The following is a 144,179-nucleotide window of genomic DNA, read 5'->3' on the forward strand; positions in this document are numbered from 1 at the left end:
GAGCTAGACGATATGGTGCGCGAGCTATGGGTGCTGCTCCTGGAGCGAGCTCGATTTGGAATTCGACCTGACGATGAGGCGGTAAGCCAGGTAAGTCTTCAGGAAACACCTGAGGGTAATCACGTACAATTGGAATATCCTCCAATTTCTTTTCCTTCGTCGATGCATCTGTAACGAGTGCCAGAATGGCAGTGTGACCCTTACGTAAGCATTTCTGAGCCTTCAAGAAAGAGATGATGCCAACCACAGCACCACTCTTGTCGCCTTGCACTACTAGAGGTTCCCGACCTAAACGTGGAATGCGAATAATCTTCTCACTGCATAGAATTTCTGCCTGGTGTTGGGATAACCAATCCATCCCAATCACGACGTCGAAACTACCCAAAACTATGGGAATGAGATCAATAGAGAAAGCTTGGCCAGCTAAAATAAGATTACAACCCTGAACTACGTGCGTGGCTTCTAGACTTTTACCGTTAGCTAACTCTACTACATGTTTGGTGGGTAAAAGTGTTGGTGCACGTTTTAGCAGTTGACACATTTTCACAGACATATAGCTTGTATCCGCACCCGAATCAAACAAAACAGTAACGTAAATATGGTCGAGGAGAAACTTACCCATCACAACGTTGGGATCGTTCACTGCGTCGCCTCGACCTAGCACAAAAGCGCGTCCCCTAGCCTCGTTGCCATTATTGTTGTTGTTCCCGCCGTTGTTATGCCCATTGCCCTGGTTGTTGTTGTTGCGGTTCTGGTTCTGGTTCAACTGAGGGCAATCGCGTTTAAAATGACCTTCAGCCCCACACTGGAAACATCCCCGGTTTCCACGCTGTGGCTGCTGCTGTTGCTGGTTCTGCGGAGCTGGTTGCTGAGGCTGCTGATTCTGATTCGCAGGCCGTGGACTCCTACAGTCTTTGGCCTCGTGACCCATCTTAAGACACCTTTGACAACGACCCTTGTTACACGGGCCATTGTGATGTCTGTGGCAATTGTAACACTTGGGTTGACTTCCCTGATATCTCCTCTGTCTGTGACCACCAGAGGATTGCTGACTGGGACTCTGATAGTGGTCAATCTTCTGCTGCTGAGCTTGTGGCTGAACAGTCGCTGAACCCCTGCTGGAATCTCCATCCCATTTTCTTTTGCTTTCGCTAGTAGTAGCAGGAGTAACTGATGGGGTGACTGTAGCAGTAGCGTTGACACGCTTAGGCAGCTTATTCTGATCCACCGCCTGATCGGTAATGCGATGTGCGAGACACTGGATTTCCTGGATGTTGTCAAGATTAGCCGAGGTAACGTGGCTCTGGATCTCTGGCGCCAATCCCTTGAGATACATCTCAATGCGCTTGTATGGAGGGTCCACCATAGTTGGACACAGAACGGCCAGCTCATTCGACCGTTTAGTATACGCTTCGATCTCTGATCCAACCATTTTCAGGTTATACAGCTCGTCTTCCAGCTTGTGAATATCTTCACGCGTGCAATACTCACGCTTGATGAGTTCCTTAAAATCGTTCCATGGGGTGGCGTTAGCAGCTGCCAACCCTAAAATCTGAACTTGGGCGTTCCACCAAGTCAGTGCTATCCCTTCCAAAGTGCCGGTGGCAAACTTGACCTTGCGAGCCTCAGGGCACTCGCACATTTCGAATACTGATTCTAGCTTTTCAAACCAATGGAGGAGTCCCACTGCCCCCTCTGTGCCACTGAAAGAGTTTGGACGACAGTCCATGAAGTTCTTAAAAGTGCAAACTTGCTGCGCTGGTTGACCTATTGTGTATGAATAGGACGAAGTTAAATACGAGAGTTAATGTAGGATCCAAAGATCCTAGTGTGTGCCTAAACTGCAGGATATACTACCTGCTTGAGCTGCTGCAACTGCCGCAGCAACTTGAGCTTGAACGAGAGCCTCTAGCTGGGCTTGTGTCATGTTGATTCTTCCAGACATAATCTTCATTGTAACAAGTAGCATAGGTAAGAATGGTTCGCGAATAGGGCGATGACAGAAAAGTGTAAGCACGTAGGGATTCTCATGCTATAGTATCATGTGTATCTAAACGTAATGCGAGCAAAGTTCTAAGCAGTTCTAGCAAACAGGCAATAAACATAAACCTTATTACCTAGGATGTCGAGTCTTGCACGTGGAGCGAAGCGTCGTTGTGGATCGCTGAGAGCACTGTTCTGGTTATAGTCTGGTTTTAATAAAAACGTTTTCCCATACTAAAACCAAGTTCTCTATAACCAATGGCTCTGATACCAATCTGTCACACCCCCAAAATCCACACGCGGAGTACCACCGCTTGGGAGCGTGACATGACCAGGATCAAGCCATCAATCATATCAAACATAGCATTTAATATTCAAAGTATTAATGTAAATCATCATGACATGATTGATGTTTCAAAACCAAACATCGTTTAAATAGCGGAAGCATAGTATGTAATCTCAAAATAGTTATAAGTTCAGATAAAGTTCATGATCCATATCCCACAACGACCTGCTCCTCCCTGTGCAAGCTCCATAAAGTACCTAAGGTCCTGCAAGGCATGCAGCAAATAATCAACAAACTAGTTGAGCGAGTTCACAGAAAGTAAGATCATAACATAGTGCATAAGCAGAACTAGTGGGGGCTTCCCATACTAGCGTGTACTAAAGGTGGGGGCTTCCCAAACCTTGTGATTACATTACTGGCGGGGGCTTCCCATGTTTATCCTGGCTAATGAGGGCTTCTCATTAACGGTACTTACTAGACTAACTTCCGACCATGTGTTCTTCTTTACCGAGAACAGGAAAACGTACAGGGTCACGTAGGCTTTACGTGACGTGCCCTTCCCCGAGGACAGTGGTACGTGTGGGGGCTACGTAGGCTTTACGCAGCGTGGCCTTCCGACCTGGAAGCCAGTAGATGGTATTGGGTTACGTAGGCTTTACGTAACGTGTCCTCCCGACCCGGGAGACAAATGGCAAATACTGGGTTACGTAGGCTTTACGTAACGTGTCCTGACTATCCTGAGGACGATGGTCTATAGTCTAGAGAATGCGTAAGTACGAGTAATCATTCCATATTCAACATATCCAACCCAATTCCCAACCCGGGAATCCCATGCCTTGGCTGTGTGAACTCACCTTGGTTTGCTCGGCAGATACACAAAGAGTACAGGTAGCAAGTAAATGGTCAACCACGTCCTATCATGGTTATTATGCAAGTCAGGTTCGTATATAGCACGTTTGTATCACGTATGGTATCGAGTATGAACATGGCAAATCACATAAACGTATCAGCAGTTCAAATCATGTAACGAGTCCAAGTAGTCGGCCCAAACAGATAAGCAGTCCAATTAGCAGTCAAGAGCATACTTGTGCGTGTTAACCCTGGCCCAACATAACCCGGCCCAAATAGTAAATGCATACTAGTCCAATAATCAAACAGTTCACAAATTCAATCATTTGGCCCAAACGGTTGGGCCCGTGACAATGTAGGCCCAAACAGATGTACGTGCAAAGGTGGTCTCGAGTCGCAACCGGCGATCTCGAGTCGCAACCGGGAGTTACGAGTCACAGCAGGAGATTACGAGTCGCAACAGGAGGTTGCGAGTCGCAATGGTGATTTCGGCTCATCATGGTCCGGTTACGAGTCGCAACGGGACTCGCAACCATGGTCTCGGCTTGTGCTGTTGTGGTCTCGAGTCGTGACCATGAGGTTTCGACTCGCAATCTGAGTCGCAACCCAGTGTGTAACTGATTTTCCTGATTTCCTAAATTCAATCCCAATCACTTCCGTAAATTCAGCAAACAAGTTTGGCAGTTTCGGAAATCAGATCAAACTCATAACTTAATCAGTTTCAAAACACATTCAACCTGTTCATATCAGGTTCAAGAACAGCATCAAAACTAAACCGATTCATAACCATATCATCATACTAGCATGCAACCTAATTCTTTAATCACAGCCGGTTATCAAACAACATCATACCCGATTAGACTAGATCATGAATTCAAGAATCATATCAACGTATCCGATTAAACAATACAAAATAGCCGCTTAGTATTTTACCCGGTTCTAATCATACAATCTGAATTACAACAAGATCAATAACAAAGATAGTAACATCAATCCGTTTATCATGTACACGCATATCATACACATATCAACCGAATACTAACATAATCCTAACCAATCATATAGTCCGATTACTAACAACATCAAGTATGATACTAGCCATTAGTGAAACACTTACCGGATTGTAGGATGAAAAGGTCTCGGCCGGTTCTAAGAGGAGACGAGGGAGAGAGAATGAGGGCTCTTAGGGTTCTTGTGTGTGTGATGTGAATTGTAACAATTGAGAAAAGAACCAAGTCCCTAAGTGTTTTGTTGTTTACGCATAGTGGGAGTGGGTCGAGCCCAACTCGGCTGTCTAATGGATCCGATTCAAAGTGTGGCCCAAACGGGCTTGTGTGACCGGTTTGTGTAGTTTGGGCTCGTGCAACACATAACATACATACACATATCACGCACATAAACCAATATTCATTTAAAATCATATAATTCAGTTCTCATAAGCACGTAACATTACATCAAAGCAAGTCTAAAGTTCGAGTTGTCACATCGATGCTAAATCTTCGTTCACCAAGTTCTAGCGTGCAACCTCTAACAACTTCGCCCGATTCAACAAGTTTACCATTGGCTAGTTCTATGGAATAGGGAATATCCAATCTACTAGACTCTATCCCAAGCGTACGTTTAAATTCCACAGACATGAAACTATAATCGGCACCGGTGTCAAATAATATGGATGCAAAGTGATTGTTAATGAGAAACGTACCGGTGACCACGTTAGGGTCCTCGCGTGCGTCCTTTGCTCCAATCACAAATGCTCGAGCCTGAACATTATCTTTCTTTGGGCAGTCTTTCATGAAATGATCATTGCTTCCACAACGGAAGCATCCTTGGTTCCGCCCCTTCCCGTTACCATTTTGTTACCAGCACCGTTTCCATTTCGATTCTTCCCCTTACCCCAACAGTCTTCCGCTTGATGACCCAACCTACCACATTTGTCACACCTTGGAATGCGACAAGCTCTATCATGATGATACTTACATTTTTGGCACTTAGGCATGGTGCCTTGGTACCCTTTCGCTGCAGCATTTGCCTCCTTAGAGTGGTTGGAGTCACGTTTCTTGTTGGAACCCTTGTTGTTGCGAGTCGCTTGACTCAGGTTTGAATGCTTTCTTTTCTTGTCACCGGACGACTCAGCATGCGTCACGGTGTTTTCTGCCGGGTTCAGAGATAGCTTCTCCATGCGAACACAGTCTTCAGTAAGGCTGACAGCCAGAGTTACAGCCTTAGTGATTGTCTGGGGTTTGGCTGAAGTCACCATGCCGCGAAATTCCGGGGCCAGACCCCAAATGTAGCGTTCAACGCGCTTAAATTCCGGGGTCACCATATAAGGAATCACCCTGGACAAATCATGGAACCTTCGAGTATACCAGTGATGTCAGCACCTACCATAGTCAAGTGCCAAAACTCTGTCTCCAACCTTTGCAGTTCGGCACGAGAGCAGTACTTCTCTCGAATTTTCTCCTTCAGTTCATTCCAAGTCATGCCGTACGCGGCTTCATCACCCAGCGTTTGAACTTGCAAATTCCACCATGTCAGTGCTTCATCGACAAACAGTCCAGTAGCGAAAGTGACTTGCTGATCCGCGGTACACTTGCTCATGCGGATAGTGGCCTCAGTCTTCTCTGTCCAACGCACAAATGCTACCGCTCCTCCAGTGCCATCGTAGTTCATTGGTTTGCAGTCGAGGAACTGCTTGAAAGTGCAGCCAATAATTAACCCAACCAATTCACTTATGAGCAATCGAAGAAATAATGAAATAAGGACCGTTCATAAATTTCTTCATGCTTAGCAAATTGTCTTTAGGTTACCTTGAGCTGCGTTTCCTCCAGACGAATCTCCATGCCCGTCACGTCTAGCATTGCTTGGGCCACCACTGTCTTGAGTACGGTTCGCCTCATACTGGGCGATAGCAGAAGATAACACAACAGGGTTAAACGTTTGTTTGACGTCGTCGAACTAAACAGTAGTAGCATATATATTCACAGGGATGTACCACATAAGTGACATCAAACAATTATCACTCTAGCAGAGTACTTAGTAGGCTTGCACTGAGGGAATCTACACGTGACAAGACTTGCTGTGGTTTCTGTGCACTGAATTCCGTAATTATGTATGCATCCATAATTATGTGACTCCTTGCACAGTCCGCACAGTTCGTTTCATCCTCGTATTTCTTCCTTCCGATGGGCCATTGTTTCCAGGAAAAGTCATGTATACTAGTGGTATTCAACATCTAGTACATGCTAATTATCAAACATACTTGCAAGTAATTTCTCAGTTAAAGACAAGTGCTACTCCTGTGCACCCTAAGTCTCGTAGTGTCTTTTCTAGACTCATGTAAACAGTTTCAGGCAGTGGATGTCGCGGGACGTTTTATGCAATGAAAAATTTTTGAAAAATTGTTTTCATGATAGGATCCTAGAGATTGTAGACTAGACTCGAGAAGGAATCCTGGTTCACTACAATCGCAGCTCTGATACCAATCTGTCACACCCCTTTCTGCGGCGGAAGCACGAGGCGTGATCATGAAAGGTTCCCATTGCATACGAAAGGTAAACATACTATATGCTCGAAAATAACTTCAAACATTACATTACCAAAAACATAAGTCAAGTGTTTACAACACATGATAGTATATTGTCTTAAAGGTTACAACTTTATTTAACGATAAACAAAGCGACATCCACGAGCATAAGTAAGACCACGCGCACATCCATCCTAGTTACCTGAAATACATGTGAGTTTTGAAAAAAAAAACGTCAACATAATGTTGGTGTGAATTCATGCAGTTTTTGTATTTCATGTTTGTATACTTTATATGAAAACATAGTTTGTATTATGTATAAATAAAGTTTTCAAATGTAAATCATGTATTCATGTGTACACCACGTACTCATGTATATCTCAAGTTTTTCCTGAGTACCCCACGTACTCAAGTATAATTCCTGTTTTCTTGAGTACCCCACGTACTTCAAGTATTAATCAGGTTTTAGTATGGTATGAATTTTATGTAAATAAAGTATTCCTGTAAATATCAGGATAGTTAATGGGTTGCAAAGCCATTAACATGTGACACGACATAGGAAGTCACCAAACCTTAGGCATTTAATTGGTATATTCTGAGACACAAAAGCACTACTCGATTCTCGCCCTCACCGAGAGTGTGGCTGCCCGGCACCCGTTAGATCTAACCTTTTGTTCTGCGGTCTAGGTATATTGTTGATTAATGGTGCTTATGTACCCTATTCGTGACACGATTTATCGTATCATTTCTCATAACGCATCCTACTTGGTTCTCGTTCTCACCAAGTGCGCTTCTCGTATTCTTATATCACATCACACTTGGTACTCGTTCTCACCAAGTGTGTTTCCTGTATTCTTATATCACAACACACTTGGTACTCGTTCTCACCAAGTGTGCTTCTTGTTATCATACCAAAACATAAAAATATTTGTAACATGTATTTCACCCCCGAAGTTATAAAACTGAAAACAGTTAAGAGAAAAGGGGGAGCATGAACTCACAACTTTGCGTTCCTGTGCGTCGTAAACTTCACCGGGTTTGCTTAATTAACGTCGTGACCTATACGCGTTTTCTTAATGTTAGTTACTAGACTTGCGTCGCACAGGTACAGTCACTCTCCTTTGTATTCGTATTGTTGTGTTAAAAATATTTTATATTTTTAACTAGGTATCTTACTTATATTGTTTTCTCACAAATTAATATAAGTATCTCGTGTTTTGCACTTTGCACCCGAATTATGTGTCTTGTATATTGTAAGTGTATTTTTGTGTTTTATACTTCTCATGAGTATCTTGTGTATTTTTAAGTCTTAATACACTAATACGTATAACACATACTATATACATTTAGCACAAAACTTGGTGACCAAATAATATATATATTTTCCTCAAAAATATACATACTTAGTATCCATTTTATTCTTTGAAGAAATCCTCATTTCTTATCACCAAAAATTAGGGAAACCTTGGTAATATTTTTAGATGTATTTTTAGGGAATAAGTTTCTCAAAAACGTATATTTTTCTAAGTGTCAAAATTTATAAAAATTTTGACAGAGTTTCCCCTAAAAATGGAGGTTTCCCATGTTTTCAAAACATGTGTTTATTTTCTTTTAAATCATAACAAACCATTAACAACAATTATCAACAACAATCACTAATTTCTCCATTTCATGATCTTGAATATTTACAAAAATGTGTAGTAACTTACTAGCACATTTAGTAAGTCTTGTTATCTTTAAAAATAAGTTTAATTTCTTAAAAACTTTATTTTTAAAGAATATGAAGTTTCACAGCTTCTAGTCGGTTTTTACGAAAATTATTTCTTTGTTAAAACTTTTGTTACACAAGTGTCCACACACTTGTTTGTTCACAAAAACACCTCTAGTTCATGAAAGATCCGGTTTTAAAACATGGTTTCGTCTTACATTTGGTTTTCCGAAAATACCACTTGTAGATCTTTAGATCTACTAGTTTAGAACTCCATTTCATAAGAAAAGTTATTTTTACACAAGTTCATGTTACCATGTAGTAGTGTTCTTCATCTAACCACTTTCACACTTTAACATACTCTAGGTCATGTTTTATGAACATAACCTAGCCAGGTTAGATGACGATCCGAACTACTACTAGCATTAAACAACACAAAATAATCATCACAAAACAAGTTCCATAAGTTTTACACTAACATTCATTCATTAACCACCAAGTTTATTATTTTTAGTAGACTTTTAGTTTTGGTCTCTAGTGTTCATAATTTTTATCCGACAAATCTCTTATTAACCACTTTAGACAAGATCAATAGGATGTTTTAGAACACTTACTACTAGCTCGAGGCTAGGGAAGAAACTAGACGAAAAACAGGTGGTTAATAGCGTTGTGGTGAGGTCCTCGCGATCCCGTAAGCACCGGGTCTTCTCGTATGCGACCTTACACACTTGAGTGTATGTGGTTTATTAAGATGGAATTTGAAAGTGGGTGGGTGGTTGTGATTTGGCTCTCGGCCGTAAGCAACAAAGAGGGAAAGAGATGAGAAATTTTAGTTGGGTGGTTTGTGAAGTGAATGAAAGTTATAATCTATAAGTCTCATATATAAATCAATTCATTAATACCCTATGTATAATAATATGCCCCCATGATATTAAACACTCACATAAAATAGTCAAATTGATAAGAGTTGTGTCCCCCATGGGGGAACCGAACGGTGGGGGGAGTTAGGTTCATAGTTCAATTTCAATTTTTATAGTTAGTGCTATTAGTTTATGAAATAAAGTTAATTAATATGTGTGTTGTAATATATAGCGGGTGTTAGGGTATTCGGGGACTCTAACTGGCTCAGAAAAAGAAAAATAGTGTCAATGACAATATTTTTATGTTCCAGGTATAGTTCGGTTGTTTGGTTGGATATTAATCCGTTAAAGTGCTAAATTACACTTTTTAGTACCCTTTAAGTACCTTTTTGTATCCCTTTTAATTCCCAACACTTAGGGAAATATTCTGGATAATAAAATGACATTTCTGCATAATATTCATATGTCTAAATGCTGAAATATTGCTGAATTATATAAAATTCTGCACTTAAAGTGCGTTTCGGGTGCTTTTTAGTGCTTATTTTTGCTTTCGCAATGTCTATAAATTAAACCCTTACATGTACTCTTGGGTTTTAATGTACATTTGTCGTCGGACCTACACCAAGGCCTCAATTCTAATGTCTGACTGTTTCTACAGTTCTGTTGACACAGTGTGTCTTACCGGTGAGTTTACTATTATTTCTGACGCAACGCTCTTGTTTATGCATAAAGCAATATTTTTGTAGTATACAACGTGCATGAATTCACTTGTTTAGCATGTGTTCAGCCATTGCTGACAATTAAGCACATAGTTGTAGTCATTAAGCAATAATTAAAGTGTACGGAAATTACCGGTTTGGTGCCAATTGTCAGACTTAAACTTGTTGCGAGTCCCACCTCAGAATATACTCCTGTATCCAGATTTCTATATTTAGTCTTACAGGTGAATGTGCACTAATGATATCTGTAAACGGGTAAATGCGAGACCATGACAGCTCAGGTTAGAACTTCCGTTCAGACAAAGAGATGACCACTCGACTTTAGGTGTGTCCCGTTTGGGGATCTTTTCTCCAACAGCACATGATTAGCATTTTTCAATGTTTCATCATTTTTTATGCTGAGGACTGGCTTTAAGATTAAAGCTTATGCAAAGTATTATACGAGGACTTGGCTATTGCTCCCGCAAAATCAGAAGTCCTGGTATAATACCCAGGTATCACCACGCACAAAGACCTAGTATGTCAGAAACAGAAAATATTTCAAACAAGATTTCGGGGGTTACCCATATATCCGAGAGATGTTCCCCACGAGATAAGTAAGCCTTTTTGTATTTAGGTTTATATCTCGAAAACAATCTACTGAATGTATAAAAACCTACTGACACATCGACAGTGAGACCGCTTATCACATTTTTTACTTTCCACTTCTTTAGCGTGATGTGATAGTCCACTGATGTACTATCATTTCCTCTTTTTCACAACAAAACTCAATTTTTGAATTTTTCGATGTTTTTGGCTTTTTCTGGATTTTATCATGTTTTTGGATTTTTCAAATTTTTCGAAATTTTCTAAAATTTTTACTCCCCTTAAAATCAAAATATGTTCCAATTTTGATTTTCTGAGAAAATTTGAAACCAAACTGTACAAGAAAATGAAAACTGTTGTGAATTGCTTCAATTCGCCATTCATTTGGCATAAACAATCAAAACTCCCCCTTACAACAAACTATTTTCCCATTATGATTTCAAAACACTTAATTTTGATTTAATCAAAATGTTTTTTCCAGAAAATAAATTTTGTTGATTTTACCACTTGTAGGCTTGGGGATTCATTCATCACTTTGTTTTCCAAACACTTTATATGAAAGTTAAATCAAGCTCAACTTAATGACCTTAATTAACACTAGTAGGCGAAAACCCACTTTTCTACCCCTAGTAGGTTTACTCAAACACATATTCAAGAATGATGCCGATTCCTGCTCCACGATTACCAACTTGGGAGCTCCGACAAGTCCAGAGTTTTAGTCATGATAAGTTCTATCCCAGATACTAACCCGGGATGAACCATTTCCATCTGGTTTCTTCAATTTTTTCTCATAAAATTCTTTAACCCCCTTCACCTTCCCATCACTCATTTTTCCAAAAATGTTTTGAACAGTGGGGTTAAAGCTTTTTCAACATCAAATTCTTTCTTTTCAGAAAAGAATTGATTTGAAATTTCAACTTTGCCAATTTTAGATTTCAAATTCTCAGCCCGCAATGGTGGAAAATTTACATCATCTAAAGGCGGAACTAATTTCTCTTCTTTCATAACAACTTGTGACTCCGCTGATTTTGTGGAATCAGATTCATCGCCAGAACTATCACTTGAATTCTTAACAACCCACTTTTGGTTGTTAAGTTTCTCCTTTCTTTTGCAAACATTTTTTGAACATTCACCAACCTCAAAAGTTGAATTTTCAAAAACTTTAAATCTTTTGGTTGGTAGTTCGTTTTTCTCAACCACTTTCTTTTTGAGTTTTTCAGAGACTTCCTATTTAGATTGAACTACCTTAGGACAATTCCTGGCAATATGCCCAACTTCATGACAGTTGAAACAAGTTCTCGTCTCCTTTTTCTTTTGAACAACGCCTTTCTTCATTTCCTCTTGCTTCTTTGCAAGGAATTCTTTGTTGGATTGCTTTCTAAACACTTGCTCTTTTTCTGCTCCTGATGAAGTTCCTGAAACAAAAACAGTTTTTGGTTTATAAGTTTTCTCATTTTTATAATTTTTCGGTGGAATAAAATCCAATCCTTTCTTTTTGAAATTACCATTATGGTTTGGTTTCTTTCGAAAATCCGAACCATAACTGTAACCCATTTTCTTATTTATCCTTTATTTAATTCTTGAGGTGTATTGTTTAGATTTTTCCGAAATATTTAAATCTTTTATTTCAGAAACATTAATTTCTGTTAGTTTGAAAACCTTTTTGATCATCTCAGTTTTAACACCTCTTATTGGAAAATATTCATCAGAATATAATTTGTCTGAATCATTCAAAGTATATGCCACTTTGATTAATCCATCATTCAAATTAGATTTTGATAACAGAAATTCTTTATTGTAAACCCGTTTTCCCTATTTAACTTTTTGACTTCACGTGTCGGACTCCGACTTTGACTCTGATTTTGACTCCAACTTTGACTCCTCTGTTTCATCTTTATCCAACACTTGATCGACCACTTTCTTTATTAACTCGGACTCATGATCAGTATCAGATGATGTAAATGTGACATCAATGTTTTCAGGCAAGTTATCAGATGACTCAGACTCCCACTGTAAGTTTGTTGCCTTTTTGACTCTTTCTGAATTTGGATTGAGAGTATCCATTTTCAATCGGGGTGGACACTTGTTATAACCAACACTGAGTTTCTTACCAGAATTCTTTACTTCATTATCTTCTTTTGTTTCAGACTTCTTCTTTTCAGAAATTTTTTCATCTTCAAACGTCTCCAATCCTCCCACTATCGGATAAATCCTGTCAATCACAAAAGTAGAACATGAGTAGCTTTTTAAAAATCTATTTACTCTCTCAGTTTCGATTCTCTGTGTTTCTAACTTCAGTTCAAGCTCAGCACACTTCTCAGTGTAATAGTTGACACTATCAAGCTGTCTCATGTATGCTCCTTTAAGTGTCTTCATTGCTGTAGCTTGTTCACTGCTTGACTCGTTTTATTGATTCATTGCTTTGTTTAAGACATCATATGATTCTTTCATCCTATTCAAGTTGTGAATCAATTCACTATTTTGCTTTTTCATAGTCTCACAGTTTTCACAACTCTCCGTTACCTTTTCTGCAACAGCTTCCTTTTTAACCTCAAACACTGGTATTTCTTTATTCTGCTTCTTTTTCTCACGAACTTCTTCTTCAACATTCTCAACTTTCTTGGCTTTATTTAAACGCTTTCTTATTCTCTCTGCCCAATAATCATCAGTAGTATAATTTTTACCATTATCTTTAACAATTTGAGCAACAAAAAATTTATGATCTGGAGTTCTGTTTGGATCATAGTCATCCCAACTAAAATCTTTCCAACTGAAACCTTCTGGAAGCCTTTCATCATCTTGATCTATCAGACATGCCTTATTATCAGCCGAAGTATATTTATCCCAACTGAATTCTTTTGATGAACTTCCATCATCTTGATTAACAAGACACGCTTTCTTTGAATCTACGATCACCTTCCTAGCATGTGCAGTTTGTTGCTGTTCTTGTTGATACGGCTGTTGAGCAACTTGATGATAAATTGCTTTACGATAGTAGTCATTGTTTCCAAAAGGATTTCGAGCTCCACTTGCTTCGCGGTTTGTGCATTCTCTCTTGAAATTCCCTTTTTCCCTGCAACGAAAACAAGTAACTTTAGATTTATCAAAGCCTAAAGTAGAAACATTTGCATCACGGAAATCATCTCTTCCCGTAATTTGTTTAAACTTTTCAGCTCTTCTCAACACACTTGCCAAACACCACTTTATATCCATCAATTCCATTTCCTCAGCATCAACCTGATCGTAATCCTCTTTTGTCAACATTGGATTTCCGATTCTTCCCGCTACCAAACTTCCATACGACTCTAGTACAGTCACTAATAGAGATATATGACTTTTTGCAACTTTTTCTGAGTAATTCTGATCATTCTCAAGATTTAGAGCAATGTTGCATTGAAGAACTTTTCCACTCTTTGTTGTTGAGAAATTTGGATCAAATGATGGAAATGAAGTAAATCCTGTTTTGCTGCTTGATCCCTAAGATGAACTTTCAGAAATTTTTTTTGCATTAAACGCAGTTTCAACTTTTGGAGAAATATTGGTTTTATCACTAACACCACCTTTGTAATACAAACCAATGTCTTGTTCTCCATCATAGTTCTTCATTCTTGCTATCTTTCTTTGTTCCATCTCCTGTGCTTCAAGTTGTTTAATGAACTCGCTCCGTGTTCTCTTGTCAAAACCCGGTTTATTTTTCAACATCATAAGATACGTGCCCCAAACATCATGTGGCAACGCATCAGCCAATTTTTCAATCAATTCATATTGATCTTTATTAATGCTCAATCTGCTCATATTCTTCAGTAAATTGCAATATCTTTCGATAATTTGCTTAGTGTTTTCATTTCTTAATCCTCGGAATAAATCAAATTCCTTCTTCATAAGTGACTTTTTGTTTTTGAGCATTTCATCACTTCCAAGAAACTTCGATTCTAATTCTTCCCATATCGAACATGAACTTTCGTTGTGTTGAAGTAAAATCAAAATGTCTTCTTTAATAGCTTGCTGCAACAGACTAACCATCATTTTTTCATCTTTATATTTCTTTTTCTCCTCAACACTCATATCTCTAATTTCAATTTTTACTCTGTTGTCATTGACTGGTCTAACATATTGATATTCAGTATGCTCCCATGCATCTAAGTGATATGCTTGAACCCAGTTCCCAAAACGTTCAGCCCATCCACTATACTCCTCGGTACTCATGAGCTTAGGCGGTTTTTGTGTTGTCCCCGTTTCATTTTCAAGCAACGTACTTTGGGTAACAGTCATCGGGCTAGCAAAGGCATTATAAAACTCGTTATCCATGATTCGGTTTTAAAATCCACAAACAGTCAGTTTCAAAACGAAATAACCTCTTCACACGAAATCAAAATTTCACACGGAATCAACTTTCAAGCAAAATGAGTCTTGTTCAAGCGAAATGACCTTCGGGCGAAATGAAGTTTTGGTTTCGTACGAAATGGAAAAATGGTTTCGTACGAAATGAAATTTGATTTCGTGCGAAATAAAAACCTGATTTCGTGTGAAATGATATTCTGATTTCGTGCGAAATACAGCAAAGTTCAAACGAAATAATATCTTGTTTCGTGCGAAATGAAACTTTCGGACAATTTTTGAACAATTTGACCAAGATTTACTTCGAATTAGAGTCTGATTCTTTCTATGGTTTGTTAAAACACAGCTTCGCACAATATGTTTGAAAATCAAGCCATTTTAACCGTGAAATTTTGTTTAATTTTGAAAAGAAGGTGTAGAAATCAGAAATTGCAGCTGAAATGGTAAGAACTCTTCCTCCTGAGCTCTGATACCACTTGTAGGATCGTTTTCAGACCCAAACGAGTCGATCAGAAGAGAACTCGTCCGATATAAAAGGAGGAAACAGATCTATCAGAGTTATTTAAGTTGTAATGCACGAGAAATCACTTTAAACTGTCTTTATATTGATATCAGATCGATTACAATGCTATAGACACTTCGGCAGAGCTTTGCTACCGGAATCAGAATCGTTACAAATGAAATGGCACAACAGGTATTTATAGGCCAACTATTTCGCACGAAACAACTCAAGCGAAATAGTGATTTCGCACGAAACCATTCAAACGAAACGATCAGCTCCTTTCGTACGAAATGACCAAGTCATTTCGTGCGAAATGGCCACTACATCATTTCGTGCGAAATGCCTAAAACATACAATTCTCGATTTCGTGCCCTGATCTAACTAACCAAACACAAGACTCGATACAAGACGAAGTCGACAGACGTATACACCAACATACCACCTCAGAATATACTCCCGCATCCAGACTTCTATATTTAGTCTTACAGGTGAGTGTACACTGATGATATCTGTAAACGGGTAATGTGAGACCATGAGAGCTGAGGTTAGAACTTCCGTTCAGATAAAGAGATGATGGCTCGACTTTAGGTGTGTCCCGTTTGGGGATCTTTTCTTCAACAGCACATGATTAGCATTTTTCAATGTTTCATCATTTTTTATGCTGAGGGTAGGCTTTAAGATTAAAGCTGTGCAGAGCATTATACGAGGACTAGGCTATTGCTCCCGCAAAATCAGAAGTCCTGGTATAATACCCCAGATATCATCACGCACAAAGACCTAGTATGTCAGAAATAGAAAATCTTTCAAACAACATTTCGGGGGTTACCCATATATCCGAGAGATGTTCCCCACGAGATAAGTAAGTATTTCTATTTAAGTTTAAATCTCGAAAACAATCTACTAAATGAGTAAAAACCTACTGACATATCATCAGTGATGTGATAGTCCACTGATGTTCTATCATTTCCTCTTTTTCACAACAAAACATGTTTTTGAATTTTTTTCGATGTTTTTGGATTTTGAGGTTTTATCATGTTTTTGGATTTTTCAAATTTTCAAAATTTCTAAAAATTTTTACTCCCCCTAAAATCAAAAATATGTTTCAGTTTTTGATTTTCTGGGAAAAACAAACTATACAAATAAAGTGACAACTGTTGAGAATTGCATCAATTCTTTATCCACTTGGCATAAACAATCAGAGCTCCCCCTGACAACAAACTATTTTCCCATTATGATTTCAAAACGCTTAAGTTTGTTTTAATCAAAATGGTTTTTCCGGAAAATAAATTTTGTTGATTTTACCACTTTTAAAATTGGGGTTATGATCATCACTTTGAATGAAAGTTAAATGAAGTTCAAATTAATGACCTTGATTACCCACTTGTAGGTGACAATCTCTTTTTCAGCCACATGTAGGTTCAATCATATCATTCGAAGATTGAAATATGACAATTTAAAGAATAACTACCACTTGTAGGTTGAAATACCACTTGTAGAAAAATCCCGATTCCAAGTCAACCACTTGTAGAGTTTTAACAATTTTTAGATTTTTTTTTTCACAAAAACAATTTTTCAAGAATGATGCCGATTCCTGCTCCATAATTACCAACTTGGGAGCTCCGGCAAGTCCAGAGTTTAGTCATGATAGGTTCTATCCCAGTTACTAACCTGGGATGACCCATCTTCATCTGGTTTCTTCGTTTTCTCCTCATAAAATTCCTTTACTCCATTGACCTTCCGGTCAATCATTTTTCCAAAAATATATTGAACTGTGGGGTTAAAGGCCTTTTCAACATCAAATTATTTCTTTAAAAAAAATTGATTTGAAATCGCAACTTTTCCAATTTTTTATTTTAAATTCTCAGCTCGCAGTGGTGGAAAATTTGCATCATCCATTGGCGGAACTGATTTCTCTTCTTTTATCACAACTTGTGGCTCCTCTGACTTTGACGAGTCAGATTCATCACCAGAAAATAGCTCCTCTGATTTTGACGAATCAGAATCATTGCTAGAACTAACATCAGATTTCTTAACAACCCATTTTTAGTTGTTAAGTTTCACCTTTCTTCTGTAAAAACTCTTTGAACATTCACCAACCTCAAACTTTGAATTTTTTAAAACTTTAACTTGTTTGGTTGGTTTTTCATTCTCAACTATCTTTTCTTTGAGTTTTTCAGAAACTCCCTGTTTTGTTGGGATTGCCTTTGGACAATTCCTAGCAATATGACCAATTATTTTGCATTGAAAACATGCACTCGTCTCCTTTCTCTTCTGAGTAGCTTCCTTCTTCATTCCCTCTTGCTTCTTAGTAAGGAATTCTTTGTTTGTCTGCTTTCTGAACACTTGCTCTTTTTCTTCTTCAGATGAGGTTCCTGAAACAAAAACAATTTTTAGTTTATAAACTTTTTCATTTTTATGATTTTTCAGTGGAATAAAACCAAGACCTTTCTTTTTGAAATTACCATTATGGTTTGGTTTTCTTTTGAAAACCAGAACCAGAATTGTAACCCTTTTTCTAGTTTAATCTTTGTTGATCTCTTGAGGTGTAAGGTTTAGGTTTTTCAGCAAGATTTACATCTTTTATTTCTGAAATATTAATTTCTGTTAGTTTGAAAACCTTGTTAATCATCTTAGTTTTAACACCTCTTATTGGAAATTCCTCATTAGAAAATAATTTGTCTGAATCATTCAAAGAATATGCCATTTTGATTGATTCGTCATTCAAATTAGATTTTGATAACAAGAATTCTTTATTGTAAACTCTTTTGCCCTGTTTGTCTTTTCAACTTGAAGTGTCGGACACATATTTTGACTCTGAATTTGATTCCTTCGTTTCATCTTTATTCAACACCTGATCGACAACTTTCTTAATTATCTCGGACTCGTGATCAATGTCGAATGATGTGAACGTGACATCAATGTTGTCTGGCAAGTTATCTGAACGCTCAGATTCCCATTGTAAGTTGTTTGCCTTTTTGACTCTTTCTGAATTTGGATTTCCTGTATAATATCCATTTTCAAGCGGGGGTGGACATTTGTTGTAACTAACACTTTGTTTCTTACCAGAAATCATCACTTCAGGTTTCTCTTTTGTTTCTAACACTTCTCTTCCGATATCTTTTCTTCAAACGCCTTCTTGCCTTCAACTGTCGGATAAATCCTGTCAATCACATAAGAAGAACATGAGTAACTTTTCAACAACTTGTTTACTCTTTCAGTTTCTATTCTTTGAGATTCCAACTTCTGTTCAAGCTCAGCACACATCGCAATGTAATAATTGACCATTTCTTGCTTTATCATGTACGCTCCATTGAGTGTCTTCATGGCTGTAGCTTGGTCACTGATTGACTCGTTATATTGATTCATGGCTTTGTTTAAGACATCATATGTGTCACACCCCCATAATCCACGAGCGGAGTATCACCGCAGGAGGCGTGACATGACCAGGATCAAACCACCAATCATATTGAACAACGTATTTAAAGTAAATATAAAACCAACCACAATATAATTGGTGTCCAAACAAATTAACCAAGTTCAAGTTATTAGCGGAAGCGTAAAGCGTAAAACCAAAACATAACTTTTAAAAATTCAAAAGTTCAACATGGAACTCAACAGTCCATGTCCCACAACGACTCTTCCTTCTCGTGCAAGCTCCACAAAAGTACCTAACGACCTGCAAGGCATGTAACAACGAATCAACAACAAAGTTGAGCAAGTTCACAGTTGGTTGTCCATTTTAAAGTTGTTCCAAAACCATAAGTTCGTTCGAAAACCATAAAATAACCATTTCCTTGTTTCACAAACCATAACAAGTGGGGGCTTCCCCATATTAACCACTAGACCGTTACCATATCAACAACTGACTGAGGTAAGTTGTGCCCTACGTCAATGTCTATCATCATTGACTAAGTGCCCAGATCCATTAGTACACGCCCATCCTACCGGCACGGTGTGAGGCTTGTCAACCCTAATAGCGCTATCAACTAATGATCCGCTCGCCATTGGCCCGACGATTAAGTCGATATAAAAATGAGGGACTTCATGATAGAGTTTTGTCTAGTAAGTTATTTGTTGCCATCCTTCCTACGGATGAATGGAGGTACGTAATCTACCCAAGGAGAATACGCAGGTTTAATGTTGTCATCCTTCCCATGGAGGATGGAGGTACATATTCTACCCAAGGAGAATATACGGGTTCCGTTTTAGTTTCTTAACCCATTCCCAAACCACCGGGAATCCCATGCCTTATAGAAAGTGTGAACTCACCTTAGCTTAGCTCGGCAAATATACGAAAAAGGTCACTCGAGCTATATGTGGTCAACCACGTCCTAATATGGTTACCATACAAGTCAGGTCTAGGTTTAAGTAGTGCACATAAATTTTACACATAAACTAACAGGTTACAACACGTAATGATCATGGCAAACACGTTTACAGTCAAATACATATCATGTCCGCACTTGTGCGACTCAAATGATTGGGCTCGCACAAGTCTTATGGGCCAACAGCCTTGTGCGATTCACCAAATGAAGCCCAATTGTATCTGGCCCAACCGGTTGTGCGTCCAGCACATCCTTTTGCGACTCACAACGGTTGTGCGATCCAAACATACCCGGCCCAAATAACCTAAGCAATCCAACATGCAAACGACCCAAAAAAGTAAACATTATTCAATTTGTGTGGTCCACATGGCCTTGTGCAACCCGGGACATCTTGTGCGACCGGGTTTGGGCTTTAAGGCCCAACAGCATAATAAGGTTCAATATATGTGTGTGGCCCAAGACTTTTGCGATCGGCACTGCCTTGTGCGACCAATCCCTTGTGCGATCCAATTTGGTCTTGTGCGATCAAGGGTGGTCTTGTGCGATTAGTTGTCTAATCCCCTAATTTCATGCGATCGGTTTCAATCATTCAACAGTTTCCTATTTTGCATTGATGATAACAGTTTCCAATCATACAATTAATCGATCAAAACAAGGGTTTTAACATCAAATCCCTATGAACCCTAATTGTATTCAAAACATAATCAACAACGGTAATCATTTACACACATTAACACGGCTCATGTTATTGATCTCTAGCATGCATCCTAATAAGTTTAACACAACCGATCATCCGAATATGAACACATCACAGCCGATAAACATACATTCGGTTCTCCATCATCTTTAACATCATACGATTATCAATCCTACAATGATCTAAATATACTACACACGTGAACCGATTTTCATGAACAGCAAACCTCATCGATTTACATTACAATCAAACACACATCATCTCTAAAACACCATGTATAACATATAGACCACAACACTATCTAACAAAACAATAATCACGAAACACTAACCGGTTAGAAGGTAGAATAAGGATGATCCGAACAAGAAAGTCTTCAAGAAAGAGAGGTGGGGCCGTCAGCTTCGAGAGAGAGGGAGAGAGGCTTAGGGTTTGCTAAACTTTGTGTGTTTTGGTGAAGTGTAGAATTTATACTAACACACTAGGTGTTATTCGAACTAAGGGAGTGGGCCGAACCCTTCATGGGTTGCCCTTATGGTTCGAGTACAAAAGTGTGGCCCGAATGGGCTTGTGCGATTACATACATATATTACCCAAGATCACATAACCCGTAACACATATGCATTAAAACCAACATGTCAACTTGTCATATAGAGTTCATACACGTTACATTAAACACAAAGACAGGTTCTCAAATACGAGTTGTCATATCATCCCCAAGTTGAAAGAAATTTTGTCCCGAAATTTAGCACGTACTCACTAAGGAAGCTAGTTAAGTTGCATGGTTTTCCTGGTTTTCTTGCGGTGTCACATCCTTCCCCCGTTGGTTTGGAATTTCGTCCTGAAATTCCGCAGTAGCTTCAGCCTTAGTAGTGGTTTCGCTGTTCTCGAACAACTGAGCATATTTGTGTTTCATCTGGTCTTCTCATTCCCAGGTAAACTCTGGGCCACGACGGGAGTTCCAACGAACTCGAACAAGGGGTATTCTGGTGCGATTAAGAACCTTAACATCTCGGTCAGTAATCTCTATTGGTTCCTCGACAAATTGTAGCTGATCGTCGATAGGGAGCTCCTTGAAAGGAACTATGAGGGTCTCATTTGACAGACACTTCTTCAGATTCGACACGTGGTAAACGTTGTGAACTCCGCTGAGTTCAGCATGCAGATTCAATTTGTAGGCCACTTTTCCTATTTTCTCTATGATTTCGAAAGGTCCAACATAGCGTGAATTCAGCTTGCCCCGCTTACCAAAGCGAACTACATCTTTCCAAGGTGAGACTTTAAGTAGCACTCGATTCCCAACCTGGAACTCGAGTGGTTTCCTGCGCTTATCAGCGTAGCTTTTCTGACGGTCATGAGCTGCCGCCATTTGCTGTCGTATCTGAGCAATCTTTTCCGTTGTGTCTACGATGAGTTCTGGGCCAGTGATTTGGCTGTCGCCAACCTCTGCCCAACAAAGAGGTGATCGGCACTTCCGTCCGTACAAGGCCTCGAATGGAGCAGCCTGGATGCTGGTGTGGTAACTGTTGTTATATGAAAACTCCACTAACGGGAGGTGTCTTTCCCAGCCGTTACCAAAGTCGATTACACATGCTCGAAGCATGTCTTCAAGGGTTTGGATGGTGCGTTCAGACTGCCCATCCGTCTGTGGATGATATGTCGTGCTCATGTCTAAACGCGAGCCAAAGGACTTGTGCATTGCTTGCCACAACTCAGAGGTAAAACGCGCATCACGATCATAAATGATAGAGGTTGGCACCCCGTACCTAGCAACTACTTCCTTCAGGTAGATGTCTCCAAGTGTAGAAAACTTATCTGTTTCCTTGATAGCTAGAAAGTGTGCAGATTTTGTCAATCGATCCACTATCACCCAAATAGTATCATTTCCGCGTTGAGATCTGGGTAGGCCAGTAACGAAATCCATAGAAATTTGCTCCCATTTCCATCTCGGAATCTCTGGTTGTTGAAGTAGGCCTGATGGTTTCGGGTATTCGACCTTGACCCTAGCACATGTCAAACATTTACTGACATAGGTCGCTATGTCCGCTTTCATATGGGGCCACCAGTACGTAGTCTTGAGATCGTGGTACATCTTATCCGAACCAGTATTTAATGAGTAACGAGACTTGTGCGCTTTATCCATCACAAGCTCACGTAGATTACCATAGAGTGGAACCCAGATACGCCCTGTCACGTAATAAGTGTCGTCTTCCTTTTGTTCTAGCCGTTTCTTCGATCCTCGCAGGGACTCAGCCCTGATGTTTTCTGCTTTCAATGCTTCGACCTGAGCATCTCGAATTTGAGCGGGAAGGCTAGAGTGAATGGTAATCTGTAACGCACGTACACGCTTAGGTTTTGTTTCCTTTCGACTGAGGGCATCAGCCACTACATTGGCTTTGCCTGGGTGATACTTGATCGCGCATTCGTAGTCGTTAAGGAGTTAGATCCACCGACGCTGTCGCATATTCAACTCCTTCTGATCGAGGTTATGCTGGAGGCTCTTGTGATCGATGTAAATGGTGCACTTGGTACCGTACAAGTAATGCCTCCATATCTTGAAAGCAAACACCATTGCTCCCAAATCCAAGTCATGGGTAGTGTAGTTCTTCTCGTGAACCTTAAGGTTGTGCGATGCATAAGCTCTGACTTTGTCTCGTTGCATCAACACACGACCAAGTCCTTGGATTGACGCGTCGAAATATACCACGAAATCGTCTGTGCCCTCAGGCAATGAGAGAATGGGTGCACTACAAAGCTTTAACTTCAGCTACCGAAATGCGAATTCCTGGGCATCATCCCAATGGTAGGTAACACCTTTCTGGGTAAGAACAGTAAGAGGCTGTGCAATCTTCAAGAAATCTTTGATAAACCTTCTGTAGTAACCCGCCAAACCCAAGAATTGACGGATTTCAGTTGGAGTTCTAGGTGTAGGCCAATTCCTGATTGAGTCGACTTTGGATAGATCATCATGAATCCCATCCTCATTCACCACGTGGCCTAGAAAATGGACTTCACGAAGCCAGAAGTCACATTTAAAGAATTTAGCATACAACTGTTCTGTTCGAAGGAGTTCCAAGATGAGTCGCAGATGCTGCTCGTGTTCCTCCTGACTCTTGGAATAGATCAGGATGTCGTCGATGAGAACAATTACAAACTTATCTAGGTAGGGTTTGCACACTCGGTTCATAAGATCCATGAAGACCACAGGTGCGTTTGTCAGCCTGAAAGGCATAACCAGAAACTCGTTGTATCCGGAACGAGTCCTGAATGCTGTTTTTGAGAAGTCCTCATCTCGGACTCTCAGCTGGTGATATCCTGACCTTAGGTCAATCTTTGAATAGAAGCTCGACCCTTGCAGCTGGTCGAATAGGTCATCGATACGAGGGAGAGGATAACGGTTCTTCACGGTCACCTTGTTGAGTTCGCGATAGTCAATACACATTTGGAAGGTACCGTCCTTCTTCTTCACAAACAAGACTGGAGCTCCCCAGGGCGAAGAGCTAGGACGTATGAAACCTTTGTCCAAGAGTTCTTGCAGTTGAGTGGATAATTTCTATAGTTCTGATAGGGCTAGACGATAAGGTGCACGAGCTATGGGCGCTGCTCCAGGAGTTAGCTCGATTTGAAATTCGACTTGACGATGAGGCGGAAATCAAGTAATTCCTCAGGAAATACCTCTGGAAAGTCACGTACAATAGGAATGTCTTCTATCTTCTTCTCTTTCGTTGAGGTGTCAGTAACGAGAACTAATATGGCAGTGTGACCCTTTCGCAAACACTTCTGGGCCTTAAGAAAAGAGATGATGCCCACGATAGCACCACTCTTGTCACCACGAATCACGAGAGGTTCCTCACCAGAACGGGGAATGCGGACGATTTTCTCCTTGCAAAGAATCTCCGCTTGATGTTGAGATAACCAATCCATCCCAATAACAATGTTGATGTTACCAAGAACGATAGGGATAAGATCGATAGAGAAGGTCTGACCAGCAAGGACAATATTACAACCCTTAACTATGTGTGTGGCTTCAAGACTTTTACCGTTTGCTAGTTCTACAACGTGCTTGGTGTTCAAAAGTGTTGGGGTATGCTTAAGCATCTGACTTACTTTTAAGGATACATAACTAGTATCGGCACCTGAATCAAATAAAACTGAAACAAAGAAGTCATCGAGTAGAAACTTACCCATCACAACATTTGGATCATTCCTCGCATCTCCCTGACCAATCACGAACGCATGACTCTTGGCGCCATTGCCACCATTGCCTCCATTGTTACCCCCGTTGTTTCCATTCCCCTAGTTGTTGTTGTTGTTCTGATTCTGGTTCAGCTGGGGACAATTCCTCTTGAAGTGGCCTTCGGCACCACACTGAAAACATCCTTTATTACCCTGATGTTGTTGTTGCTGCTGGTTTTGTGGAGCTTGCTACTGTTGCTGATGATTCTGGTTTGCAGGATATGGGCTCCTGCATTCCTTTGCTGGGTGACCAAGCTTGTTACATTGATGGCAGCGACCTTTGTTGCACTGCCCACTATGGTGCATGTTACATCGATTGCACTTAGGGTGATTTCCTTTATACCCACTTTGACCTTGATTCTGATTGCTTGAGAATTGCTGACCAGGACTCTTGAAGTCGTCAGTCTTTCGCTGCTGAGACTAGGACTGAACAGAAGTAGAACCTTTGCTCGAGGTTCCATCCCATTTTCGCTTGTTGTCACTAGGAGCATCCGAAGTAGCTGTAGCACTAATACGTTTGGGTAGCCTATTTTGCTCCACCGCCTGGTCAGTGAGACGATGAGCTAGTCATATAACTTGCTGAATGGTTCCAAGGTTAGCTGAAGTCACATGGCTCTGAATTTCTAGCACTAAACCCTTGAGGTACAGCTCGATACGTTTGATGGGAGGGTCTACCATCGTAGGACACAAGATAGCAAGCTCGTTTGATCTCTTCGTGTATGCGTCGATTTCGGACCCCGACATCTTCAAATTGAAAAACACCACCTCTAGCTTGTGGATGTCGTCACGATTGCAGTACTCCTCTTTAATCAGCTCCTTGAAGTCGTTCCATGGGGTGGCATTAGCAACTGCCAACCCTAGCATTTGGACTTGCGCTTTCCACCAAGTCAGTGCGATGCCTTCAAGTGTTCCAGTAGCAAATTTCACCCTTCGAGCTTCAGGGCATTCACACATTTCGAAGACCGATTCAAGCTTCTCGAACCAGTGAAGAAGGCCTACTGCTCCTTCTGTGCCGTTGAAGGTACTAGGTCGGCAATCCATGAATGTTTTGAACGAGCATACAGGTGGTTGAGCATGTTGACCTGCTGCTGGGGCTGCTGCGAGTGCCTCAGCAACTCGTTCATTGATAAGAGCCGTCAGCTGGGCTTGCGTCAAGTTCAGACGTCCACTCATGATCTTCACATCGAAGGAAACACAAGTAAGAAAGGTGTCACGAAAGTGCATAAGTGTGGAGTGACAGAAGAGAGTAAACACACCGAGTTCAAGCAACAGTTGTTATACTAACTAAGCATACCATGATCAATGCACTACTTAAACTATCAGGCAGACAATACAATCGCAAACCATATCACCTATTGCGTTGAGTCTTGCACGTGGAGCGAAGCGTCATTGTGGATCGTTGAGCACTGTACAGGTTATAGTCTGGTTTTGTCAAAAAGCTTTTCCCTTTTTAAAACCAAGTTCATTATAACCAATGGCTCTGATACCAATCTGTCACACCCCTAGAATCCACGAGCGGAGTATCACCGCAGGAGGCGTGACATGACCAGGATCAAGCCACCAATCATATTGAACAACGTATTTAAAGTAAATATAAAAAGAACCACAATATAATTGGTGTCCAAACAAATTAACCAAGTTCAAGTTATCAGCGGAAGCATAAAGTGTAAAACCAAAACATAAGTTTTAAAAGTTCAAAGGTTCAACATGGAACTCAACAGTCCATGTCCCACAACGACTCTTCCTTCTCGTGCAAGCTCCATAAAAGTACCTAACGACCAGCAAGGCATGTAACAATGAGTCAACAACAAAGTTGAGCGAGTTCACAGTTGGTTGTCCATTTTAAAGTTGTTCCAAAACCATAAGTTCGTTTGAAAACCATAAATTAACCATTTCCTTGTTTCCCAAACCATAACCAGTGGGGGCTTCCCCATGTTAACCACTAGACCGTTACCATATCGACAACTGACTGAGGTAATTTGTGCCCTACGTCAATGTCTATCATCATTGACTAATTGCCCAGATCCATTAGTACACGCCCGTCCTACCAGCACGGTGTGAGGCTTGTCAACCCTAATAGCGCTATCAACTAATGACTTGCTCGCCATTGGCCCGACGATTAAGTCAATATAAAAATGAGGGACTTCATGATAGAGTTTTGTCTAGTAAGTTATTTGTTGTCATCCTTCCTCCGGAGGAATGGAGGTGCGTAATCTACCCAAGGAGAATACGCAGGTTTAATGTTGTCATCCTTCCCATGGAGGATGGAGGTACATATTCTACCCAAGGAGAATATGCAGGTTCAGTTTTAGTTTCTTAACCCATTCCCAAACCACCGGGAATCCCATGCCTTATAGAAAGTGTGAACTCACCTTAGGTTAGCTCGGCAGATATACGAAAAGGTCACTCGAGCTATATGTGGTCAACCACGTCCTAATATGGTTACCATACAAGTCAGGTCTAGGTTCAAGTAGTGCACATAAATTTTACACATAAACTAACAGGTTACAACACATAATGATCATGGCAAACATGTTAACAGTCAAGTACATATCATATCCGCACTTGTGCGACTCAAGTGATTAGGTTCGCACAAGTCTTATGGCCCAACAGCCTTGTACGATTCACCAAATGAAGCCCAATTGTATCTGGCCCAACCTGTTGTGCGTCCAGCACATCCTTGTGCGACTCACAACGGGTTGTGTGATCCAAACATACCCGGCCCAAATAACCTAAGCAATCCAACATGCATACGACCCAAACAAGTAAACATTATTCATTTTGGGTGGTCCACATGGCCTTGTGCGACCCGGGACATCTTGTGCGACTGGGTTTGGGCTTTAAGGCCCAACAACATAATAAGGCTCAATATATGTGTGTGGCCCAAGACTTGTGCGATCGGCACTGCCTTGTGCGACCAATCCCTTGTGCGATCCGATTTGGTCTTGTGCGATCAAGGGAGGCCTTGTGCGATTAGCTGTCTAATCCCCTAATTTCATGCAATCGGTTTCAATCATTCAACAGTTTCCTATTTTGCATTGAAGATAACAGTTTCCAATCATAAAATTAATCGATCAAATAAGGGTTTTAACATCAAATCCCTACGAACCCTAATCATATTCAAAACATAATAAACAACCATAATCATTTACACACATTAACACGGCTCATGTTATTGATCTCTAGCATGCATCCTAACAAGTTTAACACAACCGATCATCCGAATATGAACACATCACAGCCGATAAACATACATTCGGTTCTCCATCATCTTTAACATCATACGATTATCAATCCTACAATGATCTAAATATACTACACACGTGAACCGATTTTCATGAACATCAAACCTCATCGATTTACATTACAATCAAACACACATCATCTCTAAAACACCATGTATAACATATAGATCACAACACTATCTGTGACACTCGAGGTTTTTCCGAACGATCACCTTGTAATATTTTGTGTATATAAATATTATTAAATGAAAACGTGACCTTTGTGCATGATATGTGATGTATGTATGTATTATATATATATATGAGAGCCGAAACCACGACCCGAGACCATGACTCGCAACCGGGCGGTTGCGAGTGGGCCACTCGGTCTCGAGTGGGCCGTTGAGCCGAAACCGGTTTGGGCCGAAACCCCAAGCCCAACCCGAAAACACCCCTTGTATATATACCCAACCTTTCCCTCATTTCTTTCATTTGGCACTACACACAAACACATACACTTCTACTCTTTCTCTCAACTAGAAACCCCAAACAACAAACCCTTCTCTCCTTCTCTTTTCGGTTCAAGCAAGGATCCCGGACAAGAAACTCGGTCAAGACTATCACTCGGACATTCCATCTTCTCGGTTTTCTTTTCTTTGTTTTCGGCTCCTCCTTTCATAACCGGTTAGTGCTATCTTTTGTGTATAAGTTTTATGTGGGTTGAATGAACTAGAAATGCTTGATTAGTAGTATTTTGCATGATTTTTAGGAGGATTTGTGAAATTTGGTCATATGTGAAAACCCTCATATAACATGTTTAAAGATGGCTAAAGTATAGTGATTTAGGAATGATTATGCCAACCAAAACTATGTTCAAGATTATAAAATGTATGTTTTCTTGTTTGTGCATCATGATCTTGTTGTAAATATGTGATTTTGGCTCATAAATGTGTGATTTGTTATGGTGAAAACCCTAGAAAATATGAAGATAGGATGAACTTGTTTGAATATGACTTGAAGATGTAAAAATGGCAAAGTTTGATCTATCTTTACTAATATTCAGAATTGGCAAAGTGTTAGTGAAACCTTATTGGTAGTTTCCTAATCTGGGTCTGATGTTATATGTACTATGTGGACTGTCATATCTGCATCATCACGTGTGTATGAAAGTGACAGATTACGACTCGCAACCACGGCATTACGACTCGAAACTACACGGTTGCGACTCGCAACCATAGCAGGACAACTCGAAACCACGAGATTGCGACTCGAGACCACGCTGTTGCGACTCGCAACCAAAACGTGACAACTCGAGACCACGGTTGCGACTCGCAACCACAGCGTGACAAGCCGAGACCACCTGGTTGCGACTCGAGACCAGCTGGTTGCGAGTGGGCTGTCCATTTTGGTTATTGGGCCATTCTGTGTTGACTTGGACTATCTGTTAAATGGACTATGTGTTGCCGTGTTCTGTTTGACTGTGTTACTGTTAGGGCCGGCCCAATAACCCCATGATTATTTACTTGTATGCATGTTACGTACTTGTATGTGTTTTACGTGAATGCTTGTATACCGAACCTGACCTATACCGGTAACCATGTTAGGACGTGGTGACCAACGTGATTGACAAGTAACCTAAACCTACCGAGCAACCCAAGGTGAGTTCACAACTTAAAAGCATGCGTCCCGGTGGTTTGGGACACGAGACTAACAACTCTATCCCCTGGTAAAAGGGGATACCATTTACATACCTTCCCTGGTTATTGGGAACCAAACTTACTTTTACTTCCCGGGTATTGGGAAACCTTTTGGTTAATTACTGTTTATACGGATTGCAACTAACGGCACTAAACGAAACTCTATCACTCAAGTCCCTACTACAAATACCGATTAGTCGCCGGGTTAGGCGAGCGGGTTATTAGTTGATAGCGCTATTTAGGTGTTTACCAGCCTCACACCGTGCCCTGGTTTGGGATCGGTCGTGAACTAATGTACTCAGAATTCCGTCAATGATGATAGAACATTGACATCGGGGCATCCTGCGGATACGCAACGGTTACCTAGTGTTCGGTATTGGAAAAACAGTTTAGTCGCTAACTTTTGGGGTAGCTCCCCAGGGCATGTATAAACGGATAAATTAACCGGTGAAACAAGTTTTTGGTAATTAAAACTGGACAACTAGTGAACTCACTCAGCATTATTGTTGACCCCTTACTGCATGCTTTGCAGGTAACCAGTGACGATGGAGCTTGCAGCTTGGGGACGTGTAGTGTCTGCCCACCCTTGTGCTGGGTGTTACCTTATTTTGAAACATGAACTATGTTTAAACTTCTTACTTAAGCTTCCGCTACTTATTACTGTTTTGAACTTAAAACTTTAAACTCTGAACTTAATATTTGCTAAACTTATGAATAGTAAGTATTACTTTTGTTATCAACTTAAGTATTCGGTATAATTGGTGGCTGGATCCTGGTCAGTCACGCCCCCGAAGCGGGTGTTATCCGCAGGTGGATTTTGGGGGTGTGACACTATCTAACAAAACCATAATCATGAAACACTGACCAGTTGGAAGGTAGAACAAGGATGATCCGAACAAGAAAGTCTTCAAGAAAGAGAGGTCAGGCCATCGGCTTCGAGAGAGAGGGAGGGAGAGAGGCTTAGGGTTTGCTAAACTTTGTGTGTTTTGGTGAAGTGTAGAATTTATACTAACACACTAGGTGTTATTCGAACTAAGGGAGTGGGTCGAACCCTTCATGGGCCGCCCTTATGGTTCGAGTACAAAAGTGTGGCCCGAATGGGCTTGTGCGATTACATACACACATTACACAATTTCACATAACACGTAACATATATGCATTAAAACCAACATATGAACTTGCCATATAGAGTTCATACACGTTACATTAAACACAAAGACAGGTTCTGAAATACGAGTTGTCACAATATGATTCTTTCAGTCTGTTCATGTTGTGAATCAACTCGTTGTTGTACTTTCTCAGAGTCTCACAGTTTTCACAATTTTTAGACACCTTTTCTGCATCAGCTTCCTTTTTAATCTCGAAAATTGGAATTTCTTTAACCTTTATCACTCGAACCTCTTCTTCATCTTTCTTACCTTTCCTTCTTTCTTCATCTCTTTCAGCTTGAAATTTTAAAAGCTCTTTCATTCTTTCTACATCATAATCATCATCACTATCATCTTGTTTTTTAACCTCCTTCTTCTTTGCCGTTCGAGCATTTTCAGCATCTCTCTCAGCATCTCTCTCGGCTAAATATTTTAAATGCTCTTTCATACTATTTGCCCAATAATCATTATCATCATCTTCAACTTTTTGAGCAACAAAAGCTTTAAGATCTGCTTTTCTGTTAGGATCATAATCATCCCAACTGAAATCTTTTGGAAGCCTTTCATCATCTTGATCTGTCAGAGATGCTTTACTTTCAGCCGAAATATATTTGTCCCAACTAAATTCTTTTGACGATATTCCATCATCTTGATTTACAAGATAAGCTTTCTTTGAATCTTCGATCTCCTTTCTAGCATGTGCAGTTTGTGACTGTTGTTGTTGATACGGCTGTTGAGCAACTTGATGATAAATCGCTTTTCGATAGTAGTCATTGTTGCTGAATGGATTTTGAGCTCCACTTGCTTCGCGGTTTGTGCACTCTCTCTTGAAATGCCCTTTCTCCCTGCAACGAAAACAAGTAACTTTAAAAGTAGAAACATTTGCATCACGAAAATCTGTTGGTGCACTACATCTGTTGATTCCGTCTTGTATCGAGTCATAGACTTAGTATGTTAGATCTGGGCTCGAAATACGAGAAATTGTGAGATAGTATAGAATTTGTATAGTTGGATCGCTTATTAGTCAAATAGAGTCATAGGACCGCTCGAGTGGATGAGTATGGATCGCTCGAATGACAATCATGTTGGATCGCTCATATGGACTGTGTTTAACCGCTCGAGTGTCACATGTCTGGACCGCTTATTGGGCATGTCCAATAAGCGATCCCAGTGGCCTATATATAGCCTATGAGCGATTTCATTTGTAACGTTCGCTGAATCTCGTACCGAAGTGCTGCCGGATCGAGAACTGATTGTAATCACTGTCAAATCATTACAAAAAGAGTTTAAAGTGAATCGCAAGCTATTCCTACGTTGATTACTTGTTTTCCGCACCTGTAATTGACGAAAACGCCTCTTATCGACTCTTTCGGGTCGCGATACGATCCTACAATTGGTATCAGAGCATCAGGAGGAGGAGTTCTACAGAGAATAGCTGAGTTTCTTCATTATTTCTATCTTCTACACCTTCTTTTACAGATTCAAACACTTCCAACGGTCAGAATTAGCTCAAAATCTCAGGGATTGTGCGCATCTACATAGAGACAAACCCTTGAAAGTTTGGTGACAAAATTCGAAGAAAAAGTGGGTCAAAATGATGTCCGAAGTCTGTCCGCTTTTCTGAACATTTCTGGACCGCTCATTCATACATCTTTGAACCGCTCGTTCGAACAGATTGTGATCCGCTTATTGGACCATAGGTGAACCGCTCGTATAACATTGCTTGGACCGCTCTTGTGTCCAATTGAATTTCTGGTCCGCTTATTTGTCAATCTGCACTCTGGTTCGCTTATTCGGCCAAGTGACCTGGTCCGCTCCAAAAACAGTTTATCTGGTCCGCTTTTGTATACAGTTGATATCCCCAGTTCGCTTTTTAGGCTGGTTGTAATATTTTTCAAAAATTTGAAAATGGACGAGGATTTTTATAATGCATTCGCTACTCCCAGTACCCCAATCACCGCTATTCAAACCACAATGCTAGAAAACGAAACAGGGACGATGCAAAAGCCTCCCAAATTAATGAACATCGAAGAATTTAAAGGTTGGGAAGGTCGGTTTGAGAATTGGGTGCAAGCAAACTATCTTGATGCTTGGGAATGTGTCGAGACAAAATATGTTAGACCATTGAATGATGATGAAGAACCTGTCCCGATCAAAGATCTTACTGCTGATGTTAGAAAAAAAATACAAAGATGAAAAAGTGATGCTTAGTCTTCTTCAACAGGCAGTAAAGGAAGATATCATGGTTCTTCTACAGCATAATGGTACTTCGTACTCGATTTGGAAAGCATTACGTTCGAAGTTTAGAGGAAGTGAGGAGATGGTCAAAAGCAAGAAATCACTTCTGAAGAAAGAGTTAGATTTATTCCGAAGATTGAAAAATGAGAGTACGAGAGAGATTATTGAACGTTATTGTAATCTGCTTGCAAATATGAAAGGGTTGAGTATTGAAAAAAGTAATGAGGAGTTGATTGAAAAACTTGCTGATGCGTTGCCATATGAGAGTTGGGGCACTTACTTGATGATGCTCAGAAACAAGAAAGGTTTTAGCAATCTGACGCTCAGTAAGTTCATCGAAAAGATCGAAGCTCAAGAAATGGAACAACGGAAAGTGATTAGAATGAAAGATTTCGATGGTGAACAAGACATTGGATTATATTATAAAGCTGGGGTAAATGAGAAATCATCAAATTTATCTCCAAAGATTGTGACTGGTATGAGTGCCAAAAGTTCATCTGAAAGTCCATCATCTGGATCAAGCAGCAAAACCAGTTTTATTTCATTTCTATTGTTTGACCCAAATATCTCAGCAACTAAAAATGGGAGAAGATTACAGTGCAACATTGTATTGAATCTTGAGAATGATCAAGATTATTCTGAGGAAATAGCCAAAAATCAAATGTCTTTATTAGGAATGGTTTTAGAATCTTATACTTGTTTTGTTGCAGGTCGTATCGGCAATCCAATTTTAACCAAAGAAGACTACGACCAGATAGATGCTGAAGAGATGGAGCTGATGGATATAAAGTGGTGTCTGGCTAGTGTTTTACGGAGAGCTGAGAAGTTCAAACAAATCACGGGGAGAGATGATCTGCGTGATGCGAATGTTTCTACTTTAGGTTTTGACTAATCTAAGGTCACTTGTTTTCGATGCAGGGAAAAAGGACACTTCAAGAGGGAGTGCACAAACCGAGAAGCAAGTGGAGCTCAAAATCCGTTCAACGACAACAATGATTATTATCGCAAAGCCATCTATCACCAAGTTGGTCAATCATCTCAACAACAAAAACATCAAGCTTAGACTTCACATGGAAGAGATGTGATTGAATATACCGGAAAAAGAGCATGTGTAGTTAATCCAAATCAAAAACAGTCGTTTAACTGGGATAATTACATTCCAGAAAATGGAAAAGCTTGTTTGATTGATCAAGAAGATGAAAAGTTAGCAGAAGGTTTTAGCTGGACAAATTTCACTTGGGATGATTATATTCCTGATCAAACCACAGCTTACACTTCATTTACAGCAAAGATTGTAGATGATAGTGATGATGATACGGAATATTGGGCAAGGAAATACAGAGAAGATATGAAGTTAGTGGCTGAGAGTGATAGTGAAGACGAGAAAGTCAAGAAGAAAAAGAAGAAGATCAAGATGCCAGTGAGTAGTGATGATGAAGAAGTACCGGTGGTGAGAAGGCAAAAGGTGACAGAAGTACCTAAGTTTAAAGTTGAAGAACAAGTTGATGCAAAAGAAGTTTCTGTTAAATGTGAAAACTGTGAGATAGTGAAAAAGCAGAACAGCACGTTGATTTACAACTTAAACAGTCTGAAGGAGTCTTATGATGTGCTGAACAAAACAATGAATCAGTATAATCAAACGAGTGAAGAGCAAGCTGTTGCTATGAAGACACTTCAGGGAGCATTTATGACAAAACAAAAAGTTGTAAACAACTATATTGAAAAATGTGCTGCTTTAGAACAGAAGCTTGAGCTGCAACGAATTGAAACTGAAAGAGTAAATCGTTTATTAAAAAGTTACTCATGTACTTCCTATGTTATTGACAGGATTTATCTGACGGTTGAGAGCATGAAGGTATGGGAAGATGATGAGGTAACTGAAGAGAAAGAAGTTGGAAAAGGTGCTGATGAAAAGATTGCTGACAAGAAGAAGAATGACAAGAATAAAGACACTGAAAAGACGCCATCTGGTAAGAAGCAAGGTGTCAGTTATAACAGATGTCCACCTCCACTGGAAAATGGATATTTGCCTAGATATCCAAACGATGAAAGAGTCAAAAAGGCCACAAATTTACAGTGGGAGTCAGAGTTGTCAGTCAATCTTCCAGAAAGTATTGATGTTGTGTTTACATCATCTGACACTGATCAACAGTCTCAATTGATGAAGAAAGTCGTGGATCATGTGTTAGAGAGTGATGATATTGAAGAGTCAAAGTCTGGGTCAAGCACACAGTGTCAAACAGAAAAACAGGACAAATTAGTTTATGATAGAAAATTTCTATTGTCAAAATCTAATTTGGATGATGGATTGTTTAAAGTTGCTTATACTTTGAATGATTCTGACAAATTATATTCTGATGAAGAATTTCCAATAAGAGGTGTCAAAACAGAATTGATAAAAAAGGTTTTCAAACTCACAGAAATTAATATTTCTGAAATAAAAGACTTATGTCTTAATGAAAAACCTAAGTATTACACCTCAAGAGTACAACAAAGATTAAACAAGAAAAGGAATTACAGTTCTGGTTCAGGTTTCCAAAAGAAATCAAACCATAACGGTAATTTCAAAAAGAAAGGTTTAGGTTTTACTCCTACAGAAAAACAGAAAAATGAAAAATATGTTTGTGATTTTAAATAAAAAATGTCATTTGTTTCAGGTACATCAACCGATGAAGAATAAAAGACAAGTTTCTGGAGGGAAACAAACAGTGAATTTCTGAAAAAGAAACAAGCTGAGTTGAAGAAGGTAGCTGAACAAAAGAAGGACTCGAGAACCTGTTTCAAGTGCAACAACGTTGGACATATTGCCAAAGATTGTTCTCAGGCGATACAATCAAAACAGGGAGTTTTTCGCAAAATCTCAGAAAAGGTGTTTGCGTTCGAATTACCATTGGATAGAACTAAATTGTTTAAAAATTATATTTTTGAAGAGGGTGAGAGTTCGAACAAGTTTTACAAAAAGAATGTAAAATCTGATAAACAAAAATGGGTTGTGAAGAAGGGTGGTGAAAGCTCTAGCGATGATTCTGATAGGTTGAAATCAGAGGAGCTATCTTCAGGCGATGAAACTGATTCCACAAAGTCAGTTGAGCCACAAATTGTTTCAAAATGTGAAGCTGATATAAAAGTTGAAAACTCAGTTCCGATTGTTATTGATGAAGAGTTTCCATTACTTCAGGCTGAAAATTATAAAAAGAAAATTGGTAAAGTTGAAATTTCTAACCAATTTTATCATGATGAACAGGAATTTGATGCTGAGAAGGTCTTTAACTCCAAAGTAAAGAATATCTTTGGAAAAATGATTGATCGAAAAGTCAACGGAGTTAAAGAATTTTACGAGAAGAAAACAAAGAAAGAAAAGGTTGAACCATCCCTGGTTTGTGACTGGGATGGTACATACTTCGAACAATAAGTCTCAGGACTTGCCGGAGCTCCCAGATTGGTAAGCGTGGAGCATGAATCGGCATCTTTCTAGAATTTTATTCGGTAACGTCAATCATACAGACGGTAAACGAGGTTTGTTTGTGTTTGGTGATTATTTTTTTTTCAAGTGATGAGATACTTTGATTGCATATGGATAATCAAGGACATTAATTTGTACTTGTATTTTCCTACATTGGTCGATAGACAAGATGATGAACCACACCCCCGAACATTTGTTGGATATTCCTACAAATGGTAACCTACAATTGGTAAAATCAATCAAACTTATTTTCCGGAAAAACCATTTTGATTAAAACAAACTTAAGTGTTTTGAAATCTAAATGGGAAAATAGTTTGCTGATAGGGGGAGGTCTGATTGTTTATGCCAAGCGAATGGCGAATTAAGGTGATTCGATATCAGTTGTCATGTTCTGTATAGTTTGTTTTCAATTTTCAATAGATGTATTTGAATTTTAGGGGGAGTAAGAATTTTTAGAAAATCTAAGAATTTTTATAAAATCCAAAAACATTAAAAAAAACATGATAAAACTGAAAAAATGAGTTTTTGTTGCGAAAAAGAGGAAAGGATAGTACATCAGTGGAATATCACAACACGCTAAAGATATGAAATGTTTAAAAGTGATAAACAATCTTACTGCGGATGTGTTAGTAGATTTTCATACACTTAGTAAATTGAAACGAGATATAAACCTAAATCAAACTTGCTTGATTTGTGGGTAACTATTCTTGAATATATGGGTAACCCCCGAAATCTTGTTTGAAAGGTCCCGTATTCTGAGATACTAGGTTTTTATACTCAGTGATATCTGGGGTATTATCCCGGGACTTCTGCTGTATGGAAGTACTGACCTAGTCCCCAGATAATACTTTCTGCAAATGTTTGAAAAAGCACCGCCCTCAGCAATCTGATTAAACAATAAAATTGATAGTCATTGCTGTTGTAAAAAAAGATCCTCTAAAGGGGACCCACCAAAAGTCGAAGCCGTCATCTCTCTGCGTATACGGAAGTATCGACCTGAGCTCTCACGGCCCTCGCACATAACCCCTTTACAGATATCATCTGTGGTATACTCACCTGTAAGACTGAATATTTGGGATCTGGATACGGGAGTATATTCAAGTGGAGTGATACACAATTAAGTTTAAGTCTCTAAAACATTAATGTCGTATCTCGAATCAATTGAAATTTGTGTGAAAATTTAAGTGGACAAACATACTGACAATCTAGGTAAATTGTTTAGAACTGAGAATGATTAAAGCTTAATGGTGTTGATGATATGTCTCAAATCTGATATGATCCTCTTGCACGAGCTTACAAAAATATTGTCTGTAAATATTTTCTGTTATTGCATTTCAAGTTTCTTTATTTCAAAATCCAAAAAGATTTTCAGGGTGTTTTAGCATAATTTTTTTGAAAAAGTCAAAAAGATTTTCGACAACTGATGTTGAATAGCTGATTTTCAAAATTCCGAGTGCTAAACATGATGAACAATATTTGAGGGGGAGTGTTTGTGTGAAATTAAATGTTTTCATAATCTAACCTTTCAAGTGGTTCATCAAAATCTGTATTTGTTTTGAAGGAGAGTCTGAATTGGTGCAGGTTATATGTTTGAAATATATATGTAAAAGAAATTTACTTTGAGGAAGAGTTTATGCAGGATAAGATGAGAAACTGTTAGATGAAAAATCAGACAAAGATCCTGAAGATGTTACTGAAGAACAAAGGATTACCAGTAAATCGAGAGGGGGAGTCTGAAGATAGAGAGAGAGAAGCCCAAAGACTGATCAAGACTACAGCATTGTTGTGACTCGATAGTCGACTCCATCAACATCTGAGGGGGAGTCTGTTGGTGCACTACATCTGCTGATTCCGTCTTGTATCGAGTCATGGACTTAGTATGTTAGATCTGGGCTTGAAATACGAGAAATTGTGAGATAGTATAGAATTTGTATAGTTGGATCGCTTATTAGTCAAATAGAGTCTTAGGACCGCTCGAGCGGATGAGTATGGATCGCTCGAATGACAATCATGTTGGATCGCTCATATGGACTGTGTTGAACCGCTCGAGTGTCACATGTCTGGACCGCTTATTGGGCATGTCCAATAAGTGATCCCAGTGGCCTATATATAGCCTATGAGCGATTTCATTTGTAACGTTCGCCGAATCTCGTACCGAAGTGCTGCCGGATCGAGAACTGATTGTAATCGCTGTCAAATCAATACAAAAAGAGTTTAAAGTGAATCGCAAGCTATTCCTACGTTGATTACTTGTTTTCCGCACCTGTAATTGATGAAAACGCCTCTGATCGACTCATTTGGGTCGCGATACGATCCTACAAAATCATCTCTTCCCGTAATTTGTTTAAACTTTTCAGCTCTTCTTAACACACTAGCCAAACACCACTTTATATCCATAAGTTCCATCTCCTCAACATCAACCTGATCGTAATCCTCTTTTGTAAACATTGGATTCCCGATCCTTCCTGCAACTAAACTCCCATAAGACTCTAACACAGTCACCAACAAAGACATATGGCTTTTGGCTACTTCTTCAGAGTAATTTTGATCATTCTCAAGATTTAGTGCAATGTTGCATTAAAGAACTTTTCCACTCTTGGTTGTTGAAAAATTTGAATCGACTGATGGATATGAAGAAAATCCAGTTTTGCTACTTGATCCCTGAGATGAACTTTCAAAAGAACTTTTTGCATTGAAAGCAGTTTCAATCTTTGGTGCAATGTTGGTCTTATCACTAGCACCACGTTTGTAATACAGTCCAATGTCTTGTTCACCATCATAGTTCTTCATTCTGGCTATCGTTCGTTATTCCATCTCTTGAGCTTCGAGTTTTCAATAAAATCGCTCAGCGTTAGATTGTCAAAATCAGGTTTATTCTTCAACATCATAAGATATGTTCCCCAAAATCATGTGGCAACGCCTCGGCCAACTTTTCAATCAATTCTTCTTTTTCTTTATTGATGCTCAATCTTTTCATATTCTTCACCAAATTGCAGTATCTTTCTATAATCTGCTTGGTGCTTTCATTTCTTAATCCACGAAATAGATAAAATTCTTTCTTCATAAGCGACGTTTTGTTTTTGATCATTTCTTTACTTCCAACAAACATCGATTTCAGTTCTTTCCATATTGATTGTGCACTACCATTGTGTTGTAGTAAGATCAAGATTTCTTCTTTTATAGCTTGCTGCAAGAGACTAACCATCATTTTTTCATCTTTGTATTTCTTTTTCTCATCAACACTCAGATCTTTGATATCAACCTTCTCTCCATTGGCCTTAACTGGTCTAATATATTGATATTCAGTACATTCCCATGTATCTAAGTAATATGTTTGTACCCAGTTTTCAAAACGTTCAGCCCATCCACTATACTCCTCATACTTATAAGCTTAGGCGGTTTTTGCGCTGTGCCCGTTTCATTTTCTAGCATCGTATTCTGAGTATAGTCATCGGACTAGCAAAGGCATTGCAGAACTCGTTCTCCATGATTCGATTATAAAAAAAAAACACATACACAGGTTTTCAAACGAAATGGACTCCTTCAAGCGAAATGGAGCAACTTTCAAACGAAATGAACTCTCACACGGAATGGATCTTCAAACAAAATGAACCTTTCACGCGAAATGGACTTTTCACACGGAATGAATCCTGTTTACCCACTTCGTGCGAAATGAAAAACTGTTTCAAGCGGAATGGCACTTTGGTGCGAATTGAGATCTTGTTTCAAACAAAATGATCTTTGGTGCGAAATGGAAGACTGTCTCGTGCGAAATGCAGCAAATTCAAACGAAATGGCCATTTCGTGCGAAATGGTAATGAGATCACACTTTCGGACAGTTTTTGCTAAAATTGATCACGTTTTAAGCCGTTTTAAGATCTGATACGTTCTAGGGTTTGTTAGAACACTGTTTTGCTAGTTACATTTGAAAATCAAGCCATTTTATCCGTAAAAACTTGGTTAATTTTGAAAAGAAGGTGTAGAAATAAGAATTTGCAGCTGAAATGGTAAGAACTCTTCCTCCTTGCTCTGATACCACTTGTAGGATCGTTTAAACGACCAAACGAGTCGTTCAGAAGAGATCTCGTCCAATACAAAAGGCGGAAACAGATGTATCGGAGTTATTTCAGCTGAATTACACAGAAAATCACTTTAAACTATCTCTGTATTGAATATCATATCGTTTACAATGCTGGAGACACTTCGGCAGAGCTTCGCTACCGGAATAAGAACCTTACAAATGAAATCACCAAGGCACGTATTTATTGGCCAACCATTCCACACGAAACAGCTCCCATGAAATGGCCATCTCATTTCGTGCGAAATGAACATCTGCATTTCGTACGAAATGGCATCCTCATTTCATGCGAAATGGACTTCTTTCCATTTCGTGCGAAATGGCCTATTTAACATGTTTTCTCAATTTTCTCGTATATCGTGCCCTAATCTATCTAATCTAATACAAGACTCGATACAAGACGAAGTTGACAGACATATACACCAACAGGTCGGATCCTAATGATCGACCAAACGGGTCGGGTTTGAAAGTCTAAGCGGTTGTTAAGACCGCTTGACTTACGACCGTAAATAAGCACTAAACTAGTAGTGATGAGTTAAACATGTTAAATCATGTTTAACTAAGTTAGAAAACTGATTTGGTATCAAAACAAAGTGTTTTGATACCCGAAAATAGTTCCGTCGCAAAATGCACATAAACGTGCATTTTGACCGAAACTTTGACACGTCACTACGACTAGTCAACGTGGTAATCAGTAGGTATAATTGCTAGGGATAATGACCATCATGATTACGATCACGTTGCAAAGTTCAAACGAACTTTGTCTTGACCAATTAACGGTCAAAGCCGAAAGTCAAACAATGTTTGACTTTTAGCTTAAAATAGCTAAAATAAATAAACAAGACTAGGAAGAACACTTACAAGTGTTCTAGGAAGAAGATGAAGTCACGTAAGAGTCCTCCAACAATGTGGTAGCCTCTACTTAGAGCAGGAGATGGAGAAAAGATGAAATGAGCAAGTTGTGAAGTGAAATGGCTTGGGTATTTATAGTGTTCCAGGAATCACAAGATCTTGACATGTGTTTTGTGATGCCCAAGCATTAATCTTGTCCATACAAGTGTTAGGACCAGCTTGCAAGCCTTGGAGAACGCTTAAAATGCCCACAAGATTGAGAAAACTAGGTTTGAAAATGAGTTGCAACAGCTGGGAACCAAACAAGAAGCTTCTGCCCAGCTAAGGATGTTGCGCCCTGTGATAGATACGGCCTTAGGTTATCGCGGCCTGCTAGGGACTGTATAACAGTTTGTGATTTTGATAATTTCAGTCCCTGCAGCTCAAAAACCTGTTAAACGACGCGTTTAACCCCCGTTAACCATGTTCAAGGCTCTACAAGGATGTTAAGGTATAGAGGACTTGAAATATGCTTGGAAATATTGTAGATGTCGGTTCGTTCGGTCGTACGGTCGCATTTTGCGCTTAATTACGATGAAACTCGAACAGACGCGAAACAATCCAAATTACGCGATGAATGGTATTTTTTCATTCCCATCACTAAAATACAATATGTTAGTGATTACAAAAAATTTTGGATGTCCGAATATGGTCAGAACGCAAGATATGCACGAATTTGTATACTTTCGCAGTTTTGATGCTTTTAGTCCCTATGATCAAATAAGCATATTTTCGCATCCGAACCCTTCAAAACATAATTCTAAGTTATGTAAAGGGTATTTAGGTTATCTTTAGCTTATGATCTTGTTCCGAAGTGTACGTTGCTATGGGAATTGGCAGACTTTTGTAGTTTGTCGCAAATAGTCCCTGTGATCGAATAAACTTATTTTTGCCATAGCAAACCCTTCAAAACTTATTTCAAAGTTATGTAAAGGTTATTTAAGATATTTTAAGCTTAGGTCACTATTCCGGAGTGTATGTCGTGTGTAACACCCCGAAAACAGGTTTGGCAGTCAAACCACGTTAATATTAATGAATGGGTAAAATACCGTTAGTGGTAAAAAGTAACCCGGTAAATATGAGGATTTAAATAATTAAACCTAATATTAATTAAAAGGAGAATAATCATTTGAGAAAAATAAATTACATAGAAAGGGCCCGAGTTAACGGGACTTAAAATAAAACGGGTTATGACTTCCCGGACCCATTAAGTAAACTAGGTATAATTAACCTAGTTAGTAATATGTGATTAAGTAATAAATAGTGAATTATGGCTTCTTTTGAGAAGAATAAAACACAAGGGACTAATGTTGCCAAGTGGGCAAACTAGTTTTATAAAAAAAAAATTATAAAACACAACATACACACTTAGTGTGTGTGTGTGCGTATGGGCGACCAGGAGAACAAAAGAAAGCGGGTGAACCCTAGTTCTACAAATCTTTAAAATTGAAGATCAATTCAAGAACCAAATCGCTGCATGAACATGAATAAACGATCACCAAGTCAAGGGGATCGTAAGGTATGTTGAATCTTTGACATTCATGAAATTGTGAAATTCTGATTAACTTTTATAAAACGAAATTCTGTGATGAATGTTGTATGCACGAGTGATATTGGGTTAAATTTATGTATAGGAACAAAACCTAGTTGAAAACTTGATGAATTAGTGTTAAAAACTAGGGATTTGATGATTACCCATATGTGTGCTAAGTGGGTCTTATGATAAAAAGATGAACACTTGAATTAGGGTGTTAAATGGATGAACATTGATGTTGTGATGCTAGTTCTAGCTGTAGTTCATGTACACCAGACATAGAGGCATGATTTTGATATTAAAACTTGGTTAAAACGATGACCATAATTAGATAAAATATGCGTACAAGATCTCGCCTACAAGATGTTTGTTAAAATGCCCGAATGAATATTGATAAGAAGAAATTATGAAAGAAATGCGTAATTGGCTAATTTGACTAATTACGTGAAATATAGGTTAAAACGGGTTCTAATCATAATGTTGATTTAACTTAAACATGCCTATTGTGTGATTAAAGGTAGTTGACTTCTAAAAGTCAAACTAACCAATGATGAAGTCGAGTAGTAGTTTTGGCATGAAATCCGTAAAATGAAATAGTCATAAGAAATGATGACTAATCTAATCGTCTTACAGATTATGATAATAGTTTGACGCTAGACAAGCTAGGTGGAAGCTTGTGGAGGAAGCGGGTCAAACGGATCAAGTACGAAAAGAAAAGCGTGGCTGGGATGCGAGGTAAGTGAAACTTACACTTCTTTGTAGAATACGTATATATTCTATAAGTTATAAATATGATAGAGATAATATTTGAAATATGGCTTCCGACACGTAATGATACGGGTCGGAACAAATATAAATGATAAAAACCATGGTTTATGTTAAAAAGAGGCGAAACGGTAATTTAGTCGTGAAATGACTAAGAAATTACATGTTTTCGATAAGATTACCTTTCAATGTAACTAATAATGAGAAAAAGGATAAAAATGGAAATTTAGTCAAGTGTCGACTAATGTAAATTGAACTTAAAAGATAACCATGGCATAAGCCGAAATGGGTTGAGCGTGTAAGAAAATAATTTATGAGAAAAAAGGATCTTGTGGTAAAATCCGAAATGGGTCGGATGTGTGAATTGGAAATTAAAAACCATGTTTTAGTTCTAGGTAAATGTTTGGTCTAATAGTCTAAACGAGTCAAATGGTGGTGATAACACCATTTGACAATATCGACTAATGATTGTTGCCAAGTCATATGTTAACAGGAGCGAATAGCAATTTGGATAATTGCGACGCCATAGAATATCGGTTAATTAAAGCGAGGTATAAAACGGGTCTATATATTGACTTGAGCCAGGTACGCATACATATAGATTTATAGATAAAGTGCAATGTTGGTCAAATACCTTAGCAAAGGACCCTTGTCGTAAAAGGAGGGACTAAGTTGACCAAAACGCCCTTGATGGGTAAATCGGGAAAACCACCTTTAAAAGTGGTTTAGAAATAAGCATTCTGATCAATCAATTGAATCCTTAGGATAACTATAAAAATGGATGATACGGAGCGTTAGTGTCCAATGAATTGAAATGGGTATTTTTCCGCAAAAATGTCAACCAAGGGGTAAAACTCGGAATAAACGGTTTGCCACATTAAATCCACCATAATTATAGTGTAGTGGACGACAAGTCAATAATCAAAAGTGGAGATAGGATGTAAAGCAAGAAAAAGCATAATTTAAGCTTAAAATGTGTCTAAATACCCTCAACGGGTCAAAAGGAGTAGATATGTTGTAACACCCCGTGTTTTCGAATGTCAAAGTCAAAGTCCAAGTCAACTTTGACTTCTTTGACTATAATTAGTATATTTTATGTTTTATTTGTATTATGTGGAGTAAGTGTTGTTAATCAAGAATCGAAGTAATCGAATGTTTTATCAACGCGAACCGATTTACGACTGAATAGTAGGAAGTAACAATGCGATGAAGTTAACTAATCAGTAATCAAACTGATCTAACTATCATCGAACTCGAACCTCGAATTACGCAAACTTTGGTTGTTGTTATACGTGTGTGTGTGCCTTATGTGTTACCTGTGCGTGTTTGCTTTATGTTTTGTGTGGTGATCAATCGAATCAATCGAAACTCGAATCGAAACTCGAAACTCAAATCGAATGCAATCGAAATCGAATTATGACGGATGGTAATGTAAGGACAGTGTGAAATATAGATGAATGTATGTTAGATATAGTGATTGGGACTGAAAGTAATTTGAATAGGAAACTCTATCGTACTCGTATCGTCTTCAATCGAAATCGAAATATCAGAAATCGTCACACCGAACACTCGAACCAGGCTGTTGATCGATCAGGTTGTCAGCCGATCGAACAGCCCAGCCGATCGGACGGACTGTCCGATCGAGCAGGCTGTCCGATCGGGATGCCTGGCCGATCGGCCAGCCATTTCCTCTTTTGGGGCCTATAAATAGGGCTGTCATTGTCATTCTTTCCACTTTTGGAAACTTCTGACCGACCAGCTCGTGATCCTCATCTTTTCTCAGATTTCTTCCGATTCCGGTAAGTTTTCATCCTAAATCTTGTACTTTCTTGATCAATACACACTCCTACACCTTTCTATCTTTCGAATCATGATTTCTAACAGTGAAATTATCCAGATCTAAGCATTCTAGGATGATGTCATCATGATTTTCTTCAAGAACATCATCCTTTGGCCTCATTCCACTATGAATAGCTTGGATCTAACCGATTTCCACATAAATAAGCTAAGATCTATCATAGATCTAAACATTTACGTGATATAAAGGATTGAAAGAAGGAATTCCAACTTTCTTTCAACTCTTTTACACTCAATGCCTTCAAACCGGTAGAAACGGAGCTTGAGTCAACTCACCAATCATTCTAGTGGATGAGTGGTTCAAGATTCGGAATCTATCTATGAGGTTCACCGACTTCGGGTTAAACATCAAACTACCGTTCCAAACAGTTTACCGGCCGGACTTGGGCGATTCCTGTCCGAGCAGGGGAAACAAGTAAGAACGAAAGTTCGATGGTTTAGCTCATTGTGAAACTACCTCGAAATAACGTCAAATAACTAAAAACAGCCAAGTGTTAGACGAACAGGCCGACCAGGTCAGGATGCTGACCGAACGGTTAGGCTGTCCGAACGGACAGCCTAACCGATCGGACATGTCATCCGATCGACCAGGCCAGTCGATCGGCTAGCAAGTGGCCCCACACTTTGACAATTTCATGAAGTATAGTATTGAACAAGGTGATGTTCGATCGAACGAGCTGTTTGATAACATTACTCATCGGATCATGAGATACTATGCTTCAACCCTTAATCGATTTACAACTCGTAGTAGTACGGAGTGCCACCCGATCGAACATGCTGTTCGATTGATCAGGTGACATCCAGCTGAGGACTCACTTTTGAAGTTCCTAACCGATCGGTTAAGCCGGCCGATCGAACAGGCCGTTCGATCATCGACCTGAAAGGTAAGGACACTTCAGTGTTCTCAAATACTACAACGAAAACTTCAAAAGGTCAAACCATCATACATAAACACATCCTACTCAAAGTAAGAAACAATCCACTCGAACAGTCCAACTGATCGAGCCTACCGGCCGATCGAACAGACTGTCCGAACGGACTGTCTAACCGAACGAACAACCCGTCCGATCAAACCGGCTGTTCGATCGACCAGGCTGTTCGACCCATCATCACTTGTTTCTGTTTTGCATGTTACTCATCGTTATGATATCGAACTATTCAGGCTAACCCTACCCTCAAGCGCTCCCTTCAATCCATCAATCAATCACTGTGAGTATACTCGATCCCTTTTTTGCTTTTAGCACTTTTGGGTGTTACATACGTTACCTATATCAAAACACAATCGATCACACTACTCAACTATTTGAACGCTAACCAATTACGCATGTATTACGTGACTAAATGAATGCTTGTTGATTGTGTTTACACGTGGAATGCTGTCTACCTGCCTTAACGACGTAGTACTATAGTTTGGACTCAGCACCCGTTCACACGAGGGTTGTTAAGGACAATTACTTGCATGGATTATGGTGGTAATCATGTATTGCGAACTGTCTCGGACAGTCAACCCGCAGTCATTGGTATCGATAGATCCATGTCGATAATTAACATGCTTCGTTTTCCTCTATGTACCTGCTGGTTATGCGTAAACTATTTCGAACTCTATATGCTATTATCAAACTTGTGTGCTCACCTTTACATTATATGTATTGACTGTATTTTAACGTATGTGACAGGTGTTTAAGATGCTTATCTGCTAGGAAGGCGAGCTAGGAATAAGCGTCTAGAGCATAGTTGTCTGTAGATCTTGCAGATCGAGTCTCTAGAAGCAATTAAACAATATTTATTTTATTTTATTTAAATCTGAGTTGTCGGAACAGAATTGCTTGACTAGTTGTTATCTGTAATAATTTATTGTATTATTTGGGATACGGTATAGGACGTATCATTTAACTGAATAATATTAATAGTTGTTGTGGAAACTTCTGGACAATCTGTTTCGCTCAATGCCATGCCCCGATGATTCCGCCATCGGTTGGGGTGTGACAGATTGGTATCAGAGCCATAACTATAGGGAATTAGACAAGACACGACCTAGTCCGGGTCTCTGTCTTAGAGATCTAGACTATAGTTAGGAACCAACAGACCAAGCTTATGTACTATATTCTAATATTCTTCGCTATCACTGCACTCGAATTTTCAAATACAGTCAAGCGATTTAGTCGAGATTAGGTGTGAAAGCCGCAAACTCTCGACTAAATTGTTTGGTCAATGCTGATTTTATCAATTTATCAATGATTTCCTCATTATTTTCGATAACGAACGAGGAGAATTATACCAAATCAGGGGTGAAATCCATATTTTGATGAATAATCTCCTCAAATTTTACTAAAACAAGGAAGAAGTTGCTGAGCTAGGGGTGAAACCCTAACCTTGACAACCTGTTCCGGATTTTATTTATCCCACCAAAGCCTCGACGGACTCCAACGACCTGAACTCACTAGTATAACCTAGGGAATACGCGTTGAATGCCCAAGAATCGAGGCAGAAACGCGATCCCGAAAGTCGAAAGGTGACGACAAGTCTACTGTGAATAGTCGAATCGCTTTGGGTAGTCGATGTCTAGTAGCCGCAGACAACCTATTTCTCGATTTTATGTGTTTCGATTCTGAGCCCGCAACTGCTGACTCTGATAACTCGTCGATTTTATGTGCTTTAAGCGTGTTTACCTGTTCATGTGTTTTAATTGTTAGCGTGTTGAGATACTTTGGGTTTTGATCTAACGCCTTTTGTTTCCGCGAATCACACAACACACTACACATCGTTAACAAGTCGCTGCAAATCGAGACGAAATTATGCTACAATATACGCTTATACTATACTCGACATGCTATGCGATCATACTATACTACCCGATACGCCATACGCGACCGATATGTACGAACGACTCGCGAGCTTTGAATGATAGGATCTTGAGTCAGTCAGAATGCTCTATGTGCTTATAGGGAACCACGTACCTAGTTCCTCTATGATTAAATGTGTATGTGTTTCTGTGATTCTGTGCTTTTGTGCTTCTGTGATTTTGTGCTCTATGTGCTTATGTGCTTCTATGATTACATGAATCTGTGGTTTTGTGCTTGTTTGTTTATGTGATTCATGCCTTATCGTGTTCCTGAGCTTTAGCAAGTAGTAGACGTGTGAGGTGAGATTCGATTGTTGTGTCTGAGACCTACGACGATGTCTGTTGCAGACCATGTCGCCATCTGGACACCGAACCCCACTTACTCGCCAAGAGAAGAGAGACGGCTGCTATCATCGCCAAGCAAGTGGCAAAAGCTGTGAGCGAGGTGTATGAAAACGTCAGCAAATCGTCTGAGGAGTCGCGAATCGATGCTCCTAAAGATGCCAACAAGACAGGTTTCAGCTTCAAACAGTTTAAAGCATGCGGACCCAAGGAATTCACCGGAGAAGATGGCCCTATCGCTATGTTTCAATGGTTCGATTCAGTTGAAGTCACTCTGCGCCAAAGCGGCTGTCCTGAAAATCTCCGCACCCTTAATGCTACAGGCGTCTTCCAGTCCCGAGCTCTAGACTGGTGGACGGCCGAACGAAACAAGCGCGGAAATGATGCAGCTTATGAGCTGACTTGGGAGGAGTTGAAGGCCATCATGATGGATGAATTCTGCCCTCCCCATGAACGCCAAAAGCTGGAGGACGAGTTTTGGAACATCAAGCAGAAGGATGGAGACAATGATGCTTTAACTGCTCGCTTCAAGCAGCTTAGCATCATCTATCCCGACCAAGTCAAGACGCCACACATAGCCATCAAGAAGTATATTCGAGCTCTACCCGACTGTGTTGCCGATTTTGTTCATGCTGCCAAGACATCATCGATTGAAGAGACCTACCTCCTTGCCGCTGAGATCAATGACAAGCGAGTGAAGTCTGGTTTTTGGGATAAGCATACCAAGTCTCTGCATCAAGCCACCACCGCATCGACCGTCGACACCACCACTGCTTGTGACAACTGGCACAAAACCGGTAATTTCCGTAAACTATTATTTAATGACTGCAATTATGTGCTTAGAGGTCAACATTGACTGATTACATGCTAAACAAGTGAATTCATGCACGTTGTATACTACTAAATATTGCTTTAAGCATAAACGAGAGCGTTGCGTCAGAAATACAAGTAAACTCACCAGTAAGACACAATGTGTCAACAAAACTGCAGAAAGCAGTCAGACATTAGAATTGAGGCCTAGGTGTAGGTCTAACGACAAGAATACATTAAAACCCTAGAATACATACAAGGGTTTAATATATATACTCTCCGGAAGCTAAAATGCGCACTAAAAAGCACCCGAAACGCACTTTAAGTGCAGAATTTTAATAAATTCAGCTCAATTCAGCATTTAAACATATGAATTTTATGCAGGAATTACGTATATTATCCAGAATACTTCCCCAAGTGTCAGGAATCGAAAGTGCTACAAAAAGGTACATAAAAGACACTAAAAAGTGTAATTTAGCACTTTAACGAACCGGTGTCTAACCGAACAACCGGATAATACCCGGAACAACAAAATAATGCTAGAAGCATTATTTCTATTTTTCTGAACTAGTTAGGGTCCCCGAAGACCCTAACACACTATATATTTAATAACACACTTAACACTAGATTTAACACTTGAAATGAAACTAAAACTTGTAACTTCCCATTAAAACTCAATCAAACCAACCCCCCCCCCCCCCCCCCAAATCGGTTCTAGACAAGGGGGTACACACCCTTGATTTCTTTTCATATTTTATTGGGTATGTTGTCAAGATATGGAACATAATGACCCATGGTTAACCAAATGTTGGAAGAACATTATATAAAGACCTTAAGTCTTACACTACCTTATCACTTTACCATTCAAGCAACAAAAACTCTCCTTCCTTACTCCATACCCCTCGGCCGAGAACCATCCACACACCACCACCATATTTAAGTCTTGATCAATCATTCCAAGTTACTTACAAGGTGCTAGAGATCATACAATGAGGCCCGGTGTGTTCGGAATCTCAAGAACCTCCCTAGATTTCTTTTATCCACCTTGTTTACGTCTAGTTTCTTCCCTAGCCTCGAGCTAGTAGTAAGTGCCTCTAAACATCCTCTTGTTCTTGTTTAAAGTGGTTAATAAGTGATTTAACGGTTAAAAAGCAAGAACACTCAAGAACATAACATAAAGACTTGAACATAAGTGATAAATGGTGGATAAAGAGTAAATATGTGTGTAAATCATGAGAATCTTGTCTAGTTTTGATTATTTGATATTGGTTGTCATTAAAAGTGCGATGGATCATCATCTACACATACTAAATCATGTTCAAGAACATGAATTAGTAGTATGTTAAGTGTTAGAAATATAAAAGATGATGAAATCATCCACCATGAACTTGGAACTTGTGTAAACATAATTTTTCTTGTAAAATAAGACTCTAAACATGTAGATCTAAGGATCTACAAGTGGTTTTTCGGAAGAACCAAGCGAAAATACTAACTTCGTTAAAAACCCGGATCTAGTATAAACAAAGCACATTTTTAAAGGGGTAAACAAGTGAATGAACACTTGTGTAACAAGAAATTTAACCAAGAAGCGTTTTTGTAAACTTTGACTAGAAGTTGTAAAACTTCAAATTCTTTAAAAATGAAATTTACAAGAAGCCGATCATGTTTTTAGAAATAAAAAATCCTACTAAATGTGATGGTGATGTACTACATATTTATGGCTTGTAAGCGTGGACACCTCCGATCATGTTTTTAGAAATAACAAAGCCGGATCTAGTATAAACAAAGCACATTTTTAAAGGGGGTAAACAAGTGAATGAACACTTGTGTAACAAGAAATTTAACCAAGAAGCGTTTTTGTAAACTTTGACTAGAAGTTGTTAAACTTCAAATTCTTTAAAAATGAAATTTACAAGAAACCGATCATGTTTTTAGAAATAACAAAGCCTACTAAATGTGATGGTGATGTACTACATATTGATGGCTTGTAAGCGTGGACACCTCCGATCATGTTTTTAGAAATAACAAAGCCTACTAAATGAAATTTACAAGAAACCGATCATATTTTTAGGCTTGTTTTGTCAAGTCTGATGTTTAAATATTGATGGCTGATGATTGTTAAATTGCTTGATTTAAACTTTTGAAAAGAAAATGATACGCTTGTAAGGGTGGTATGTTTTTAGAAATAACAAAGCCTACTAAATGTGATGGTGATGTACTACATATTGATGGCTTGTAAGCGTGGACACCTCCGATCATGTTTTTAGAAATAACAAAGCCTACTAAATGAAATTTACAAGAAACCGATCATGTTTTTAGGCTTGTTTTGTCAAGTCTGATGTTTAAATATTGATGGCTGATGATTGTTAAATTGCTTGATTTAAACTTTTGAAAAGAAAATGATACGCTTGTAAGCGTGGACACCTCCGGTTACAGAGGAAACTTTGGCGAAATTTTCCTAGAATTGCAACACTTAGAAATATTTTTCTAGTAAATGGTTACAAATATATTTTTAACTTGTTTTCAAAATATAAACTTCGCCATGATTTTTAGTACAAGATACCAAATACCGGAGGTGGATTTTCGTAAATAAAACATGTTACAAATATTACTATGTTTAGAAATGGTATGATAACAAGAAGCACACTTGGTGAGAACGAGTACCAAGTGTGATGAGATATAAGAATACAAGAAACGCACTTGGTGAGAATGAGTACCAAGTATGATGCGTTATGAGAAATGATACGAGAAATCGTGTCACAAATATGGTACATAAGCACCATTAATCAACAATATACCTAGACCGCAGAACAAAAGGTTAGATCTAACGGGTGTCGGGCAGCCACACTCTCGGTGAGGACGAGTACCGAGTAGTGCTTTTGTGTCTTAGAATATGCCAACTAGAAAATGCCTAAGGTTTGGTGACTTCCTATGTCGTGTCACATGTTAATGGCCTTGTAACCCATTAACATCCTGATACACACAGGAATACTTTATTTACATAAGATTCATACCATAATAAAACTTGATTTATACTTGAGTACGTGGTGTACACAAGTAAACCTGAATTATACATGAGTACGTGGTGTACACATGAATATTTGAGATATACATGAAAACTTGATTTATACATGACACAAACTATGTTTTCTTATAGAGTATACAAACGTGAAATACAAAAACTGCATGAATTCACACCAACATTATGTTGACGTTTTTCCAAAACTCAAATGTATTTCAGGTAACTAAAGGTGGATTGCGCGCGGTCCTACTCATGCTTATGGATGTGGTCTATGTTATGTTTAAATAAAGTTGTAAACTTTTAAGACAACGTTTTATGCTATCGTCGTGATGTAAACGCTAAACTTGTGTTTTCAAATTATGAAATGTTTGGTATTGAAGTTATTTTTATGACCATGTAGAATGTTTACCTTTCGTATGCAATGAGAACCTTTCATGATCACACCTCGTGCTTCCGCCGCAGAAAGGGGTGTGACAGATTGGTATCAGAGCTGCTATTGTAGTGAACCAGGATTCCTTCTCGAGTCTAGTCTATAATCTTTAGGATCCTTTCACGAAAATGATTTTTCAAAGAGGTTTCATTGCATAAAACTTCCCGCGACATCCACTGCCTGAAACTGTTTACATGAGTCTAGAAAAGATACCCCTACGAGACTTAGCGTGCACTGGGGTAGCACTTGTCTATGATTAAGGATTACTTGCAATTATATGTGATAATTGATATTTACACCTGCTAGAAGTAGAATGTCACAAGTATACGTGACTTTACCTGGAACCAATGGCCTATCTGGAGGGAGAAATACGAGGATGAAACGAACTGTGCGGACTGTGCAAGGAGTTACGTAATTATGGATGCATACATAATTATGGTATTCAGTGCACAGAAACCACAGCAAGTCTTAGCGCGTATAGGTTCCCCCAGTAAAAGGTAAAGGTCAAACGTGAATACCCCTTCCAGCCTACTAAATACTCTGCTAGAGTAATAATTGTTTGATGTCATTTATGTGGTATATGTTTGTGCATATATATACTACTATTATGACGATACCGAATAAACATCTAACCCTGTTGTGTTATGTTCCGTCAGAACATGGCACCCAGGAAAGCTGTGAACGCTCGTGATCAACCTCCTCATCCCCCACTGCCGAGAACTGCTGAAGAGCTGAACGCCCTACGGGAAGAAAGGATCTCCGCTGCTATCGCCCAATACGAGGCACACCGTACTCAAGACAGTGGAGAACCAAGCAACGCCAGACGTAATGGACATGGAGATTCGTCCGGAGGAAACGCAGCTCAAGGTAACCTTAAGGCAATTTGCTAAGCATGGAGAAATTTATGAACGGTCTTTGTTTCATTATTTCTTCGATTGCTCACATATGAGTTGGCTGGATCAATTTCAGGCTGCACTTTCAAGCAGTTCCTCAATTGCAAACCAATGAACTACGACAGCACAGGAGGTGCAATAGCATTTGTACGCTGGACGGAGAAGACTGAAGCTACTATCCGCATGAGCAAGTGTACCGCGGATCAACAAGTCACATTTGCTTCTGGGTTGTTTGTCGACGAAGCACTGGCATGGTGGAATTTGCAAGTTCAAACTCTGGGTGATGATGCCGCGTATGGCATGACTTGGGATGAACTGAAAGAGAAGATGAGAGAGAAGTACTGCTCTCGTGCCGAACTCCAAAGGTTGGAGACGGAGTTCTGGCATTTGACTATGGTAGGTGTTGACATCACGGGGTATACTCGAAGGTTCCATGATTTGTCTAGGGTGATTCCCTATATGGTGACTCCGGAATTCAAGCGCCTTGAACACTACATTTGGGGACTGGCCCCAGAGTTTCGCGGCATGCTAACTTCGGCCAAATCTCAAACAATCACCGAGGCTGTAACTCTGGCTGTCAGCCTTACTGAAGATTGTGTTCGTATGAAGAAGCTATCACTGAACCCCACAGAAAAGACCGAGACGCCTGCTGAGTCATCCGGTGACAAGAAGAGAAAGCATTCGAATCTGAATCAAGCAACCCGCAGTAACAACAAGGGCTCATACAACAAGAAGCATGACACCAACCCCCCTAAGGAGGCAAATACTACAGCCAAAGGATACCAAGGCACCATGCCTAAATGCCAAAAATGTAAGTATCATCATGATGGAGCTTGTCGCATTCCAAGGTGCGACAAATGTGGTAGATTGGGTCATCAAACGGAAGACTGTTGGGGTAAGGGAAAGAATCGAAATGGAAACGTGCTGGTAACAAGAACGGTAACGGGAAGAGGCGGAACCAAGGATGCTTCAGTTGTGGAAGCAATGATCATTTCATGAAAGACTGCCCAAAGAGAGACAATGCTCTAGCTCGAGCATTTGTGATTGGAGCAAGGGACGCACGCGAGGACCCTAACGTGGTCACCGGTACGTTTCTCGTTAACAATCACTTTGCATCCATATTATTTGACACTGGTGCCGATTATAGTTTCATGTCTGTGGAATTTAAACGTATGCTTGGGATAGAGTCAAGTAGATTGGATATTCCATACTCCATAGAACTAGCCAATGGTAAACAAGTTGAATCAGGCGAAGTTGTTAGAGGCTGTACACTAGAACTTGGTGAACGAAGGTTTAGCATTGATCTCTTACCTATTCAATTGGGTAGCTTCGATGTAGTAGTCGGAATGGACTGGTTGTCCAAGAACAAAGCTGAAGTCATTTTTCATGAGAAAATCATTCGCATCCTTTGGGGAATGATGAAACTCTCATCGTACATGGAGAAAAACAAGATGCGCCTCTAAGAATCATCAACTGCATGAAGGCGCAGAAGTGCTTACGGAAAGGATGTGTCGCTTTCCTGGCACATGTTGTAGACAAGAAGGCTGAGGAACCAAAACTCGAAGACATTCCTGTGGTGAAGGAATTCCCTGATGTTTTTCCCGAAGATCTGCCAGACTACCTCCGTAACGACAAGTCGAATTCCGTATCGACTTGGTTCCAGGAGCCGCTCCTGTAGCCAAGGCGCCCTATCGGCTTGCACCATCCGAAATGTAAGAGTTATCTACACAACTCCAGGAGTTGTTGGATAAAGGATTCATAAGGCCAAGCTTCTCGCCCTGGGGAGCTCCAGTATTGTTCGTGAAGAAAAAGGATGGAACTCTGCGAATGTGCATCGATTACAGAGAACTGAACAAGCTCACTATCAAGAATCGGTACCCACTACCGAGAATTGATGACTTATTTGATCAGTTGCAAGGATCAAGCTACTATTCCAAGATCGACCTTCGATCTGGATATCATCAGTTAAGGATACAAGAAGAAAGCATACCAAAGACTGCATTCAGAACACGCTATGGGCACTACGAGTTTCTTGTGATGCCATTCGGACTGACAAACGCGCCAGCGGTATTTATGGATATAATGAACCGCGTATGCAAACCATATCTCGATAAATTCGTGATTGTATTCATCGATGATATCCTGATTTACTCGCGAACGAAAGAAGAACACGAGCAACACCCCAGAACCATTTTGGAGCTACTGAAGAAAGAGAAACTTTATGCAAAGTTCTTAAAGTGCGAATTTTGGATTCACGAAGTTCAATTTCTTGACCACATTGTGAATGAGAAGGGCATTCATGTAGACCCGTCCAAGATTGAAGCCATAAAGAATTGGGAAGCCCCGAAAACCCCAACTGAATTTCGTCAATTTTTGGGCTTAGCGGGCTATTATCGACAGTTTATCGAGAATTTCTCAAAAATAGTTCAACCGCTAACGGCTCTTACGCAGAAAAATAAGAGGTACGACTGGGGTGACAAGCAGGAAGACGCCTTTCAACTACTCAAAAACAAGCTATGCGATGCACCAATACTATCATTACCCGAAGGCACAGAAGACTTCGTGGTATACTGCGACGCTTCACGACAAGGTTTGGGTTGCGTGCTTATGCAACGCCAGAAAGTCATCGCATACGCTTCAAGACAATTAAAGATACATGCAAGGAACTTCACCACGCACGACTTGGAACTGGGTGCGGTGGTATTCGCCTTGAAGATATGGTGACACTATCTGTATGGTACTCTATGTATAATCTTCATAGATCACAAAAGCTTACAACACATACTTGATCAGAAGGAATTGAACATACGCCAGCGGCGATGGGTCAAGTTGCTAAATGATTGTGACTGTGAGATTAAGTACCACCCTGGAAAGGCAAACGTTGTAGCGGACGCATTAAGTCGAAAAGAAAGGGTTAAGACCCTAAGGGTTCGAGCATTGGAAATGACTATTCGAACGAACCTCACTACACGTATTCGTGACGCACAACAAGAAGCCCTTAAGGTGGAAAACCGCAAAGCTGAATACCTCCGGGGTGCATTGAAGTACATGGCACCAAATGAAGAGGGAACCTTATACTTTAAGAAGCGTATTTGGGTTCCGCTCTATGGTGGCCAACGAGAAGTCATCCTTGATGAAGCGCATAAATCAAGATACTCAATCCACCCAGGATCGGACAAGATGTATCAAGACTTAAGAGAATACTATTGGTGGCCAAGACTCAAAAGCGATGTTGCTGTTCATGTTAGAAAATGCCTAACCTGTGCTAAGGTTAAGGCTGAATATCAGAAACCGTCTGGCCTACTACAACAGCCAGAGATCCCCATGTGGAAGTGGGAGCAAATCTCGATGGACTTCATAACAAAATTACCCAGGACCCCGAGAGGGCACGATATGATATGGGTAATAGTTGATCAATTGACGAAGTCTGCGCATTTCCTACCAATCCGAGAGAAGGATAGCACTGGAAAGCTTGCTGAAATATACCTGAAAGAAATTGTGACGCGTCATGGAGTGCCTATCTCAATTATTTCAGACAAAGATGGACGCTTTGTCTCAAAGATCTGGCAATCCTTTCAGAAAGCCTTTGGATCTCAATTAGATCTAAGCACGGCATTCCATCCACAAACAGACGGCCAGAGCGAACGGACTATACAAACGTTAGAAGATATGCTCCGCGCATGCGTCATGGATCTAGGTGGCAACTGGGATACTCACCTACCTTTAGTTGAGTTTTCCTACAATAACAGTTATCATACAAGCATAAAGGCCGTGCCGTTCGAAGCTCAGTATGGCCGCAAGTGCCGATCAACCTTATGTTGGGCAGACGCTGGTGACAAACGTATGGTTGGTACAAGAGACAACCGACAAGATTACACAGATCCGAGAACGCATTAAGGCGGCTAGAGATCGACAAAAGAGCTACGCTGATCAAAGACGAAAACCATTAGAATTCGAGGTGGGAGACAAGGTGTTGTTAAAAGTCTCACCTTGGAAGGGCGTAATAAGATTTGGAAAACGCAGAAAGCTGAATCCACGATACATCGGACCATTCAAAATCTTGGAAAGGATTGGTACCGTGGCGTACAAGTTGGAATTACCGGAAGAACTTAACAGAGTACATGATACGTTCCATGTATCCAACCTCAAGAAGAGTCCAACACAAGAAGACGTGATCATCCCTGCGGAGGAAGTGCATATTGATGATGCCCTTCGATTTACAGAACAACCCGTTGAGGTTACCGACTGGAAAGTCAACAAGACCAGGAGGAGCAATGTGAAACTTGTCAAAGTATGTTGGAACTCTAAGCACGGACTCGAGTACACATGGGAACGTGAAGACCAGTTCAAAGAAAAGTATCCCCACCTGTTCAAGAAGACTCCTACCAGAGCTAGTTCGGCCTGAATTTCGGGACGAAATTCTTTTAACAGGGGGAGAGTGTGACAACTGGCACAAAACCGGTAATTTCCGTACACTTTAAACTATTATTTAATGACTGCAATTATGTGCTTAGAGGTCAACATTGACTGATTACATGCTAAACAAGTGAATTCATGCACGTTGTATACTACTAAATATTGCTTTAAGCATAAATGAGAGCGTTGCGTCAAAAATACTAGTAAACTCACCGGTAAGACACTATGTGTCAACAAAACTGCAGAAAGCAGTCAGACATTAGAATTGAGGCCTAGGTGTAGGTCCAACGACAAGAATACATTAAAACCCTAGAATACATACAAGGGTTTAATATATATACTCTCCGGAAGCTAAAATGCACACTAAAAAGCACCCGAAACGCACTTTAAGTGCAGAATTTTAACAAATTCAGCTCAATTCAGCATTTAAACATATGAATTTTATGCAGAAATTATGTTATATTATCCAGAATACTTCCCCAAGTGTCGGGAATCGAAAGTGTTACAAAAAGGTACATAAAAGACACTAAAAAGTGTAATTTAGCAATTTAACGAACCGGTGTCTAACCGAACAACCGTACAATACCCGGAACACCAAAATAATGCTAGAAGCATTATTTCTATTTTTCTGAGCTAGTTAGGGTCCCCGAAGACCCTAACACACTGTATATTTAATAACACACTTAACACTAGATTTAACACTTGAAATGAAACTAGAACTTGTAACTTCCCATTGAAACTCAACCAGACCAACCCCCCCCCCCCCCCATGATCGGTTCTAGACAAGGGGGTACACACCCTTGATTTCTTTTCATATTTTATTGGGTATGTTGTCAAGATATGGAACATAATGACCCATGGTTAACCAAATGTTGGAAGAACATTATATAAAGACCTTAAGTCTTACACTACGTTATCACTTTACCATTCAAGCAACAAAAACTCTCCTTCCTTCCTCCCTACCCCTCGGCCGAGAACCATCCACACACCACCACCATATTTAAGTCTTGATCAATCATTCCAAGTTACTTACAAGGTGCTAGAGATCATACAACGAGGCCCGGTGTGTTTGGAATCTCAAGAACCTCCCTAGATTTCTTTTATCCACCTTGTTTACGTCTAGTTTCTTCCCTAGCCTCGAGCTAGTAGTAAGTGCCTCTAAACATCCTCTTGTTCTTGTTTAAAGTGGTTAATAAGTGATTTAACGGTTAAAAAGCAAGAACACTCAAGAACATAACATAAAGTCTTGAACATAAGTGATAAATGGTGGATAAAGAGTAAATATGTGCGTAAATCATGAGAATCTTGTCTAGTTGTGATTATTTGATATTGGTTGTCATTAAAAGTGGGATGGATCATCATCTACACATACTAAATCATGTTCAAGAACATGAATTAGTAGTATGTTAAGTGTTAGAAATATAAAAGATGATAAAATCATCCACCATGAACTTGGAACTTGTGTAAACATAATTTTTCTTGTAAAATAAGACTCTAAACATGTAGATCTAAGGATCTACAAGTGGTTTTTCGGAAGAACCAAGCGAAAATACTAACTTCGTTAACAACCCGGATCTAGTATAAACAAAGCACATTTTTAAAGGGGTAAACAAGTGTATGAACACTTGTGTAACAAGAAATTTAACCAAGAAGCGTTTTGTAAAGTTTGACTAGAAGTTGTTAAACTTCAAATTCTTTAAAACTGAAATTTACAAGAAACCGATCATGTTTTTAGAAATAACAAAGCCTACTAAATGTGATGGTGATGTACTACATATTTTTGCAACACCTTCAAGTTCATGAGTTTGTGATTACGCTCGTTTTGTCAAGTCTGATGTTTAAATATTGATGGCTGATGATTGTTAAATTGCTTGATTTAAACTTTTGAAAAGAAAATGATACGCTTGTAAGCGTGGACACCTCTAGTTACAGAGGAAACTCTGGCAAAATTTTTCTAGAATTGCAACACTTAGAAATATTTTTCTAGTAAATGGTTACAAATATATTTTTAACTTGTTTTCAGAATATAAACTTCGCCATGATTTTTAGTACAAGATACCAAATACCGGAGATGGATTTTCATAAATAAAACTTGTTAAATATATGTTTATAATATATAATTATTAATAAATTGCTTGTGTGATTATGTGATTATATTGTGAACTAGATATATATATTATTTTTAGGGTAAAAATAATATGACTTGGAGATACTCGTAAAGAGTAGAAATACAAAAAAAAAAAAAAATACACGTACAACCTATTTAGACAAAATACATAATGCGGGTGCAAGGTGCAAAATACAATACACTTATATTTATGTTTGAGAAAATAATATAAATAAGACACATAATTAAAAATATAGAATATTTTTAACACAAGAAGAACATATACAAGAAGATAGTGACTTGTGCTTGTACGATACAAGACTAGTGACTAACGATAATAAAACACGTTTAGGTCACGACGTTAATTAAAGCAAATCCGGTGAAGTTTACGACGCAAGGAACGCAAAGTTGTGAGTTCATGCTCCCCCTTTTCTCTTAGCTGTTTTCAATTTTATAACTTCGGGGGGAAATACATGTTACAAATATTACTATGTTTACAAATGGTATGATAACAAGAAGCACACTTATCGAGAACGTGTACCAAGTGTGATGAGATATAAGAATACAAGAAACGCACTTGGTGAGAACGAGTACCAAGTATGATGCGTTATGAGAAATGATACGAGAAATCATGTCACGAATAGGGTACATAAGCACCATTAATCAACAATATACCTAGACCGCAGAACAAAAGGTTAGATCTAACAGGTGTCGGGCAGCCACACTCTCGGTGAGGACGAGTACCGAGTAGTGCTTTTGTGTCTCAGAATATGCCAACTAGAAAATACCTAAGGTTTGGTGACTTCCTATGTCGTGTCACATGTTAATGGCCTTGCAACCCATTAACATCCTGATACATACAGGAATACTTTATTTACATAAGATTCATACCATAATAAAACTTGATTTATACTTGAGTACGTGGTGTACACAAGTAAACCTGAATTATACATGAGTACGTGGTGTACACAAGTAAACCTGAATTATACATGAGTACGTGGTGTACACATGAATATTTGAGATATACATGAAAACTTGATTTATACATGACACAAACTATGTTTTCTTATAGAGTATACAAACGTGAAATACAAAAACTGCATGAATTCACACCAACATTATGTTGACGTTTTTCCAAAACTCACATGTATTTTAGGTAACTAAAGATGGATGTGCGTGCGGTCCTACTCATGCTTATGGATGTCGTCTATGTTATGTTTAAATAAAGTTGTAAACTTTTAAGACAATGTTTTATGCTATCGTTGCGATGTAAACGCTAAACTTGTGTTTTCAAATTATAAAATGTTTGGTATTGAAGTTATTTTTATGAGCATGTAGAATGTTTACCTTTCATATGCAACGAGAACCTTTCATGATCACACCTCGTGCTTCCGCCACAGAAAGGGGTGTGACACTGCTCAAACCCTCCAAGTCATCAAGAAGAAAGAAGAAGCACAACAACAACAGCTCCAGCAACAAGAACTGTGCTGTGACAACGATTGTTGCTCCTCTACAAGCTGTACAGGCTCAGCAGCAGTCTCACCATCGACAACTCCAGTGGTCAATGCGCCGCCAGCCAAGCGCGCTTACACAGGTCCCAACCCGCTCTGCCCGACATGCTCATACCATCATCTGGTGGGAATCGCCTGTCGCTTCTGCGCCCACTTCAACCTCTACGGGTATTTCACTTCGAATTGTCGCTATGTTCCCCGTCAAGCCCTAGTTCAAGCCGCCGCTCATCAAGCTTTACTCCCAGCCCCTCAAGGCCAACCGGCAGCTCAAGCACCCGCGGTCAATGCTCGAGTCTGTTTTGCATGTGGTGATCCTAACCACTTTGCAAACATGTTTCCGAACCGGGTTGTGAAACAAGAACCCCAGCAGCAGCCTCAGCAGTAACAGTAAGCAGCCCGTGCCAGAACCTTTAACATCAACGCCCGTCAAGCCCAGGTTGACAACAACATGGTTAATGGTACGTTCCTTGTGAATGGTATTTATGCATCATGTTTGTTTGATACTGGAGCCGATAACTGCTTTGTGTCATTTGAATTCGAGAAGCTCCTTAGTCATAAGCGCTCTTATCTCCCCTCGTCATTCGAAGTTGAAGTTGCTACTGGAAGAACTGCCGTTAACTCGGTTCTTCGTGATTGTACCCTTGAGCTCAACAATCATATCTTCCCTATCGACCTCATTCCGATGCAACTCGGAAGTTTTGACGTCATAGTAGGCATGGACTTTCTTCGCGAAAACCATGCTGAAGTTGTGTGTTTCAAAAAGATGATTCGATTCTCGCTCGCGAATGGTGATCTTTTATGTGTGTACGTGAAACATCTTCGAAAGGTCTCAAGCTCATGTCGTGTATCCAAGCTAGCAGATATCTCCGCAAGGAATACAAAGCTTTCTTGGCCAACATTGTAGTAGCAGAGAAGGAAAAGAAAAAGAAGGTTGAAGTCAAAGACGTTCCAGTGGTCCGTGAATTTCCTTAGGTGTTCCCTAATGATCTTCATGGATTTACCGCCAAGTTGTGATATCGACTTTCGTATCGACCTTATTCCTGGAGCTAACCCTGTTGCCAAAGCCCCTTATCGACTCGCACCATCCGAAATGAGGGAACTCTCAAACCAACTCCAGGAGTTACTTGAAAAAGGCTTTATTCGCCCGAGCACCTCTCCTTGGGGTACACCAGTCCTTTTCGTCAAAAAGAAGGATGGGTCGTTCAGGATGTGCATCGACTATCGGGAATTGAATACGTTAACCATCAAGAACCGTTACCCTTTGCCTCGAATCGATGACTTATTTGATCAGCTGCAAGGTGCCAAGTGTTTCTCGAAGATCGATCTACGTTTAGGCAATCATCAGTTACGCATACAAGAGGAAGATATACCCAAAACCGCCTTTCGCACTCGATACGGCCACTATGAGTTCGTTGTTATGCTTTTGGTCTAACCAACGCGCCCGCGGTTTTTATGGATCTGATGAATCGCATGTGTAAACCTTATCTTGACCGTTTCGTCATCGTGTTCATCGACGACGTCTTGATTTATTCCAAATCGAAAGCCGAACACGCGCAACATCTACGTTTGGTTCTCGAGTTGCTCCAGGGGAACCAACTCTACGCCAAGTTCTCCAAGTGCGAATTCTGGTTGGAGGAGGTTCAGTTTCTGGGTCACATCGTTAATAGTCAAGGTATTTATGTCGATCCCGTGAAGATTGAAGCAGTTAAGAGCTGGATTACGCCTAAGAACCCGTCTGAAGTCTGTTCTTTTCTTGGATTAGCGGGCTATTACCGACGATTTATCGAAGGATTCTCTAAGATCGCTGTGCCGCTTACCGCTCTTACTCATAGAGACAGGTCTTTTGTTTGGGGAACTAAACAAGAATCTGCTTTTCAAACCCTTAAGCGCAAGCTCTGCAATGCTCCTGTTCTCACATTTCCAGACGGAAACAACGATTTCATTGTCTATTGTGATGCTTCCAACCTTGGTCTTGGCTGTGTTCTCATGCAACAGGACAAGGTTATAGCTTATGCATCTCGTCAGCTCAAAATCCACAAGAAGAACTATACAACCCACGATCTCGAGCTAGGCGCAGTTGTTTTTGCATTGAAGATTTGGCGACACTACTTGTATGGTACCAAGTGTATGATCTTCACCGATCACAGGAGTTTACAACACATCTTTAATCAAAAAGAACTTAACATGCGTCAACGCCGATGGGTAGAACTTCTTAGCGATTACGACTGTGAGATTCGTTATCACCCGGGCAAGGCAAATGTTGTAGCCGACGCACTCAGCAGACAGAGTTATTTGCTCAGTATCCGCAATACCCAAGCCCAGCACAACCTCGAAACCCTCATCCGCGAAGCCCAGCATGCCTGTTTTAACGAACGCACCTTGAAGAAGGAGAGAATCTATCACGATGGAGCTCAACTGGTAAGCAAGGCAGATGGGATTTTCTATTATCTGGACCGAATTTGGATCCCTAAGCGGACCGATTTGCGAAAGATTATAATGAACGAAGCCCACAAATCCCGATACTTTATTCATCCCGATGCCGATAAATGTACCAGGATCTTCGTTACAAGTACTGGTGGCCGGGTATGAAACGGGATATCGCCCTCTATGTTGGAAGTTGCCTGACTTGTGCAAGAGTTAAGGCTGAACACCAGCGACCTTCTAGCTTACTCGAACAACCTCCAATCCCCATATGGAAGTGGGAGAGTATAGCTATGGATTTCATAACCAAACTTCCGCCCAAGCCATCAGGTCACGACAGCATTTGGGTTATAGTTGATCGTCTGACCAAATCAGCCCACTTTTTGCCAATACGAGAAGACTACAAGGTAGAACGACTAGCCCGAATCTACACCGACGAGATCATTTGTAATCATGGTACGCCTCGTGATATCATTTCAGACTGTGATGCTCGGTTTACTTCGCGATTGTGGGAAACGTTTCAAGCGGCTCTTGGTACGTCGCTTAACCTGAGTACTGCATTCCATCCTCAAACTGACGGACAGACTGAAAGAACGATCCGTACTCTTGAAGACATGCTATCATACAATGGCACCATTCGAGGCTTTATATGGAAGAAGATGTCGTTCAAACGACTAACAAAATCCTCCAGATTCACGACAACTTGTCGAAAGCCCGTGATAGACAGAAAAGTCACGCCGATAGGAGACGCAAGCCCCTTGACTTTGACGTTGGCGACTACGTACTCCTAAAGGTATCACCTTGGAAGGGTGTGGTCAAGTTCGGCAAGAAAGGGAAACTAGTGCCTCGATATGTTGGACCTTTTAGGATTCTGGAAAGGATCGGAAAAGTCGCCTACAGACTCGAACTACCGGAGGAACTTAGTAACGTCCACCCGACTTTCCATGTGTTGAACCTCCGAAAGTGTCTAGCTGATCATGATCTGATTATACCGCTCGATGACCTTCAAGTAAACAAAACGCTACACTTCGTGGAAAAGCCTGTCGAAATCATGGATCGCCAAACCAAGCAACTCAGGCGCTCACGCATCCCTATCGTGAAAGTCCGATGGGAAGGCAAACGAGGCGCAGAGTTCACTTGGGAACTCGAAAGCGACATGAAGGCTACGTACCCGCAGTTGTTCAAATGAAGATCTGAAGCGAGAAATTGGTAATATCATCCACGGTGCTGTGCAGCTTCGAGCCTAATTTCAGGACAAAATTCCCTAAACAAGGGGAGGCTGTAACACCCCATCTTTTTGAATGTCAAAGTCAAAGTCAAAGTCCAAGTCAACTTTGACTTCTTTGACTGTAATTAGTCTATTTTATGTTTTATTTGTATTATGTGGAGTAAGTGTTATTAATCAAGAATCGAAGTAATCGAATGTTTTATCAACGCAAACCGATTTACGACTGTGAATATTAGGAAGTAACAATGCGATAAAGTTAACTAATCAGTAATCAAACCGATCTAACCATCATCGAACTCGAACCTTGAATTACGCGAACTTTGGTTGTTGTTATACGTGTGTGTGTGCCTTATGTGTTACCTGTGCGTGTTTACTTTAAGTTTTGTGTGGTGATCAATCGAATCAATCGAAACTCGAAACTCAAATTGAATGCAATCGAAATCGAATTATGACGGATGCTAACATAAGGACAGTGTGAAATATAGATGATTATATGTTAGATATAGTGATTGGGACTGAAAGTAATTGGAATAGGAAACTCTATCGTACTCGTATCGTCTTCAATCGAAATCGAAATATCAGAAATCGTCTATTATGATGTCATCATTAAACATGATGACATCATGCTTGATCAGATTCGCAACGCAACCTAGACTCGACATAAGACGAAGACCACAGATGAATGCACCAACAGACTCTCCCTCAGATGTTGACGAGTCTTAAGTGTCGAGTCTTCAACGTCTTCAGTCTTTATCAGTCTGAACACTCTCTGAAATATCTCACAGTGTAAGCATCCTCAAATCTTTCTCTTCTCTTTTCATCATCACCAACAGACTCCCCACAAACAATCTCTACTCGGATGTCTTCAGACTCCCCCTTTCGAAATGCTGGGATCGCAGTCTGGCATGTTGAAATCACAAAGTCTCCAAGTATCTGAACCTGGCTTTCTATCTCTTAGAAACCTGCACATCCTCTACCTCACAATAAATTTTCTGATGATAACTTGTAAAAATCTAATGAATCACTTGCAGAAATTATACAATCAAAGAATGATTTTACAATGTTAATCTTTAAAGAACCACTTAAAGATTTATCATTTTTCAAAACAACACACTATCCCAAACCATCTGTTCATCATGTTTAGCACCCAGAATTTTGAAAATCAACTTTTCAATATCAGTTATCGAAAATCTTTTTGTATTTTTCAAAAATTTATGCTAAAACACACTGAAAATCTTTTTGGATTTTTGACATAAGAGAATTAAAATGCAGTAAAGAAATATTTACAAACATTATTTTTGTGAGTTTGTGTAAGAGGATCATATCAGCTTATGAGACAAATCACCAACACCGTTAAGCTTGATTTTCATTTTAAGTTCTAAACAATTTACCTAGATTGTTAGTATACTGGTCCACTTAAATTTTCACACAAAGTTCAACTGATCCGAGATACGATATTAATGTTTTAAGCACTTAAACTTATCCGTGTGTCCCACTACTTGAATATACTCCCGTATCCAGATCCCAATATTCAGTCTTACAGGTGAGTATACCTAGATGATATCTGTAAGGGGTTAGGTGCGAAACCATGAGAGCTCAGGTAAGAACTTCCGTTCAGCAGAGAGATGACGGCTCGACTTTTGGTGGGTCCCCTTTAGAGGATCTTTTTTACAACAGCAATGACTATCAATTTTATTGTTTCATCGATTTGCTGAGGGCGGTGCTTTTTCAAGCATTTGCAAAAGTATTATCCGGGGACTAGGTCAGTACTTCCATACAGCAGAAGTCCCGAGATAATGCCCCAAATATCACTGAGCATAAAGACCTGGTATCTCAGAATAAGGGATCTTTCAAACAAGATTTCAGGGGTTACCTATATATCCAAGAAGTTGTTACCCACAGAATAAGCAAGTTTGAATTTTTACCGTTTATATCTCATCACAATTTACTAAATGTGTAAAGATCTACTGACACATCCGCAGTAAGATTGTTTATCACTTTTAAACTTTCTAAATCTTTAGCATGTTGTGATAGTCTACTGATGTACTATCATTTCCTCTTTTTTTCACAACAAACTCATTTTTGGATTTTATCATGTTTTTGTCTTTTTCAAATTTTCTAATGTTTTTGGATTTTCTGAAATTTTCTACTCCCCCTATAATGCAAACACATTAACGAAAATTGAAAACAAACTGTACATAAACATGACAACCGATATCAAATCGCCTCATTTCGCCATTCGCTTGGCATAAACAATCAGGACTCCCCCTATCAACAAACTATTTTCCCATTTAGATTTCAAAACACATAAGTTTGTTTTAATCAAAATGGTTTTTCCGGAAAATAAGTTTGGTTGATTTTACCATTTGTAGGTATATCAATACAAGGTTCGAGGATGTGGTTCAGCATCTTGTCTCTCAATCAGTTGTAGGAAAATGCAAGTACAAATTAATGTCCTTGATTTACCATATGCACAAGTTATGCACAATCAAATCTTCTAACCACTTGTAACCAAACATAAACAAACCTTTTTTTACCGTTTGCATGATTGACATTACCATAGTAAATTCCTCAAGAAAGATGCCGATACCTGCTCCTCGCTTACCAACCTGGAAGCTCCGGCATAGTCCTTTATTCTGTAAAAATTTCAACACATTTTCAATCTAGGTTGAAGGACTATTTCACAAACACACATTTACATGAAAGATGCCGATTCCTGATCCACGATATAAACTTGGGATCTCCGGCAAGTCCGGTGTTTTACTCAAACATAATGTCCATCCAAGCCTCACCAGCCTTGGGTGACTTTGGAACACATCTGTCCCACCAACATTTTGATTTATAAAATTCTTTAGCACCCTTTACCTTCTTATCAACCATCTTCCCAAAAATGTTTTTGACTTTCCCGTTGAAAGCCTTCTCAACATCAAATTCTCCTTTATCAGCGAAGAATTGATTTGAGATTTCAACCTTTCCAACTTTCTTCATCAAATTTTTCTTTGACAATGACGGAAAATTCTCATCGTTCACCACTGGAACGGAATTCACAATCTTTTTATGAACCAATGACTCCTCTGATTTTATGGAATCAGATTCATTGTCAGAATTACTCTCAGATTTAACCACCCATTTTTGTTTACTTAAATCACCTCTTCTTTTGTAAAATCTTTTTGAACTTTCTCCTTCCTCAGAAGTAGAATTTTCACACTTTTTAACAATTTTTACAGATTGTTCTTTCTTATCAACACAAGTTTTTCTCAAAACAGAGTTAGAAGAAACTCCCTGTTTTTGGTAGTTGGACTTGGGACAATTCCAAGCTATGTGTCCAACTTCCTGGCATTTGAAACAGGTTCTTCTGTCAACTCTTTGAGCAGATTTTCTCACATTCTTCTTCACTTCAACAAGAAACTCTTGATTTGACTGTTTCCAGAAAGGTTTCTTCTGCTCATCTTCAGAACTCCCACCTGAAAAAAATTTTGTTTTGGTTTATAAGTTTTCTGATTTTTATAATTTTCTTGTGAAATAAAACCAAGACCTTTCTTTTTGAGATTACCATTATGGTTTGGTTTCTTTTTGAAACTATAACCACAACCGTAACCCATTTTCTTGTTTACTCTTTGTTGAATCCTTGAAGTGTAAGGTTTAGGTTTTTCAGAAAGATTTAAATCTTTATTTCAGAAATATTAATTTCTGTTAATTTGAAAACCTTTTTGATCATTTCAGTTTTAACACTTCTTATTGGGAATTCCTCATCATAATATAATTTGTCTGAATCATTCAACGTATATGCTACTTTGACTGATCCGTCATTCAAATTAGATTTTGATAACAGAAATTCTTTATTGTAAATCCTCTTAACCGGCGAACTCGGACTTTTCTCAGACGAACTCGAACTATCTGACTTAGACTCCGACTTTGACTCTTCATCCATATCCAACATCTGATCGACAACTCGTTTAACTAATTCAGACTCGTGATCAGTGTCAGACGCTGTGAATGTGACATCAATATTGTCTGGTAATTCATCAGTGATTTCAGATTTTAATTTGATGTTTAGAGCCTTGTCTACCCGTTCCTCATTTGGTTTCCTGGGGGAATAACTCTCAAAGATAGGAGGCGGACATCTGTTATACTTGACACTTTGTTTCTTACCAGTATCCTCTTCTTTTTCTTTCTTCTTGAAAGCTTCAAGACCTGCAACAGTAGGATAAACATGATCAATCAAATAATCACAAGTAGTATAACTCAAAAGTAATCGGTTGATCCTTTCACTCTCGATTCTCTCAAGTTCTAACTCCTTCTTCAAGTTTGCACAATCTTCAATGTAATCATTTATGACACTTTGCTTTGTCATCAAAGTTGCACTCATTTTGTCGGTTGCCTTTTCAATTTCTGCATTCGCTCTTTTTAAACTGTCAACTATCCTGTTCAGTACATCGTATGACTGTTTAACATACTTCACATCAGACAGTAAATCTTCTTTTATCTTCTCTAACTCAGCAATCTTCTTATCTTTCTCCTCACAAGCTTTGCAAGATTCTTTACAATTCAGACAAGGTTTAATGATTTCGACTATCTTATCAACCTCAACAACTTTCTCAACTTCTACAATCTTTTCTACTTCAACATTTTTTTCTACAATCTTTTCAACCACTGGTTCTTCAGATTCTATTTCAGCTTTCTGTCCCTCAGTTTCCTTTGTTAAGCTTTCTTCAACTTCTGCTTTCTCAGTTTCTACTTTTGCTTCCAACTCATGTTCTTCAATTTTCTGAATAAACTGTGCCAGATTCATGTTTTCATGTTTTCTCATATGTTTTACAATCAACAGATAAGATCCCCATTTTTGCTGTGGTAATGCATCAGCAAGTTTATCAATCCATTCATCATTGTCTTTCATAATGTTCAATCTTCCCATTTCCACGACTAAATGACAATATCTATCAATGGTCATCTTTGTTGTTTCATGGTTAAAAGCTACAAACTTGTCAAAAGACTTATTCAGTAACTCCTTTTCCATGTTTCGATTTCCCAAAATTCACAAACTCAGACTTTCAAATGAACTGGAATCAAATCTCAAGTGAACTGGTAATTACAAACGAACTAACTTGATGCAAACTGGTTCACCTCGTGAAACACCTCGGTATAAACACCTCGAATTACACCTCAAATTTCACTAACTCGACAGCTGTGATTTTTTTAAATCTCTCAAATATACAACAAAATATACTGAATTAATGTCACCACTAAAAGTATTGGACTTAGACTATGATTGGACCTCAAAAATGGACAATTATCTCAATCAAATAGGCTGACAAACTCACATGCAAATCTCATTATCACAATCACTCTGATCAATGAATGGCATCACATGATATATGGCCAACAATCAACAATCACAAATTAACTTCATTGGGCCGATTCAATATGTTTTGTCAATTTACAACAACTGCTTGGGCTTCTATAATGTACAATTTACTCTGATTAGGCCGCAATGTAATAGTCAAACAAAGCAATGAATGAACCGATTTTGTTTTGTCAATATATGGACGTCAAACACTATCTATTAAAAATTTTGATTGGACCGGTACAATTAAATGAGAGCTGCCACAATGAAATCAAACTATTAGGCCAATGACATAGACCAATCACATGGGCTGCGTTAATAAGACTGATCTTATGCACATGGATCACTTGACCAACACTATCACATGTATCGATTATGAATCACATGCTAACTGACAACATTGATAAGTTCGTTATAGTGGGCTGACACCAATTTCCAATGAATTCTTATTTGACCTCAATATCCACTAATCTGACAACTTATCGGGCCGTTTGATCACATGCAATACTAAACAACTTTACATGCAAAACCTTGACTATGACCGAAACACTTCAACTGTGAATGGGCCGTTTGATTTAGTGGACTAACACAATGTAGATCACATGCAAACTAATCAACTCCATTTAATGTTTCACACCTCGATGCACTTTTCACGTGAAATACAATTCAAATGGTCGTTGTTTTCAAACGGAAAGGTGCTTGCTTCAAACGACAAGGTGACAGTTTCAAACGGGATAGTCAAGTTCAAACGATCAATTCAAACGGAATGGCAATTTCAAACGATATATCATGCACTTTCAAATGGAAATGACCCTTTCAAATGATAGATCAAATGGAAGGTTGCTTCAAACGTGTCTTTCAAACGGAATGGACCAGATTTCAAACGGAACACCAGCCTTCGTTCAAACGGAACCTAGTTTTCAGTCCATTTTTACCACTTTTAATTCGAGTTTAGATCTGAAATTATCAAGGATTTGTTAAAATACTATTACGCATACGTTGTGAAAGTTTCAGCCGATTTTAACCGTGAAAAATTGATCGGTTTTGAAAAGAAGGTGTAGAAGATAGATTTTCAAGCTGAATATGGCAAGAACTCCTCCTCCTGAGCTCTGATACCACTTGTAGGATCGTGTTTCGACCTGAATGAGTCGGTCAGAAGAGCTCTAGTCCGTTTCAGAGGCGGAAACTAAGAAACGGATGTGAAAACAGCTAGAAATACACTTTAAACTTCTTGTATATTGAAATAACAGTGTTTACAATCAGAGGAAATACTGGCAGCACCTCGGTATCACTTGACCTGTTCGTTACAAATGATGAACGTTTGAAGCCTATTTATAGACTAGGACCTGACATTTGAAACTAACATGACATTTTCAAACGATTACTCTCAAACGGACGTGTAACTTCAAACGGCCAACTCAAAATCAATTTCAAATCCAATTGTTTCTTATCGTTTACTGTTTGCAAAGATGATGACATATTATGATGATGTCATCTATTATGATGTCACCATTAAACATGATGACATCATGCTTGATCAGATCCGCAACGCAACCCAGACTCGACATAAGACGAAGACGACAGATGAATGCACCAACAGGTTGTCATTGTCATTCTTTCCACTTTTGGAAACTCTCTGACCGACCAGTTCGTGCTCCTCATCTTTTCTCAGATTTCTTCCGATTCAAGTAAGTTTTCATCCTAAATCTTGTACTTTCTTGATCAATACACACTCCTACACCTTTCTATCTTTCGAATCTTGATTTCTAACCATGAAATCATCCAGATCTAAGCATTCTAGGATGATGTCATCGTGATGTTCTTCAAGAACTTCATGTTTTGGCCTCATTCCACTATGAATAGCTTGGATCTCGCCGATTTCCACTTAAAAAAGCTAAGATCTATCATAGATCTAAACATTTACGTGATATAAAGGATTGAAAGAAGGAATTCCAACTTTCCTTCAACTCTTTTACACTCAATGCCTTCAAACCGGTAGAAACAGAGCTTGAGTCAACTCACCAATAATTCTAGTGGATGAGTGGTTCAAGATTCAGATTCTATCGACGAGGTTCACCGACTTCAGGTTAAACATCAAACTACCATTCCAAACAGTTTACCGGCCGGACTTGGGTGATTCCTGTCCGAGCAGGGGAAACAAGTAAGAACGAAAGTTCCATGGTTTAGCTCGTTGTCAAACTACCTTGAAATAACGTCAAACAACCAAAAACAGCCAAGTGTTAGACGAACAGGCCGACCAGGTCAGGATGCTGACCGAACGGTTAGGCTGTCCGAACGGACAACCCAACCGATCGGACATGTCAGCCGATCGACCAGGCCAGCTGATCGGCTAGCAAGTGGCCCCACACTTTGACAATTACATGAAGTATAGTATTGAACAAGGTGATGTTCGATCGAACGAGCTGTTTGATAACATTACTCATCGGATCATGAGATACTATTCTTCAACCCTTAATCGATTTACAACTCGTAGTAGTACGGAGTGCCACCCGATCGAACATGATGTTCGATCAATCAGGTGACATCCAGCTGAGGACTCACTTTTGAAGTTCCTAACCGAGCGGTTAAGCCGGCCGTTCGATCGATCAAGCTGAAAGGTAAGGACACTTCAGTGTTCTCAAATACTACAACGAAAACTTCAAAAGGTCAAACCATCATACACAAACACATCCTACTCAAAGGAAGAAACAATCTACTCGAACAGTCCAACCGATCGAGCCTACCGGCCGATCGAACAGACTGTCCGAACGGACTATCTAACCGAACGAACAACCCGTCCGATCGAACTTGCTGTTCGATCGACTAGGCTGTTCGACCCATCATCACTTGTTTCCGTTTTGCGTGTTACTCATCGTTATGATTTCGAACTATTCAGGCTAACCCTACCCTCAAGCGCTCCCTTCAATCCGCCAATCAATCGCTGTGAGTATACTCGATCCCTTTTTTGCTTTTAGCACTTTTGGGTGTTACATACGTTACTTATATCAAAACACAATCGATCACACTACTCAACTATTTGAACGCTAACCAATTACGCATGTATTACGTGACTAAATGAATGCTTATTGATTGTGTTTACACGTGGAATGTTGTCTACCTGCCTTAACGACGTAGTACTATAGCTTGGACTCAGCACCCGTTCACACGGGGGTTGTTAAGGACAATTACTTGCATGGATTACGGTGGTAATCATGTATTGCGAACTGTCTCGGACAGTCAACCCGCAATCATTGGTATCAATAGATCCATGTCGATAATTAACATGCTTCGTTTTCCTCTGTGTACGTGCTGGTTATGCGTAAACTATTTCTTACTCTATATGCTATTATCAAACTTGTATGCTCACCTTTACATTATATGTATTGACTGTATTTTAACTTATGTGACAGGTGTTTAAGATGCTTATCTGCTAGGAAGGTAAGCTAGGAATAAGCGTCTAGAGCATAGTTGTCTGTAGATCTTGCAGATCGAGTCTTTAGAAGCAATTAAACAATATTTATTTTATTTTATTTAAATCTGAGTTGTCGGAACATAATTGCTTGACTAGTTGTTATCTGTAATAATTCATTGTATTATTTGGGATACGGTATGGGACGTATCATTTAACTGAATAGTATTAATAGTTGTTGTGGAAACTTCTGGACAATCTGTTTCGCTCAGTGCCATGCCCCTATGATTCCGCCATCGGTTGGGGTGTGACATATGTAAAACGGGTTAAGAATACATAAGAAACCCGTAAATTGAACCTTGAATAATAGTAAAAATATATAACGTGATGTCCATAATATTTTAATGGTGACAAACAAGTTTGTTTGAAAAAATAATGAACGGGTCAAAAAGAGTTATAATTGAATTTCAAGCCGAGAGCTTGAAATCTGAAATTTTGTGAATTCAGAAGTCGGATTTTAACTCCATGAGATGGAGAATCAAATTACGATCGCATAGGAAAATGAATCAAGTAAATCGGATAAGTAGATAAAAAGTTATGACACTTTGAAGTTCATTTTTCGATTAAAACTATAGTTGGGCAACTGCAGCTCCAAAAAAATAACATTCTGCCGAATTTGGGCCTTGGCGTCGCGCGACACCCACCCTTTATAACCGTCGCGTATGGCGACGCCCTAAATTTCCGAAATTTGTTTGAATTTTGTTGTTTTGACACATGAAACTTGTTTTAACATGTATTTAACATATCAAAACTAACTTTATTTTTGGTTTTGATATTAGGAGATGTAGGTGGCATTCCGGATGAAGATCAAGCGATTAACAAGAACCGAACACACCTCTTAATGAAGCTTCCGCATTTGATCTTTTTATGTTTCATACAAGTGGATTATGTAAACACTTTTAACTATGTTTTGGATGTTGTAAACTTGTTTAAACACTCGTAATGTAAAAGTTTTTGATAAGTGGCATTTTCTTATAAAATGCTTACTTTAGTTATATATATTAATATTAAATGAGTATGGGTGTTACAAGTTGGTAATCAGAGCTCAAGGTTAAAGAGTAAAGTGTGTTCGGTTCGAGGCTTGATTGCATAATCCGGTAAGTACATGTATTTTAATGGTTTAGCATGTTAAAGTTTTGAAAGCAACACATGAGGTTATCGTGTAATACATGTTACACCAATAAAATCGATAAAGGATTTATATAGTCGACGAAATTACGTGTGTTGACACGTATAATAGAAAAGCCTTATATTATAATACGGGCGTTCATTAATGTCGAAATTACTAATTTTTGTAAATTCCTAATTGAATGATACTCGCACCTGAAGATGGCGAGAGTGTAATAAGTGACGGATATGACAGAGGAATGGTCCGAAGTATGACAAATAGAGCATACTCACCTAGGACCAAATCGCGTAACAATCGCGGATAAGGGTAATGGCAAGGAAAGCCCGTCGGGGCAAGCATTACAAGGTGCACGTTTTACATTTAATCGCACAAATAACAATATGCAACAAACATGTAGAGAATGACTATTGCATACATAGAATAAAACATGGAAAACCTGAATAATACACCTATTCAGGATGATGTTTCCAAGAGAAAATTTAGTAGAAAAATGTGTTATTCACGATTGTGAATAACGAAACAATAATAGAGTTAGTTTATGTGGAAACTTGGAGGGGGGTAATTATCCCAGTAAATAATTCTCAATATTATGCTAATGAGAAAAGTAGAGATCTGAATGTTATTACATAATAGTTTGATAGAAAGAAAACATTTTACATGTTCAAGGGCAAAACAAGTAAAACTAATAATTGTCATTTAGCAATTAAATAAAGTTTTACGGAATGAAATCAAAGATATAGAAAGATTAGAGGCGTTACTTACTTGGGGTGTATTATGAAAATTAAAAAAAGGTCATGTGTACCATGTGTTGATCGCTTACTCTGGCCAAGTAAGTAGTGAACACATAATACCATGAACTTCTTATGATGGACACATTTACGTCCGATGTAGTAAGGACGGGGTGAATGGGACGAACTAAAAGGTACCCAAAAGGGATCAAATAGGTAAAATATTTGATAATAAACATAAACGCAAGCCTGATGGCGGAAGCGTATTACGTTAGTATAACGAGCCCGAGGGAAGGGACAAGAATCAAAGTGAATGAAAATACGAACCAACTAATGAGAGTGCTAAGGCATAGTAGATAAAGTTTGACTATCATAAGTGATGAAATTCACACAGACAAGTCAAAGAGGTAGAATAAGGAATAAAAGACTTGGTCGAATAAAAGCAATGAAATTCGCTAAGACGACCAAATAAATCAAAACGAAGTCTTAATGCATACCGGAAGGGTTGCAATAACAGTGACCTCGGTAAACTACCCGATAGATGGGTAGGATATTGAGCGTATTGGTAAACGAAGAGACGGGAACGTGGATTAAAAAGTCAAAGGACTCGGGTTATGAGTCATGACTAAAAGACGATGAGAATTTGCATACAGAAATCTTGGTATCTACTTTCAACTATTTTAAAGTTGAACGAGGAATAGAGAATAATGTTTGACTGTCATAAGTGATGAATTCACACGAACAAGTCAAATGAGTTAATTTAAGAATAACGCTTGATGATGTAAGTAAGCGTGAACCGGATAAATAAAAGTGCGAGTTAGAGCATGAGGGATTAAGAATGCTTGTAAGCCTTGGGAAGGCAACGTTAGTATAAAAGCGATAGGTTTCACTAAGTTAGCTGAATCGGTCCAAAATGAAGAGATCATGAAAAGACTGGTTGACAAAGTGAAAGATTTCACTAAAGCATCTAAACGGGCAGAAATGACAAAAAAATTCACAATTATTTAAATTGTGTTATTTCGCGTAAAAGGAGAAGGCATTACCATACCTTCCCGGTAATACCAATAAATTGTAAAAGTATGAGCAACGCCTAAGTAATTACCGAAATGACAATGGAAAGGAATAAATCCTTGGACGTAAATTCCATGATATGAGTGACTTATATAAGTTAAAGAGAAAACGCTAAACTAAAATTTAGTTTTAGTGAGAAATAACGTTTTAACAAATATAAATATTATGAGAGGAATTGAAAAACGGAAAACACTAAAAGAATGGGTGCAAGACAATACATTCGAAAAGAAGATTCTCGATAATTAAAGGTTTATGTAAACTTAAACGTGATGTGACGCATTCATGGTAAAAAAAATTAATATAGAAAATGATCATGTTGTAACGTGAGTTACGGGTTAGGAGAGCATAAACTCATATAAGCCTCGGGAAGGCAAGGTGAATATACCCGAGCGATAGGGTATAAGGTAACCGGTGGCTAGTAAGTCTAACCGGGAAGACCATTTAAGGTCAAAACAGTAATTATAACTTAATAACGCACTTGTCTCGATAAGATTAGCAGGGGATAATGTGTTGATCACATTAGATAGCCGAGTGGCCAAAAAGGTGACTCGTTATACTAAGTGATAAAATGAGGAATATTAGAAGAAATTAACGGCCTACGAGGCCTTATACTTGAAAGACACATACGATGTGGCTTATAATAATCCCTGACCTGAGGAACAAGGATGTTGAACAAAAGAAGGATGCAAGAATGGAGCATCAGAAAGGAGTCGGACACCACTATGGAGCCCGAAAGACATTACCATACATTCCAATTAAGATTATGGAACTATTAAAAGTGAGCAATGCTCAAATGAAAACGAAACAAAGCATGATAGGTTTAAACCAATGAATTATGTAAGCAAGGTTTCGGGGATGAAACCTCTTTAAGGGGTAGACTTGTAACACCCCGAACAGAGGTTTGATAGTCAAACCACGTTAATATTAATGAACGGGTAAATTACTGTTGGTGGTAAAAAGTAACCCGATAAATATTAGGATTAAATAATTAAACCTAATATTAATTAAAAGGAGAATAATCGTTTGAGAAAAACAAAGTACATAAAAAGGGCCCGAGTTATCAGGACATTATAATAAAAAGGGTTATGACTTCCCGAACCCATTAAGTAAACTAGGAATAATTAACCTAGTTAGTAATATGTGATTAAGTAAAAAATAATGAATTATGGCTTCTTTTGAGAAGAATAAAACACAAGGGACTAATGTTGCCAAGTGGGCAAACTAGTTTTATAAAAAAAATATATAAAACACAACACACACACTTAGTGTGTGTCTATGTGTGCGTATGGGCGACCAGGAGAACAAAAGAAAGGGGGTGAACCCTAGTTCTACAAATCTTCAAAATTGAAGATCAATTCAAGACCCAAATCGATGCATGAACATGAATAAACGATCACCAAGTCAAGGGATCGTAAGGTATGTTGAATCTTTGACATTCATGAAGTTGTGAAATTCTGATTAACTTTTATAGAACGAAATTCTGTGATGAATGTTGTATGCACGAGTGATATTGGGTTAAATTCATGTCTAGGAACAAACCCTAGTTGAAAACTTGATGAATTAGTGTTAAAAACTAGGGATTTGATGATTACCCATATGCGTGCTAAGTGGGTCTTATGATAAAAAGATGAACACTTGAATTAGGGTGTTAAATGGATGAACATTGATGTTGTGATGCTAGTTCTAGGTGTAGTTCATGTACACTAGACATAGAGTCATGATTTTGATATCAAAACTTGGTTAAAATGTGAAACTTGTGCTCCGTAAACGCACACAATGTAGGACACTATCTTTTATCAAAGAAACAATGTGTTTTGGTCTCAAAAAGTTGTTTATTTTGGTTTTACAGTTTCACGTTTTGATTCTAGTTCATTTTCAAGCTTTAAATCGCTTTCTAGAAAGTTAAACGCGAACTGATGCGTAAACGTAATCAGTTTAATGCGGCAAACACTCCGGAACAATGACATAGGCTTAACATACCTTAAATAACTTTTATATAACTAAGAAATAAGTTTTGAAAGCTTTGGTGTGTCAAAAACAAGTTTATTCACACTCATGGACTATTTGCGTCAAACTGTGAAAGTCTGCTGATTCACATAGTATCGAACATTCTAGAACTTGATCATAAGTTAAACATGCCCTAAATATCCTTTTCATAGCTTAGAAATAGGCTTTGAGGTGTTTGGTGCGCACAAATAAACTTATTTGATCAAGAGGGACTAAAAGCGTCAAAGAGTGCATAAGTTTGCATTTTCGCGCGTATCTTACATTCTGAATATATCCGGTCATCCAAAAATTTATGTAATCATTAAAATATTTTATTTTAGTGATTGGCATGATAAAATTCCATTCATCGCGTAATTTGGATCGTTTTTTGCGTTCGTTCGTGTTTCTCGTAATTAACCGAATAACATGATCGTACGGCCAAACGAACCGACATCCGACATATTTTTGAGCATGTTTCATGTCCCCTATACTTAGGCATCATTGTAGAGCCTTGAAAATGGCTTAACGGGCCTTAAACGCATCAAAAATGGCCTTAAAAGCATGCAGGGACTGAAACTGCAATTTATGAAACTTGTTTGCTAAACAGACATTTCAGGCGGGCCGCGTAAGCCCTCCTTGACTCTTACGCGGGCCGTGTAAACATGTCAGACCTGTAAAAATATTTCCCCAGCTGTTTACAGCCTGTTCCAGCAGTTTTTGTGAGTTGCAAATCGTATTTCAAGCTTCCTATGGGCTATTTTGGGAGCCCATGGTATTCCAAAACCATGGGTGCATGTGTACGGCTCAGATCGAAGCACATTTCTCGATAAACGATCTTAACGGTGGACCGAATCCTATAAATACCTCACCCATTTTCATTTCATTTCACACCTTGATCTGATTTCTCTAAGTTGAGGGATAAAATCCTTCATACCTGAGAATATCTAGATCAAACCTCCATTTCTTGGACCCTTTGTAAGTTTCTTTCGTGCTTTTATTGCGTTTTTCAAGCATAAAAGTCAAACTGCGTTTGACTTTCAGCATTGACCAGTTTATGGTCAACACGAAGTTCGTTTGAACTTCGCAACGTGAGCGTAATCACGGTGGTCGTAGTCCCTTGTGACTATACCTACTGATTACCACGTTGATTAGGTGTAGTGACGAGTCATAGTTTCGGTCAAAATATGCGTCTATGCGTATTTTGCAACCAAACTATTTTTGGGTATCAAAACCGTTTGTTTTGATATCATACTTGTTTTCTAACTTCGTTAAACATGTTTTAACATGTTTAACTCGTCACTTTTAGGATAGTGCTTATATATGGTCGTAAGATAAGCGGTCTAAACAACCGCTTAGACTTTCGAACCCGACCCGTTTGGTCGATCGTCAGGATCCGACCAAACATATAATGTGACCATAGTTGTATAGGGAATAACCTCCAAGGTTATACCTTATGGTCACTTCGTTTAGTTAAGGCATATAATACTTTTCATAGGACTAGTTAGGCGTCTCGAACGCGCTTTCGCACGAACGATGCGTTAAAGTGGCGTAAGCTACCTTAATGGGTCGTAATGGGTCGTAAGCACTTAGGATAGGTTTCGATTTAGAATGTATGCTTTGTTAAACCATATCACATGAGTTCCAACACTCATTTGGTTTACAAGACCTCATTCTACCCAAATCCTCCGATTTAGGTGTCGATTTCCCTAACATAGTATCTGTTACCCTAGGAACCGCTTCAACACTTGAACCCTTGGTCTTTTGAGCTTTGTTATACTCTTTGAACCGGGACTATACGCAACCCCAGGTGAGTACATAGTTCCCCTCTTTTACCGTTTTCAAATGTTTTGGGGTGATTCATATGTGTAATCGATCAGTTTTCAAAATGTATGGCATATGTGTGTTCACTAAGTGCTTTTATGTGTATTATTCCGATTATGCAAATGTAATGTTTTATCCTTGAGTGATCTACCTATCTTCATAGTTAGATTCAGGTAGGATATTTGAAGTACAGTCTTAGACCTTCCTATCTTCATAGTAAGATTTTTATGAAGTACTTTACAACTCGATGGTTGGTTTTTGTGTAGATTGTTGGTGATTTAGATAACGAAACTGACAATGCCGAAAAATATGGATGTTACACGAATATTTTATTCTACGGAGTTTGGGCTACGATATCGGGTCTCGTAGGAATTACGGGCCACTTACACATGAGATGGGCTTGTGGGCCCTGGGCCCAAGCCCAAAACCGACAAGCCTAAACCTGCACATAATACATTAGAATCCTAGCAAGATCTTGCAAAATCTTATAAAAATCTGCTCAAAATCTCAACAAGATCCATACGAGATCTACAAAATCTAAACAAGATTTATAAAATCCTATTAAGATCTCTACAATCTTTACAAAATCTATGCAAAAGAGTTTTATCTCAAACCCACAAGACTAAAACAAGTGTATAAAAGGGGTCATGCCCTTGTTCTCTTAATTGTGCAGACACAAATAAACCAAACACAAACAACAACACAAAACCTCCCTCTTCTTCCTCACAAAGAAACCCTAACCAACATAAATACACACACAACTCCCATCTCCCTGTCTCTGCTCTCTGTCATTTCCGATGACCGGAGGTACACCGGCCGACGCTCCGGCAACGTGTCAATCACACACTCAATCACCTTCTCGATCCCTCTCTCACTCAAGAAAATACCCCAGCCGCACCCTTGATCTCTCACCCGACGAGCATCTAACCGAAGACCAGCAACAATGACGAAGAGCCCTGCGGTGGTTCGGTTCTTCAGGCCAGACACCCCCTCCCCCAACCGGATGAACGACCCACCACCACCGTCGTCTGTGGCGGCGTGGTGACGAGAGAGAGGGACGACGAAAACAGGAGACGGAAGGAGTGAGAGATGGCGGAATAAGCGACGTCGGCCACCCTCTCACGGTGGCGAGACGACTGTTGGTGTCACACCCTGGCTTTGCGGAAGCGTGGTTAATTTGGTGTGACTTCTTAATACCATAGCTTAACCATAACAAGCTATATGAATTTAAAAACCATGCAAGATCATCCATTAATTTAGGTTCGAAAAGTAAAATACCATAACATTGTCTCAGCGGAAACACATCCTAACAACATAAACAGTGTTCAACAAACACAAACATCATCATGACATAAACACAGTTTAAGGACTGTGACTTATCCAGGAAAGAGTCACATCCCCTAAACCCGGATGATCTCATAACTAGTGCAGCGGGAAAACGTGTCATACCGCGCCAGATCCTTTAATTCCCTGAAATACATGTAAGTTGAAAAATCAACAATAATGTTGAGCGAGTTCATGTGTAAGTGAGTAAATAAACCTTTGTAAGTATAAAAATCCTGGTATGTAGCAAATAAGGAAAAAGAGATCACCAATGGTTTGCAAGGCTATTGATATGTGTGAAATGCAAGTAGGAAGGCTCAAACCTAGCAGATTTATGCGTTGGGTACAAAGTCACCCCGAGGTCCGTTATGCTGGGCCTGGGGCTGGGCTCGCTACACCCAGATAGATCTACCGCTCCTGCCCCTCGGTCCTATCCTGAGGATTAATGACCTCAAGTTTCCGCCTACCCATTCACATGATCTAAGTAATAACCCTCCTTACGCTAACCATACCATGTAAGAAATATTCGTAATCATAGTAACATGTATTTCACCCCTGCAGTTTAGAAAACTGAAAACAGTTAAGAGAAAAGGGGGACATGAACTCACTGCGGTGCGTCTCTACCAAGTATGTCTCCAAGTCAAGCAGCTGTGCAACGACCTACAAGTTCTAACTCTATTAGACGGACGGCCGTGCCTTAGCTTTATGGTTTAAGTTTTGGGAAATAGTTAGACAACTATTTCGTGTTTACATTCAGTGCATACTTGGTAATTATTTTCCTTCCCAATGATGGGGGATTTAATACATGTGTGTTCGAAATATATTATTAAGTTTCACTTAAAATATATCTTATTTCTAACTTCAAAATATAAATATTTTTCTCAAAAATATTATATTTTTATTTAACATAATTTTCCCAAAATAATACTTTAACAAAAATACGCGTTCGTAATTATTTCCGTAAAATGCGTAAGTTACGTTTTAACGATCGAGTGGTAATAATAATTACCGGTGTAACTTATATGTTTATCGTGAAAGCGTTCGTATTATTTTGGATTCGTTAACGTTCGATAATATTATTTTTACCCTAAAATAATATTTATACACTTCACGAAATAATTGACAAGTGACGTTGTGAAAAAATATATTTACAAATTTTATATTTATCACGTTTAATTTTGTGAAAATCCCACCTCCGATATTTTGTAAATAAAGTCGTGACGAAACTTATATTTTGAAAAAATGTCAAAAAGTATTTCTAACACTTATGGTGAAAATAATTCTAAGTGTTAGGTTTTTGAAAAATTTCGCCAGAGTTTCCTCTATAACTGGAGGTGGCCACGCTTTCAAGCGTATCATTTTCTTTTATAAATCAAATCAACAATTTTCTTACTCAATCAAAACAATATTCAACGCATCAACTAGTCCATAAACATGTAAATCGCAAAAATCACATGAACTTGTAGTTTTCTAAAATTATGGTGCAAGTCCCATCACTTTTAGCGGATCTTTATATAAGGCAATCCGATCTCGTAAAAACCTTGCTTTTAAAGAAATCCCGTCTTTACATCTTCTTGTAAATTTTACAAAAAAAAATTGTTATTTTGTCGAAACTTTGTGCTACACAAGTGTTCACACACTTGTGTTTTCTAAAAATCATTCTTGTTAGTGTAAGATCCGTCTTTAGAAAACATGATTTCTTTGACACTCGGTCCTTTGAAAATACCACTTGTAGATCCGTAGATCTACTAGTTTTAAACACTATTTTGTAAGTAAAATCACTTTTACACAAGTTCATGATTCGTGTGTGGTAGAGTTTCATCCTTTAACCCTTGTTACTTCCATAACAACCTTATGTCATGATCTATGATCATCACCAATCCGGGTTAAATGATGATCCGAGCTACCACAACATAGATCGGGTCCAAATAACCACACAAATCAAACACTACAAGATTTACACAACAAACGAGCTTTTAACCATCAATATTAGTGTTTTTAGTAGACTTTTGTGTGTCATCTTGTAATATTACGAGTTTTAACCGTTACAAGTCATATTAACCATCTTAAAATAGTCCGAGAAGGTGTTTTAAGCAACTTACTACTAGCTCGAGGCTAGGGAAGAATCTAGGCGCAAAATGAGAGGATAAAAGCAATAGAGTGAGGTCCTTTAAGCTCCGAATGCACCAAGCCTCCTTATACGGGATCCTTGACACTTGTGTGAGCTTGGAATGTGAAGATCAAAATCGAAAATATGATGGATGGATATAGGGGATCTCGGCCGAGAGCCTTGAGAGAGAGAGGGAGTGTTCTTGTGTGATGTTGTGGAGTGTAAAGAATGATGTGCAAACTCTAATTACTTATAGGCAAAAGTTAGATTATGATCCAAAGGTCTTTATGTTACTTAGATATTAAACACCCTTAATTAAAATAATCAAGATTGTACAAAGTATGTCCCCAAGGGGACCGAATTTGGTCCGGGGGGGGGGGTAATCTAGTTCAAATCCAACCATTAGTTAGTTAATAGTTAGGTTAGTCAGGTTAGTTAAGTGCTTAACCCGGTTAGTTGTGCGTTGTGCTTTATGGCGGGTGTTAGGGTATTCAGGGACCCTAACTGGCTCAGAAAAAGACAAATAGTGTTAATGGCAATATTTTCATGTTCCCGGTAAAGTCCGGTTGTTCGGTTGCTTTTAAGTGTCGTTATTACCATTTTTAGTGACACAACTTATTCCTGACACTTTGGAAAGTGTCTAGTAATATTTTTCTCATGTTTTTGCACTTTATTAGTTAGCTAAAAGCTGAATTGTTGATTAAAGTGCTGAGTTTTGTGCATGGTGTACGTCTTAGGCACATCCAGTCATTATAACTTATTCCTAGAGACGCAGTTCTACAACCCTTGTATCCCTACACTCACTATTGGGTGTTGTAAATATTTCTGGCTCATACAGGCCTTAGAGGCAATATCTGCCTGATGCTGGCTTTATCAGCATGTTCAATAGGTTATCCGTTCATAGTGCTACTGTGCTTTTATGCATCATGTTTGTCACTAAGGTTCAGCATGTAAATAATGTAGTGACAGTAAGTAGAGTATGATGCAAGTATGTACATGTATCAACATTCAAGTAGCATTTTATCCACAATTTCAGGTAAGCACAGTAATTAAGCAGTAATTAATTATTAATTAAGTCGTACGGATACCTGGTTTAGTGAGGGTTGTCACATTCTCCCCCCGTTAGAAAATTTTCGTTCCGAAATTTTAAGTTCTGCTTCTAGTCGCAGGGTTCTTGGGAAATAAGTGGGGGTATTTTTCTTTCATCCGGTCCTCACGCTCCCAGGTGTATTTAGGACCATGTCTGGCATTCCAACGAACTTTGACGAGCTTGACACTGCTCCGGCGGGTCTTGTTCACTTTCGAATCCGTAACCTCAACAGGTTCTTCAACGAAGTGGAGCGTGTCGTCAACATGAATTTCGTCGGTAGGAATGACAACGGTATCTTGCGTTGGACTCTTCCTCAAATTTGATACGTGGAACGTATCGTGGACACCATTCAGTTCAGCAGGTAAGTCCAGCTTGTACGCTACGAGTCCAATTCTTTCCAAGATTCTGAACGGACCAATATACCGCGGGTTCAACTTCCCACGCTTCCCAAAGCGTGCCACACCCTTCCAGGGTGATACCTTCAACAAAACCATATCTCCTACCTCAAACTCTAGAGGTTTCCTTTTTCTATCCGCGTAGGCTTTCTGACGGTCACGAGCCGCACTGATGTGATCTCGGATCTGTGCAATCTTATCTGTGGTTTCCTGGACCACATCAGGACCAACCAACTGTCTATCACCTGCGTCAGACCAACAAAGCGGTGATCTGCACTTGCGCCCATATAAAGCTTCGAATGGCGCGGCACCAATACTGGCGTGGTAGCTGTTGTTGTATGAAAATTCAACCAAAGGCAAGTGCTTATCCCAGCTACCGCCCAAATCCATAACACACGCTCTCAGCATGTCTCCCAAAGTCCGTATCGTCAGATTCAATTGCGAGCCAAAAGCTTCTTGGAAGGATTGCCAGATCCTTGATATGAACCTTCCGTCTCTATCATAGATGATCGAGAGAGGTACTCCATGGCGTGTAACAATTTCTCTCATGTAAATTTCGGCCAACTTGCTCATATTATCCTTCTCTCTGATAGGTAAGAAGTGCGCTGACTTCGTTAATCGATCCACTATCACCCAAAGAGTGTCATGGCCTTTTGGCGTTCTTGGCAACTTCGTAATAAAATCCATGGAGATTTATTCCCACTTCCACTTGGGAATTTCCGGTTGTTGCAGAAGTCCCGAGGGCTTCTGGTATTCCGCTTTCACCTTAGCGCAAGTTAAACACTTGCTCACATAGACAGCAACATCGCCTTTCATCCTAGGCCACCAGTAGTAATCCTTAACATCTTGGTACATCTTATCCGCTCCAGGGTGGATAGAGTACCGCGATTTGTGACCTTCATCGAAAATAACTTTCCGTAAACCTCCAAACAAAGGAACCCAAATCCTTTTTCTCAAAACATAACGTTCCTTCCTCGTTTGGCACTAATTGCTTCTCCATCCCACGGAGATATTCCTCTTCAAGGTTTCTTTACTTAAGAGCTTCTTTTTGCGCGGCACGAATGCGCAAGGAAAGATCGGTCTGAATAATCATTTCTAAAGCCCTAACCCTTATGGGCTTGATTCTCTCTTTTCGACTTAGGGTATCGGCGACCACATTCGCCTTCCCTGGATGATACTTTATCTCGCAGTCGTAGTCATTCAACAGCTCAACCCATCGTCTTTGTCTCATATTCAGCTCCTTCTGGTTGAATATGTGTTGTAGGCTCTTGTGATCTGTAAAAATTGTACACTTTGTACCATAAAGGTAGTGTCTCCAGATCTTTAAAGCAAAAACCACTACGCCAAGTTCCAAATCATGTGTGGTATAGTTCTTTTCATGTACCTTCAGTTGACGCGATGCGTAAGCAATAACCTTTTGGCGTTGCATCAACACACAACCCAATCCTTGATGTGAGGCGTCACAGTATACCACGAAATCATCTGTACCTTCCGGTAGTGCTAAGATTGGCACGTTGCAGAGCTTATCCTTCAATATCCGGAACGCCTCTTCCTGTTTGATTCCCCAATCAAACTTCTTATCTTTCTGCGTGAGGAGCATCAATGGTTGAGCGATTTTTGAGAAATCCTCAATGAATCTCCGATAATAGCCAGCCAAACCCAAGAATTGTTGAATCTCGGTTGGCGTCTTTGGCGTTTCCCAATTCTTAATCGCTTCGATCTTGGTTGGATCCACGTGGATTCCATCTCCATTTACCACGTGCCCAAGGAATTGCACTTCTCGTAGCCAAAACTCGCACTTAGAGAACTTGGCGTACAACTGTTCTTTCTTCAGTAGCTCCAAAATAGCTCTTAGGTGTTGTTCGTGCTCAGCCTTCGTTTTTGAATAGATCAAGATGTCATCGATAAACACAATCACGAACTTATCCAAGTACGGCTTGCAAACTCTATTCATCAAATCCATGAACACTGCAGGTGCGTTTGTTAACCCAAACGGCATCACTAGGAACTCGTAGTGTCCATAACGAGTTCTGAAGGCTGTCTTCGGGATACTCTCCTCTTGTATCCTTAACTGATGGTATCCAGATCGAAGATCGATCTTTGAATAAAAGCTTGAACCTTGCAGTTGGTCAAACAGATCATCAATCCTTGGCAGAGGGTATCTATTCTTGATTGTCAGCTTATTCAACTCCCGGTAGTCGATACACATTCGAAGACTACCGTCCTTCTTCTTGACAAACAAAACTGGAGCTCCCCAAGGCGAGAAGCTTGGTCGGATAAATCCCTTGTCTAACAACTCTTGAAGTTGTGTCGACAGTTCTTGCATTTCAGACGGAGCAAGTCTATAGGGTGCCTTAGCCACAGGTGCGGCGCCTGGAACTAAATCGATGCGAAACTCTACTTGCCTCTAAGGCGGCAATCCAGGCAAGTCCTCTGGGAAGACTTCTGGATATTCCCTCACGACAGGGATGTCTTCGATCTTCGGTTCTTCAGCTTTCTTATCCACAATGTGTGCCAGAAAGGCAGCACATCCCTTCTGTAACACTTTCGCGCTTTCAAGCAGCTGATAATCCTCAAAGGCGTCTCACGCTTCTCTCCATGAACCACAATTGTTTCACCATCTTCGGTTGGGATACGAACAACCTTTTCATGACAAACTATCTCAGCCTTGTTGCCTGATAACCAATCCATTCCTACTACCACGTCAAAGCTTCCCAACTGGACTGGTAGTAGATCCAGAGCAAACTCACGCTCTCCCAATTCGATCACACAGCCTCTGATAACTTCATTGGCTTCTACCAACTTTCCATTAGCCAATTCGATTGAGTATGGAACATCTAATTTACTAGCGGCTAAACCAAGCATATTCTTAAACTCTAACGACACGAAGCTATAATCGGCGCCAGTATCAAATAAAACGGATGCATAGCGTTGGTTTACAGGGAACGTACCAATAACAACATTGGGATCCTGGCGTGCTTCCCTTGCTTCAATATTAAACACTCTTCCACGGGCTTGGTTCAACTCGGGGCAGTTCCTTTTGTAGTGCCCAAGATCACCACAGTTGAAGCATCCGGATCTCTGCCCGTTTCCACCAGCTTGATTATTCCTCTGATTACGATTCACAGCACCCGCTTGATTAGCATTGTTGCCTCGGTTTCCATTACCTCCATTGTTTCCTTGTGGGCGATTTCCATTTCCGCCCCGGTTGGTGTTTCTGTTTCCAAAACCTCCTTGGCCTCCCTGGCCAACAGTGGCCCAACAAGAGTCCTTCAAGTGGCCAGATTTCCCACAAGCTTCACATACTTTCAACCCACAACGGCCAGAATGGTGGCGCTGGCAGGTATTACACTTGGGCTGGGTGCCCATGTATCATTTTCCTTTCTTTCCGCTACCAGCTGTAACCTGAGCTGGCGTGCTTGATTCCCCTTTCTTAACCACACCGCTAGTGCCTTGTTTGAAGTTCGAAAACTTCCGCTTGTTACCTCCTGATGACTCCTCATGTGTCTCTTTCTTCTTTGGCTCAGCTTCATCAAACTTGTTCAGGCGAATAGCTTCCTCTGTGAGAGCCACGCTCAAATCAATCGCCTCAGTAATAGTCGCAGGCTTGGCGGAGGTCACCATGCTTATGATTTGAGGAGCTAATCCCCAAATAAAACGTTCAATCCTTTTGAACTCTGGAGTGACCATGTAGGGTACCACATGCGATAAGTCATGAAACCTCTGAACGTATTCCGCGATCTTTGGACCTTCCATATTTAAATGCCAGAACTCTGTTTCCAATCTTTGGATTTCAGCGCGGGAACATTACTTTTTGCGCATAAGTTCCTTCAGTTTGGTCCAGGTCAGCGCGTAGGCAGCAGCTTCACCAAGTGTCTGTACTTGCAAATTCCACCAAGATAGGGCTCCATCCAAGAATAGCCCAGAGATATAGGTGACTTGCTGGTCTAGTGCGCATTTGCTCATGCGAAGAACAGATTCAGTTTTCTCTGCCCAACAAACAAAGGCGACAGCACCTCCTGTGCCATCAAAGTTGACTGGCTTGCAGTCTAGAAACTGCTTATAGGTGCACCCATGAGGTGGGTTGTTGTTGTTGCCAGTATTGCCTGAGTTGCTTCCACTAGTCCCTCCTTGAGAGGCGGCGTATTGTGCGATGGCAGCAGCGATGATTTGCTGGAGTTCTGCCTCATTGGTAGGCATTTGCGGTTGTTGACGTCTCGGCGGCATCTTCTAAAGATGTGTTTACGTTGGTCAGGCCATAGTAAAGCGTATGTATATAATGATAGTAATGGTACATAACATCTCATGTTATCAATATATCATTCACATATCATCTCATGTCACAAAAATATAAATAATCAATCAAGCATCAAATATGATGAGAATACTGCGATTGCCATATATCGAGACCACATAGTAAGTGTACAAGTACATCACAGTGTCATACAACATCAGTCGATTAAGGGCTACATCACCCTAGTCCAAAAACTATCTCAAATCAGTGTCAATACATCAAATACATGTCAACAAAAGTCAGAATCATAATGTAGTCTCCAAAAATGATGTGCAGTCAAAAGCAATCGCCGTCTTCTCACCAACGTCTACCCATACGGTACTGATGAGCTCTACACAGATGGCGGTGGAGGAGGGGGAAAGTGAGTGTAAAACAAACGACGCAACTGGAGCCAGTCCTCCTCCATGGCTCTCTAGGTACGCAAGAAAGAAGCAACCTGCTGCTCTAATGCAAAGAGGCGTGCAGCATAATCCGGTGGTAAAGGTCGAGAGGGCTGCAAAGGAGTGTGGGTCTGACCCTGGCACTAACACGGCGGCGGCTGAGCTCTCTCAAGCTCCTGAATACGCCGTGTGTGTGCCTCGTGCTGGGCGACAAAAGACATCAAAACATCCTCAATGGAGTACCCCATGTGGAAGGGATGGTAAGGGTCGGTCGGTGGCATGAAAGGTGTTGACGACCAAAGGAATGGCTCACTGGTGGGATGAAAAGGTGCCACATAAAATGGAGAAACAGGGGGTAAAACAGGTGAAAACTGAGGCATGAAGGTAACAGACGTCGGCACATGCCCAAAGGGATGGGCCAAAGAACCCTCTCCAGGTCGGGCGGGAGGTGTAAACTGAGGAACTGGAAAAGAGAAATCAACGTGTCGTGCATCAGTGGTATGAGGGGGAATAGGTGGAACCTCATCATCAGCAAGAATCCACCCGTGCTGGGCGTGCTCATCTCGTGGGTCCATGTGGGTCGCGAATAGTGCATGCTCGGGCTCTAATGGAACGGGATCAGGTGGGGGAGCAACAAGAGGGTCAACAGGTGCATTAGCAATAAGTGGGGGATCAACGTGATCAGCAGCAATGTCATGATCGCCCTCCAACAACGGAGCATCCACATGGTGATCATCAGCAGGTGGGCCAGCAATCACAGGCTCAATAGGCATGCCAACATGAACGGGGTCATGCTCAAGCACAGGGTCTAGAGCGGCTGCCTGCTCAGGGGCGATGGCAGGCTCGGGATCATCAAAAGTGATCTCAAAGTCAAACTCAGGGTCGATGGGGTCAACTGGGTCAGCTGGGTCGACTGGATCCTCCATAGGCCGATCCATAGGTATAAACTCTATATCCTGATCTGGGACGAATCCTGGGGGAAAGATAGGATCGGAATCCTCCACATCATCGTGGTCGAAAGCAAAGCTAGGAATAGGGGCAGCAGAGGATGCCTGGTCAGGATCTGAACTGTCACACTGTGACAACACGTAATTCGAACCTACTTTGTGTAACGATACGTGCTTATGTGAACTATTATGATTATTAAACGTTATGATGTTGTGTTTTGTGTAATGTAATGTATGTATGTATATAGTGGCCCAAACGCACAATATGATCCGATCGCACAACGCTTAATTGAACGCACAAGGCCATTTGGGCCACACCCTTGTAATCGGACCTTAAGGGCAGCCCATGTGTGGGTTCGGCCCATTCCCTCTTATGCGCATACAAGCAATCACCCTTAGGGTTTGTTTTCTCTTTTGGTTACAACAACACAACACACAGAAACTCTAGTGCTCTCCTCTCTCTCTAAGCCGGTGGCCATCACTTTCCTTTCCCTCGAAGACCTTTTCCCGAATCGGATCACCTTCTATCAATCGGTTAGTGTTTGATTATTCGTAGATAATGATTTGATTGTATATGATTATGTGTTAGAATTCATGAGTAGGGATGTTTGCATGTTAATCGGATGTCTTGCAATATGTTGTTCGGATTCTTGTTAAGTTGATTTTAAACCGAATGTTTGTTGAATCGGTGATATGCCTATGTTAATCGGATGATATGTCATTGTTCCGGGTATTAGATTTGGTCGGCTTTGAGATTGTTAAGTTATAGGGTTGATCCGATTGATTGTTGATTAGTATGTTGTTGTTCATGAATGGTTTGATTAGGGTTCATGAGAAACCGGTTGTTATATGCTTGTTTGATCGATAATAGGCAAACTGTTAGTTGTTAATTGATGGTATGCAAGTATGGAAACCTAGTAATTGATTGGCAAGATTAATGATTGTAACCGATTGGCAAGAAATCCGGACTGATCGCACAAGACCAGAGTCGCACAAGATCAGATCATGCAAGATCTGACCCGAACGCACAAGCTCTCTGGTCGCACAAGTTATTCTGAATCGCACAAGTTTGATACCAACACATAAGGCACAAGGTACAATTAGTTATTGCATGATCGCACAAGACTGTGCCAATCGTACAAGTCTTGGGCCACACTCAGATGATAACCAGTTGATGTTAATGGGCCGGACAGCCCAAGGCCTCACTCGCACAAGGCTTATCAGTCGCACAAGGTTAACCAGATCGCACAAGGTTAACCAGATCGCACAAGATTGTTATTTGTTTACTGTTGTTGGGCCGAGTATATCTGTTTGGGGCCAGGCTAGTTCTAATCGCACAAGAATTCCACGTTTAAATAAATTGGACTGTTGTTATGATGGGGTGACTATCTTTGGGCTTAGACTTTTAAATCGCACAAGTTGAAGATGTTATTTGACTGTTAAGTGTTGCCATGATCTATACGTGTTGTAACGTGTTAACTATGTGTAACCGTACGTGCTTTACTTGAACCAAACCTGACTTGTATGGTAACCCTATTAGGACGTGGTTGACCACCCTTAATTCAAGAACCTTTTTGTGTATCTTACCGAGCAAACCAAGGTGAGTTCATTGCATTTCTCAAGCATGCGTCCCGGTGGTTTGGGACAACTAGTAAACATTTGGAAGGGAAACTTTGGGTAAACAATTAAATCGGTTTTGGTTATTGAACATGGAATCTATCATCATCGGATTGCCTGTAGGGCAATGGGGTAATTAGTTGATAGCGCTATTAGGTGGGAAACCTCACACCGGGTCGTAAGGACGGGCGTGGACTAATTATCTGGGCATCGTTACCAATGCTTGGTTAGGAGCATTGGGGTTGTTAAGGGGCACACTCCCCGGATACATATGGGCACACTCCCTAGGGTATCTAGCATGAGCAACCTCGTGTCGCAACGTTGAATCGCATTAACATACATCTGGTAACAAAACACGTTAACAAAACTTTGAACTCACCAGCGTCGTCTGACACACTTGTCTGCATGCTTGTAGGTCGTTAACATTTGGAACATGGACTTGCTATCTGGGAGTGCTGGAGTGGTCATGGATCGAGGCTCTTGGATTAACTTACATTTGATACATTGGTTTTAAGTATTATTATGAAACAGTTGCTAAATGATTTATTACATGCTTTCGCTATACAACATTTTGAGAATTGATATCATGTTTGACATTTTTCTAGTGGTAATTAATGGTATGTTTTATTTAAGTATTTACCATTGGTTCAATGTGATTGGTGGCTCGAACTCTGATGCGTAACACGCCTCGCAGGGTTTCCGCAGGTGGAATTTTGGGAGTGTTACAGTTTGGTATCAGAGCCACTGGTTATAGTGAACTAGGTTTTAAAACGTTTTGTAAAACCAGACTATAACCGAACACCTTCGAAAATCGATCATGACACTCAGCTCCAGATTGCAAGGTTCGTCTCTCTCTCACTTTATACATTACTTGCTTAGCAGTCACACACTCACAACATATATGAAATGAAACATTAAACACCATAGTGACTTGATAGTGTGACACTACTCTTCGACTCATGTGAATCATAGACTGTGATACCATCCGTTGTGTTGTTTGAACGGGGGAAACTTTGAGCGCAAGCTAAGAGGCACTGAGATAAGCATGCAAATTGCCTTATTATTTGGGGTGCACACTTAATAATAACGCGGGGTGCATGCAAGTCCCAGTGAGGCTTATCGAGCGTTAGAAGGGTTCTGCCTTACTATGTGTGAACTTGGTAGTACGTAGATATCAGTATGATACTTGACTCCCATCTCGTTTGATTCCTAAATCGGTTCATCTCCATATATAGAATCATGAGTGGACGAGGACATGGACGTGGCAACATCAACATGACTCAGGCTGAGTTGACTGACCTAATCAACACCCGTGTGGCTGAGGCTTTATCAGCCTATCAAGCTGGTACGGAATGTACCAAGTACTCTTTACTCTTATATCGCGTGCACGTCTTTTCACCTCTATAATGTGCTTCCTTTCATCCTTTAGGTCAGCAAGTGCAACCTCAACCCAACCAGCCTGCGTGTACGTTCAAAATGTTTATGGACTGTAAGCCACAGACCTTCACCGGAACTGAAGGGGCTGTGGGGCTTCTGAGATGGTTTGAGAAAGCAGAGTCCGTGTTTGCAATCTGTAACTGTCCCGCTGGGGACAGGGTGAAATACGCTGTAGGTACCCTGGCGGATGGTGCCCTAACATGGTGGAACGCCCAAGTTCAGTTGTTGGGCCTCGAAGCAGCGAATGCCATAACTTGGGATGACTTCAAGGAACGGATCAGGGAGGAGTATTGTCCTCGAGATGAGATCCAGAAGCTGGAAAACGAATACTATGACTTGAAGATGGTAGGCTCTGAGGTCGAAGCTTATGTGAAACGATCGTATGAATTGGCTGATATGTGCCCGAACTTGTCGCGGCCCATGCCACGGAGGATTGAGTTGTTTATCAAGGGGCTGCCTCCACGTGTAAAGAGCTTGGTTACTGCAGCGAATCTGAATGATTTGACACAGATTGTTCGATTGACCCACAAGATTGTGGATCAAGAGGTAGAGAGTAACTCGTTACCGCCGCGTGTTTCGGCCACTACTGCTGCTGCACCCACTGCCACTGTGTCCGCTAATGATAACAAGCGGAAGTGGAATGACTACGACAAAGCATCCAGTGCTGGTCAGACTCAGAAAAGGCCAGAGAATAACAGCAACCGTAGCATCAGCCAGTCGTCTTTCGTCAATCCAGGCCAAGGGAGTGGCCAAAGCCAGGGTTCGTATGCAGGGAGGAAGCCACGGTGTAACAAGTGTGGCTATCATCATTTTGGGCTGTGTGGTCGGATGTGTAACAGGTGTGGTAAGTCGGGCCATGAGTCCAGGGATTGTAGGGCCTCCCAGCCCAAACACCAGCAGCAACAGAACCAGCAAAACTAGAGACAACAGGGACAACCACCCCAGCAGAACCAGGGTTTCAGGAAGGGGTGCTATCAGTGTGGTGACGAGGGCCACTTTAAGCGGGATTGCCCTCAGCTAAACCAGAACGCTAACGACAATAACCGCCCGAATAATAACAATGATGGGAACAACAACAACAACAACGGCAACAATGGGGGAAATAGTGCTCGAGGCAGAGTGTTCCAGCTTGGAGCAGGGGATGCCAGGAATGACGGCAACGTTGTAACTGGTACGTTTCCTGTTAACAATCGTATTGCTTCTGTATTATTTGATTCGGGTGCCGATTGGAGTTATGTGTCCCTAGAGTTTAGTCGACGATTAGGCATAACCCCAACACCTTTAGAAGTTAAACAAGTAGTAGAACTAGCAGATGGTAAGACGATAGAAGCTTCGAATGTCCTTTTCGGGTGCAAACTAGATCTCATGGGTCAGGTGTTTGATATTAACCTCCTTCCCGTTACACTCGGTAGTTTTGACATAGTGGTAGGCATGGATTGGTTGTCTAAGCACCAAGCAGAAATTTTGTGTAAGGAGAAGATTGTGCGTATTCCTCTCCCTGATGGGGAGTCATTATTAGTTCAAGGGCATCGTAGTGGGACGATGGTTGGTATTATCTCGGCCATGCGTGCACAGCAATATCTACAAAAGGGGTATCCTGCAATGTTAGCGTTAGTTACCAACGCTCAGTCTGAAGAGAGTAAGATCGAGGATCTACCAGTGGTGCGAGAATTCGCTGATGTGTTCCCAGAGGAGCTACCAAGGTTACCTCCTCATCGTCAAGTAGAATTCCAGATTGATCTTGTGCCGGGAGCGGCTCCGATTGCTCGAGCTCCTTACCGGCTAGCACCTGGAGAGTTGCAGGAGCTGTCTAATTAGCTGCAAGAATTGTTGGATAGGGGTTTCATTCGACCCAGTTCTTCGCCTTGGGGAGCCCCAGTTTTGTTTGTGAAGAAGAAAGACGGGTCATTCCGTATGTGTATCGATTATCGAGAGCTCAACAAGGTAACCATTAAGTACCGCTATCCGTTACCACGCATTGACGACTTGTTTGACCAGCTGCAAGGGTCAAGTTTCTATTCAAAGATCGACTTAAGATCAGGTTATCATCAGGTGCGGGTCAGGGAGGAAGATGTTCCCAAGACGGCTTTTCGAACACGCTACGGACACTATGAGTTTTTGGTCATGCCGTTTGGATTGGCTAATGCACCAGCGGTTTTCATAGATCTCATGAACCGCGTATGTAAGCCATATCTCGACGAGTTTGTTATAGTGTTTATTGACGACATCTTGGTTTATTCAAAGAACAAGGAGGATCACGAGCGCCACCTACGTCTCATCTTGGAACTGTTGAGAAGAGAACAGCTGTACGTGAAGTTTTCTAAGTGCGACTTTTGGATTCGAGAAGTACACTTCCTTGGCCACGTTGTTAATGAAAAAGGGATACATGTGGATCCTGCAAAAGTAGATGCGGTTAAGAATTGGGCGGCACCAAAGACTCCCTCTGAGGTGCGACAATTTCTTGGTCTCGCCGGATATTATCGAAGGTTCATTAAAGATTTCTCGAAAATCGCGCAACCCCTCACCTCGCTGACACAGAAGAACACGGCGTACTCTTGGAGAACGAAGCAGGAAGAGGCTTTCCAAGTTCTAAAACAGAAACTTTGCAGTGCACCAATCTTGTCTCTACTAGAAGGCACCGAAGATTTTGTGGTATATTGTGACGCGTCGATTCAGGGTCTCGGTTGTGTGTTAATGCAACGCGAGAAGGTGATAGCCTATGCCTCGCGGCAGTTGAAGATTCATTAGAAAAACTACACGACACACGACTTGGAGTTAGGAGTGGTGGTATTTGCGTTGAAGATCTGGAGGCACTATCTGTACGGTACCAAATGCACCATCTACACCGACCATAGGAGTCTTCAGCATATCTTCGACCAGAAAGAATTGAATATGCGACAACGACGATGGGTGGAATTATTGAACGATTATGAATATGCCATCAAGTATCATCCGGGCAAGGCGAACGTTGTAGCTGACGCCCTCAGCAGAAAGGATAATGCACCTAGGCGTGTACGAGCATTGCAACTCACGATTCAGTCCAATCTTCCTTCCCAGATACGAGATGCTCAGCTAGAAGCATTGAAGCCAGAGAACGTCCGAGCTGAAGCTTTACGTGGCTCAAGGCAACGACTAGAACGAAAGGGAGACGGTGCTTACTACGTAACCGGACGCATTTGGGTCCCATTCTATGGCAACTTACGAGAACTTGTAATGGAAGAGGCACATAAGTCACGTTACTCCGTACATCCTGGATCAGATAAGATGTACCACGACCTGAAAACTACGTACTGGTGGCCTAGCATGAAAGCTCACATAGCAACCTACGTCAGCAAATGTTTGACTTGTGCTAAAGTCAAAGCGGAACATCAAAAGCCCTCAGGTCTACTGCAGCAACCAGAAATACCCACATGGAAGTGGGAACAGATTGCCATGGATTTTGTAACAGGACTACCCAGAACTCAGGCTGGAAAAGATACCATTTGGGTAATTGTTGATCGCCTCACGAAATCAGCACATTTTCTGGCAATCAAAGAAACAGACAAGTTTTCGCAATTGGCAGCAATCTACCTTAAGGAAGTAGTTTCTAGGCATGGGGTGCCAACTTCTATCATCTCAGATCGAGATCCACGTTTCACTTCTGATCTTTGGCAATCAATGCATAAGTCGTTCGGTTCACGACTCGACATGAGTACCGCTTATCACCCGCAGACTGATGGTCAAAGCGAGCGCACCATCCAGACACTTGAAGATATGCTTCGGGCATGCGTACTCGATTTTGGGAAAGGGTGGGAGAAACACTTGCCGTTGATAGAATTCTCCTACAACAACAGCTACCACACTAGTATAAAGGCAGCTCCGTTCGAAGCACTGTATGGACGGAAATGCCGTTCACCCCTCTGTTGGCTTGAGGTGGGTGATAGTCAGATCACAGGTCCTGAGCTTGTGCTTGAAACATCGGAAAACATTGTGCAGATTCGAAACCGTATGGCAGCAGCTCGCGATCGCCAGAAAAGCTACGCTGACCAGCGTAGTAAACCATTGGAATTCGAAGTCGATGACCGCGTCATGTTAAAGGTCTCACCCTGGAAGGGTGTGGTGCGTTTTGGGAAACGTGGCAAACTAAACCCTCGTTATGTAGGACCATTTAAGATTCTGGAACGAATTGGAAAGGTGGCCTACAGGTTGGAATTACCTGCTGAGTTGGGTAATGTCCATGATGTGTTTCACGTATCGCAGTTAAAGAAGTGTTTGGCCGATGAAACACTGGTTGTACCATTCCAAGAGCTGAAAATAGACGACAAGTTGCAGTTTGTCGAAGAACCAATTGAGATTATGGATCGGGAAGTTAAAGTTCGTAAACACAGCCGTATACCGATTGTGAGAGTTCGTTGGAACTCAAGACGTGGCCCAGAGTTCACGTGGGAACGCGAGGATCAGATGGAACTTAAGTATCCACATTTGTTCCCCAAAGACAAGACAAAACCCACCAAACCTAATGTTGATGCAACTAGTGAATTTCGGGACGAAATTCCCATTCAAGTTGGGGAGGATGTGACACCCCAGGAAAACCAGTGAACGATATAACTTACCTAGCTTTCTCAGTGAGGGCGTACCAAATTTCGGGACGAAATTTCGTTTTAGTTGGGGATACTGTGACAACACGTAATTCGAACCTACTTTGTGTAACGATACGTGCTTATGTGAACTATTATGATTATTAAACGTTATGATGTTGTGTTTTGTGTATTGTAATGTATGTATGTATATAGTGGCCCAAACGCACAATATGATCCGATCGCACAACGCTTAATTGAACGCACAAGGCCATTTGGGCCACACCCTTGTAATCGGACCTTAAGGGCAGCCCATGTGTGGGTTCGGCCCATTCCCTCTTATGCGCATACAAGCAATCACCCTTAGGGTTTGTTTTCTCTTTTGGTTACAACAACACAACACACACAAACTCTAGTGCTCTCCTCTCTCTCTAAGCCGGTGGCCATCACTTTCCTTTCCCTCGAAGACCTTTTCCCGAATCGGATCACCTTCTATCAATCGGTTAGTGTTTGATTATTCGTAGATGATGATTTGATTGTATATGATTATGTGTTAGAATTCATGAGTAGGGATGTTTGCATGTTAATCGGATGTCTTGCAATATGTTGTTCGGATTCTTGTTAAGTTGATTTTAAACCGAATGTTTGTTGAATCGGCTATATGCCTATGTTAATCGGATGATATGTCATTGTTCCGGGTATTAGAATTGGTCGGCTTTGAGATTATTAAGTTATAGGGTTGATCCGATTGATTGTTGATTAGTATGTTGTTATTCATGAATGGTTTGATTAGGGTACATGAGAAACCGGTTGTTATATGCTTGTTTGATCGATAATAAGCAAACTGTTAGTTGTTAATTGATGGTATGCAAGTATGGAAACCTAGTAATTGATTGGCAAGATTAATGATTGTAACCGATTGGCAAGAAATCCGGAATTTGTAACTGATCGCACAAGACCAGAGTCGCACAAGATCAGATCATGCAAGATCTGACCCGAACGCACAAGCTCTCTGGTCGCACAAGTTATTCTGAATCGCACAAGTTTGATACCAACACATAAGGCACAGGGTACAATTAGTTATTGCATGATCGCACAAGACTGTGCCAATCGTACAAGTCTTGGGCCACACTCAGATGATAACCAGTTGATGTTAATGGGCCGGACAGCCCAAGGCCTCACTCGCACAAGGCTTATCAGTCGCACAAGGTTAACCAGATCGCACAAGGTTAACCAGATCGCACAAGATTGTTATTTGTTTACTGTTGTTGGGCCGAGTATATCTGTTTGGGGCCAGGCTAGTTCTAATCGCACAAGAATTCCACGTTTAAATAAATTGGACTGTTGTTATGATGGGCTGACTATCTTTGGGCTTAGACTTTTAAATCGCACAAGTTGAAGATGTTATTTGACTGTTAAATGTTGCCATGATCTATACGTGTTGTAACGTGTTAACTATGTGTAACCGTACGTGCTTTACTTGAACCAAACCTGACTTGTATGGTAACCCTGTTAGGACGTGGTTGACCACCCTTAATTCAAGAACCTTTTTGTGTATCTTACCGAGCAAACCAAGGTGAGTTCATTGCATTTCTCAAGCATGCGTCCGGTGGTTTGGGACAAATAATAAACATTTGGAAGGGATACTTTGGGTAAACAATTAAATCGGTTTTGGTTATTGAACATGGAATCTATCATCATCGGATTGCCTGTAGGGCAATGGGGTAATTAGTTGATAGCGCTATTAGGTGGGAAACCTCACACCGGGTCGTAAGGACGGGCGTGGACTAATTATCTGGGCATCGTTACCAATGCTTGGTTAGGAGTATTGGGGTTGTTAAGGGGCACACTCCCCGGATACATATGGGCACACTCCCTAGGGTATCTAGCATGAGCAACCTCGTATCGCAACGTTGAATCGCATTAACATACATCTGGTAACAAAACACGTTAACAAAACTTTGAACTCACCAGCGTCGTCTGACACACTTGTCTGCATGCTTGTAGGTCGTTAACATTTGGGACATGGACTTGCTATCTGGGAGTGCTGGAGTGGTCATGGATCGAGGCTCTTGGATTAACTTACATTTGATACATTGGTTTTAAGTATTATTATGAAACAGTTGCTAAACGATTTATTACATGCTTCCGCTATACAACATTTTGAGAATTGATATCATGTTTGACATTTTTCTATTGGTAATTAATGGTATGTTTTATTTAAGTATTTACCATTGGTTCAATGTGATTGGTGGCTCGAACTCTGATGCGTAACACGCCTCGCGGGGTTTCCGCAGGTGGAATTTTGGGGGTGTTACACACACCCCCAAAATCCACACGCGGAGTATCACCGCCTTGGGAGCGTGACTGACCAGAATCAAGCCACCAATCATATCGAACACAACATTTAATAATAAAAGTAGATAATGTAATTCATCATGACATGATTGATGTTCAAAACCAAACTTTGTTTAAGTAGCGGAAGCATGTAAGTAAACCCAACATAAATAATAATGTATGAAATGTCATAAGTGTTTAATTAAGCATTCAAGATCCATGCCCACAACGACCTGCTCCTCCCTGTGCAAGATCCATATATCTAACGACCTGCAAGGCATGTAACAGAGGATCAACAACTAGTTGAGCGAGTTCACAGTGTAAAGTTCAGTAATTGTAACAGTATGAGTAGTATTATGTTCGTTCGTTAAGTAGTGTATCGTATTAGTTTTCCATCGCGGGCCTCTAGGCATGTATGCGAAGATTTGGGTAAATACTCCCAAATATCCTAGACTATGTATATTTGTATCGCGGCCACCCTGGCATTACTTGCGAAGTTTTAGTATCTTTAGTTCGCGGCCTTCCCAAGGCATGTGTGCGAATGATTAGTCCTAATATCGCAGCCAACCCCTGGCGTGTGTGCGAAGATCGGTTCAAATGGGTATACAAGTCTAGCCGTATCTTATCTTTACTCTTCCTCTCCCGAGGACCATATCATTAACTTCGGTTAACTAAGTATGTACGAATAAATTATTCAATCCCATTCCCACCCTGGGAACCCCATGCCTTGGCTGTGTGAACTCACCTTGGTTTGCTCGGTATGCTATGCTCTAGGGTTTATCAAATGTCTAAGTCCGTTACACACGACCTAGGATATGTTGCACATGATACGATGTAAGTGTTTGCATCAAATTAGGGTTTACAAATCCTTGATATTCGAGTAACTGTGCTTTGTGTGTTTATTGTGTACATGATGATATCACATAGAATGTTCACGCATGCAAGATCATACAGTTGCATTCAGTATCATACGATCATATATAGAATCATACGTCACGTAAACAGTTAATCGTTTTCACGTAATTCATGCGTCGCGTCTTGAACTTCACAGTTTAGTCTAACGTGAATATTAACCTAATGGCCACCGTTAACATACTTAACATATTAACATCGTTAATGAGCTTAACAATTTAACAGAGTTTGACTTCAATTTCATTATTCATTCCTTAACAGATCAACATGCTTTTATCATACAACTTAGCTTCGATTTAAATTACACACAAGTAGGACAGGGCCATGCTCTTCTTAAAACTCAGACAAGTGTGTGTGGGGGGCTTCCCCTGTTTACAAGTCGGAATAGATCATTGGGGGTGGGGTTAAAAACTCGGACAACTTAGATGGGGGATCACAAAGGTCGGACATGGGGGTTTCTCATGAAACTCGGACCCCTCATGAGTTAAAGGTCGGATAAGGGTGAGGGGGGGTAAAACTCGGACCATGAGGCTCCCCCTTAAAAGGTCGGACCTCCAAAACCATGTAACAAAGTCGGACTAGAGGGGCTACCCCCAAAACTCGGACAAGGTGCTTGTGTTTATAAAAATTCGGACAAGGGTATAGCATGTGCAAAAAGTCGGACCTCACAATCCAATTACAAAACTCGGACATCAGGAACTTTTAAAAGTCGGACCATTGCATCATACAAAAGTCGGATCCTTGTTCATTCTGAAAATCGGAGTAAGCCTTTAACCAAAACTCGGATCCTTGTTCATTATGAAAGTCGGACATGAGCATCAAAAATCAAAACTCAGACTATAACAATCATACATACGAATGTTCAAGTTCAATTTGTGATTGCAACAGTTACGTACAACATTCAACAGTTACGTTCTCTCATATCACAACTAAGAAACCCTAATTACATACCTGTATAGTAGTAATCAAATCAACAGTTAACAATTCTTACATATTACGATTCTAAATTATCAAGCAATCGATTGTACGACTAATCACATCATTATCACAATAATCAGAATCAATCAAAGCACAGAACCATCATATGAAAGCTAGGGTTTTCATGAACACATAATCAAGAATTGATACAATCAACCAATCAATTAGGGTTTACAAGTATCACAATAATCAATAAACAATTACCTTGAATGATTCTAGAGAGAATGTGGAAACAAAAGTGATGAATGTCTTGCCAATGATGATGGTGATGATTGCCAGAGAATGTGAAGTACGTGCTTTGGTTTCTTGTGTGAGGTTTAGTGAAGGATTAGGGTTAAGTATCATATAAGTTTCACTAATAACTCTACACACCCTTAATTATTATATTTTACAATAGTACACCATCTCAACAGTTTCACAGTTTCACCACCAAGTTTATGCATTTGACAAGTCTATCACAATTAACACATAACCATGCATAATCACAAAATACACTTCATTGTATTAAAACGTTACAGTTCCATAGCCAATTATTTGTGCAAATAAACAACTAAACAATAAATGAACGTGCAATAAATGCGAAATAGAAATCTTGGAAATTCGAGTTGTCACATTATCCCCAACTTGAAAGAAATTTCGTCCCGAAATTTAGCATGCGGTTACTGAGGAAGCTAGGTAAGTTGTATCGTTTAATGGTTTTCCTGGGGTGTCACATCATCCCCCCGTTGATTTGGAATTTCGTCCCGAAATTCCACAGTAGTAGCTTCAGTCTCAGTAGTGGTTGCATTGGTTCCGAATAACTGGGGGTACTTTTCTGTCATCTGGTCTTTGCATTCCCAGGTGTAATCTGGGCCACGTTTTGAGTTCCAACGAACTCGGACAAGAGGGATTCTCTTGTGTTTGAGGACCTTAACATCCCGGTCCGTGATTTCTACAGGTTCCTCGACGAAGTGCAACTGCTTGTCGATAGTGAGCTCTTTCAATGGAATTATGAGGTTCTCATCTGACAGACACTTCTTCAGATTCGACACATGGAATACGTTGTGAACTGCCCCGAGTTCAGCTGGTAGGTTTAGTCTGTAGGCTACCTTGCCTATTCTTTTAGTGATTTCGAATGGTCCAACATACCGTGGATTGAGCTTGCCTCGTTTACCGAATCGAACCACACCCTTCCAGGGTGAGACTTTGAGTAGCACTCGATCCCCAACTTGGAATTCGAGCGGTTTTCTGCATTTATCAGCATAGCTTTTCTGGCGATCACGAGCTGCCGCCATGCGTTGTCGTATTTGTGCTATTCGTTCAGTAGCGTCAACTACCATTTCTGGACCTGTAATCTGACTATCCCCCACCTCTGCCCAACAGAGAGGTGACCGGCATTTACGCCCGTACAATGCCTCGAATGGTGCGGCTTGTATGCTGGTGTGGTAACTGTTATTGTACGAAAACTCCACTAACGGGAGGTGCTTTTCCCAGCTGTTGCCGAAATCGATAACACACGCCCGAAGCCTGTCTTCTAGAGCTTGGATCGTGTGCTCAGACTGCCGATCCGTCTGAGGGTGATAAGCTGTACTCATGTCTAATCGAGAGCCAAAAGCTTTGTGCATCGCTTGCCATAGCTCTGACGTGAATCGTGCATCCCGATCCGAAATGATGGAGGTGGGCACCCCGTGCCTCGAAACAACTTCTTTAAGATAAACGTCTGCGAGGGTGGAGAACTTATCCATTTCCTTAATAGCCAGGAAGTGTGCAGACTTGGTGAGTCGATCCACGATCACCCATATAGTATCATTCCCACGCTGAGATCTGGGTAGGCCTGTAACAAAATCCATGGAAATTTATTCCCATTTCCATTGCGGTATCCTGGGTTGCTGAAGTAGGCCTGAGGGTTTCTGGTACTCTGTCTTGACCCTTGCACAAGTCAAACACTTGCCGACGTAAGTTGCTATGTGGGCCTTCATGCTAGGCCACCAGTATGTAGTTCTGATGTTGTGATACATTTTATCCGAACCTGGATGTACCGAGTAGCGAGACTTGTGAGCTTCATCCATCACAAGTTCTCGTAAACCGCCACAAAGTGGGACCCAAATACGTCCTGTTACATAGTAGGCGCCGTCTTCCTTTTGTTCTAATCGTTGCCTTGAGCCACGTAAAGCTTCAGCTTTGACGTTTTCGGGCTTTAATGCTTCCATCTGAGCAGTTCATATTTGTGCAGGAAGACTGGACTGAATAGTGAGCTGCAAGGCTCGTACGCGTCTAGGTAGAGTGTTCTTTCGACTGATGTCACACCCCTAATTTCCACGTGTCACCGGTGGGCCCGGTGGGGAGTATAGTGACGTAGTTGGCATCATCATAGACAACAACACAATATAATAATGCACAGCGGAAGCAAAGATAGATTCATTTCAACTTTAATAAAAATGTAATATTAAATATCACTGATAGTTGAAACGGATCCACAGGCGGATCAAAATAAAATAAGATATTGTTCAACAGTTTTATTGTCGTCCAAGCTTGCGAGACTTATTGTGGACGCTCTAGAAGACAGCCAGCCTATTACGTGTAGTACCTGCACTTAACCTTTTGGGAAAATACGTCAGTTTACACTGGTAAATACAATTTAACTGACTCATTTTGAAAATGATTGAAAATTGATTTAAATGCACATGGCATAAAATATTTTTATAACTTGGGATAATTATGCAATATAATCTTGTAAGGGATTTACATGTTACTCCGCGTTCAGTAGCCCGATCCGTAGACCGGGTTAAAGATTAATAGACACACCACAATATAGAGTTATACACTGACGGGTGTACGCCTACACCCCGTGCTCAGGTCGTGGCCATCTCGTAAGATGATGCCAAGGATATCCGGGACATGGTCATTAACCCCCCAAAGGCTTCAAGTAATAAAACACCTTCGAAACAAGGTCATCTCAATAAATTTAACCACTATTCGATTAAAGAATTCAATGCCGGACCAAGCGGTATATTATATACCGTACCCCAAGCCCGTATAGGGAAAATAAGTTAAAAGTATTTACCTGGGTAAGTATGAATCATAATTAGCAAGTGGAGGTAGCTTTTACTGGGTCTCCTATTCTGGAACAAAGGTTTATAATAACCTCTTAGATTCCTAACGGGTCTTTATTTAAGCCTAAGCTTAGACCGGTTAGTTTTTAGGACGATAAGGTTCATGCGCACGATTAAGCGAAGACCGGATAGAATGTGATTTAGACCCGACAAGTTTGGATACTTGTATAATATGGGTATGCTAAACACATTCTGGATTTTGAGACAAAAATGATAATGTTTGACCCGTTTCGGTCAATCTATGCAAACTAGTTACATAAACCGAACCGAACGCTAAAAGAGCGTTACGGGTAACCACAAGAGTCATATGCAAGTTCCCTGAGATATTATGCTTTAAATATGTTATAATATCAGTAAGATAACTTCTATTTTGCCTCATACGGATTTAAACTCAATTTACGCCTCATAAGGGCATTTTGGTCATTTAAAAGATTATAAAAGAGTTAAATTGGAAATCTGAGTTACAGGTCTGATTTATTCAGTAAATATACTTAATTTGACATATTATATCAGTAGGGTATGACCCATATACAAAACTTATCATTTAAAACCAAACTATGCACCTTAGGGGTATTTTGGTAATTTCATAAGGGCTTAAACGGTTAAAACTGGAAAACTGAGTTTAAAAACTTTTACTTACTGTTATTATATAAAAATATGCTAAATACATCAGTAGGTATAATCCTTATTTGTTTAATATGGTTATAGTACTTGCTATGCGTTAAAAACGCTTAAAAAGGCGATTTAGAGCCGTTTCCGGGTTTTCAAAAGAAAGCTGATATTTTTATATTTACAGAATGCTCAAAATAATTTATTTATCAAATAAAATCAGTAGAAAAAGGTTTGGGGTCAAAAGGATTTATAAAACTCATTTTATGGCTTAAAAGGTCAAAACCGGTATTAACTGAATCGAACTTAGAGACCTATGATACGATCAGCCAAAAATTAAATAAAAATCTTCAAAAATCCCAAAATATTATATAACATCAGTTGGTAAAAAGTTTGGTATCAAAAAGTGGGCTTAAATAGGTTATACGCTAATTACGCCATTTATTTAACATAAAGCTATAGATTTACAATATCGGACATAACTCTAAATCTGGACCTCCAACTGATATCAAATTTTCGGTGCAAGTTTATAAATCAGTAATAAAGGTTTCTACTCTTTCACTTTTCCAAAAATCACGTTTTATAGCAAAAAGGGCAAAATAGTCATATTTAAGCATAAACCGGTAACATGCATATGAATCGGACAAGAGTTGAATCAAGTCTTAAAATCTCAGAGAGTTGCACATAAATAAAAATGGTTCAAATTAAGCTCTAAGGCAGATCTCAAACATGCATGCACGGATCCGAATCGAGAGTCAAAGAAAAAGTCATTTTGTAGGACTTTTGGTTCCAATCCGGGTTTATACTAAAAATTGTCGAGTTGATCATGATAAAACATATTCTTACATTCATTATAAAGTTATTTTGATGATCAAACTGATTGCATGTAACCTACATTACTATTTAGGCTAGATTTTACAAAAACACATTCTGTTGACTTTTTAAGAACAACTTTGACTCGACAATAATCATGCTTAGAGTGGGAATCAGAAAATACCCTTTTGAGGGTTTGTTTCCCACATAAATACCAACTTGTAGGTACTTTCAATTTGAGAAATGACTGAGCCATTTTCGTTTAATCAAAAAGTCAAACTATAGTTACGACGGATTGACTTTCGTCTAATAATCTAAGCTAAAACGAATTAGAGAAGGTTATGAATGCTTACAAGAGTCCTAATGAAGCTTAGAGATCACTATGAAGCAGCCTTGTCGTCCAGAAAGCTCCTGAATAGCTCTTGTGAATTTTTGAAGGTTCAAGTGTTCTTGTTTTCTAACTCAAGACCCAAATTATGAAAGCTTTGATCAGATTTTAATGTGTTTCAGATGTTGGGAGAGAGTCACAAGTGTCCTTACATGCATGAGAGCTATTTGGAGGGTTTGGGAGGTGCTGATAGCTGTAAACAACTCATAAAATGGACCAAAATTGCTGCTGTTCGCGAATTCTGGACCTGGCAGTGGGTCGCGGCCCGCTTAAGGCTGCCCACGCGGGCCGCCTGGGGTCTGCTGATTCACAAAAGTTTGTTAAATGTTGCAGTTTGGTCCCTGCTCCTTGGTTACGAGGTTTTGGCCCTTTATCTTGACCCTTAGACCCTCAAATCTGATTTTTAAGGACCTTGGGACATTTACCAACATGGTAATGTCCTCGGTTAACTTTGCGCTCACCCGAAAAGTCATGAAATTCGACGTTGACGCTTTTAACCCTTCAAGTACGGTTTTGGCCATAACTTTCTCATACGATAACAAAACTTCATGAAATTTTTACCACATATTCTAGTGAGTATATTTTAGCATTACAAAGCTTCGGGTCTGCCAAAAGATCATTCAGAGGTATAAATTCAAAATGTTGACACTTTTGGACCTTGTAGTTTGTAATTCCTCACTTTCGTGCATTATCCGCTTCGTATGATCCATGATCTATCCGTTTAGAGTTATAAACACCATGTAGGGTTATTGTAGAGTCTATTTATCCATTGTTGACACTTTGGACCCTTATATTCCATAGTTTTCACTGTTTGTCAACTTTAGTCCCTCTAAAGTATATTTTCACATATCCAAGGTCTATGACACGTGTCAATGCATCATTGGACGTAAATTTCCGAGGTGTTACATCCTCACCCCCTTAAAAGAAATCTCGACCTCGAGATTTACTGGAACAAATGAGGGTATTTTTCCTTCATCGTGGATTCCACTTCCCACGTGTATTCGGGACCTCTACGGGCATCCCACTTGACCTTAACAATAGGTACATGCTTCCTTCGAAGCTTCTTTACCTGTCGATCCTCAATCGACAATGGTTTTTCCATGAACTTCAAACTCTCATCTATGTGTATATCCGTATGCGGTATGACCAGTGATTCGTCAGCGAAACACTTCTTCAGATTACAGATGTGGAACACATTATGAATAGCGCTAAGTTCTTCAGGCAAGTTTAACTTATAAGCAACTGACCCGACACGTTCGACAATCTCGAAAGGTCCTATGTATCTTGGGCTTAGCTTGCCTTTCTTACCAAATCGCATCACCCCCTTCCAGGGCGATACCTTAAGTAACACTTTATCACCTACTTCGAAGTGAAAATCTTTGCGCTTTGGATCCGCATAACTCTTCTGCCTATCCCTGGCAGCTTTCAAACGATCGCGAATCTGAACGATCTTGTCCGTCGTCTCAAAAACGATTTCTGGTCCTGATAGTTGGACATCTCTAACTTTTGCCCAACAAATAGGCGATCTACACTTTCTACCGTATAAGGCCTCAAAAGGCGCAACTTTTATGTTGGAGTGGTAGCTATTGTTGTAAGAGAATTCAATTAGTGGTAGGTTCTTATCCCAACTACCACCCAAATCGATCGCACATGCACGAAGCATGTCTTCCAAAGTTTGGATAGTACGCTCACTCTGACCATCAGTCTGAGGATGATAAGCCGTACTAAAATTCAAACGAGTGCCCAAGGATTGTTGGAAACTTTTCCAAAAATGAGACGTATATCTAGTATCTCTATCGAAGATAATAGATACAGGTATACCATGCAACGCTACAATCTTATCAACGTATAATTGAGCTAACATGTCGGAGCTATAAGTCTCCTTGATGGGTAGAAAATGAGCTGACTTCGTCAGTCTATCTACTATGACCCATATAGTATCATTTCCCTTTCTCGTCTTTGGTAACTTGGTGATGAAATCCATTGTCACCATTTCCCATTTCCACGTGGGAATTTCAGGTTGTTGAAGCAAACCTGACGGCTTCTGGTGCTCAGCTTTGACTTGCGCACAAGTCAAACATTTAGCTACATGCTCTGCCACGGACTTTTTCAAACCAATCCACCAGTAGTTTTCCTTCAGATCCTGGTACATCTTATCAGCTCCAGGATGAATGGAATATTTGGAGATGTGGGCTTCCTGGAGGATAACATCCCGAAGTCCTCCATAAACTGGAACCCATATTCGCCCATTTAATCTAAGCATTCCGTCTTTGTCATAGGATAACTGCTCCTCAGTTACTCCTAACTTTTCTTCAGGATAATTTGCTTCCAACACAGCTTCCTTCTGTGCAGCTAATACCCTTTCGTTCAAACTATTCCTGATTTCGATGCGCTTGGCATTGATTCTTATCGGCTTCACTCTTTCTTTTCTGCTTAAGGCGTCAGCAACTACATTTGCCTTGCCTGGATGGTATCTTATCTCACAGTCGTAATCATTTAAAGTTTCCATCCATCGCCTTTGTCGCATGTTCAAGTCCTTCTAATTGAACAGATGTTGAAGGCTCTTGTGATCCGAATAGATCACGCACTTGGTTCCGTACAAGTAGTGTCTCCAAAGTTTCAGTGCAAATACAACGGCACCCAGTTCCAAGTCGTGGGTGGTGTAGTTTTTCTCGTGCACCTTTAGTTGTCGTGAAGCGTAGGCAATGACCTTGCCTCTCTGCATGAGTACACAGCCCATGCCAGTGTGTGATGCATCACAATATACCACAAATTCTTCCATACCATCGGGCAATGTTAACACTGATGCATTGCTCAACTTCTTCTTCAGAACGTCAAAGGATTCCTGCTGCTTAGGGCCCCAATCAAATTTAATCTTCTTACGAGTCAACGAGGTTAGGGGCGCAGCAATCCTTGAAAAATTCTCGATGAATCGCCTATAGTATCCTGCTAATCCTAGAAAGCTGCGAATCTCGGTAGGCGTCTTTGGCTCTTGCCAATTCATAACTGCTTCTACCTTAGCGGGATCTACTTGGATACCACGCTCACTTACCACGTGTCCAAGGAATTGGACTTCTCGAAGCCAAAATTCGCACTTTGAAAATTTGGCATAGAGTTTCTCATGATGTAGAAGTTTGAGAATACAACGAAGGTGTTTCTCATGGTCAGCTTGGCTCTTTGAGTAAATAAGGATGTCGTCAATAAAGACGATGACGAATTTATCCAGATAAGGCTTGCAGACGCGATTCATGAGATCCATGAATGCGGCTGGTGTGTTAGTGAGCCCAAAAGGCATCACTAGGAACTCGTAATGTCCATAACGAGTCCTAAACGTTGTCTTGTGTACATCTTCATCCTTGACCTTCAACTGGTGATAGCCCGACCTCAAGTCGATCTTCGAAAAGTAGCTTGCCCCTTGCAACTGATCGAACAGATCGTCGATCCTGGGCAACGGATATCTATTCTTGATAGTGACTTTGTTAAGCTCACGGTAATCGATGCACAGACGCATCGATCCATCCTTCTTTTTGACAAACAAGATTGGCGCTCCCCAAGGAGACGAGCTAGGTCTAATAAAACCTTTAGCTAACAGATCATCCAATTGCGTCCTTAACTCCTTCATCTCCGTTGGTGCCAACCTATATGGAGCTCTCGCTACTGGCGCCGCACCCAGAATGATGTCAATTCGAAACTCTACTTGCCTATCCGGTGGTAAGCCAGGTAGTTCTTCCGGAAACACTTCAGGGTATTCCAAAATGACAGGTATATCCTCAATCTTTGGCTTTGGCTCATCAACAGTAACTTGTGCCATGTAAATGACACAACCCTTCTGCAGACATCTGGATGCCTTGAGCATGGACACCTGCTCAGGCAACCCATGCTGGGTATCTCCTTGAATAGTGAGTGACTCACCAGACGGAGTTTTAACTACCACTTGCTTTCTGTTGCACACAATCTGGGCTTGGTTGTGCGACAACCAATCCATACCTATCACTACGTCAAAACCGGCTAGCTTAAAGGGAAGTAAGGATAATGGAAAAGAGTGATTCCTAATGGATATAACACATCCATCTAAAACGGTTGAGGCGGTTTCTATGGTTCCATCAGCTAATTCCACCTCATACTTCACACCTAAGGCTTTTACAGGTAATTTTAACAACTCACAGAATTTATTATCTACAAAAGACTTATCCGCTCCAGAATCAAACAAGACTCTAGCAAAAACATCGTTTACAAGAAAAGTACCTGTAATAACGTTGTCATCTTGAACTGCTTCCTTGGCGTCCATCTTGAAGACTCTTGCATTGGTCTTCTTTCCATCATCGGTTTTCTTAGCGTTCTTTGGGCAATTCGTCTTAATGTTATTTGTTTACTGTTGTTGGGCCGAGTATATCTGTTTGGGGCCAGGCTAGTTCTAATCGCACAAGAATTCCACGTTTAAATAAATTGGACTGTTGTTATGATGGGCTGACTATCTTTGGGCTTAGACTTTTAAATCGCACAAGTTGAAGATGTTATTTGACTGTTAAATGTTGCCATGATCTATACGTGTTGTAACGTGTTAACTATGTGTAACCGTACGTGCTTTACTTGAACCAAACCTGACTTGTATGGTAACCCTGTTAGGACGTGGTTGACCACCCTTAATTCAAGAACCTTTTTGTGTATCTTACCGAGCAAACCAAGGTGAGTTCATTGCATTTCTCAAGCATGCGTCCGGTGGTTTGGGACAAATAATAAACATTTGGAAGGGATACTTTGGGTAAACAATTAAATCGGTTTTGGTTATTGAACATGGAATCTATCATCATCGGATTGCCTGTAGGGCAATGGGGTAATTAGTTGATAGCGCTATTAGGTGGGAAACCTCACACCGGGTCGTAAGGACGGGCGTGGACTAATTATCTGGGCATCGTTACCAATGCTTGGTTAGGAGTATTGGGGTTGTTAAGGGGCACACTCCCCGGATACATATGGGCACACTCCCTAGGGTATCTAGCATGAGCAACCTCGTATCGCAACGTTGAATCGCATTAACATACATCTGGTAACAAAACACGTTAACAAAACTTTGAACTCACCAGCGTCGTCTGACACACTTGTCTGCATGCTTGTAGGTCGTTAACATTTGGGACATGGACTTGCTATCTGGGAGTGCTGGAGTGGTCATGGATCGAGGCTCTTGGATTAACTTACATTTGATACATTGGTTTTAAGTATTATTATGAAACAGTTGCTAAACGATTTATTACATGCTTCCGCTATACAACATTTTGAGAATTGATATCATGTTTGACATTTTTCTATTGGTAATTAATGGTATGTTTTATTTAAGTATTTACCATTGGTTCAATGTGATTGGTGGCTCGAACTCTGATGCGTAACACGCCTCGCGGGGTTTCCGCAGGTGGAATTTTGGGGGTGTTACACACACCCCCAAAATCCACACGCGGAGTATCACCGCCTTGGGAGCGTGACTGACCAGAATCAAGCCACCAATCATATCGAACACAGCATTTAATAATAAAAGTAGATAATGTAATTCATCATGACATGATTGATGTTCAAAACCAAACTTTGTTTAAGTAGCGGAAGCATGTAAGTAAACCCAACATAAATAATAATGTATGAAATGTCATAAGTGTTTAATTAAGCATTCAAGATCCATGCCCACAACGACCTGCTCCTCCCTGTGCAAGATCCATATATCTAACGACCTGCAAGGCATGTAACAGAGGATCAACAACTAGTTGAGCGAGTTCACAGTGTAAAGTTCAGTAATTGTAACAGTATGAGTAGTATTATGTTCGTTCGTTAAGTAGTGTATCGTATTAGTTTTCCATCGCGGGCCTCTAGGCATGTATGCGAAGATTTGGGTAAATACTCCCAAATATCCTAGACTATGTATATTTGTATCGCGGCCACCCTGGCATTACTTGCGAAGTTTTAGTATCTTTAGTTCGCGGCCTTCCCAAGGCATGTGTGCGAATGATTAGTCCTAATATCGCAGCCAACCCCTGGCGTGTGTGCGAAGATCGGTTCAAATGGGTATACAAGTCTAGCCGTATCTTATCTTTACTCTTCCTCTCCCGAGGACCATATCATTAACTTCGGTTAACTAAGTATGTACGAATAAATTATTCAATCCCATTCCCACCCTGGGAACCCCATGCCTTGGCTGTGTGAACTCACCTTGGTTTGCTCGGTATGCTATGCTCTAGGGTTTATCAAATGTCTAAGTCCGTTACACACGACCTAGGATATGTTGCACATGATACGATGTAAGTGTTTGCATCAAATTAGGGTTTACAAATCCTTGATATTCGAGTAACTGTGCTTTGTGTGTTTATTGTGTACATGATGATATCACATAGAATGTTCACGCATGCAAGATCATACAGTTGCATTCAGTATCATACGATCATATATAGAATCATACGTCACGTAAACAGTTAATCGTTTTCACGTAATTCATGCGTCGCGTCTTGAACTTCACAGTTTAGTCTAACGTGAATATTAACCTAATGGCCACCGTTAACATACTTAACATATTAACATCGTTAATGAGCTTAACAATTTAACAGAGTTTGACTTCAATTTCATTATTCATTCCTTAACAGATCAACATGCTTTTATCATACAACTTAGCTTCGATTTAAATTACACACAAGTAGGACAGGGCCATGCTCTTCTTAAAACTCAGACAAGTGTGTGTGGGGGGCTTCCCCTGTTTACAAGTCGGAATAGATCATTGGGGGTGGGGTTAAAAACTCGGACAACTTAGATGGGGGATCACAAAGGTCGGACATGGGGGTTTCTCATGAAACTCGGACCCCTCATGAGTTAAAGGTCGGATAAGGGTGAGGGGGGGTAAAACTCGGACCATGAGGCTCCCCCTTAAAAGGTCGGACCTCCAAAACCATGTAACAAAGTCGGACTAGAGGGGCTACCCCCAAAACTCGGACAAGGTGCTTGTGTTTATAAAAATTCGGACAAGGGTATAGCATGTGCAAAAAGTCGGACCTCACAATCCAATTACAAAACTCGGACATCAGGAACTTTTAAAAGTCGGACCATTGCATCATACAAAAGTCGGATCCTTGTTCATTCTGAAAATCGGAGTAAGCCTTTAACCAAAACTCGGATCCTTGTTCATTATGAAAGTCGGACATGAGCATCAAAAATCAAAACTCAGACTATAACAATCATACATACGAATGTTCAAGTTCAATTTGTGATTGCAACAGTTACGTACAACATTCAACAGTTACGTTCTCTCATATCACAACTAAGAAACCCTAATTACATACCTGTATAGTAGTAATCAAATCAACAGCTAACAATTCTTACATATTACGATTCTAAATTATCAAGCAATCGATTGTACGACTAATCACATCATTATCACAATAATCAGAATCAATCAAAGCACAGAACCATCATATGAAAGCTAGGGTTTTCATGAACACATAATCAAGAATTGATACAATCAACCAATCAATTAGGGTTTACAAGTATCACAATAATCAATAAACAATTACCTTGAATGATTCTAGAGAGAATGTGGAAACAAAAGTGATGAATGTCTTGCCAATGATGATGGTGATGATTGCCAGAGAATGTGAAGTACGTGCTTTGGTTTCTTGTGTGAGGTTTAGTGAAGGATTAGGGTTAAGTATCATATAAGTTTCACTAATAACTCTACACACCCTTAATTATTATATTTTACAATAGTACACCATCTCAACAGTTTCACAGTTTCACGACCAAGTTTATGCATTTGACAAGTCTATCACAATTAACACATAACCATGCATAATCACAAAATACACTTCATTGTATTAAAACGTTACAGTTCCATAGCCAATTATTTGTGCAAATAAACAACTAAACAATAAATGAACGTGCAATAAATGCGAAATAGAAATCTTGGAAATTCGAGTTGTCACATTATCCCCAACTTGAAAGAAATTTCGTCCCGAAATTTAGCATGCGGTTACTGAGGAAGCTAGGTAAGTTGTATCGTTTAATGGTTTTCCTGGGGTGTCACATCATCCCCCCGTTGATTTGGAATTTCGTCCCGAAATTCCACAGTAGTAGCTTCAGTCTCAGTAGTGGTTGCATTGGTTCCGAATAACTGGGGGTACTTTTCTGTCATCTGGTCTTTGCATTCCCAGGTGTAATCTGGGCCACGTTTTGAGTTCCAACGAACTCGGACAAGAGGGATTCTCTTGTGTTTGAGGACCTTAACATCCCGGTCCGTGATTTCTACAGGTTCCTCGACGAAGTGCAACTGCTTGTCGATAGTGAGCTCTTTCAATGGAATTATGAGGTTCTCATCTGACAGACACTTCTTCAGATTCGACACATGGAATACGTTGTGAACTGCCCCGAGTTCAGCTGGTAGGTTTAGTCTGTAGGCTACCTTGCCTATTCTTTTAGTGATTTCGAATGGTCCAACATACCGTGGATTGAGCTTGCCTCGTTTACCGAATCGAACCACACCCTTCCAGGGTGAGACTTTGAGTAGCACTCGATCCCCAACTTGGAATTCGAGCGGTTTTCTGCATTTATCAGCATAGCTTTTCTGGCGATCACGAGCTGCCGCCATGCGTTGTCGTATTTGTGCTATTCGTTCAGTAGCGTCAACTACCATTTCTGGACCTGTAATCTGACTATCCCCCACCTCTGCCCAACAGAGAGGTGACCGGCATTTACGCCCGTACAATGCCTCGAATGGTGCGGCTTGTATGCTGGTGTGGTAACTGTTATTGTACGAAAACTCCACTAACGGGAGGTGCTTTTCCCAGCTGTTGCCGAAATCGATAACACACGCCCGAAGCCTGTCTTCTAGAGCTTGGATCGTGTGCTCAGACTGCCGATCCGTCTGAGGGTGATAAGCTGTACTCATGTCTAATCGAGAGCCAAAAGCTTTGTGCATCGCTTGCCATAGCTCTGACGTGAATCGTGCATCCCGATCCGAAATGATGGAGGTGGGCACCCCGTGCCTCGAAACAACTTCTTTAAGATAAACGTCTGCGAGGGTGGAGAACTTATCCATTTCCTTAATAGCCAGGAAGTGTGCAGACTTGGTGAGTCGATCCACGATCACCCATATAGTATCATTCCCACGCTGAGATCTGGGTAGGCCTGTAACAAAATCCATGGAAATTTATTCCCATTTCCATTGCGGTATCCTGGGTTGCTGAAGTAGGCCTGAGGGTTTCTGGTACTCTGTCTTGACCCTTGCACAAGTCAAACACTTGCCGACGTAAGTTGCTATGTGGGCCTTCATGCTAGGCCACCAGTATGTAGTTCTGATGTTGTGATACATTTTATCCGAACCTGGATGTACCGAGTAGCGAGACTTGTGAGCTTCATCCATCACAAGTTCTCGTAAACCGCCACAAAGTGGGACCCAAATACGTCCTGTTACATAGTAGGCGCCGTCTTCCTTTTGTTCTAATCGTTGCCTTGAGCCACGTAAAGCTTCAGCTTTGACGTTTTCGGGCTTTAATGCTTCCATCTGAGCAGTTCATATTTGTGCAGGAAGACTGGACTGAATAGTGAGCTGCAAGGCTCGTACGCGTCTAGGTAGAGTGTTCTTTCGACTGATGTCACACCCCTAATTTCCACGTGTCACCGGTGGGCCCGGTGGGGAGTATAGTGACGTAGTTGGCATCATCATAGACAACAACACAATATAATAATGCACAGCGGAAGCAAAGATAGATTCATTTCAACTTTAATAAAAATGTAATATTAAATATCACTGATAGTTGAAACGGATCCACAGGCGGATCAAAATAAAATAAGATATTGTTCAACAGTTTTATTGTCGTCCAAGCTTGCGAGACTTATTGTGGACGCTCTAGAAGACAGCCAGCCTATTACGTGTAGTACCTGCACTTAACCTTTTGGGAAAATACGTCAGTTTACACTGGTAAATACAATTTAACTGACTCATTTTGAAAATGATTGAAAATTGATTTAAATGCACATGGCATAAAATATTTTTATAACTTGGGATAATTATGCAATATAATCTTGTAAGGGATTTACATGTTACTCCGCGTTCAGTAGCCCGATCCGTAGACCGGGTTAAAGATTAATAGACACACCACAATATAGAGTTATACACTGACGGGTGTACGCCTACACCCCGTGCTCAGGTCGTGGCCATCTCGTAAGATGATGCCAAGGATATCCGGGACATGGTCATTAACCCCCCAAAGGCTTCAAGTAATAAAACACCTTCGAAACAAGGTCATCTCAATAAATTTAACCACTATTCGATTAAAGAATTCAATGCCGGACCAAGCGGTATATTATATACCGTACCCCAAGCCCGTATAGGGAAAATAAGTTAAAAGTATTTACCTGGGTAAGTATGAATCATAATTAGCAAGTGGAGGTAGCTTTTACTGGGTCTCCTATTCTGGAACAAAGGTTTATAATAACCTCTTAGATTCCTAACGGGTCTTTATTTAAGCCTAAGCTTAGACCGGTTAGTTTTTAGGACGATACGGTTCATGCGCACGATTAGCGAAGACCGGATAGAATGTGATTTAGACCCGACAAGTTTGGATACTTGTATAATATGGGTATGCTAAACACATTCTGGATTTTGAGACAAAAATGATAATGTTTGACCCGTTTCGGTCAATCTATGCAAACTAGTTACATAAACCGAACCGAACGCTAAAAGAGCGTTACGGGTAACCACAAGAGTCATATGCAAGTTCCCTGAGATATTATGCTTTAAATATGTTATAATATCAGTAAGATAACTTCTATTTTGCCTCATACGGATTTAAACTCAATTTACGCCTCATAAGGGCATTTTGGTCATTTAAAAGATTATAAAAGAGTTAAATTGGAAATCTGAGTTACAGGTCTGATTTATTCAGTAAATATACTTAATTTGACATATTATATCAGTAGGGTATGACCCATATACAAAACTTATCATTTAAAACCAAACTATGCACCTTAGGGGTATTTTGGTAATTTCATAAGGGCTTAAACGGTTAAAACTGGAAAACTGAGTTTAAAAACTTTTACTTACTGTTATTATATAAAAATATGCTAAATACATCAGTAGGTATAATCCTTATTTGTTTAATATGGTTATAGTACTTGCTATGCGTTAAAAACGCTTAAAAAGGCGATTTAGAGCCGTTTCCGGGTTTTCAAAAGAAAGCTGATATTTTTATATTTACAGAATGCTCAAAATAATTTATTTATCAAATAAAATCAGTAGAAAAAGGTTTGGGGTCAAAAGGATTTATAAAACTCATTTTATGGCTTAAAAGGTCAAAACCGGTATTAACTGAATCGAACTTAGAGACCTATGATACGATCAGCCAAAAATTAAATAAAAATCTTCAAAAATCCCAAAATATTATATAACATCAGTTGGTAAAAAGTTTGGTATCAAAAAGTGGGCTTAAATAGGTTATACGCTAATTACGCCATTTATTTAACATAAAGCTATAGATTTACAATATCGGACATAACTCTAAATCTGGACCTCCAACTGATATCAAATTTTCGGTGCAAGTTTATAAATCAGTAATAAAGGTTTCTACTCTTTCACTTTTCCAAAAATCACGTTTTATAGCAAAAAGGGCAAAATAGTCATATTTAAGCATAAACCGGTAACATGCATATGAATCGGACAAGAGTTGAATCAAGTCTTAAAATCTCAGAGAGTTGCACATAAATAAAAATGGTTCAAATTAAGCTCTAAGGCAGATCTCAAACATGCATGCACGGATCCGAATCGAGAGTCAAAGAAAAAGTCATTTTGTAGGACTTTTGGTTCCAATCCGGGTTTATACTAAAAATTGTCGAGTTGATCATGATAAAACATATTCTTACATTCATTATAAAGTTATTTTGATGATCAAACTGATTGCATGTAACCTACATTACTATTTAGGCTAGATTTTACAAAAACACATTCTGTTGACTTTTTAAGAACAACTTTGACTCGACAATAATCATGCTTAGAGTGGGAATCAGAAAATACCCTTTTGAGGGTTTGTTTCCCACATAAATACCAACTTGTAGGTACTTTCAATTTGAGAAATGACTGAGCCATTTTCGTTTAATCAAAAAGTCAAACTATAGTTACGACGGATTGACTTTCGTCTAATAATCTAAGCTAAAACGAATTAGAGAAGGTTATGAATGCTTACAAGAGTCCTAATGAAGCTTAGAGATCACTATGAAGCAGCCTTGTCGTCCAGAAAGCTCCTGAATAGCTCTTGTGAATTTTTGAAGGTTCAAGTGTTCTTGTTTTCTAACTCAAGACCCAAATTATGAAAGCTTTGATCAGATTTTAATGTGTTTCAGATGTTGGGAGAGAGTCACAAGTGTCCTTACATGCATGAGAGCTATTTGGAGGGTTTGGGAGGTGCTGATAGCTGTAAACAACTCATAAAATGGACCAAAATTGCTGCTGTTCGCGAATTCTGGACCTGGCAGTGGGTCGCGGCCCGCTTAAGGCTGCCCACGCGGGCCGCCTGGGGTCTGCTGATTCACAAAAGTTTGTTAAATGTTGCAGTTTGGTCCCTGCTCCTTGGTTACGAGGTTTTGGCCCTTTATCTTGACCCTTAGACCCTCAAATCTGATTTTTAAGGACCTTGGGACATTTACCAACATGGTAATGTCCTCGGTTAACTTTGCGCTCACCCGAAAAGTCATGAAATTCGACGTTGACGCTTTTAACCCTTCAAGTACGGTTTTGGCCATAACTTTCTCATACGATAACAAAACTTCATGAAATTTTTACCACATATTCTAGTGAGTATATTTTAGCATTACAAAGCTTCGGGTCTGCCAAAAGATCATTCAGAGGTATAAATTCAAAATGTTGACACTTTTGGACCCTGTAGTTTGTAATTCCTCACTTTCGTGCATTATCCGCTTCGTATGATCCATGATCTATCCGTTTAGAGTTATAAACACCATGTAGGGTTATTGTAGAGTCTATTTATCCATTGTTGACACTTTGGACCCTTATATTCCATAGTTTTCACTGTTTGTCAACTTTAGTCCCTCTAAAGTATATTTTCACATATCCAAGGTCTATGACACGTGTCAATGCATCATTGGACGTAAATTTCCGAGGTGTTACATCCTCACCCCCTTAAAAGAAATCTCGACCTCGAGATTTACTGGAACAAATGAGGGTATTTTTCCTTCATCGTGGATTCCACTTCCCACGTGTATTCGGGACCTCTACGGGCATCCCACTTGACCTTAACAATAGGTACATGCTTCCTTCGAAGCTTCTTTACCTGTCGATCCTCAATCGACAATGGTTTTTCCATGAACTTCAAACTCTCATCTATGTGTATATCCGTATGCGGTATGACCAGTGATTCGTCAGCGAAACACTTCTTCAGATTACAGATGTGGAACACATTATGAATAGCGCTAAGTTCTTCAGGCATGTTTAACTTATAAGCAACTGACCCGACACGTTCGACAATCTCGAAAGGTCCTATGTATCTCGGGCTTAGCTTGCCTTTCTTACCAAATCGCATCACCCCCTTCCAGGGCGATACCTTAAGTAACACTTTATCACCTACTTCGAAGTGAAAATCTTTGCGCTTTGGATCCGCATAACTCTTCTGCCTATCCCTGGCAGCTTTCAAACGATCGCGAATCTGAACGATCTTGTCCGTCATCTCAAAAACGATTTCTGGTCCTGATAGTTGGACATCTCTAACTTTTGCCCAACAAATAGGCGATCTACACTTTCTACCGTATAAGGCCTCAAAAGGCGCAACTTTTATGTTGGAGTGGTAGCTATTGTTGTAAGAGAATTCAATTAGTGGTAGGTTCTTATCCCAACTACCACCCAAATCGATCGCACATGCACGAAGCATGTCTTCCAAAGTTTGGATAGTACGCTCACTCTGACCATCAGTCTGAGGATGATAAGCCGTACTAAAATTCAAACGAGTGCCCAAGGATTGTTGGAAACTTTTCCAAAAATGAGACGTATATCTAGTATCTCTATCGAAGATAATAGATATAGGTATACCATGCAACGCTACAATCTTATCAACGTATAATTGAGCTAACATGTCGGAGCTATAAGTCTCCTTGATGGGTAGAAAATGAGCTGACTTCGTCAGTCTATCTACTATGACCCATATAGTATCATTTCCCTTTCTCGTCTTTGGTAACTTGGTGATGAAATCCATTGTCACCATTTCCCATTTCCACGTGGGAATTTCAGGTTGTTGAAGCAAACCTGACGGCTTCTGGTGCTCAGCTTTGACTTGCGCACAAGTCAAACATTTAGCTACATGCTCTGCCACGGACTTTTTCAAACCAATCCACCAGTAGTTTTCCTTCAGATCCTGGTACATCTTATCAGCTCCAGGATGAATGGAATATTTGGAGCTGTGGGCTTCCTGGAGGATAACATCCCGAAGTCCTCCATAAACTGGAACCCATATTCGCCCATTTAATCTAAGCATTCCGTCTTTGTCATAGGATAACTGCTCCTCAGTTACTCCTAACTTTTCTTCCGGATAATTTGCTTCCAACACAGCTTCCTTCTGTGCAGCTAATACCCTTTCGTTCAAACTATTCCTGATTTCGATGCGCTTGGCATTGATTCTTATCGGCTTCACTCTTTCTTTTCTGCTTAAGGCGTCAGCAACTACATTTGCCTTGCCTGGATGGTATCTTATCTCACAGTCGTAATCATTTAAAGTTTCCATCCATCGCCTTTGTCGCATGTTCAAGTCCTTCTAATTGAACAGATGTTGAAGGCTCTTGTGATCCGAATAGATCACGCACTTGGTTCCGTACAAGTAGTGTCTCCAAAGTTTCAGTGCAAATACAACGGCACCCAGTTCCAAGTCGTGGGTGGTGTAGTTTTTCTCGTGCACCTTTAGTTGTCGTGAAGCGTAGGCAATGACCTTGCCTCTCTGCATGAGTACACAGCCCATGCCAGTGTGTGATGCATCACAATATACCACAAATTCTTCCATACCATCGGGCAATGTTAACACTGATGCATTGCTCAACTTCTTCTTCAGAACGTCAAAGGATTCCTGCTGCTTAGGGCCCCAATCAAATTTAATCTTCTTACGAGTCAACGAGGTTAGGGGCGCAGCAATCCTTGAAAAATTCTCGATGAATCGCCTATAGTATCCTGCTAATCCTAGAAAGCTGCGAATCTCGGTAGGCGTCTTTGGCTCTTGCCAATTCATAACTGCTTCTACCTTAGCGGGATCTACTTGGATACCACGCTCACTTACCACGTGTCCAAGGAATTGGACTTCTCGAAGCCAAAATTCGCACTTTGAAAATTTGGCATAGAGTTTCTCATGATGTAGAAGTTTGAGAATACAACGAAGGTGTTTCTCATGGTCAGCTTGGCTCTTTGAGTAAATAAGGATGTCGTCAATAAAGACGATGACGAATTTATCCAGATAAGGCTTGCAGACGCGATTCATGAGATCCATGAATGCGGCTGGTGTGTTAGTGAGCCCAAAAGGCATCACTAGGAACTCGTAATGTCCATAACGAGTCCTAAACGTTGTCTTGTGTACATCTTCATCCTTGACCTTCAACTGGTGATAGCCCGACCTCAAGTCGATCTTCGAAAAGTAGCTTGCCCCTTGCAACTGATCGAACAGATCGTCGATCCTGGGCAACGGATATCTATTCTTGATAGTGACTTTGTTAAGCTCACGGTAATCGATGCACAGACGCATCGATCCATCCTTCTTTTTGACAAACAAGATTGGCGCTCCCCAAGGAGACGAGCTAGGTCTAATAAAACCTTTAGCTAACAGATCATCCAATTGCGTCCTTAACTCCTTCATCTCCGTTGGTGCCAACCTATATGGAGCTCTCGCTACTGGCGCCGCACCCAGAATGATGTCAATTCGAAACTCTACTTGCCTATCCGGCGGTAAGCCAGGTAGTTCTTCCGGAAACACTTCAGGGTATTCCAAAATGACAGGTATATCCTCAATCTTTGGCTTTGGCTCATCAACAGTAACTTGTGCCATGTAAATGACACAACCCTTCTGCAGACATCTGGATGCCTTGAGCATGGACACCTGCTCAGGCAACCCATGCTGGGTATCTCCTTGAATAGTGAGTGACTCACCAGACGGAGTTTTAACTACCACTTGCTTTCTGTTGCACACAATCTGGGCTTGGTTGTGCGACAACCAATCCATACCTATCACTACGTCAAAACCGGCTAGCTTAAAGGGAAGTAAGGATAATGGAAAAGAGTGATTCCTAATGGATATAACACATCCATCTAAAACGGTTGAGGCGGTTTCTATGGTTCCATCAGCTAATTCCACCTCATACTTCACACCTAAGGCTTTTACAGGTAATTTTAACAACTCACAGAATTTATTATCTACAAAAGACTTATCCGCTCCAGAATCAAACAAGACTCTAGCAAAAACATCGTTTACAAGAAAAGTACCTGTAATAACGTTGTCATCTTGAACTGCTTCCTTGGCGTCCATCTTGAAGACTCTTGCATTGGTCTTCTTTCCATCATCGGTTTTCTTAGCGTTCTTTGGGCAATTCGTCTTAATGTGCCCTTTCTCGTTGCAACCGTAACATGTTGCATCCTTCAGACCCTTACACTTCAAAGTCGTATGATCTGTGGATTTGCAGATTCCACAGGATCTCACGGGAGACTGCGATTTCGACTCTAAGCGACACTTCCCAAAATGGTTTTTCTTACAGGTTTTGCATTTGGGCTTATCCCCTGATTGTTGCCACTCTCTCTTAAATCCCGACCCTTTCCTGTGGTCGTTATTCCCTCGGTGTCTCTTCTCTGATCTCCGTGAGGTATCGTCCTCACGTTTCCTCTTATTCTCTTCCGAGTTCTTAAGTGCTCTCAATCTGACTACGTCCTGGGTGAGAGAGAGAGATAGATCAGTTACTGATCTGAACGTTGTAGGCCTCGATGCCTTAACACTTGCCTTAATCTCAGGTGCCAAACCTCCAATAAAACGGGCAATCCTTTTCGATTCTGGGGTTACCAGGTAGGGAACCATTCGAGACAGAGTATTGAAAGTGGTGAGGTATGCCTGGTAGTCTAGATTCTTCATCACCAAGGATACGAAGTCTGACTCGATCCTTTCAACTTCATGTTGTGGGCAAAAATTTTCTTTAATAAGGGCTACGAACTGATCCCATGACATACTGTAAAGTGTGGCCTTTCCGGCAGCTTGTAAGAGGGATTTCCACCACGCTAGTGCGTCCCCTTTGAACGATTGGGATACGTACTCCACTACATCCCGTTCAGCACACCCGCTGATATCTACAACTGTATCCATTTCCTCTAACCAGGTCATGCAGTCGACCGCTCCCTTCTCCCCAGTAAAGTCTCTGGGTTTACATGAGACGAAGTATTTATACGTACAGGACTTGCTGTGCGATTCATGTTTCTGCTTGACCTCCTTTTTCGGGATACTGCTGTGGTTAGAGGAGTGATTATCCTCATCATTCTTCTTTAGCTCGTCTTTCTTAGATGCATCCTTCTTAGAGAGTGGTTTGGTGTGAGCCTCAGAATGATCCTTGGTCTTGGAATGTGGCGCGGACCGGGCCCTACTTCGGGTCCTACTTGGTTCACTATATTGCCTTTCAATGGCTTTGGCAACAGCATTTTCTACTAAGGCTTGTAGCTCCGCACCAGTTATATGTATCCTAGTGTTATCTGGTCCTTCCTCGGAGTGACTGTTTACTTCTTCAGACTTAGCCATGTGCTTTTAGGTGCTACATAAAAGTAAGGACAAGGTCTATTTAGAAACCTAACAGTATTATCGTTCTTGACGATTTATTAACCATGGTAATAAGAGCCATATTAGTTAATTTAATTAATTTCATTCAGGACTTTTTATTAGCAATTTCACCCTAGAATGAAATATATATATTGGCACAATAGGCCTAGTCACTTGGACAATTTCTAAATTTTGAATTCAGATTTTTATAGGATTAGGATTGTATAATTAAAACAAATAAATCCTTTGCTTGGCAGGGAGTTTGTAAACCACGGCTGCCCTTTTTGTTTTATATGACATTAGTCATAACCCGTAGGCATCAAGTCACAATCAGATATATATAGAATACAAATTTGGATAGCTTATTAAAAAGAGTGACATGTGTGATTTTGCGGATCACGCTTTGCCAAGAATGTTAACATGTTTACAGATGTTAACAGAGATTTGAATCTTTTAAATAGGTTCTACCATATTGGCCAGGTCTTTAATGTGACATTCAAGCTAGGTTTTACCTTTTTAAGATTCTTATTATTAAAATGGTAAATTAAAATAAAAATTGCTATTTTTCATTTATTCGTATATTATATTTATGCATATCATCTAAAAATGAAAAACTTAAATTAACCATTTCAATTAGAATTAACTAACAAAAGTTAGCCCTAAACGGGACTTTTACTCAAATAACATACCCACGTAGGGGCTAAACTAACAAACAAAGCCACGCAGGGGTTAAACCGAAACAACATACCCACGCAGGGGTAGAACAGAAAGGAAAAACATACCCACGCAGGGGCAGAGTACAGAAATAAATGTCCTCGTAGGGACATGATTAAATAACTAGCAAATAAAGGATTTAGTAGTCCTTCTTGCTCTTTCCCTTGATCAAATCCACCATCTTCTTAAACATCCCACGATTGTGCCGACGATCTTCCCGCAATTCATGCCGCAATTCACGTCGCACATCATTTATCCCTTGAAGGATTTCTTGAACTTGCGGTGGCGACATCATCGGTGCCGGTGGTGGTAGCGTATATTGCGGTGGTTGAGGAGGCTGCGGCTGCTGATATCCATATGATGGGTATCCATAGGTCGACTGTCCCGTAGTCCAGGGACCTCTAAAAGTACCCTCCGGATTGAGAGAGTTGTAGTTCGCGGCTATCCAGTAGGGATCCTCTGTATAGTTATAACCTGGGGGAAAAGTCGGCTCGAAGGGGTTATATGCGGCCGCGCTAGTATAAGCGGGGATTGGGTTCCCAAAATCCTGTGGTGGTGGTGGCGCGATTGGCGCAGATGTTACTTCTGAGACGGGATGTGAAGATTCTCCCATCTCTGGCTCCTCATGAAGTGGTGAGTATCGGCTGCTACCTGAATGTGGAGGGGTGCCGGTGCGTATTCCCCCTCGTGTGGACATACGAGCGTTCCTTCCTCTTCGCCTTGGAGGCGGGGGAGGCAAAACTGGAGGTGGTGGCGGTGGCGGAGTGACCACGTCGCGCCAGAAACCCTCAGAAGGGTCCTGCTGCTGCTGAGGCTGCTGCTGAAGCTGCTACTAGGAGTGCAAGGGAGAGTTATGGTAGGACTGGTGTAAGGGAGAGTTGTGGTAACTAGGGGTAAACACCCAGTCATGCTGCTTGAATCTCTCCTCATAACTGTCGGGACCATGGTAAGGTGATCCCACAAACGGTGACCCATCTGAAATCTCGATGGGGTGGTTCGGTGTTCCGGACGGTGGCATGGAAGGATCGGTATCCTCATCGATATCCATCTCGTTGCCACCCGGAAAGTGGTCTTCCGGTCCAAGTGGGTTATGACCCACTTGTTCTCCCAAGTAATCATCAGGGTTGAACAGGCCCTGAAAGACAGGTGCTGGGTAATCAAAAGGTGATTGGTGGTTTTGGAGAGGTATGTAGGATTGTTGGGAGTTGTGGGGCTCATTTTCTGAATGAGGCCCAAAGGAGTGTGGGACAGAAGGTGAGGTACTCAGTGAGTGCCTTGCGGGTTCAGCGAAAGATCTCCAAAGGTTTCGGGCATCTGCGTTTTGGGATCCTGAAGGCGTTCGCCTATGCGAAGGGCCGGCTTCATGATCATGTGAGGTTGCGAATGCTCCTTGTCCCCTTCCTCTTCCTCTTACACGTGGCGGCATCTTGAACCTGTCAAAAATCAAACAAGTGGCACAACAAAATATATATAAGACAAAGTTAGAAAATAAAACAAATTTTGAATATTTCCTAAGTTCTTTGTCTAGACTCGAGAATCGAGGAATGTGCAATTGTGTAACTGAGATTAAACACAAAAGGCTAGTGTTTAATTCACTCAGAGTTGGCTCTGATACCAACCTGTCACACCCCTAATTTCCACGTGTCACCGGTGGGCCCGGTGGGGAGTATAGTGACGTAGTTGGCATCATCATAGACAACAACACAATATAATAATGCACAGCGGAAGCAAAGATAGATTCATTTCAACTTTAATAAAAATGTAATATTAAATATCACTGATAGTTGAAACGGATCCACAGGCGGATCAAAATAAAATAAGATATTGTTCAACAGTTTTATTTCGTCCAAGCTTGCGAGACTTATTGTGGACGCTCTAGAAGACAGCCAGCCTATTACGTGTAGTACCTGCACTTAACCTTTTGGGAAAATACGTCAATTTACACTGGTAAATACAATTTAACTGACTCATTTTGAAAATGATTGAAAATTGATTTAAATGCACATGGCATAAAATATTTTTATAACTTGGGATAATTATTGTGACAACTCGTAATTCGAGCCCACTTCTGTGTAACATTATGTGCTGATGTGAACTATTACGAATGATATGACGTTATGATTTTGTGTTTTGTGTTTTATGAGTGCACGTATGTATGTTATAAACAACCCAACCGCACAACACACCCACTCGAATCACATAAGGCCTTTGGGCCGTAGAACTTGTAACCGGAACTTAGAGGCAACCCATGAGAGGGTTCGGCCCACCCCTTATACCGTGTAAACACCTTAGGAACTTGGCTCTTGTCTCATTTGTTACAATTCATATCACACACACATAACCCTAGCTCTCCTCTCTTTCGTCTCTTCCTCTCTCGAAGCCGGCTCGCTGTGTTGGAATTGTTCTTACATCATCTAGCATCGGTTAGTGGTTTATGATCTTGTTTGATGATATTATAACCTCTGTTTGTTACATGAATAACTAGTAAAATTGTATGATTGTCGGCTCACATGAATAGATTGAATGAGCATAAAATCGGCTTGTTGTGAATGATTAAAAATGGTAGATGTTAAATCGGGTTTGCACGATGTTAACCAAGAACCGAATGCTTAGAATAATCGGCTATGAATGTGTTCTAATCAGTCTATGTATTTGATAGTCTTGAATCCGCTTATGTATTTGAATGTGTATGAATGTTGTAGTTGATAGTTTATGTAATTGTCAGCACATGATCCGATCATATGTTCTGTATAATGATGACAAATTGTTCCTGTTGATGATGTTAAGATATGCATGAATTTGGAATAATTGCCATTTGATTCGATTTGTGAAACTGCCTTAGATGTTTGCTAAAATTTCGGAAACTGATAAGAGCTGTGAATTATGGAAAGTAGGAAATTGGTTACATTCTGATCTGGACACGGGTTGCGAGTCGAGACCAGCCCTTGCGACTCGAAACCTCAACACTAGCACAAGCAGCACAAGTCGCAACCGAGGTTGCGAGTCCGGTTGCGACTCGTAACCAGACCATGACAAGCCGAGACCGGGGTTGCGAGTCCCGTTGCGACTCGTAACCGGATCTTGCCTAGCCGAAACCCCTCGTTGCGACTCGAGATCGCTGGTTGCGACTCGGGACCTTTCTTTGTTGCGACTCGAGACCATGTAACCGTACATGCTGTTATTGGGCCTGCACAATACGAGCCCAACAGGTTGGGCTGAACACTTGGACACTGTCTGTTTACGTGATGCCTGTTTACGTGATTGTATATGCTGATACCTATACGTGGAATGCGATGTCGAATACTTGTACAACTTGTTACGATACGTGTAGAACAAACATGCAATACTTGAATACAAACCTGACTCGTATGATAAACATGCTAGGACGGGGTTGATCACTTTGTAGCTTAATTGAACTATTGTGTATCATACCGAGCAACCCCAGGTGAGTTCATTGCATTTTCTCAAGCATGCGTCCCGGTGGTTTGGGACAACTGGTAAACATTGGACGGGAAACATTGGGTAAACAACTTAATCGGTTTTGGTTATTGCCTGGAGGGCAATGGGGGTAATTAGTTGATAGCGCTATTAGGTACTAATTATCTGGGTTTCACTATGGTTGTTTAGAGGCACACTCCTCGGTTACGTAAGGGCGGTTCCCCTAGGGTAACTAACCGAACAACATAGTGGGTTGCTAAGAGGCACACTCCTCGGTTACGTAAGGGCGTAGTCCCTAGGGTAATCTAACTTGAGCAACATCGTAACATATCATTGAATCGTATTAACATATATCCGGTAACACAACGCGTAATAACACCTTGAACTCACCAGCGTAGTCTGACACACTTGTTTGCATGCTTGTAGGTCATTAACACTTGGAACATGGACTTGCTATCTGGGAGTGCTGGAGTGGTCATGGATCGAGGCTCTTGGATTTATTTACATTGGAAACTTTGGTCTTAATTATTATGAAACAATTGCTAAACGATTTATTAAATGCTTCCGCTACACAATACTTTGGGATTTGATATTATATTTTATTTAAGTATTTACTATTGGTTCAATGTGATTGGTGGCTCGAACTCTGATGCGTAACACGCCTCGCGGGATTTCTGCAAGTGGGATTTTGGGGGTGTTACAGTTGGTATCAGAGCCACTGGTTATAGTGAACTAGGTTTTAAAACGTTTTGTAAAACCAGACTATAACCGAACGCCTTCGAACATCGATCATGACACTCAGCTCCAGATTGCAAGGTTCGTCTCTCCCTTTATACATTACTAGCTTAGCAGTCACACACCCACAACGTATATGAACTGACACATTTAATACTATAGTGACTTGATAGTGTGACACTTCTCTTCGACTCATGTAGATCATAGACCTGTAATACCGTCTGTTGTGTTATTTGAACGGGGGAAACTTCGAGCGCAAGCTAAGAGGCTCTGAGATAAACATGCAAATCGCCTTATTATTATGGGTGCACACTTAATAATAACGCGGGGTGCATGCAAGTCCCAGTGCGGCTTATCGAGCGTGAGAAGGGTTCTGCCTTACTATGTGTAAACTTGGTAGTATATAGATATCTGTATGACACCTGACTTCCATCTCGTTTCGATTTCTAAATCGGTTTATTCCCAACTATAGAAACATGAGTGGACGAGGACACGGACGTGGCAACATCAACATGACTCAGGCTGAGTTGAATGACCTAATCAATACCCGCGTGGCTGAGGCTTTAGCAGCCTATCAAGCTGGTACGGAATGTACCAAGTACTCTTTACTCTTATACCACCGTACACGTCTTTTCATTCCTATAATGTGTTTCCTCCCGTTATTTAGGTCAACAAGCGCAACCTCAACCTAACCAGCCTGCGTGTACATTCAAAATGTTTATGGACTGCAAGCCACAGACCTTCACCGGGACTGAAGGGGCTGTGGGACTTCTAAGATGGTTCGAGAAAGCAGAGTCTGTGTTCACTATCTGTAACTGTCCCGCTGGGGACAGGGTGAAATATGCTGCGGGTACCTTGGCTGATGGTGCCCTAACATGGTGGAACGCCCAAGTACAGTTGTTGGGCATCGAGGCAGCGAATGCCACAACTTGGGAAGACTTTAAAGAACTGATCAGGGAGGAGTACTGTCCTCGGGACGAGGTCCAGAAGTTGGAAAACGAATACTACGACTTGAAGATGGTTGGATCTGAAGTCGAAGCGTATGTGAAGCGATCGTACGAACTGGCCGACATGTGCCCGAACTTGTCTCGGCCTATGTCCCGGAGGATTGAGTTATTCATCAAAGGGTTGCCTCCGCGTGTGAAGAGCTTGGTCACTGCAGCCCATCTCAATGATTTGACACAGATCGTTCGTCTGACTCACAAGATTGTGGATCAAGAGGTGGAAAGCGATTCGTTACCTCCGCGCATTTCAGCCACTCCTGCTGCGACACCCACTGCTACTACATCTGCTAATGATAACAAACGAAAGTGGAGCGACTACGACAAAGCATCCAGTGCTGGTCAGACTCAGAAAAGGCCAGACAACAGCAACCGCAACGTCAGCCAGTCGTCTTCTGTCAATCAAGGTCAGGGGAGTGGCCACAGCCAGGGTTCATATGCAGGGAGAAAGCCACGGTGTAACAAATGTGGCTATCATCATTGGGGGCCGTGTGGTCGGACGTGTAACAAGTGTGGTAAGCCAGGCCATGAGGCCAGGGATTGTAGAACCTCACAACCCAAACACCAGCAACAACAGAACCAGCAGAATCAGAGACAACAGGGACAACCACCCCAGCAGAACCAGGGTTTCAGGAAGGGGTGCTTTCAGTGCGGTGAAGAGGGTCACTTTAAGCGGGATTGCCCTCAGTTAAACCAGAGCGCTAACGACAACAACCGCCCGAATAACAACAATGCTGGGAACAACAACAATAACAACAACGGCAACAACCGGGGTAATGGTGCTCGGGGCAGAGTGTTTCAGCTTGGAGCAGGGGATGCCAGGAATGACGGCAACGTTGTAACTGGCACGTTTCCTGTTAATGATCGTATTGCTTCTGTATTATTTGATTCGGGTGCCGATTGGAGTTATGTGTCCCTAGAGTTTAGTCAGCGATTAGGGATAACCCCAACACCCTTAGAAGTTAAACAGGTAGTAGAACTAGCAGATGGTAAAACGATAGAAGCCTCGAACGTCCTTTTCGGGTGCAAACTAGATCTCGTGGGTCAGGTGTTTGATATTGACCTCCTTCCCGTTACGCTCGGTAGTTTTGACATAGTGGTAGGCATGGATTGGTTGTCTAAGCACCAAGCAGAAATCCTATGTAAGGAGAAGATTGTGCGTATTCCTCTCCCTAATGGAGAGTCACTGTTAGTTCAAGGGCATCGTAGTGGGACGATGGTTGGGATTATCACGGCCATGCGTGCACAACAGTATCTACAAAAGGGGTATCCTGCACTGTTAGCGCTAGTTACCAACGCTCAGTCTGAAGAAAGTAAGATCGAGAATCTACCGGTGGTGCGAGAATTCGCTGATGTATTTCCGGAGGAGCTACCAGGATTACCTCCTCACCGTCAAGTAGAATTTCAGATTGATCTTGCACCAGGAGCGGCTCCAATTGCTCGAGCTCCTTACCGGTTAGCACCAGGAGAGTTACAGGAACTGTCTAATCAACTGCAGGAGTTGTTGGACAGGGGCTTTATTCGACCCAGTTCTTCGCCTTGGGGAGCCCCAGTTTTGTTCGTAAAGAAGAAGGACGGGTCATTCCGTATGTGTATCGACTATCGAGAGCTCAACAAGGTGACCATTAAGAACCGCTATCCGTTACCACGCATCGACGACTTGTTCGACCAGTTACAAGGGTCGAGTTTCTATTCAAAGATCGACTTAAGGTCGGGTTATCACCAGGTAAGGGTCAGGAAAGAGGATATTCCCAAGACGGCTTTTCGAACGCGCTACGGACACTATGAGTTTTTGGTCATGCCGTTTGGATTGACCAATGCGCCAGCAGTTTTCATGGATCTCATGAACCGCGTATGCAAGCCATACCTCGACGAGTTTGTTATAGTGTTTATTGACGACATCTTAGTCTATTCCAAGAACAAGGAAGATCACGAGCGTCACTTACGTCTCATTTTGGAACTTTTGAGAAGGGAACAATTGTATGCGAAATTTTCTAAGTGTGACTTTTGGATTCGAGAAGTACACTTCCTTGGGCATGTTGTTAACGAGAAAGGGATACATGTGGATCCTGCGAAGGTGGATGCAGTTAAGAATTGGGCGGCACCAAAGACTTCGTCTGAGGTGCGTCAATTTCTTGGTCTCGCTGGATACTATCGAAGGTTTATTAAAGACTTCTCAAAAATCGCGCAACCTCTCACTTCACTAACACAGAAGAACACGGCGTACTCTTGGGGAACGAAGCAGGAAGAGGCCTTCCAGTTGTTAAAGCAGAAACTTTGCAGTGCACCGATCTTGTCATTACCAGAGGGTACCGAAGATTTTGTGGTTTATTGCGATGCTTCGATTCAGGGTCTCGGTTGTGTGTTGATGCAACGCGAGAAGGTGATAGCTTATGCTTCTCGTCAGCTAAAGGTGCACGAGAAGAACTACACGACACACGACTTGGAGTTAGGAGCGGTGGTGTTTGCGTTGAAGAATTGGAGGCACTATCTGTACGGTACCAAATGCACCATCTACACCGACCATAGAAGTCTCCAGCACATCTTCGACCAGAAAGAGTTGAATATGCGACAACGACGATGGGTGGAATTATTGATCGATTATGAATGTGCCATCAAGTACCATCCGGGCAAGGCAAACGTTGTAGCTGACGCCCTCAGCAGAAAGGATAATGCACCTAGGCGCGTGCGAGCATTGCAACTCACGATTCAGTCCAATCTCCCTTCCCAGATACGGGATGCTCAGTTAGAAGCATTGAAACCAGAGAATGTTCGAGCTGAAGCTTTACGTGGCTCGAGACAACGACTAGAACAAAAGGGAGACGGCGCCTACTACGTAACTGGACGCATTTGGGTTCCACTCTTTGGCAACTTACGAGAACTTGTAATGGAAGAGGCACACAAATCACGCTACTCTGTACATCCTGGATCAGATAAGATGTACCACGACCTGAAAACTACCTACTGGTGGCCCAGCATGAAGGCTCATATAGCAACCTACGTAAGCAAATGTCTGACCTGTGCTAAAGTCAAAGCAGAACATCAAAAGCCCTCAGGTCTACTGCAGCAACCAGAAATACCCACATGGAAGTGGGAGCAGATCGCTATGGATTTCGTAACAGGACTACCAAGAACTCAGGCTGGGAACGACACTATTTGGGTGATTGTTGATCGCCTCACGAAATCAGCACACTTCCTAGCAATCAAGGAAACAGACAAATTTTCTCAGTTGGCAGCAGTGTATCTTAAGGAAGTGGTTTCTAGGCATGGAGTGCCAACTTCTATCATTTCAGACCGTGATCCGCGTTTCACTTCAGAGTTATGGCAGTCAATGCATAAATCATTTGGTTCCCAACTCAACATGAGTACCGCTTATCACCCGCAGACGGATGGTCAAAGCGAGCGCACCATCCAAACACTTGAAGATATGCTTCGGGCATGCGTACTCGACTTTGGAAAAGGATGGGAGAAGCACCTACCGTTGATAGAATTCTCCTACAACAACAGCTACCATTCAAGTATTAAGGCAGCTCCGTTCGAAGCACTGTACGGACGGAAATGTCGTTCACCTCTCTGTTGGCATGAGGTGGGTGATAGCCAGATCACAGGCCCTGAGTTTGTTCTTGAAGCAACGGAAAGCATTGTGCAGATCAGAAACCGTATGGCCGCAGCTCGTGACCGACAGAAGAGCTACGCTGACAAGCGTAGTAAACCGTTGGAATTTGAAGTTAATGACCGCGTTATGTTAAAGGTTTCACCCTGGAAGGGTGTGGTGCGTTTTGGGAAACGCGGCAAACTAAACCCTCGTTATGTGGGACCGTTCAAAATTCTAGAACGAATTGGAAAGGTGGCTTACAGGTTGGAATTACCGGCTGAGTTGGGTAATGTCCATGATGTATTTCACGTATCGCAGCTAAAGAAGTGTTTGGTTGATGAAACACTAGTAGTACCATTTCAAGAGTTGAAGATAGACGACAAATTGCAGTTTGTCGAGGAACCAATTGAGATTATGGATCGGGAAGTTAAAGTTCGTAAACACAGCCGTATACCGATTGTGAGAGTTCGTTGGAACTCAAGACGTGGTCCAGAGTTCACGTGGGAACACGAGGACCAGATGAAACTTAAGTATCCACATTTGTTCCCCGAAGACCAGTCAAAACCTAGCGAACCTATTGTTGATGCAACTAGCGAATTTCGGGACGAAATTCCCATTCAAGTTGGGGAGGATGTGACACCCCAGGAAAACCAGCAAATGATGTAACCTACCTAGCTTTAACTTATATAGCTTACGTTAGTGAGTGCGTACCAAATTTCGGGACGAAATTTCCTTTTAGTTGGGGATACTGTGACAACTCGTAATTCGAGCCCACTTCTGTGTAACATTATGTGCTGATGTGAACTATTACGAATGATATGACGTTATGATTTTGTGTTTTGTGTTTTATGAGTGCACGTATGTATGTTATAAACAACCCAACCGCACAACACACCCACTCGAATCACATAAGGCCTTTGGGCCGTAGAACTTGTAACCGGAACTTAGAGGCAACCCATGAGAGGGTTTGGCCCACCCCTTATACCGTGTAAACACCTTAGGAACTTGGCTCTTGTCTCATTTGTTACAATTCATATCACACACACATAACCCTAGCTCTCCTCTCTTTCGTCTCTTCCTCTCTCGAAGCCGGCTCGCTGTGTTGGAATTGTTCTTACATCATCTAGCATCGGTTAGTGGTTTATGATCTTGTTTGATGATATTATAACCTCTGTTTGTTACATGAATAACTAGTAAAATTGTATGATTGTCGGCTCACATGAATAGATTGAATGAGCATAAAATCGGCTTGTTGCGAATGATTAGAAAATGGTAGATGTTAAATCGGGTTTGCACGATGTTAACCAAGAACCGAATGCTTAGAATAATCGGCTATGAATGTGTTCTAATCAGTCTATGTATTTGATAGTCTTGAATCCGCTTATGTATTTGAATGTGTATGAATGTTGTAGTTGATAGTTTATGTAATTATCAGCACATGATCCGATCATATGTTCTGTATAATGATGACAAATTGTTCCTGTTGATGATGTTAAGATATGCATGAATTTGGAATAATTGCCATTTGATTCGATTTGTGAAACTGCCTTAGATGTTTGCTAAAATTTCGGAAACTGATAAGAGCTGTGAATTATGGAAAGTAGGAAATTGGTTACATTCTGATCTGGACACGGGTTGCGAGTCGAGACCAGCCCGGGCGACTCGAAACCGCAACACTAGCACAAGCAGCACAAGTCGCAACCGAGGTTGCGAGTCCGGTTGCGACTCGTAACCAGACCATGACAAGCCGAGACCGGGGTTGCGAGTCCCGTTGCGACTCGTAACCGGATCTTGCCTAGCCGAAACCCCTCGTTGCGACTCGAGATCGCTGGTTGCGACTCGGGACCTTTCTTTGTTGCGACTCGAGACCATGTAACCGTACATGCTGTTATTGGGCCTGCACAATACGAGCCCAACAGGTTGGGCTGAACACTTGGACACTGTCTGTTTACGTGATGCCTGTTTACGTGATTGTATATGCTGATACCTATACGTGGAATGCGATGTCGAATACTTGTACAACTTGTTACGATACGTGTAGAACAAACATGCAATACTTGAATACAAACCTGACTCGTATGATAAACATGCTAGGACGGGGTTGATCACTTTGTAGCTTAATTGAACTATTGTGTATCATACCGAGCAACCCCAGGTGAGTTCATTGCATTTTCTCAAGCATGCGTCCCGGTGGTTTGGGACAACTGGTAAACATTGGACGGGAAACATTGGGTAAACAACTTAATCGGTTTTGGTTATTGCCTGGAGGGCAATGGGGGTAATTAGTTGATAGCGCTATTAGGTACTAATTATCTGGGTTTCACTATGGTTGTTTAGAGGCACACTCCTCGGTTACGTAAGGGCGGTTCCCCTAGGGTAACTAACCGAACAACATAGTGGGTTGCTAAGAGGCACACTCCTCGGTTACGTAAGGGCGTAGTCCCTAGGGTAATCTAACTTGAGCAACATCGTAACATATCATTGAATCGTATTAACATATATCCGGTAACACAACGCGTAATAACACCTTGAACTCACCAGCGTAGTCTGACACACTTGTTTGCATGCTTGTAGGTCATTAACACTTGGAACATGGACTTGCTATCTGGGAGTGCTGGAGTGGTCATGGATCGAGGCTCTTGGATTTATTTACATTGGAAACTTTGGTCTTAATTATTATGAAACAATTGCTAAACGATTTATTAAATGCTTCCGCTACACAATACTTTGGGATTTGATATTATATTTTATTTAAGTATTTACTATTGGTTCAATGTGATTGGTGGCTCGAACTCTGATGCGTAACACGCCTCGCGGGATTTCCGCAAGTGGGATTTTGGGGGTGTTACAATTATGCAATATAATCTTGTAAGGGATTTACATGTTACTCCGCGTTCAGTAGCCCGATCCGTAGACCGGGTTAAAGATTAATAGACACACCACAATATAGAGTTATACACTGACGGGTGTACGCCTACACCCCGTGCTCAGGTCGTGGCCATCTCGTAAGATGATGCCAAGGATATCCGGGACATGGTCATTAACCCCCCAAAGGCTTCAAGTAATAAAACACCTTCAAAACAAGGTCATCTCAATAAATTTAACCACTATTCGATTAAAGAATTCAATGCCAGACCAAGCGGTATATTATATACCGTACCCCAAGCCCGTATAGGGAAAATAAGTTAAAAGTATTTACCTGGGTAAGTATGAATCACAATTAACAAGTGGAGGTAGCTTTTACTGGGTCTCCTATTCTGGAACAAACGTTTATAATAACCTATTAGATTCCTAACGGGTCTTTATTTAAGCCTAAGCTTAGACCGGTTAGTTTTTAGGACGACACGGTTCATGCGCACGATTAAGCGAAGACCGGATAGAATGTGATTTAGACCCGACAAGTTTGGATACTTGTATAATATGGGTATGCTAAACACATTCTGGATTTTGAGACAAAAATGATAATGTTTGACCCGTTTCGGTCAATCTATGCAAACTAGTTACATAAACCGAACCGAACGCTAAAAGAGCGTTACGGGTAACCACAAGAGTCATATGCAAGTTCCCTGAGATATTATGCTTTAAATATGTTATAATATCAGTAAGATAACTTCTATTTTGCGTCATACGGATTTAAACTCAATTTACGCCTCATAAGGGCATTTTGGTCATTTAAAAGATTATAAAAGAGTAAAATTGGAAATCTGAGTTACAGGTCTGATTTATTCAGTAAATATACTTAATTTGACATATTATATCAGTAGGGTATGACCCATATACAAAACTTATCATTTAAAACCAAACTAAGCACCTTAGGGGTATTTTGGTAATTTCACAAGGGCTTAAACGGTCAAAACTGGAAAACTGAGTTTAAAAACTTTTACTTACTGTTATTATATAAAAATATGCTAAATACATCAGTAGGTATAATCGTTATTTGTTTAATATGGTTATAGTACCTACTATGCGTTAAACACGCTTAAAAAGGCGATTTAGAGCCGTTTCCGGGTTTTCAAAAGAAAGCTGATATTTTTATATTTCCAGAATGCTCAAAATAATTTATTTATCAAATATAATCAGTAGAAAAAGGTTTGGGGTCAAAAGGATTTATAAAACTCATTTTATGGCTTAAAAGGTCAAAACCGGTATTAACCGAATCGAACTTAGAGACCTATGATACGATCAGCCAAAAATTAAATAAAAATCTTCAAAAATCCCAAAATATTATATAACATCAGTTGGTAAAAAGTTTGGTATCAAAAAGTGGGCTTAAATAGGTTATACGCTAATTACGCCGTTTATTTAACATAAAGCTTCAGATTTACGATATGGGACATAACTCTAAATCTGGACCTCCAACTGATATCAAATTTTCGGTGCAAGTTTATAAATCAGTAATAAAGGTTTCTACTCTTTCACTTTTCCAAAAATCACGTTTTATAGCAAAAAGGGAAAAATAGTCATATTTAAGCATAAACCGGTAACATGCATATGAATCGGACAAGAGTTGAATCAAGTCTTAAAATCTCAGAGAGTTGCACATAAATAAAAATGGTTCAAATTAAGCTCTAAGGCAGATCTCAAACATGCATGCACGGATCCGAATCGAGAGTCAAAGAAAAAGTCGTTTAGTAGGACTTTCGGTTCCAATCCGGGTTTATACTAAAAATTGTCGAGTTGATCATGATAAAACATATTCTTACATTCATTATAAAGTTATTTTGATGATCAAACTGATTGCATGTAACCTACATTACTATTTAGGCTAGATTTTACAAAAACACATTCTGTTGACTTTTTAAGAACAACTTTGACTCGACAATAATCATGCTTAGAGTGGGAATCAGAAAATACCCTTTTGAGGGTTTGTTTCCCACATAAATACCAACTTGTAGGTACTTTCAATTTGAGAAATGACTGAGCCATTTTCGTTTAATCATAAAGTCAAACTATAGTTACGACGAATTGACTTTCGGCTAATAATCTAAGCTAGAACGAATTAGAGAAGGTTATGAATGCTTACAAGAGTCCTAATGAAGCTTAGAGATCACTATGAAGCAGCCTTGTCGTCCAGAAAGCTCCTGAATAGCTCTTGTGAATTTTTGAAGGTTCAAGTGTTCTTGTTTTCTAACTCAAGACCCAAATTATGAAGGCTTTGATCAGATTTTAATGTGTTTCAGATGTTGGGAGAGAGTCACAAGTGTCCTTACATGCATGAGAGCTGATTGGAGGGTTTGGGAGGTGCTGATAGCTGTAAACAACTCATAAAACGGACCAAAATTGCTGTTGTTCGTGAATTCTGGACCTGGCAGTGGGTCGCGGCCCGCTTAAGGCTGCCCAGGCGGGCCGCCTGGGGTCTGCTGATTCACAAAAGTTTGTTAAATGTTGCAGTTTGGTCCCTGCTCCTTGGTTACGAGGTTTTGGCCCTTTATCTTGACCCTTAGACCCTCAAATCTGATTTTTAAGGACCTTGGGACATTTACCAACATGGTAATGTCCTCGGTTAACTTTGCGCTCACCCGAAAAGTCATGAAATTCGACGTTGACGCTTTTAACCCTTCAAGTACGATTTTGGCCATAACTTTCTCATACGATAACAAAACTTCATGAAATTTTTACCACATATTCTAGTGAGTATATTTTAGCATTACCAAGCTTCGGGTCTGCCAAAAGATCATTCAGAGGTATAAATTCAACATGTTGACACTTTTGGCCCCTGTAGTTTGTAATTCCTCACTTTCGTGCATTATCCGCTTCGTATGATCCATGATCTATCCGTTTAGAGTTATAAACACCATGTAGGGTTATTGTAGAGTCTATTTATCCATTGTTGACACTTTGGACCCTTATATTCCATAGTTTTCACTGTTTGTCAACTTTAGTCCCTCTAAAGTATATTTTCACATATCCAAGGTCTATGACACGTGTCAATGCATCATTGGACGTAAATTTCCGAGGTGTTACAACTGAGAGCGTCAGCCACAACATTGGCTTTGCCTGGATGATACATAATAGCGCATTTGTAATCGTTTAAAAGTTCAACCCATCTTCGCTGACGCATATTCAATTCCTTCTGCTTGAAGATATGCTCGAGACTCCTGTGATCGGTGTAAATAGTGCACTTGGTACCGTACAGGTAGTGTCGCCATATCTTGAGCGCGAAAACAACAACTCCCAGCTCTAAATCGTGCGTCGTATAGTTTCGTTCATGAACCTTGAGTTGCCGCGAAGCGTAGGCAATAACTTTATCCCGCTGCATCAATACACAACCAAGCCCCTGTATCGATGCGTCACAATAGACCACAAAATCATCCGTACCCTCTGGCAATGAGAGAATAGGTGCGCTGCAAAGCCTATCCTTTAAGTACTGGAAAGCGGTTTCCTGGGAATCTCCCCAACAGTAGGTGACACCTTTCTGTGTCAGCATAGTAAGCGGCTGCGCGATCTTCGAAAAGTCTTTAATGAATCGTCTGTAGTAACCCGCCAGACCCAAGAATTGGCGTATCTCTGTTGGTGTACGCGGTGCAGGCCAGTTCCTGATCGAATCTACCTTGGATGGATCGACATGAATCCCATCCCTGTTCACCACATGGCCTAAGAAGTGGACTTCACGAAGCCAGAAGTCGCATTTTGAAAACTTGGCGTACAGTTGTTCCTTTCGAAGAAGTTCCAAGATAAGTCGTAAGTGCTGCTCGTGTTCCTCCTGACTCTTGGAGTAGATCAGAATGTCGTCGATGAAAACGATGACGAACTTGTCAAGATAGGGTTTGCACACCCTGTTCATAAGATCCATGAAAACTGCCGACGCGTTCGTAAGCCCAAAAGGCATGACTAGAAACTCGTAGTGACCGTAGCGAGTTCTGGATGCTGTCTTAGAGACGTCCTCATCCCGGACTCTCAGCTGATGGTAACATGACCTTAGATCAATTTTGGAGTAGTAACTCGACCCTTGCAACTGGTCGAATAAGTCGTCTATACGAGGAAGAGGATAGCGGTTCTTCACTGTGACCTTGTTCAGTTCGCGGTAATCGATGCACATCCTGAAAGTGCCATCCTTCTTTTTCACGAATAATACTGGAGCTCCCCAAGGCGAAGAGCTTGGACGAATGAAGCCTTTATCCAAGAGCTCTAGTAGTTGCTTTGAAAGTTCTTCCAGTTCAGTTGGAGCTAAACGATACGGTGCGCGAGCTATAGGTGCTGCTCCTGGAGCTAACTCAACTTGAAACTCGACCTGGCGATGAGGCGGTAGACCAGGTAAATCTTCAGGAAATACTTGAGGAAATTCGCGTACAACTGGAATATCCTCTATTCTTTTTTCTTTCGTCGATGCATCAGTAACCAGTGCCAAAATGGCAGTGTGACCTTTTCGTAAGCATTTCTGAGCCTTCAAGAAAGAGATGATGCCAACCACTGCACCACTCTTGTCGCCTTGAACATCGAGAGGTTCTTTACCAGTGCCTGGAATACGAATGATCTTTTCCTTACATAGAATCTCTGCTTGCTGCTTGGACAACCAATCCATACCGATGACGATGTCAAAACTACCAGAACTATAGGAATGAGGTCGATGGAGAAAGTCTGACCAGCGAGGATAAGATTACAACCCTGAACTATGTGTGTAGCCTCTAGACTTTTACCGTTAGCTAATTCTACGACATGTTTGGTATTTAGGGGAGTTGGTGCACGTTTTAACATTTGGCTAACTTTCAAAGACACATAGCTTGTATCCGCACCCGAATCAAACAATACAGTAACATAAAAGTCGTCAAGAAGAAACTTACCCATGACTACGTTGGGATCATTTCTCGCTTCTCTCTGCCCCAGCACGAACACACGACCCCTAGCATCATTGCCGTTGTTGTTCCCACCGTTGTTGTTGTTGTTGCCATTTCCCTGATTGTTGTTATTGTTGCGATTCTGGTTCTGGTTTAACTGGGGACAATCACGCTTGAAATGACCTTCAGCCCCACACTGAAAACATCCCCTGTTGCCCCGCTGTTGCTGTTGCTGATGCTGGTTCTGTGGAGCTGGTGGTGGGTGTTGCTGATTCTGATTTGCAGGTCGCGAACTCCTGCAGTCTTTAGCTTCATGCCCTATCTTGAGACATCTCTGACAACGCTCCTTACGACACCATCCACTGTGGTGTCTGTTGCACCTATTACATAGTGGGTGAATTCCCCGATATCCACCCTGCCCCTGATTGCCTGAAGAGTGCTGACTGGGACTCTGATAACTGTCAGTCTTTCGCTGCTGAACCTGTGACTGAACTGAAGCTGAGCCTTTACTGGAATCCCCATCCAACTTTCTTTTGTTGTCACTGGGAGTAGTAGAAGTAGTAACAACAGTTGTGGTAGCACTGATGCGTTTTGGCAGCTTGTTCTGTTCCACTGCCTGATCCGTAATACGATGAGCAAGGCGTTGAATAGCTTGGATATTATCAAGATTAGCCGATGTCACATGGCTCTGAATTTCTGGCGCTAACCCCTTGAGATACAACTCAATGCGCTTGATTGGAGGGTCCACCATAGTTGGACACAACACGGCCAGCTCGTT

This window comes from Helianthus annuus, chromosome 7 (assembly GCF_002127325.2).
Source record: "Helianthus annuus cultivar XRQ/B chromosome 7, HanXRQr2.0-SUNRISE, whole genome shotgun sequence".
NCBI lineage: Eukaryota > Viridiplantae > Streptophyta > Magnoliopsida > Asterales > Asteraceae > Helianthus > Helianthus annuus.